Raw genomic sequence first — 144,179 nt, forward strand, 5'->3', positions numbered from 1 at the left:
TGAACTAGTCAAGGAAAAATTCCCATCAAGTCATTTTTTTAAAAATTTTCCAAGAGGTTGTTCTCACTCTTTCTTTTATTGTAAACCTCTAGAAGCAAGGAAAACCAACAAAATATAGTAAACAAAAAATTTGTGATATGCTTGGATCATAGGCCCCCCAAACCTGGCTAGAGGTATTTGTGCCTCTAGCCTACTTTCTTTGATCTTCGACTGACCTTATTCTGATGTGATAAGGCTTTAGACACCATCCATTTGTCCTAGTCTTGTGCACTTTACCATCAATGTCTTGAAGTCTCTAAGAGCCATTTTTGAACTTTTTTTTGACCAAGAACGGGCCTTCCCATCGAAAAAGAAACTTTTCATCCTTACGAGTGTCGAAGCGATTGTCATATCGAAGCACCAGAGATCCCTTTTTGATGTCTTTAGATGGTAGCTTTTTGTTGAACTTTTCTCTATGCTTCTCTACTTCTTGAGAATAGTGGTTGATGGCTTCTTCACGATCCAATTGCAGCCTCTCTAGATCCATGATCCTTTGATGTACTTTCTCCTTTTGAGAGCCTACCTGGCTACCCAATATTCAAAGACTTGTTAACTTCACTTCAATGGGCAAAAGCACCTCCTTTCCATAAACCAAATGAAAGGGTGTGTACCCTAATCCGGTTTTGAAGGAGGTTCTATAGGCCCATAGAGCTCCATTCAGGTGTTTGTCCCAATCTTGGCGCCTGGCATGTACCTGTTTGGTGAGAATTTTGCAAATGATTCCATTTACCTTTTTCACCAAGCCATTGCACTGAGGGTAGTAAGGAGCAGAGTGTTGATGCTGAATATTTAGCTTCTGCATGAGTTCTCCTACCAAGTCTACTCTAAACCGTGGTCCTCTATCAGATAGTATTTCAAGAGGGGTGCCAAACCGGCAACAGATGTGGTCAAAGATGAACTGACTCACATCCTTAGCAGTAATTCTATTGGTTGGCATAGCCTCAGCCCATCTAGTCATGTAGTCTACTCCCATAATGATGTACTCTTTACCTGACTGAGTGCGTGGTAGAGGCCCTATGGCATCAATTCCCCGCTTCTCAAAGGGCCCAAATACCTTTATTGGGTTCTGAGGTTCAGCTATGAGCCGTCGTGGTCCTGCTTTCTGACATTCATCACATGTTTGACACCAGTATTTGACATCACGATGAAGACTTGGCCAAGTAAACCCAGCTTGTAGAACCTTTCTACTAGTGATGTCGTGTGCAAAGTGTCCTCCGCACATATCATCGTGACAAGCTTTTAAAATCTCTTCAATTTCACTCTTCAAAGGCACTCTCCTAAGCACACTATCCTTACCAAGACAATACAAATTATCATTTACTATGCGATACCTGGTAGCCTTCCTAGCTAACCATCGCCTTTCCCCTGCATTCATGTGTTTAGGAGCCTCTCCTTGCTCCAAAATGTGCATAATATCTTCTAAGTCCTCCTTGCCTTGCTGAAGTGGAAGTTTGATGGCCACTTCTCCCACTATTGACTCATTTAACTTCGATGATGCTAGGTGGTCTGCATCCTTGTTCTGGTCTCTTGGCACATGATGTACTTGTGCCTCCCTAAATCTCCTCATAAGAGCTTTGGCTTCTCTCATTTTAGTAGAGAGACTGGCATTTTTGCAAGCCCATGTACCTTGCATTTGCCTTACCAAAAGCATGGAGTCACCAAAAGCATTTAATCTCTCAATTGAATTATCCAGGCACCAACAAAGGCCATGAATTAGAGCTTGATATTCTGCTTCATTGTTGGAGTGGACATCTTCTAGAGTGATCCCTTCACCATGGATCCTCTCTCCCAATGGAGATAAGACCACGATGCCTGCAGCTGCCTTATCCTTGGTTCTCTTGTATGCTCCATGAAAGTAGAGGCTATAAGCATTGACCAGAGCCTCTAGAGCTGGAGGTGGTGGAAGTTCCTTTCTCTTCAAATGGAAAACTTTTTCATAGCACTTGTTTGTTAAAATGTCGGCTAAGCATGCTCGAGTTTTTCTTTCAACCTGTATTGTATAATCAAACTCTTGAAATCGCACCACCCACTTTGCTATTTTGTCAGAGATTTCCATATGTTGTAGTGCATAGGGAAACATATCCTCCACAGTGATAATTACAAACCTCTTTGGCAGCAAGTATGGCCGAAATTTGGTTACCACAAACATGAGGGCTAACACTAGCTGTTCCATCAGGGTGTAGGCCTTCTCTGTGATTTCCATGAGGCGGCTAGCAAAATACACAAGCCTCATAAAGGATGTTTTTGGATCTTTTTGTAGGAGGGCAGCACCAATGGCCTCTTCTCCCACACTAGGGTTTACAAAGAATGTTTCTTCCCAACAAGGTTGGAGGATTACAGGGAGTGACCCTAACATTTTTTTTATCTCTCTAAAATGCCCATCACTTTCTTCACTCCAAACAAGCATCTCTTGACGAGTCAGCTGTTGTAGAGGAAATATCACTTGGGAGAGTAAGTGTATGAATCTACTCAAATATCTTAGCTTTTCCAAGAAAGAGATTAATTGTTTGATGGAAGTTGGGGAAGGTAGATTTAGCAATGTTTCTATCTTTTCAGGATCTACCTCGATTCCATCAATGGACACTACATGACCCAATAGTGTAACCTTGCTTTCCCCAATGTGACATTTGTCCTTATTTAGTTGTCCACCCAGCTTAGCTAAACGAGTAAATCCTTCATCAATCTTGCCAAGATGCATACTTTTGGAGCTGTAAATACAAAATCTATAAAAACCCTTATGGACTTACCAAAGTAAGGTTGGAAGACCATATTCATGAATCGTTGAAAGGTGGCTGGAGCGTTGGTGAGACCAAAAGGCATGACTTGAAATGCAAAACAGCCCCATGGTGTGATGAAAGTAGTCTTTTTATGGTCCTCCTCTGCAATGCGTATTTGAAAGTAGCCGGAGTAGCCATCACACACTGTGTATCTCTCATGGCCTGCTACTTCATTTAGAATCTCATCTTGAAATGGGAGAGGGAAGTGGTCCCTTTTTGTTGCAGCATTTAGTGGCTTGTAATCCACGCACACTCGCCATTTACCATTCTTCTTTGGCCTCACCACTACTGGGGAGACCCATTCTGAATCTTCTACTGGGTATATGAATCCTGCTTCTAAGAGTCTCTTAACCTCAGACAATAGTGCCTTTTGTTGCACAACTCCTAATCTTCTTAGTTTTTGTACTACTGGCTTGCTCCCTTCTTTTAGACTGATATGATGCTTCACTGCAGTGACACCTGTAATGTGAGTGTAATCAGAAATAAACAATGATGCATGCTTCTTGAGAACATTTACATAACCCTCCCTTTCTTCTTCCTTTATATCCTTGGATAACATCTTCTCTAGGCTGGCATCCCACACATTCTCCATTTGGATCCTTGGGTTGTCTTTTGATGAGGTAGTTTCCTTTAGGGTGACGCCCATGACTTCGAGAGTGCTATCACTCTCTTCACTTGAACTCTCTTCCTCATCCATGGATGAGGAGCATCCACTTGAGCTCCACTCATCAGCTGACGTCTCTAGTTCAAGGTTCTCTTGTCGCCCATTCTTCAAGTTATAAACCACCTTCCAACTATGGCCACCCACACGAGGCCTCAACTCCAAGTCTCCTGTTGCCCAATCTTGCCTAGCTCCTATACCCATGAGCCAAGGTCATCGTAAAATAAGGGGGTATCCTTCTCCCTTCACTGGCATCACATAAGCATCAACCTCTGTAGTGATTCCAAAAACAGAAACTCTCAAAGCTTACACTACACCCACACAAGTGACAGAGACATTATTGGCCATTTTTGCCCTAAAGTTTGATGATTCCATTATCTCTAAACCCAATTGATGCATTAGCTTTTCTGTCATGGCACAAACCTCTGCTCCACTGTCAATGTAAGTTTTTGGAATCCATTGTCCCTTGATTTGAGCCTCCACCAAAGGCACTATATCCTTGAGACCATAGGCTTTGATTACACTTACTAGATTACTTCGCTTTGCCCTCGTGCTCACCATTTTTGACCACTGTCCTCGCAGCTTTGGGGAGATATGAAGTAGTTGTGGCCAAGTAATCTTTGGTCCTTGAGAACTCACATCAGCTGTCAGGTCATAAGGTTGTGTCCGAGATCCCATAGGGAAATCAGAGATGTCAATTTGAGACCTAGTACGGGTCTGTCTCTTCTTGGCTTCATCTTTAGTTGCCCGAGATGTACTTGCTTCATTGCTTGCATCTTTGATTGTTTCTTTACTTACTTCATCTTGGACATGCACACACTTGATAGGCATTGTAGCCACTTCATCTATCTTCATCTTCCCTTTACCTATTTCTTCCTGGTTGCTTCTGCCCTTGACGACCTCCTCCATCCTTATGATGCTCACATTTGGTTGAGTAGCAGGGCTTTGAGCTTGAGCACGAGGTGGCTGCAAAATTTGAGGTTGCGGTTGCTCTTGTGCTTGAGCTCTAGCACAGGGAGGACTTACTTGTTGTCGAGGACCTCTGACAGGATAGTCATATCTTCTGGGATGAGGGCAATTATACGTGCCGTGGCCATTTTCTGCACAATTGTAACACAACATTTCCCTTGCTTGACGTCGCATTGGTGGCCGATTCCCACCATTCCCCTCAATAGGCCTTCTTGCACACTGCACAAGATTTACTCTCAAACCCTCTAGCTGGTTTGTGAGATTGTTTATTTGTTGGAGCATATCTTCTTGTTGACCTCTATTGAGGCCTGGTGCATTAGGCACATTTGGAGGTACGTGAGAAGTTTCCATAGTTGTGATATTGCCTCCCAAAGCTAGCTGGCCAGCTTGGGCTTGATAGAGAATCTTTCGATTCTTTTCCCTAGCAATTCTTAAGGCATCTTCAAAAGTATTTGGAAATTTTCTCTTTACCTTCTCCCTTAGCAAGGAGTACAAACCTGAGATAAATCGATCCTATTGGAGGCAATTGGGAGCTCGCTCACCAGGGTTTAGTGAGTCTGACATTGCCCCCAAAGTTTCAGAAAACCTTTCTCATAGATTGCATAGCCATGAGGGTCAACTTGATGAAGGGCCAGAAGACGTTTCCATAGTTCTTCTGCCGAATTGGCTTGTTGAAATCTTCGTAGGAAATCCACCTTCAATCCCTCCCATTCAACTCTTTGGGTTGGATCTAGAGCCTGGAACCATACCCTAGCTTCTTCTTTGAGCACCAAAGGAAAAGCTCTCAATTTCAATGCTTCGTCATCCCTCCCAGAGACAAGAAAAGACATCTCCAAGTTATCCAAAAAATCCCCAGCATTTTCCCCACTACGCCCAAAAAAATTAGGGAAAGCCATGATAGGATGGGTTGCCTTCCTCTCAATACAGCACAAAGATGAAAACTTCTAAGCTAAAATCATATCTTATTAAGGGTAGAATAAATGGATTGATAGATGCATTAATCTCATCTAGACGACGAGGGCCTAGTAAGTTCCCTATGATGTTTTGGAACCTAAGCTTTGTGCTAGCTATTATATGCACCGTTTGTCTAGCAAGAGGTTGGAAAGGTCCATATAAATCCCTATGATTCATGGAGTATGCTTAAAGCAAGATGAAGATGTGAACATCAAAAGATACATTATACTCCAAAATAGGAAATATTATAGGGTCAGGGGACAACAATATCTCTCTCAACCTCTCAGCTCCAAAATAGAAGACCAATCTTTGTTGGAAAAAAATCTTTCTATCAATGCGCACATTCACCCTAATATTCTGAACTGATTGAAAGTTGTAGAAAATGGGATTGTTCATTTGTGCATTAACTACAAACTTCCATGAAGCACTTTATTGAAGTTCAGCTCTCTTGGATCCCACCATTTGAGAGATGCGAAGAATTTGCTCACCAGTGATTAGCCTAGCTTTGGTGTGACCACCATCTTCAGCTTTGTAGAGTTCATAGGGTTCAATGGCTACCTTCTCAACCACCTTGAGCCTTCTTGCTAGTAGTAGTTGGAGTGCATCACCATATGTAGCCTCTTGCCAATACCGCACCCCATTGATGTGTAGGGTGAAAGCATGTTAACGTGTCGTGCTTTTTGTGCTAGTTAGCAGTTTCAAGTTAGCACGTTTTAAAAAAGTTGGGCGTCCGGTAAAATTTTTACAATTCGTATCAAAATTTGTCAGAGGTTGTATATTTGGATTCCTTGTTTCAAGAGATTTCTACTGATATATCATATGTCATAGATCTTGGAGATGTAGCTCATGTTATTGTACTAGTTAGCATATGTCAAAATTGTGCTAGTTAGCATTGTCCGGGACACCAAAAAGCATGACAAGTTAACATGCTTATAGCCTGTAGCTCCCCCTCCAAAAACTTGTTAATACCCGAGTTTGAGAGTGCTTTCACCACCTGAAGTCGAGGCTTCAAAGGGAGTGTCTTCACACTAGCCACGAAGCACTCAACAAAATGCTTTGACCTAGGGACTTGATGACTACAAGATTTTCCTTGAAGCAAAGAAGGGTGTATGTAGTTAACTCTCTTTACCCGCATACGTGCCGTTTGTCGATAAAGATGCTTCTTTTCTCGAGCTTCTTGGGGAGACCATAGTGGAAGTCTCGGAGAATTTGATGGACCTTCCTTCATAGAATTGACAGAGCACTGCTTGAGAACTCCTTCGTGGGGGCACCAATTTATGATGAAGGAAATTTGGAATGACGGCCTCTACACCAAAACAAACTACATTGCGCCACAAGGGAAATGACATGAGGGCACCACCTAGTCTTGGAAGTGTGGACTAGGACCGCTACGCGCACACACACACACACACACACACACACACAGAGAGAGAGAGCCGATAACCCTTAGCATCTATCCCTAAGCAGACTAAATGGCCGAACGATACCCTAATATATTTTAGAGCGCTTTACCTTAGCGGCTTTACATAGTGTGCCCTAACCGTCCAAACACGGTGCGCCATCTATTAGCGGCCAAACTAGTATCCATAGAACCCTAAGCAGCTAACCCTAAGCAGATTGAAATGGAAAAACTCTAGACTAATCCAATTTGGAGCGGTCAAACCTAAACGACTTTACATAGCGCACCCTAACACTCCAAAATACGGCCATCTATTAGCGGCTAAACCAACACTAGTTCTAAGACGCTAACCCTAGGTGGGTAGCTCTAAGCGGATTGAAATGGCTAATTGTTTGCTATCCTAATCCAATTTGGAGCAGTCTAACCTAAGCGGCTTTACACACATACCATAAGTTTTGATTGTCCGAACATATCTATTAGCGGCCAAATGAAGATGACTTGTGTACTTCTAAAAACGAAAACGAACTTCGGTTAGGTTAGGTTATAGATTAGGTTATGTTAGGTTAGGCTATGTTATGTTTAGGTTATAGGTTAAGTTAGATAAGGCTAGGTTAGAGCTAGCGACAAATAGTAGAAAAAATGCAAACGGACTTCAAAGATGACTCTGGTACTTCAAAAAACACAAACGGACTTCCGTTAGGTTAGCTTATAGGTTAGGTTTAGGTTATACGTTAGGTTAGGTTTAGGTTATCGGTGAGGTGAGATTAAAGGTTAGGTTAGAGCTAGCGGCAAATGAATAGTAGAAAAAACACAAACAGACTTGGAAGATGACTCGTGTACTTCTAAAAATGCAAACAAACTTCGGTTAGGTTAGGTTTAGGTTATAGGTTAGGTTAGATTATAGGTTAAGTTAGAGCTAGTGGCAAATAGTAGAAAAAATGCAACCGGACTTCGAAGATGACTTGTGTACTTTAAAAAATGCAAACGGACTTTGGTTAGGTTAGGTTTAGGTTATAGGTTATGTTAGGTTAGGTTAGGTTTAGGTTATAGGTTAGGTGAGATTATAGGTTAGGTTAGAGCTAGCCACAAATGAATAGTAGAAAAAATACAAACGGACTTCGAAGATGACTCATGTACTTCTAAAAATGCAAACGGACTTCAATTAGGTTAGGTTATATGTTAGATTTAGGTTATAGGTTAGGTTACGTTAGGTTAGTTTAGGTTTAGGTTATAAGTCAGGTTAGATTATAAGTTAGGTTAGAGCTAGCGGAAAATTGTAGAAAAAATATAAACGAACTTCAAGAATGACTCATGTACTTCAAAAAACGCAAACGGACTTTGGTTAGGTTTTATTATAGGTGAAGTTATAGGTTAAGTTTAATTTGGTTATAGGTTAGGTTATAGTTTAGGTTATAGGTTAGGTTAGGTAAACACAAACTTCAAAAACACTAATATATAGTCATTGACCCTGTGATCCTAATCTCCGTGCACCTCTAGACCGAGGTGTGCGGGGATCACACATAGCTAGAGAATGTGAGATTGTTAGAGCTCAAGCTAGCAGTAAATAGTTGAAAAAACTCAATCGGACTTCAAAAGTGCACACAGAATTCAATAACCTTAATATATATTCATTGACCAATAAAGACAAGATTATTACTCTGTGGTCCTAATCTCCGTGCACCTGTAGACCGAGGTGTGCGGAGATCAGGCCTGGCTAGAGAATGTGAGGTTATTAGAGCTAGCAGCAAATAGTTGAAAAAACGCAACTGGACTTCCAAAGTGCACACAGACTTCAAGAACCTTAATATATAGTCATTGACCAATAAAGACGAGATTATTACCCTGTGGTCCTAATCTCGGTGCACCTTTAGACCGAGGTGTGCAGGGTTCAAACTTGGATAGAGAATGTGAGGTTGTCATGTATTGTCATGTACTTAGTAGTATGTAGTTACAATAGTTAGACTGTTTTAATTATTTGTTTCATCAGTGGTAGATAAAGTATGGACAATAGGATGGCGTGTCCTTGTGCGCATTGCAAGCATTAGATCTTTTGAAAACGATAAATCTACGACCAACACATACGCAATCACGGTCTCTTTCCGATAGAGCAACTACAAGACCTGCGTTATCGATCTCATGGTCTAGAGACTGAAGGTCAAACTCGCAAGTAGACATTGCTCCAACTTCATCCCAGAGAAGACGATTTTCAAATGAGCAACCATCGACTGAGTCCTCCCAACCAATATCTAATGTGGCATTTCAAGAAGTAGAGATGGAACAGATGTTAGACTCATCCTTTGACATGGATAATGTGATCATAATGTGATTAAGGGGCTGAATTGTTCATGTAATGACAGGTTGCTCAATGAGCAAATCTTTCCAGAAGGGAATCACATGTCCCCTACCTGTCCAACCGCTAAAAAGCTTCTTACTAATTTGGGCTTGCATTATCACAAAATACATGCATGTCCTAATGATTGTATACTTTTTCGCAATGAGTATGAAAATTTGGAACAGTGTCCCAATTATGGATCAAACAGGTACAGGGAGGACACACAAGGAAAACTTATCCCTGCAAAGGTCCTTCGACACTTTCTTATCATTCCAAGAACAAAGAGCATGTTCAGGTGCAAGTCCATAGCCTCTTTGATGACATGGCACTCAAATACTAGATCGACAGATGATGTGATGCGGGTACCTGTTGACTCTCGTGCATGGAAGCACATAGAGAAAAGTTGGCCTACATTTAAGAACGAGCCTTGATGTATCCGCTTTTGTCTGGCAATGGACGGAGTAAACCCATTCGGATTATGGAGTTCGTCATGGAGCACGTGGCCTATTTGTCTGGTTAAGTATAATCTTCCACCATGGCTAGCTATGAAGAAGGACCATGTGTTGTTGTCATTGATCATCCCAGGAAGGTACAAATCAAAGAACATGGACGTTGGTGCAGCCAAAGTTGGTCCGTGCCAGGAAGGGTGACAAGCAGTGCTATGGATGCTAGCAGGTGCATGGCGACGAGCTAAAGCAGATGGAAAAGTCCTCGGCAGACCAACGGCAGCAAAAATGTATATCTAAAGTGGTTTTTTAGGCCAAGGGGCCTTCAAATTGGTATAATCGGGATTGCATACCAAAGTGTCCAAAATGTAGGGAATGTGCATTGGAATGTAGGGTTCAAGATGCTCTTGAGGCCTGTCCAGACGGCTCGTCAAACGGAGCCCTGATGTGAAAGATATCAAAGTTCCAATTTAGAAGTCTTTGTAGATCCCCAATGAGCAAGGCAGATGGGGACAAATGTTCAGAATTGATGTCATCATATAGGCATGTGAAGCTTGAATTGTAGGGCATGCCGGTCTTTTCGGATTGCCCTTTTGGAGCTTAGACAGGCAAGTTATAGCTTGCGAAATATTTACCGAGGGTCGGGTATGTGCTCGTCGTGCCACGTTCGTAGGCATGCTGAAAAGAATATTTTTTAGCTCGCCAAGGTTCTAGAAGGTTTCATGCGACATGGGGAGTCATCCAAAATTTGCGGCTCGCCAATCGGAGCCAGGGGCATTGAGATGCGCCCACTTCAAGTCGACAGACAATCGCGACAGGGGAGCAAACTCGATTTTTTTTCACTTTTGTGATTCGCCGTTAAAGGGTGTGAAGTGGTCGGAATGCGGCAAAGTTCTCTGGGTTTGAAGCTAACAAGGGGTAGGTTGGCCGGAGAGGGGTTCGGGAACTTGGGCACATGGAGCACCGACGGTGTGCGAACCAAGTACTCTTTAAGTCCTCGTGGGGAAAAAGGGTGGTTGGACTAAGAAAACCAATTGTGAACTTAAGGTTTAAGTTTGGGAAAAGAAGAGGTCTAAGTGACACTCAAGGGGAATGGCGCCCGGCCTTGTTGCCAAACAAAAAAAATGATTTTTCCATTTGAAAAAAGAGGAGGTAAAGGAAAGAAAGGACCCAACAACATCTTTGAAAAAAAAGGGAATATTTTTCTCCTTTGACTTGGGTTCAAAAAGGAAGGAGGACAACGACGGCGCCCTCGTTGCCCCCTTGGGGAGAAAAGAAAAGGTTTTTTTGGGGCTTTGGCTGGAGGGAGGAAGGGAGAAAAAGGAAGGGTTTTTTTTCAAAGCAAGGAGGCAAGCTTTGGAAGATGGGCTTCTTCTTCGTAAGCTTGGTCGAGGGTGAGGCAAGGCCAAGGGGCGACTCTTGAAGAAAGGGCTTTCGGGTGATGAGAGCTCGAAAGGAAAGGAGCTCACTTACATGCATGTGTGCCTTGACAATGAAAGAAAGAGGAGGAAAGTCCGATTCTCGACGATTGTACCAATGAGGGTTGCCGTGATCAACTTTTTATGCCCATCGAGGTTGTGCCGATGAGGCCGTTTGTACTAGGTTGTGCTGAGAAAAGGAAAGCAAGGATTGCAAGCATCTTTGGTGTCACTTTCTTTCCCCCCCTCTATTCTGCTGCTCTTGTGCTTGTGTTCGGGGTGTCAGGTGTGTGTGTAGGCAAATGTGCCCCCATCAAATCGGCATGGTCTCGTGGCAAAGAGAGAGAAAGAGGCTCTGGGTGTGCGTGGGAAGCTGCAAAGTGTGTCATGCGGTGTGTATGTGTTCGATTGTGATTTGATATAGTGTGATCGACTCGAGAGGTGTGCAGGCGTTGGCTTGCTAGCACGAAAGAGGATTTTGAAGGTGAATCCCAGTGGATTGGGGTGTTGTGTTTACCCTGAGCTGTAGAGTGGCAGACTACTTGTGTTTCTGGTGTGCTCCCCTTTCCCCCTATCGATCTTCTGGTGCCCCCACGGAGGAGCACGCTAATTGCTCATGCTCGTGAAAAAAAATACAGGTTTCCATATAGGTAAGGATAGCATCCCGAAGCTATGGTCCGATTTTTAAAAGTGAAGAGAATCCAGACGAATGGCTTGCAGATTTTGAATTGTACATGTTGTCTTTGCGAATTCCTAATGAGGACAGCAAGATGCAAACCTTCCCTTTGGTGATGCGCGGAAAGGTCAAACTGTGGTTCGAAGCTTTGGAGATTGGGCCGAGACAGGCATGGCCGGCTCTACGGCCAAGATTTTTGCATGATTTTCATAAATAAGCTTCTCCAATTGAGATGGATGTGAAGCTAAAGTCTCTAAAGCAGGATGTAAGTGAGGAATTCAGCTTGTTTCTGGATCGTTTTGAAGCATGTTGGGCAGAGTTAGCAGCAGCTATGCAGCTAGCCAATGGTGATTACTTCAGATTGGATAAGTTTATGGCATGCTTACATCCGAAGATGAGAGAGAAAGTGGACTTTGAAAGCCCAGAGAACTACAATGGGATAGTGGCGATTGCAAGGTCGAAAAGTAGAAAAATTTAAAAAAAAGATAGAGCAGGGCGTAGCAAGCTATGAAGCAATGGCACCTGTTCAACCACAAAGCCCTCGAGAGTCAACTCAAGAGGAAAATCAAGGGAATAGGGCTACGCTTGCTATTCCGCAGTAGTGAATATGTACGGTTCAGGATATATCAGAGCAGATGCAAGAGCTGCGATTGAGTGTAATGGACAGGGGACAGCCGAGAGGAGCAAGGGGCAGGGCAAGGTCTCTACCTAGAAGGTGCTATAATTGGGGTGAAGAAGGAAATTATGCACCTGACTGTCCCCATCTGTTGAGGGAAAGAGGTGGTATCTACCCATTGTTTGGCAGAGGGAGAGGCCAAGCACAGTTTAATGGCCCAAGGGAGCAGGCAATTGAGAATCCAGTGCAGCAAGCCCAAACGAATGGCGGTGAAGTCCCTAGGGTGAACATCATTGGGGTGGATAAACAGGATGTCAAAGTGTTGGCCAACAAAAGACCTAGAGCTGAAAGGGAGACAGAAACTGAGCGGGAGACTAGAGCTCGTAAAGGTAAACCGAAAGTATACGAGGGGAAACAGAAGCCTGAAACTAGCAAGAAAAGAAGGCGTCGCAGGATTAAACAAACAGATTTCCAGCTTGGGCGTGGCCATCCAGAGTATGATTTGATGAGTGATGTCCAAAGTCAAAGACCTAATATTACTTTTGGACAGCTGTTGGCATTGAACCCAACATTGAGGCGGAAGTGGTCGACATGTGTTAACACTAGGCTACCAAGGGGTAAGGGAAATGTGCAAGCGGTGCAAAATATGGCACTCAGGGTAGGTAGCCCGATAGATGTTCTTCCTTTGGTGGATGATGTCATCGAGAAAAGGATGCAGGTTTAAGCCTATATAGATGGGGGAGCACAGGTTTGCATCATGACGGAAGCTGCGATGAAGGAAAAAGGGGTCAGGGTGGTAGCCAAGTCAAATGTGCGCATGAGGATGGCTAACCATGCTAAAGCTAGGTGTTTGGGCATGGCCCAAGATGTAAGAGTGAAAGTGATGGGCATAGAGTGCCTGATCGACTTCTTTGTGATGAAAGCTGGGGATAACGCATATCCTATCATCTTGGGTAGGCCATGGCTATTGGCAATAGGTGCCAAAGAGGATTGGGAAAGCAAATTGTTTACCTTACCTGATAAAGAGAAAGGAAGACAAGTGGTCCTGGATTTGAAGACCAAGGAAAGCTATTTTCATCCTATGGCGGCGAGAGATGAGACACCACCAGCTATGAGTACGAGACTGAAACAGCCTATGATGAGGGCTATACAGATACAGAGGAAGAAGAAAGCAAGGATGATATGCTCAAGATTGATGCTGACATGTTTGGGGTCACTGTGGAAGAACCTTGTGCGAAAGAGGGGGTGCAAGCATAGGTGCATGCCATAGGTACTGAAGAGGTGGTCAATATGCTAAGTGGAGACTTGACCAAGAAGGAGGAAGAAAGTTATGTCCAGTTGTGTGCATCTTTTCCAAACCTATTTGCAAAGGAGTATAAAGATTTGAGAGGAGCCAAGGGTGTTGAGCACAAAATAGCCCTCAAGGAAGGATACAAACCTAAGGCGCAGAAGCTAAGGAGATTGGGTGAAATTCAAAAGGAAGCCCTTTGGCAGGAGATCAATCATTTACTGGATGCAGGTATTATATACCCCGTAAAGGAATTAGAGTGGGTTTCCCCAGTAGTTATCACTCCTAAAAGGAATGGGAGATGGCGGGTGTGTGTCAACTATAAGCCATTGAATGCTGCGACCAAGAGGAATCACTACCCATTGCCATTTCAGGATGAGATTTTGAATCAGGTGGTTGGCCATGAGAGGTATTCCATTATGGATGGGTTTTCAGGTTACTTTCAAATAGGGATTACTCTTGAAGACCAACTGAAGACGACATTCATATCTCCATGGGGTTGCTTTGCCTATCGCAGGATGCCGTTTGGTTTTGTGAATGCCTATGCCACCTTCCAAGACTAGATGAATAGGGTGTTTGGTCCCTATTTGGGCAGGTTCATTACAGTTTTCATGGATGACATTGGATGTTATAGCTCAAGGGCAGATCATTTGTCAAAGCTACGACTGTGTTTTCAGAGACTGGATGAAGAGGGAGGCCAGTTGAACCCCAAGAAGTGTAAATTAGCACAGCCTTGGGCATCATTGTTGGGCCATGTAGTGTCACAAAATGGGATTGAAGCGGATCCAGAAAAGGTCAAGGCTCTAGTCTTGATGGAGCCTCCTCCCAGTGCACAAGCTTTGGCGTCGTTCGTGCACAGATCGAAGTATCAGTCAAGGTTTTTTTGGATGTTGTCGCAGTATGTATACCCCCTTCAAAAAAGGACGCAGCTGGTGCATGGTTTTAAATAAGATGAAGAGGCTCAAGTAGCTTTTGACAGGGTGAAAGTAATCTTGTGTCAACTGCCTACGGTGTGTCCTCCCAATCATGAAGATGATTTTTATGTTGCCATGACGGTAGGCACTGTAGCCATTGGGGCAGTACTATTGCAAAAGATGGGAAGGAGCTATAAACCTATTTATTTTGAAAGGAGGGTGATAAGTGCTGGGGAGGCAACCTACACTAAAGCCGAACAGTGGGTGATGGCCTTAGTTTTTGCCTGTAGGAAGTTCAAGGTGTATCTCATCATGTGAAATTTTTTTGTGCTAACGGCCAATAATTTATTGCCGGAGGTAGTGTTGCACTTGAAGCCAGGGAAACGGATCATGAAGTGGGTGATAGAGCTACAAGAATTTGAGTTTGAATTCAAAGTTGACCATACAAGTCGATCTCACCTGGCAGATATTCTAGTCAGCAAGGCAGTTGATTTGCCGATCTATCCTAGGGTGGTGCGGGATGAAACCAAGGAGGAGCCTGACTTAGCGGAAGCTTTTACCATGTGGTTTGATGGAGCATATAGGAGGGTAATACAAAAAGCAGGCAGAGGTGTGGTGATACGAATCCACACAACAAGGTGATATTTTCAAAAGCCTATGACTTGGAGGATGTTCATACCAATAATGAGGCGGAGTATCTTACCCTCCATTTAGGTTTCAGTGTGTCGAGTTTGGTATATCGAGGTTGGTGGTGAAAGGTAATGCATTGTTAGTCATCAAGCAATTGTTGGGCCAATGGCAGGTGAAATGAGATTCATTAAAGCATTGGTTCTATGCCATCAAGAAGTTGCTGAAGTTTTTTGAGGAGGTTCAGTTCAAGCATGTTAGAAGAGAGCAGAACCAAGAAGCAGATCAGCTTGCAAGCAGCAAAGTACAAGTGCAAGTTGTAGGTATATATGTGGCCCCAGCCACCTATGCTGGTCGTGAGACCTTAAAAGAGATTGAAGACTTTTTGAATACCGATCAGTGCTCTGAAAGATTGTCAAAGCTACCAAAGCGGAGGATAGTACAGAAATCTCGCAAGTTTACACTGATAGGGGAGGATCTTATGACCTATGGACGGGATGAAGTGCTGCGAAGGGTACTTTATAAGGAAGAAATCGGTATGGTGTTGCAACAATGTCATGAGTAAAGTGGGCATCGAGGTAAAGACCAGGTTTTGTTTCGAATCTTGAGAGCAGGTTTTTGGTGGCCGTCGATAGTACGTGACGTGCACTATTGGTGCAAAACCTTCCATGAATGTCAGACTATGGGTGAGAGGAGGCTGATAGCCGAATCACAAGGAGCTATCATTGCCCAAGATGCTTCTGAGAAGTGGGGCTTGGATGCCATTGGTCCACTCCCGAAGTCAGCAAGTGGTAAAAAATACTTTGTAGTGGCGATTGACTACCTTACCAGGTGGGTCGAGGCCAAAGTTGTGAAGGAGGTCAATGCACAGATTGTAGCCCACTTTGTTTTCGATAACATTTGTTGCCGTTTTGGAGTGTCGTGGGTACTCATTTCTGATAGGGGCCAAGGATTCAAGAGCAAGCTTATACAAGCATTAGCGAAAAAATTAAAGATTCAACATCGATTTTCCTCGCCTTATCATCCCCAATGCAATGGTCTTGTGGAGAGTGCCAATGGACAAATCATCAAGATGCTGACAAAGTATGTGTATAAGCAAGAGACAAAATGGGAGATCAATCTAGAGAAGTGCCTATGGGCCTACAGGACATCCTACAAAGTGGCAACCAACTTTACTCCCTTTGAGTTGGTTTATGGTAAGGAGGCAATACTGCCAATGCATGCACAACTGGGTGCTTTGAAAGGTATGTGGCGCATCAATGCCACTCCACAAGCTGTCTTATAGGATAGGATTGTCAGCCTTGAGGCATTACAGATGAATAGAGAAGCAGTAGCAGACTACTACATGAAGCAGCAGGAAAGACAAGTGACCAAAGTCAATAAGAGTCTGCCAGACAAGAAGATAGAGGAAGGAGACCTGGTTATCCTTCTTGCTTTGCTTCCATTTCCTACAATCCTTCTTCACATGCGCTTTTTTATGGCAGTGATAGCACTCAACATTACGCATAGAACCTTGATACCTACTGTGTGAGCCCCCACGTTCCTTGCTTTGGCACAACTTTGAGTGTGACCCCTCTATCTATCACTAGCAACATATGCATCACCATCCTTCTTGCCTTTCAGATATTTCTTGCGAATCTCCTTCGTAAACAGGCTCCTAAGGACGTCATTGTACACAAGACCAGTACCAGGTGCTGAGCTACTAATCGCGGTATAGAACGTATCCCAAGACGAGGGTAAACTGCATAGCAAGAAGATACATTTGATTTCCTCATCAAAGACCAAACCCTGAGTAGTCAACTCAGTGAAAATGCTATTGAACTCATTAATGTGAGTAGAAATAGTGCCCTCTTCCTTCATACAAAGATTAAACAGCTTTATTCATCAAGAAAACCTTATTAGTAGCACTTTTGTTCTCATAACTGGAACACAATTTATCCCATACATCTCTAGCAGTCCTTTCTCCAACTAAGTAAAGTACACAGATTCGGCCAAATGCAAACGGAGGGTAGATTTAGCCTTAGCATCAAGCCTCTCCCACTCAACATTTGTGTACTCGCCCTCTGGGTGCTCCATGATAGGATCCAGTTGGTCTTTTTGTATGAGAACATCTTGAATCTGCTCTTTCCAGATAGCAAAATTCATCCCATCAAATTTCTGGGTATTGTAAATATCCTTTTCACCGCTAGATGACATGGCTGCAAGCTAAAGATAACATGGCGATAAACACTGGTAATTTTTGGAAAAATTCGGCAGAGTTTTCCCAAAAAAACTGACTGAATCTCAATCCAAAACTATCACAACAGATCGGTAACGCATCAAAAGTAATACTCTCATAGCATAAGACAGGCGCATCACCCACTAACTGTGCATAAAGAGTCAAAAGTTGACCCAAGACTGCCAACACGGCGTCAAATGCAAGGTGCAGTATATACGCGCTCAAACAGTTGTGCCAAACAAAATGTGCAAGCAGTAAACAAATCCCTGTGGGGAGAAAACCCGCTCTCAAAAGAGCTCAAGCACTATCAAAAGTTCCAAAACAATGCATGTGCACATCAAGTACTCCCACTGGAATCTATGCTGATGCAAAACACTGCCACCTTTAAGAAACCTAGATGTCTTGTATGTATGCAAGAACCTGTGATCGAGGAGATGGATGCCTAAAAAACCCGAGACAATGTCGATGCCAGAAAATGCTCCTAATCAGCCCATAAACACCGTCTCAATAACACATAATACAATCCCAAAATAGTCTTTGAACAATCTACACCTGTGTCATGTACCTGTACCTGTACTTGTAGAAAAATTAGAGTTGAAAAATACAACTCCTGAAGCGTAGCTCGGATGAAGCTTTTGACTACACGAACAACTTTGAAAGGGGGGTAGTGCGCGCACGTGGACGCAAACACGGTAAGCACAAACCTTTCTCTGATACCAGTTGAAGGTGCCGCGGGAACCGTGTGCGCGTGCAAGTGCGAGAGCACAGAGAGAGAGAGAGAGAGAGAGAGAGAGAGAGAGAGAGAGAGAGAGAGAGAGAGAGAGAGAGAGAGAGAGAGAGAGAGAGAGGCCTACTGTTGGGTGGAGCGCACAGCAACGTTATCATGTTGTGCAGCTCCTTATTCTCTTTTGTATTAAACAATAAGTGTATATATGGTTAAGTTAGTAGATGGGTTTGTAGTAAGTGGGATGTCCGGCCAGTTGGCCTGAATCCCAACAAAAGCATGTAGCAATATAGGAGCCTTAGATGTTGGAAGATTGTTGAATGACAATATAACTAGAGGTATATTAGAGCTAGATGTGGTTCTTGGAAACACTTTGATTGATATGTATGCAAATTCAGGGAGTCTAATCGATGCCTGCAAGGTTTTTGATGACCTTCTATGTCGTGATATTTTTCCTAGGGTGCTCTTCTTTGGGGTTATGTATACTATGAGGAAGGTGTGCATGTCATTGAACACTTTTTAAAAAATGCTGCTCAAAGGCATGAAGCCTAACAAAGTGATTTTTCTATGTGTGTCAAAAGCATGTGGTGGGTCAAGAGCCCTAAGTCAGGGGAGGCTTTTACATAATGAGGTAATAAAACTTGACCTAGCAATTGATGCATCTATTACTAGTCCACTCATTGGCATGTATGCTAAAGGTGGAAGTCTATACGAAGCATGTCATTAATGTTCTCAAGACTTCTACCTGTAAGTGTGTTCTATCCTGGGGTGCACTCATTGGGGGGTTAACTCAACAAGGGCAGCACATTGCCGCTTGAAACATGTGTGAGAGGATGCAACAAGGTGGCACAAAGAAAAAAATGAATTTATCTTTTCTTGTTTGGCAAGTGCTTGTAGCAAATCAAGAGACCTGGAGCGTGGCAAGTTTTTACATGATCAGATTATCAAAAGTGGTGGAGAAGCAGATACAATACTTGGGAACTCATTGGTTAGCATGTATGTCGAGTGGGAATGTAATCACGAGAGCAGCTACAATCAGGAGGTAGAGCCAGAATGAGAACTTGCAGTAACTGTGCTCGACCATCCCAAGGTGATATCCCAGCTCAGGAGGGGGGATTAGAATGTGTCACGGGCGCATGCAAGGCCATCAATCACTATAAGGCACTTGACCAAGTCACTCGACGTCTTATATGCAAAATATAATCTACGACATTTTCCATACGTGTCAATGGTCGTGTTTCCAGTCACAGTGACCTGACGTTCTAGCTGCTCTCGAATAATCTTATCATGTAAAATATCACCTATCTTTAAAGCTCCTATCCTGCCACACACTTTGATTATGCATGAAAATGGCACTACTCTAGGTTTCACTCCCTCTTTTTGCATCTTTTCAAAAAGATCTAATGTTGAATGAGCAAGGCCCTGATGGCTATAACATAATAGGATTATATTCCAAAATACTACAATCCTATCGGGTAAACCCTCAAGGATTTTTTTAAATTTTTATTTTTTGTGCCGCTTCGAGCCTACCATATTTGGCATGCATATCCATAAAGGGTATTTCCTAACATTCCATCTAATAGAGGTCCTTCTCGAATCAGCTAGTCATGCACAAGTCTGCCATAAATGTACTCCCCTAAAAGGCAATAAGCGCTTAAAACACACAAAAAGGATACCTACTTTGGCGTTATGCCTTCGCCTTGCATTTTATCGAAGGCCTCTAGAGCCGCAAACTATGTCCATGTCGGGCAAAGCTTGCAATAATGGAGCTCCATGAAACCACATCTCTCATTTGCAAGAGTTTCAAAACCTCAATTGCTGGCTGGAGTTCCCCACGCTTGGCAAACATGTCAACCAGGGCATTGCCAATAACAACAACAGAAACAAGATTGCTCTCCTTTATTTGGTTATATAGGAGCTTGCACCCTTTGGTGGAGCCTAAACTACCGTAGCCTCATGATGCACAATAAAGTAACACGGTCTGGCTTCACTCCCTCCTTTCTCAATCGGGAAAAGGACTAAGGGTGGGAAGCCATTGCTGATTTTGTAGTCCCCACAACCTTGTCTTACTCTAGGCTTATGACAGTAGCATTGAAATGTGTAAGGTCACCCTGAAGTAGGTCACCCAAGCCGCTGCAACCTTTCAATTGCTAGTGCACCATAGTGGATGCCCGGGTTGGCCATTGTTGCAGACGAAGACGTGGACGGGCCTGCAAAATATACAAATAATATGCTACATACAACGAAATACATGAATCTGCATACTTGGGAATTGCACATACACTGCATAAGATAGAGAGGGTAAGAGAGAGAGAGAGAGAGAGAGAGAGAGAGAGAGAGAGCCAAAGAGCACGTGCAGGCGCACCTCCTAGAGCAGAGTGCTACATCGGCACAGCGAGAGACAGAAGAGGAGAGTAGAGAAGAGGTACATAGGCATTGGGTGCAATCTCCCCCCGTGCAAGAGTGAGCATTTCCCTCTTGCACATATTTCATTTATAGATTCTTCAATGCTCATAAATGAATACACATTGGTCGGCCGGCATAGAATGACCATAGCTCCTAATGAGCACTTGAATAATGAATGTACATGTCCCATATCCGTAACACAGTGTTCTTTTTGTAACCGAGCTGCTAACCGTTGATTTGTGGCATAGCTGGTTAGGACATATGTCAAAGAAGGGATGGAGACTCTCTCGTTTGGGCTACTTACCGTCTTTGTCATTTTTTAATTTTCCCTTTTGTGAGCACTATCAATATGGAAAGCAAACATGGACACATCGTACACATTCTTTTGACAAAGAAAGAAAACCCTTAGAGCTTGTGCATAGTGATTTATGTGGGCCTATGCCTTCTAAATCACATGGTGGTGCATCCTATTATGTTACTTTTATTGACGATGCAACACGGCATGTTTGGGTCTACGCCATGAAGTCTAAAGATGAGACCTTTTCTTGCTTCAAGAAGTTCTTATCTAGTGTTGAAACTCATTCTGAACATAAGTTGAAAGCTTTGCGCTCCTACAATGGTGGAGAATATGTCTTTAAAGAGTTTACATACTTTTGTTCAAGTTGGAAAATTAAATGTGAGTTTATAGTTTCTTATACCCCTGCACAAAATGGTGTTGCAAAACGAATGAATAGGACCATCCAAGAGAGGATTATGTCTATGCTATCAGAGGCTAATTTACCGTAAGCGTTTTGGGTTGAAGCATTATACACGGCCGTGTACTTGATCAATAGATCACCACATGCTTCATTACAGTTTCGTGTACCTTTGGAGTTATGGTCAGGACATAAATTGTCTATGAAAAACTCCACACATTTGGCTGTGAAGCTTATGCACATGTACCTAAGGAGTTGCGTGCTAAGCTAGATCCTATGTCCAAGAGCTGCATCTTCATTGGCTATGGTGTAGATGGTCAATTTGGCTATCGTTTTATGGGATCTTAAAAGTCGATCAGTGATCCATAGCAATGATGTTGTCATTAATGAGACTAAGATGCATAGACAGCCAGTGAAAGAGATTCAATTTCAAAAAGTGACGTTTTTCGATGTATCACCTCCTATCCAGATAGCTCTCAAGCCACTTACTACACAAGCTAGTACGAGTTCTGATCAGTCACGGAGATCTCAAAGAGTCTCATATCTGCCAGAACGTTTTGTTCCAAGCGTGGATTTTGTTTTGCTGACAGATAGTGGTGAGCCTTCTTGTTACAAAGAGGCTATGCTAGCCAATGATAAGGTTCAGTGGGAACATTCTATGAAGAGGGAGCTATCCAGTATTGCAAATAACAAAACATGGGAACTTGTTTCGTTGCCCGGAAAGGTAGGAAAGCATTGCCTTGTAAATGGGTTTACAAGAAGAAAATTGACAATTACAAAGCTCGTTTAGTGGCCAAAGGTTTCAAGCAAGAATATGATGTCGATTTCCAGGAAATCTTTTCTCCATTGGTCAAGATGACCACACTGAGAATGTTGCTTGCTTTGGTTGCCACTAAAGATATGGAGCTTGATCAAATGGATGTCATTACAGCTTTCTTACATGGTGATCTCAAGGAACAAATTTATATGCAGCAACCTGAAGGGTTTGTGCTAAAGGGCAAGGAACATTTGGTCTGTAAGCTTTTGAAAAGTCTCTATGGCTTGAAGCAATCATCCAGACAATGGTATCAAAAGTTTGATGCATTTATGTGTTCCCTAGGCTATAAGAGCAGTAATGAGGATCCATTCTTTATGTGAAAAGACAACCCAATGGACAGCTTATTATGCTTATCCTTTATGTAGATGACATGCTTATTGTTGGTCATTCCAAGAAGGACATTGCTAACTTAAAAACCAAGCTGAAAAGTCAATTTGGTATGTGCATTACTCGTGATCGTAAGAAAAGGTTGTTGCACGTTTCTCAAAAAGAGTATGTGCACAAGGTTCTTGATCGTTTCAACATGCAGAAGGGGAAGGCTTTGAGTACTCCATTGCCTGCATATTTGAAACTTAGCAAGAACGACTATCCCAAATCTGTTCAAGAAAAAGTTGTGATGGCTAAGGTTTCTCATGCTTCAGCTTGTGGTAGTCTCATGTATGCCATGGTGGCTACAAGACCTCACATTGCACATGCAATGGGAGTTGTCAGCAGATTTATGTCTAACCCTGGTAAAAAGCATCGGGATGCTGTCAAGTCGATTCTCAGATACTTGAGTGGCACTGCAGATAGACAGTTATGCTATGGTCGTGTGAAGAGTCATCCATTCAGGGATTTTTAGACAGTGATTATGTAGGGTGTGTTGACAATCGTAAATCAACAACAAGTTGGATTTACACATTTGCTGGTTCTACTATTTCTTGGAGTTCTATTCTTCAAGATTGTACATCCATTTCTACCCACAGAGGCAGAGTATGTTGCATTGAGTGAGGCATGCAAAGAAGCTATTTGGTTTGCTCGCCTAGTGAAAGATCTTGGATTGAAGCAGTGTACACCAGTTCTTCATTGTGACAGTCATAGTGTTAATTCCTTGGCTAACAATCGAGTGTTTCATTCTAGAAAGAAACACATTGATGTGCGTTATCACTTCAATCGTGAATTTCTGATAAACAAGAACCTTGATTTAGTGAAGATTCCTACGTCAAAGAACATAGCGAATGCACTCATTAGAAGTCTCTCCAGCCATCAATTTCAGGTCGTCAAAATTGATCCTTTGTACTCGAAACATGATATGATTGTGATCGCCTCACGCCAACCACTTTCTCTATTCTGCATTTCATACTTCTTTGCACTCTAATCTTCTTCCTTTCTCTCCCCGCTAAAACTTTGTAGAACCAATTGAGCATTTCATGTAGGGCATTGCTCTTTTTTCTCCCACCTCCATGCCGTGTATTTTTAAAATACATTGCTTTTGTTTGATAGTGTCAGCGCTCCATTCCTTGGCTACTCCAGATATCCAATGAACCGTATGTGTCGAGAAAAAATGAGCTATGAGCAAAAAGAATGTGCTGAAAAAACAATAAAACATTAGTTCAAACACTAATGTTTTTTTACTGCAAAGACAAAACTATTCAACCCACCATGTAATGTGTTATCTGCATCTCCCCCCATGCATCCACCATTTACGCTCTAAAGTTATTGATTACAAACTTTAAGGTGGATATCTCAGCACAGGCTAGCTTTTCCTTTTCAAGCAAACAAAAAATATCATCTACCGATTGCCACACACGAGCACGCTTAATTCCCAGGGCTGCTTCGTTACCTCTGTAGGTGGTAATCTCACACGGGCCTTTTTCCACAATTGAAACTCATTGGGACTTTGGGAATCAGAATAGTTTGAAAGCAAATGCTTATCTTTACTACCACCCATACATATTTTATTAGGACAATCCTATGTACTTGTAGATGCCTTCTTGTCCTTTGATAATTCAGTTGCACCCCCATGTAGACCAACACTTGATAGAATAGATTCAAGTTCTCTTATACACTCTTCTCTTCTTTCACACTAACAGGCTCCATATTCCAAGAATAATTAATATGGAGCATAAGCAACTTATCCAGAATTCATAGATGGTCATGAAGAGTGTACACATGCACATTTATCTAAGGAATCGGTAGAATAGGATCCCAATTTGGATCGTCCATGTCTTGATTAAGGGATACACTTTGGTTACAACTGAGGATACCTTGAAACCGTTGTTGTAGTGCTTTACCCACCATTTGTGTAGTGGGCACACCTTTCGCAAAGTTGACTGCAGCTTTGCCACCCTTACCCTTACCACCCTTTGACTTGCTGGCCTTTGCACCCTTGCCCTCAGTTCCTAATGAGACTTTACTATGGCAGTAATAAATGAATGTAAAGAGGGTCATTGCACCTAGCTTGCACCCTAATATACACTTGAGAGTTTTCAAGTCTCCTGCTTAATGCCACTCCACTTGGAACGCACCCATACCTGAAACCTACAATCGTTTCCCTTCTTGTTGTTGCCAAATGACATCAATGATTGAGATGTGATTAAAATACCATTTCACGGACTCAGGTGTCTTGTGTGGGAGATGAAAAGCTGCCAGCCACCAAATATTCTTCTCTGACTGAACACCTAAACAAGTGTTTCCCTTCTCATTGGCACAGCTCAACATTGACGCCCACCAAGGCTCTATTCATAAGTGCAACGCTTACCCTTTCCAACCATTGACCTTTCACAATCTGGCACTCATCAAGCTTCATCACAAATATAACTTTTCCATCACACTCTTCCTGTGTCAACCCATAACATTTGATCATTGACTCCTGGAGCTTCAACAAGTCAACATAGACATTATTGAACTCGTTTTAATAACGAAAGGATTTGCTCGCTTCTAATGGTAAGGCATCCTCCACATATTGAAATCCACCCAACAAGCTTGCAACATCCTTATTCGCGCACCTTTTTGTAGCCATGACACTGTAAGGTGTTGGCAGCAACCTAAACAAACCTTTTGCTTTGTGACCTAGTGTGACAATTCTATACAAAGCTTCGTAGGCCTTGAAAATTATTATTGCGATGTCACACACCTTCATCATCTCCTGAGGCGACACAATGCTCTTTAGCTCACTGAAATACTTCTAACACAAAACATTAGCAATGATAGTATTGGATGATCATCCAATAGCTCCACAAACTCCTTTGGCTTGATGATATGCTACAATAGAGTATGTCCAGTCGTTTGAGCATTGGAATCGATTCCCATCATTATCCGAGTCAAGTTCCTGCATATTGAAATAATATTACAGCAACCTGCAAAAAATATAAGAAATTAGAAGCTTGCATTAGTATCCCTATCGAGTTTGACGGATACGTTTTTTTCGAGCTCCACCGCTTGAAGATAGCATAGACATCGCATGTCTCTTGCGCTTGCACATGTGGTAGCCCAATGGAATGTGTGTGAGATGATCGACTCGTCGACACATATTACATACAGTGTGTTGTAGCTGAACATAATTGTCTAGACGGCGCTCTTGCTCCATTTTTTGATGCTCTATTTTTTTATTAAGCTTCGACATCTCATTGTTTATCTGCTCCATCTTCTCGTTGGCTTCCTCTCTGACTTGCTGAATGTCTTTCATGTTCACCTCTTGCAATGATGAATAGATAGCACAAAGATGTTTTCTTGCTTGCCTTTCATTGACGAAAGTTGAATACAATCTCCAGCAATAGCCAAACAATCCGTCTCTCCCATCTCCAATAAAACGCAGTAGCTCACTGACATTACGAAAGGGCGGTGATGCATTGGTCATTGGATCGCCAGGGTAAATATGGCCATCAACCCATAAGTCGATTGCCTTGCACCCAAGGTTCCGTAGCTGATCTCCAGCATTGGGATTAGATGTGCCAAGTCGCACAGTAGCGTACTCCTGCTCTAGATCAATGTTTAATCGATATCATTTTGTCTTGTTAGTAATGTCTTGGAGTGGTAGGGGATTGAATGAAATTTGTGTTAGCTAATTAAGCAAATTAGAGAGAGAATGTATAATGGTGACTACTACAAGCAGGTGAAGCTAGCTATGGAGGAAAGAAGTGGAGAGTACTCACAGATAGGAGAAAACGATTATGTTATGGAGGGAAGAAAGAGAGGGAGTGCAGCTCAATCTCCTTTGAATTCAAACTGTGGATCATGAGTGTAGAGAGAGAAATGATGTTGCACACAAAGGTTATGGAGTTTTCCATTGCTTTCAACTGGAGATGGAGTGGGAGAAGCATGAGAGAGAGAGAGTGGGAGATAGAAAGACAATGAAGAAAGAGAGAGTGAGAGAGACAACAGATCTGCAACCTTGGGAGATCTGCACTCTATCAGAAGTAGGCAACAAAAAATGTTCTGTTAATGATTGAGAGGAAAAATTGACAAGAGATAAAAGGGGAGAGAGAGAGAGAGAGAGAGTTGGCTCACGTTTTAGAGAGAGAATGCAATGAGAATGTGAAAATTTTTCTTTTCTAGCAAGGGGGTGAAAAGTGCCTCCTTTAATAAATGAGAGAGAGTGTTTTATATGTTAGACAGAAAAGAGGGGTGATCAAAAGACATTTTAAAATTCATTTACCCACCTCTCTTTTGGGTTACTAAATAAACTACAAAATATGGAAATGGCTTTTTTTTAAATCTCATCACAAACCTTTTTGCCCTCTCGTTTAAGCTTGATCAAACCGGCTTAAGCTTTAAGCATTTCCTTAAAGTGCCAAATAAAAAGACCCTCATACACCCCATTCACTTCCTAATGCATATTGTTGTATGGCACTTTTGCATGATGTGCACTATATACTTTGCACGTTCACATTTCTTTTTTGAAGCTTGACTCAAATATTGGCGTGCAGATTGGATAATTGAAAAGCACGAATACAACACTGCAAGTCAGTAAAGCACTTCATTTCTTGTTGCAATTCATTGATGCTTTAACCATTTTCTTGTTTCTTTCAAGCCACGCTCGTAGTAAAAATAGCGCTTGAGCTAATTTGTCGACAGTTTTAGCCAAATAGACTTGAGGATAAACCAGAGCAAGGACTGCAAGGTATGTTGTTTTACAGCTCTCTCTCTCTCTCTCTCTCTCTCTCTCTCTCTCTCTCTCTCTCTCTCAATTGATTCAACGCAAAAAAAAAGACTCTCTCTCCCTCTCTCTTTCTATGAGCATTGTGTGTCCCCGCCATTGGCAAGTTAGTGACAGTCATGTTTACTTTAGTGCTTAATTTGCGTATGTCGTGTTATGTTCTATAGATGTTGTGTAGCTACGCCCACCAACCAAAACTAGTTATAAGTTGAGCGTAGTTACGATCACATGTCTTTAGAATGAGGCAAAACTATACCGTGTCATGATGCATTTGATCACCTTAATATTAGTGGTTTGAAAGAGATGGAAAAATCTGGGATAATTTCCCCACTCCTACAATCTCATATGTGCATGATGTTTGCACAAGGCTTGCATGGATGTATCATCTCTCAAGCTCCTTGCAAAACACTCCAAGGAGTTACACTACTGACTTTTAATTTATCCCAAAAGTAATCGAGTAGATTCTATGTTGGTGCCAAAAGACAAAGATGCACAAATTTGGTCCCTCCAGATTTGATCTTAAGTGCTATGTAAGCATGTAGACATTGTATTGCTTTTGTATCTATTTTCTTTAGGCCCAACGAGGCCAATGGAACTCAATGATTTTGTAAAAACCTATTTTAGTTTTAATCAAATGTTTGTGAGTTCCTATATTGGTATGAATTGGTATATGCTAGTTTCTTTTGTTTAATTAAGAGTAGTAGTACAGCTTGCAGTCTTCGGCCACCTCTCTCTCTCTCTCTCTCTCTCTCTCTCTCTCTCTCTCTTTGTGTGTGCGTGCGTGCGTGCGTGCGTGCATGCGTGTGCGTGTGCGTGTGCGTGTGCGTGTGCGTGTGCGTGTGTGTGTGTGTGTCGGTCGTTGTGTTGCTGTGTGACTAAGGCTGCAGAGAGCACATGCTGGATGAAGGAGGAGTTGACATGTGGTGGTGGGGGGGGGGGGGGGGATCCCTCCCCCCATTACAAATATTATAGATATAGATTTGTGTTAAATTAAATTGGTTAAACATGTGGTGCTAATTTCTTGCATTTACTTGTAGGTTTCAAAATAAGGATAAATATTCGAATTGTCCACTTGGTGGGCTAACCAAATGGGTATCTTTATTTTAAAACTAACCACACGATAGCACAATATCAGTAGATGCAACTATGGGCACACACATATATATATGGTTATATGTGCATGCATAGGCACCAGTATGTGTACGGGTAGCTCACTGTGCTCATACCCACTTATGTAGTTAAAAGGACAAAGCCGTACTTATACCACCAACCCCTAGTTTTTCTCTTTCTTAAATCATGTTTTCATCATGTGGCTATCTATATTGTTGTAATTTTGTTCTTTGAAGGTATGAGGTTTTATTAGTAAGGCTTGTTCTAGGAAGCCAAAAAGGCACATCGAGTGACAAGAGTAAAGCCTATGCCAAGGACTTTGAACCACCCACCACTCTTCATATCGCCATGGCCAGTTGGGTTTAGAGACCATTGTGCCTATTTTGCATGCTCACCCACTCATCACTCCAACTGATTTACCAATACCGCGGGAGACAATACAATATTCTTTTCGCATGATGACTTAGTTCCATTAAGATTTCCCAACCTTTTTAGCCATTCAATTATGCTTTTTTCATCACTTAAATAAGGGAGTTACGACATACTAGGTTGCTACAGTGATTGCAAGCTAATCTTTTGAAGTGCGCGAGCGAGAGCGTGTGTGTGTGTGTGTGTGCAGCAATGAAGAAGAGAGGAGAAGAGGAGACCTTGTTTTGCAGGGGCTAAAACTCACTCTCTACATGTGAGCCCCCTTATTCTATTATGTACATAATGAATAAGTATAGTGGGCGGGCACCTAGCCTAACCGGCCACATGGGGCTTTACCCCAACAACCTCCCACGTAAAGGCCAATGTGGCCATGAGAGAGAAAAGAAACCGTACAAAACCTGTACAAGGCCATCACAAGTATGACCTCAACCGACGCCCACTGGCTCACTGAATCTGTGTGCATCCAACTCTAATTGTAGACGAAGTATAGAGCGATTGATACCATACTCCTCACCAAAGCCGCACACATCCTGCAAGTATCTCACCATACGCTGCAAAGTACCCCTATGCTCAAGGCCAACGTCAGTCACTACACGACTAACTGCTCCCACTGCAAATGCACCTACTGCAAAGGCAATGTCGGGTCTCGAGATGAGTATCTCGTACATGAGACTCCCGAATGCTGATGCAATCCTAGCAATATCTGCCAATCTGACCATCTCAGTCAAATCTGGCTCAGAACTCCACTCATGGAAATCACCCTGACACCCGAACTCCAATCCCTAGAATCCATCCTCGTGTCCATCGCATGTCACATGCGCACCAAGAGCATCTGTCTATCATGAACCCTATGTGCTAAGAGCAATGCCTAGCTCTAACTGCCTCTGGCCTAAGCATATCCATGAATGACTGAATCACGGTTGAATCCTCAGCACTCAAGTCATCCATATCCGTCATCATATCCACGAATGACATGTCCTGCTGCACAACTATCTGCACAACTGGCTCAACATGCTCACAAACTAGAGCATCATGCAACCTATCCGCAAGGGAGACATGCCTCATCTCTCTGCATGGTTGCGTACTCACGAAAGCTGTGCCGTCTTGCACATGACGTACTCGCATTGCATGAATCGTGCCAACACTAGCACCTCTAGCTATGACTAGCTGTCCACGATGCAATCGGAAACTGTGTTCATCCAGTACTACCTGGCATCCACTGTCTCGTAAGTGACTCACAGAGATCAAGCTATGTGTCAAACCTGCCACATGGCGTACATCTCGCAACACATATGATGCACCACTCGGCAACGATAGTCTGACATCTCCTGCACCAACTATGTCATGCACTGAACCATCAGCTAGACACACACGTCCAAGCATACCACTAGCATATGTGCTAAACCACTCACGACTCGGCGTGACGTGAAACCTAGCACTCACATCTAGTATACAATGTGAAGGTAATGTGTCGTCAAAAACCGACATAAGAAAGTCAAGAGTAAACATGGAAGCAAATGCGACATCTCCATCATGCGTAGCCACATACGCTACATCTACTCCCACATCATCCAGAGTGGTAGCATCCCTCTTCTGATGTCTCCTGTGTTGTCTCATCCGTCGAAAACAATGCCTACGTACATGCCCTATATGACCACAATGCCAACCAACATCTCTATGTTTGCAAGATCGTCCTTTGACTGTAGGCATCTCTCTAGACTCATTTGTGCCAAAAGCATTGCACGATCGTTGCCATAACTCTCTAGTTGTACATGCATCCAACCCAATGCGATAGACTGACTCACCAAGGTGTAACATGATCGTCGAACGTGCAAGCTCATCCAAGTCCTTCCACTCATTGTCAGTCATAGACTCTGGTCTAGCATCCATGCCCTGTAGTGGCAACACTTGGCCCAACTGAGTCAATGCATCATGCATACCTGCTTTCCAATGCTCAAAGTTTGAACCATCAAACTTTGTATGGAAAAGCACAAACCCTGAAAATAATGTACATGCCAAATCCATGGTGATGACATGTGACAAGACCAAGCACAAATCGATCAATTGACAATAGCCAAAGCCTGGCTACCTCATACACCAAGTACTGTCAAAATACAACATAAGCTGGCATAAGCTGTCTAAGAGAAGTATCAGCAAATATGGCGATCAATGTAACAAAACAAGTGAGCAAAACCGTTCAAATGATGCCAAAATACTCGCTCTAATCTAAGAGCACTATGTGGTAATCGATGAAACTATTATCAACAATCTCCCTCCTGAAGAGATTACCACATGTATGTCAAATGACATAATCCGGTGAGCAAACACTCTCACAATGCGATGCCAAAACACTATGGCAAAGCAACCACTGAGTGCCAAATGCAATCAAAACACGATTGCAAACCATGCGCATAAACAAATAAACTCGCAAGAAAAATCCGGCAGAGTTTCGACGGTATTTGGCTATTTAACCATAATAACCATACATGCTAATGAGCAAATCATGCGCAAAATCCGCACTCAAGTATACATGAGTTGCCCCAAAGTCTCAACTCCTCAAACTTGGAAAACAATCCTGCAATCCGAAACACAAAGTGCATCAACCGTACTCTACAAGCGAAGCATATACTAGCATAAACTTGGATGCAAACCAACCAAAATATGACACAAATTGATGTTCAAAATAGCTGAAAATCAGCCCACATATGTCATTGCAAGGCGAAGAATACCACCTGCCGAAAAGCACACATCATGTGCATCCACATGGCAATATAAACGAGCATCAAGCATATAACAAATGTGTATCAAAGAGCATCCAAATTAGCTGAAAATTCAGCTCACAATCATGCTATAAATGCTTGCAAATCTCTCTACAAATCCGTGCACCACACTTTCCGAAATCTGCTCAATCGCATAAATCAATGCACATAACCTGTGATAAAACCACTCTCGAACCTGAGAGTCCACAAGAATGCATACATCCACAAAGTGTTCTCAATGTGTGCGCATAAATGTGTTGAAAATATCAACCCACACTCTCTTCACAGAGAGAAAAACATCAATGCACAAAACAAGAGATTGACAAAAGCTCAATCCGAGCTCGCTGAATGTAGCAAATCACCACAATATGCATACATAATCTTCAACTTTTCGAATACCCTGCAGCCTGTCAGCTCATATCTTCCAAACCACTCAAAATTTGCAAAAACTTCCTTCTGGAAAGTTGTAGACCACGCGAGAACGGTTGGGCCATGAAGGAATGGACCTGAAATATGTTGTTTACATAAGTCAAAACAGATTTGTAAAAATCTGCACCTATGTACCCTAAACGTGCAGGCAGTTTGAGTGACGTATCTCAAAAGTGGTAAAGATTTTGAGAAAATTTTCTTCTGCAAAGTTAAAGAGGACGAAAAACCTATCAAAATTCAAGGGAATCGGCTTGAATAAAGACGTTTTGGTAGGCGAAAACAGATTTGCAAAAACGTGCTGCAGTTTTTGTTGTTTCTCTACCTGCTTCCCCGTTGAGCTCCAATGGTGCTCCCAATCCCTGAGCTCTGATACCAGTTGAAGTGCACGAACGAGAGCGTGTGTGTGTGTGTGTGTGTGTGTGTGTGTGTGTGTGTGTGTGTGTGTGTGCAGCAATGGAAAAGACAGGAGAAAAGGAGACCTTGTGTTTGCAGGGGCTAAAACTCACTCTCTACATGTGAGGCCCCTTATTCTATTATATACATAATGAATAAGTATAGTGGGCGGGCACCTAGCCTAACCGGCCACATGGGGCTTTACCCCAACAGCTTTGCCATCTCTCGGTGTTGATGTTCTCCTTCTCTTTCTAGCTATGTAGAGATTAATGAGCTATGGGAATGAATAGAGTTTGTGACCTCAGTAAAATCTTACTGCATTCCTTATGTGGACACTCTACAGGCCTTAAAAGGCTATCTAAAACAAAACATGAACTTTCTTGCGTTTTAATAACATTGTGTGGGAAAGTCTTGGGCTTGACTCAAAGGACACTTAGGTTGCCTAGGTGCCCTTTTTCCCTTTTGGTTGGTTTTAGCCCGCTTCTTGCATAGGGATTTGTTTTGCACTCGCTTTTGCACCGCCAATTTCTTAACTATGCCCAGTGTTACCTAGTGTCATAGCTCAATACAACTTTATTTGGGCCCTCAAGCATCCTACGTACATGGAAAAGTGAGCCCACTATACAATGCCTAGAAGGTTGAAACAATCCGAGACCAAAAAAAAAAAAAGGGGGGGCAACCAACAAGGGCCATGTGAGAGTGATACTGAGGGGGCCAATGGACAACAGGGTGACAAAGTTGCCTTGACTGGAAATTTGAGTGGTTCAAAGCAAATGCCAAATCTGAGTTGTCTTGATTATGGAAATGTGAGTGGCTCAAAGCAAAGCCTTGATGAAGAGTTGGTATACCCTTTGTGAAGAGCTAGCATTGACCCAAGACCACAGTGGATTTAGTTGTAGAACCCACTTGTTTTGAGGATGCTCTGTGGACATGCAAAGTAGAACAAGTTATGGATGAGGAGTTGGCTCCTCTTTATGCAAACGATGTCGGATCAAGGTGTGCAAGTGTCTCATTCGTGTGGTATGTGTAATATGTGTGCATGTAGAGAGAGAGAGAGAGAGAGAGAGAGAGAGAGAGAGAGAGAGAGAGAGAGAGAGACTATAAGCAAGGTTGCTCGAAAAGGCAATGTAGTGTAGCTAGATTTGAGAGAAATCTCTCATGACTGGTAGAGAGTTTAAGTGGCATTATTGAATGTGGAATAATTCTTTTACCAAAAGCGATCTTTGTATAATAATCCTCTACAAAATTGTAGAATTTTAACCTCACAATGAGACGCCCAATTCCATAAGACCATGAGTGAAGGTTGGATTCATGCCTTTTGCCCCTAGTTCCCATGTGCAGACGCTCAACTTTTGGATTGATCGACGCTCCAAATGCATCTCAATGTTTTGGAGTGAATGGTGGCATCTTTAGGCCACTGATTCTCTTTCTAAAAGATTCTCTTCAAATTCATGTATATCAAGCTGTATCATAAGTTTTCACTCAACCATAGCACTCCAATTCAATGTTTTGCATCCTTCTTTAGAATTCATTTACTTTGAAAGTGGTGCATGACATTTACCACTCTTTAAGACGCAAGAGTTGTCACAAGCCACCAAGCAAAAACCGGTTGAAAGTCACCAAAAAGTTGGTTTCCACAACCTTGACCGACACCTCAACCTTCCACTTACCATGTAAACGTTCAGATCAAAAATATAAAAGACAACTGATATAAAGACTTTTTTGGCATTCTCAGTCAACTTCTTTAAAAAAGTACTCGCAACCATTAAAAGTGTCCGAGACGCGAACGCTTGCGTATTAATAGGTTGATTTTTTGTATTAAATTGCATGCATGCATTATGTTTGTATATGTATTTCAGCATATCAACAGCATACTAACATCTATTCGTCTGACAGGCAAGGCTCTCTCTTTCTCAAGGTCCCTAAAAGCTTCTCTTCGTGACAGCATATAGGCGGTACGCTAGTGCGCTTTATGCTATAGCCGTGTATTTGTAAGCATGGAACACCATCGAGAATATGGGCACTACCAATTACCATCCCTGTACTCTTAAGCATTACATGGTTAAATTCCTATATGGCATATACCCTGTGCGCACAACAAAGAAAGCACAAGAAAAAAACACCCGTTGTCAGGTACCGCTACCCACCGAAAATTGCTTTTCTAGATATTCCAGCTCAGTTTCGAATGTTGGAGCAGACGGCATCCTCTCTTTTCCGGATGAGAAAATCCTAGTACTCGGGCATTGGGGGACCAAAAATTTCAATACAGAATCAGACATCAAGACACATGGCAGCATTCTTTAAGAAAATTTTCTGTCATTCCAAGGCGCTCCAACACCTAGGCACTCTTGGGCCTTCAATCTAGTTAAACTAGTAAAGGGAGGACATAACAAGCACCAGATCCAACAACATTCATGGTTACACCAGAGGCCCTTTGTGACATTAATTTTGACTCCTCATGACAACATGAAAAAAGCAAGGAATATGACCAGTGTATGATGTCAGTGTCTTAATTTGAACTAATCAGACAATCGGCACAATGACTGAAGATAATTTCATGACAAGACCAATGTCAGTCACCTTCAAATTTCATACCATAATAACGGCTTAGCCTGTGAACAACTCTGTCTTTGACGCAAAGGTGTATTTCATCTAGCTTCTTAACATTCTCTCTCACTTTCTCTTCTTGTTCTTGTGCCAGCTTCTCCTCTTCTTTTCTGATTACCTGCAACCGCCACAACGAACTCTGTCATTTAATCAAATTACAAAACTATGTACCACACCCCGATAAATGTCTTGCTGCAGCTTTCACAATAGCATTGTAAAATTAATTTCTAAGTCTCTATGCTTGTCCCTTATGACGGTGGAAAAATTCCTCTTCTTACTGGACAGCACACTCATGCATGCACTGTGTGTGTGTGTGTGTGTGTGCACGCGTGCGCATGTGCATGTGCTTAATTTCAGGAATGTGACGGTCATGATAGAAATACAAGCTAGAGAGAGCTATATCTGCGAGACCCTCACCCAAGCTAGCAAAATCCACCCCGTCCTATCTGTATAAAGAACGTATGCTCTATTAGAGTTCCGGCTACTACTAGCTGCATGAGAAGAAGAGGCAATGTAAGCACAAAAAAATATAGGGCTCCGAGAGAGAGAGAGAGAGAGAGAGAGAGAGAGAGAGAGAGAGAGAGAGAGAGAAAGAGAGAGAGAGAGAGCATAGTAGGAGGGGCAAGTTAAGACATGAGAACTAGAGATAGCAGACTTGAGAGTCTCAGAGGCTACAGGGTAAAGGATTCATGGAGACTTGAGAGTCTCAGAGGTTACAGGGTAAAGGATTCATGGAGAGCTTAAATATGGAGAAATAGAATACAGATGCCAAGTTGCGAGATAGAGAGATGGGAGAGACTCAAGATGCAGACAGGGAGAAAGGGGGGGCGGGGGGATGAAGCTACCAAACAAGCAGCAAAACAATGCACAAGCTTAATAACACACCAAACTGGCAACTTCAAGATAAGACAAGAAATAAACACTAGCGGACAGCCCCTGAAACTGTCACGTGCAATGGAAGTGTTAAGGATTTAGCTCGGATCTAGTACTCCGCACAAACACAAGGGATCTACTTCACTTGAAATGAACTGAATTGAATGAAAAAGAGAGAGAAAAGAGAGACGACACCGAATGTCGGGTCCCAAACACGCAAGGGCCCCCTTGCTTTGTTGCCAAAGCAAGTACTTTCTTTTTTCTTGCGCAAATGCTCATACAATGATGCTGAATGTTGAGATGCTGAGATGCTAATGGGTATTGATGCTACTGATGCTGGGTACTGGTACTCATGCTACTGATGTTGGGTACTAAGGGTACTGCAGGGTGTGATGTAACAGACTTGGACACTCCAAGTCAAGAATCTGCCGCGACAGCACTAAATAACCGCTTCAAAACAGTTCACCGTTCACAATTGATTCACATTGGCCCGGCGGAGTTCCGTGCCTAGAGATATTGGCCCCCAAGACTGGCGCCCCTTTCGGTATTTCTTTTTGTATTAATCTGAGTTCTAAGTACAAGAGTGCGGGCAGGCGCTCACACTCAGACTCTGTGTGCAGATGCTCTGAGTTGTGAGAGGCCTGCTCACAAATTTAAAGGTCCAAGGGATGCCAAAAGCAGAGCCCCAAAATCTGAAAATCAAAAGCTCAAAAGCTTTGCAAAAAAAATAAGCAGTTTCTCTTTCTCTCTCTCTCTTGCTAAAATAAAGCAAAGAGGCTTTTCTTTCTCTCTCTCTCTCTCTTGCTTAGTAAATTAAAGCAAAGAGGTTCTCTCTCCCAATTGCGTAGAAAAAGCATTGCTCAAAAGTTGTCAAAAGTTGCCAGCGCAATTCACGACACAAATCAAAAGATCTGTACGACTGCCACGTCAGCAAAATTAGGATTAGGGTTAGGGTTAGGGTTAGGGCATAATTAGGGTTTTTGATTTTAGGGTTAAGGTTTCAACAGAATTAGGGTTTCAGATTTTTTGGGTTAGGCTTTTAGCAAAGCGGGCAGCCACGTCATCACTTTGTGGCATACCCCCTTCTTGAAAGCATTGTAATCGCCCTCAATTACGCCTGCAAAACAAACAGAGGCCATAAACCGTCTTAGCACACACTGACTATTAGTACCACGTACTAGGAACACACAACTAGCACATGTACCAATCGACAGTCACATCACACGACATCACTCGACATCACAAGACATCACATGACATTCAACATTCATTCGGATCTTAGACCATGATTTATCTGCAATGTAGCTAGCAATCGCATCTAGATCCAGTCGGGACCTCATAGATGACCGATTGTACACGAGTTTAGTAGAGAAAAAAAACCCAGCAAAATTTTGATGAAGAAGTCGTTGATGTAGGTGCATTTGTAAAATTCGAGATCAATTAGACCAAAATGCTGCAGTCATTTCGTCTATCAGTTCCTGCACTTAAAAACAAGTCAAGAACAAATCAATTTCCTATTCCGGAATTCCATTTCATAAAGTCGTACAACAGAATACTGTCAGCGCTCAGTATCCCTGAAGCTCAAAGAGACATCAATGACTCTAGTATAACAAAAGCCACGCATATGTTGACAAAGGAACGGAGTAACTCCCCTCGTGTGCATCCCACTCCACCATATCTCCGACCAAGCTGAATGGTGGGTTCCATTTGGAATAGACTATGCTAAACCAAAAGCTTCGAGCACAAGTCTCACAATCTGAGGAGTATCTACTATGTCCTCCTCCTCCATCCACTTCGCATCCAATGCAGGATAGTTCTTGAATTTAACCAAGAACCGCCTTCGGACTTTACCTTTATTCTTTGTGTCCTTATGTGTCAAATTCTCTTCAGCAACAAGGATCTCCTCGTTTTCCTCCCCTTCCCTTCGGGTTGCTCATCGGGCTCCCCATCTTCAGGCACATCACCTTTAAAAGGTTTCAAGAGACTCACATGAAATGCATTGTGAATCCTCCAAGTGTTAGGCAATTTCAATCGAAAGGAGACATCATTGATCTTTTCAGAGATCTGGAAAGGTCCGTAGTATCTCATACTAAGCTTTGGAAAAAGCCTCTCCTTTCCCTTTTTCTTTCTCAGACGTGCCTTCTCAAAACGTAAGAGCACCCAATCATCCTCCTTCAATTTCAAATCGCGACAATGGCGATCCGCTGCCTTTTTCTGTCGTTCTTGAAATTTTTGTAAAGCCTCGCGAACCTCGAACCTTGGCAAAAACCGTATCTAAGTTGCGCGTGTATTCATCCGCTTCAAAAATCTTATCTTTCGTGCTTAGGAAGGGTGGAACCTTCGCAGCACCTTCAACAATCTCAAATGGCGTCTTCCCCGTCAAAGAGTGTATCGTGTTATGGTAGGCAAATTCCACCAAAGGTAGATACTTTTCCCATCGAGTCTTCTGATTCAAGATATAAGACTTCAATAAATCTAAAACCACTGAATTGGCAATCTCAAATTGCCCGTCAATCTACAGGTGGAACGATGACGAGAACTATAACTGCGTGCCAATGTTCTTCCAAATTGCCTTTCAAAACAAACTCGTAAATCTAGGTTTTCTTCACTTGAATGAAATGAGCTAAATCTGTCAATAACAATCCAGATACCATCGTGACCACTCTGTGTTCTCGGGAGATCAAAAATGAAATCCATTTCAATACTTTCCCAGGGGCAAGTGGGTATGGCCAAAGGCTGTAACAATCCCTGTGCTTTACGCCTGTCAAACTTGACCTTCTGGCATACCAAGCAACTGCGCACAAACTCTTTCACATCCTTCTTGAGTCTCGGCCAAAAAAAGTATCTCTCTACCCATTTCATGGTGGTAGCAATGCCGCGATGACCCGTAAAAGGTGGACAGTGGCATTCGGTCATAACCTTTTCTCTCAACGGCTGTGTAACGCAAAACATGGGTTTTCTCATCAAGTAGCCATCCCGAATGGAATATCCCGCTATCGTCTCCCCATCCGATATCCGTGTGAAAACGTCTGCAAAATTTGTATCCGTGGCATACTGGTCGACCATATCCTCGAAGCTCCTATGATGTATCGCGGAAATAGCCAGAACCAACGGCTTCCGAGACAGAGCATCTGCCACTACATTCTTTTGTCCCTGAACATGGACAATCTGGAAGTGAAACTGTGACAAGATGTTCGCCCACCGCATATGCTTTTCCAATAGCTGCTTCTGTGACAAGAAATAGCGCAAACTCAAATGGTCTGTAAAGACAGTAAAATCCGCTCCGAGTAAGTAATGCCGCCACTGAGTAAGAGCATGATAAATTTGTGATGTCATTTCTGGCCTTGAGAACAATCGGCTCTCGTAAGTAATGACATGGCTTTCTTCCATTAAGACCGCACCCACACTACGACCACAAGCATCACAATATACTTCAAATGACTTCTGCAAGTCCAGCAAAGTCAAAACTGGTCACGTAGTCAATTTCTCTTTCAATGCCTAAAAGGCAGTCACCTCTGTGGGTCCCCATGAGAAAAGGACTCCTTTCTGTGTCAAGATATGCAAAGGGGAAGCAACCTCTGCAAACTTTCGAATGAACCGCCTGTAGTACGAACACAGTCCCAAGAAGCTTCTAACTTCATAGACATTCTTCAAATCGGGCCAATCACGGATAGTCTCTATCTTGGCCCGATCCATTTGCACTCCTGCTGCTGCTGCTGACACAATGTGTCCCAAAAAGTGTATCTCTGGTAGGAAAAATTCACTTTTCTTTGCATTAATCATTAACTTGTGATCTCGTAATGCATGAAAGACCTAAAGCAGGTGATCTCTATGTCCTGCCTCATTCTTGGAGAAAACAATGATATCGTCAAAGAAAGTGTCAACAAATAGCCTGTACTCTCGAAAAATCTTGTCCATCATCCAATTAAATGTCGCAGGAGCATTGGTTAAGCTAAAAGGCATCACCAAAAAATCAAATAACCCAAAAGTCGTCCGAAATGCTGTCTTGTAGACGTCTCCCGGCGCGATTCTGATATGATGATATCCACTCTTCAAATCAATCCTGCTAAAGCACAAGGATCCCTGTAAACTGTCGAGTATATCATCGATCCTAGGAATCGGAAATCTCTTCTTGATGGTGATTTTCTTGAGAGCTCTATAATCGATGCACATTCTCCAAGATCCGTCTTTCTTCAAAACCAACAACACTAGAGAGCAATACGGTGAAGTACTAGGCTGGACAAGACCCTTTTCCAAGAGGTCTTTCACTTGGTTCATAATATCTTCGTTCTGTGCTCGGCTTACACGGTAAGGTGGCCGGTTCCGTGGTGTGCTTCCAGGTATCAGATCAATGGTATGATCTTCAGGACGAGCAGGTGGTAACTCGCCTGGCAGGCTTGAGAAGCAATCGACATGAGAGTTGAGAAAATTTTGGCGTTCTTTATCAAGTTCAGACATATTTGTCCTATCTTCATCACTCAACTATTTCATAAAGATCGAGTAAACAAACAGACTGGATTTCATTAATTTTGAAATGGCCGAAGCCGATACAATAGGGACAGACTCGCCCTTCAGTTTAATGTCAAGTACAATGGTTGTGGCCTTCTCTGTAGTCAATGTCGCTTTCCTCGCCCGATAGTCGACCACGGCGTTGTTCTTGTGGTACCAGGGAATTCCCAAGAGAACATCACAACCTTCCAAAGGCATTATGTCAAAGTCCTCATGCCCCAAATACCCCCGACAATGCAACCGAAGTTTGCCAATGACAGGTGTAATGGCTACGTCCCTGCCGGGTGCCGCTAGAACTACCTCCGCAAGTGGTCCCATCGGATCGGGAGTAATCTTGAGCCGCGCCGCCAATTCCGGTGAAATGAAGTTGACCTTGGCTCCTCCATCACAGAAGATCAGGGCCTCTTGGTCTTTCATTTTGCCTCAAGCTCAGCAAAGTTCTGTACTCTCGTCCATCGTGCTGGGATCGGTACCCACGCACTCCGGAACCAATCCTATTTTCATCTTGCCTTTTCTTCCACGTTTCTCAGCTGCTCTCAACTCTCAGGCCTTTCGTCGTCCTGTTCTTTCTGTTCTTTCAGTGCCTTTTTAAAGCACTTTGCGGAGATATGTACACGTTCCCCGCATCCAAAGCACTTCCCCTCCCTGATGAAGCGAGCTCTCTCCTGAGGAGTAAGCTTGGGTCGTGCATCTTTCTTTTCTGAGTTGCTCTTTCTCTTTCTACTTTCATTTGTAGAAGTCTGTTCAGCTCTGTGTGTCATGATCTCATCGGTAGGGTAAGTCAGACTACCAGAGTGGATGGCAAAACCCCATTTCGCATGAGTCATAAACTCCTGAATAGAAGTTGACTTTTGTTCCAAGCAGTGATCTCGGATCTCTGTAGGTAGACCCAAGGTAAACCGCTCAATCTGTTCTCTGAACGAGATCTTCTTGAGTGAAGAGGCGGGTAGAAAAGAGTTCCAGAATCTCTCGCAATAAGCGTCCACTATATCTTTCTTCGCTCGAGTCAAATGAGCTAGAAGAACTGTCAGAAGAAGAAGAAGAAGAAGGACTGGGTACTTCTTCAAATCGAACACGCTTCTTCTATTTCTTTGCCTTTTCAAATGTCGATTGACGACCCAAACAGCCTGGGAAGTCAGTGCCTTTCTTCTGCTTTCTGCCGTGCTTTTTAGCTTTGTTTTGCGCGTCAAAAAGCTGAGCAATCCGTGCATCAACCACCTCTTCTAATTCCTTCTCTGAATACTTCTTGTGAGCAGAAGATTTCTTGAGAGCGGGTTTTGGGAGGGGTGTTGTGGTTTTCTGCCACTGCTCGTGCACTTCCTCGAAAGAAGTCTCGCTCATATATTTTGCGAATTTTGGGTCCTTCGCAAAATTGAGCATCATCTTCGTTGCATCGCCGATCAATTTACGACGCTCCATCTCTCGACGCTCCACCTGAGTAGGCCGAGGCGGGCCATACTCCTTGCCGGAATCTTCGTTGTGATCCCTTCTCGCATCTCCGGATGCAGAGGGAGTCGATTGATCTTTGCCTGAAGCCATAGGTGCCGTGGAAAAAAATTTGGGATAGGATTTCCCGTAGAAGAGAAATCGGTCGTGCTCTGATACCACTATAACAGACTTGGACACTCCAAGTCAAGAATCTACCGCAACAGCACCCAGGGTAGTTTTCGTACGTCGAACGGAACCTCTCGTTCCGTCCGGCCGGCCCGTCCCGTCCCGTGCGTTCCGTCCGGTGACTTTTTCGGCAGTTTATGACCGTTGGCAGCTTTTTGACCGTTTTGCAATGTCCAGTTTGTAGGCCTTTTGGAGCCATTTGCAGGCAGTTTTGAAGCCAAATGCCATGCTTATTGCCCATGGGCCATTGGCACATTGCCATGCTTATTGCCCAAGGGCCAATGCCCATTGCTCAAATGTCAAGCCTCACATGCTCTTTCTCTCCTATTTAAGCAACCCTTCCCCTTTGTTATCCAACACAACCTACAACTACAAGCTACAAGCTTTAGCCCTAAGCCTCTCAATGCTCTACCCTCTCATCTCCATGTGCTTCCATTGAAGCTTCAAGCTCTCAAGCTCTCGAGTCTCCATTGGGTCTACCATCTCTCTCCTTCAAGCTCCCTTGGGTGACACCGTAACTGGTCTCTCCTTCAAGCTTCCTTGGGTCTCTCTCTCTCTCTCTCTCTCTCTCTCTCTCTCTCTCTCTCTCTCTCTCTCTCTCTCTCTCTCTCTCTCTCTCTCTCTCTCTCTCTCTCTCATCTATTGATACATCATACATCATACTAGTAGCTACTAGCTACATACTACATAATGCCGCCTCCTCTTCATGAAGCCTTTGAGAAGCATTGCCGATATTTTGAGCGGGTGGGGGGCAAGCAAAACTCTTGCAAGTGGTGGTGCAAATATTGCCCAAAAGCTATGACCTCTTCCGTCACCCGTCTCATCATCCACTTGACAAAGATAGGAGGACAAGCGGGGCCATGTCCTAATATCCCCGAAGATATCCTTGCGGAATGCAAGAGAAAGTATCTTCCATTGAAGACACGCAAGGGTAGAGTCACCTCGGATGAGTTCGTGTCGCCGGATGTTGATAGCTCCGATTCGGAGGAAGAGGCCTCTCCAACTATGTCCATGGCTACCGGTGCCACCGCGGCCTCATGTGATGGTAGTGCCTCCTCCAAGAAGTCCAAGAAGTCCAAGGGGTCTTCAAGTGATGGTGGCCGGCCTCCGAAGATGGCAAAGCAAACTTCTCTTGCGAAATCGGTGGGTGGATGCTCCGGCCCCTTGTCTTTCCTCAAGGAGAGACAAAGAATCGCGGAAATAGAGATTGCCCGCACGGTGATTGAATGCAATCTCTCCTTCAACATTCTTCGGTTGGAGCGATGGAAGAGGATGATCATAGCAATTGCGGCGGTTGGTCCATGCGAAGGGTGGACGGGTGTGTCATACCATGACATGAGAACAAAGAAGCTTGATGAAGAGAGGGCAAGGATTGACAAGTCACTTGAGCCCGTACGTGCGGGTTGGGCAAAGTATGGATGCTCTATCCTCTCCGACGGATGGAGCGACCGCAAGAAGAGGGGCATCATCAACATTCTTGTTTCTTGTCCTCTTGGCACGTACTTCTTACGGGCGGTGGATGCGGGTTCGAGAGGGAAGAAAGTGACCGGGGCATTCATTTGGAAGCACATCCGCCAAGCCATTCTTGAGGTAAAACCGTAAATCGAGCCTTTATGTCATGAGCAATTGCCAATGAGTCCTATGTTTTAATTTTTAAGTTTTAACTCTTCTTGTCACAAATGCCTCTTGTGTAGGTTGGTGCGGAGCATGTCGTGCAAGTGATTACCGACAATGCTTCAAATTGCAAGGCAATGAGTAAGAGGCTAGAGAAGGAATTTCCATCCATAGTATGGACTCCATGTGCCTCTCATTGCCTTGACCTTCTCTTTGAAGACATAGGGGAGCTAGGTTGGGTGAAAGATATCCTCAACCAAGCACTCTCCATCATCAATTTCATCAACGGCAAAGTGAGGGTGCTTGCCATTTACCGCACCTACTCCGACCTTGAGTTGAAGAAGCCATCGGCCACTCGCTTTGCCGCCATGTGGCTACTTCTAGAGCGGCTCTATGATGTGCAAAACAAAATACAAAAGACCATGGTCTCCGATGAGTTTAAGGAGTGGATGAATGGAGAGTCCGCCGCTTCCCAACAAGATGCAAAAGCCATCCAACGGCTTTGCTTGCGGGAGGAGTTTTGGCAAGAAATTAAGGGTCTTGTCGTTGCGATCTTGCCCTTGTACAAGGCTCTTCGCATGACCGACATGGAAGGGGCAACTATTGGGCTTCTATGGCACTTCATGGAGGAAGCTTACAAGGAGATTGAGAAGTCTACAATCCTAGATGGGGCTCCCGATGGAACACGGTATAACTACATATTTATTATTACATATGTCATTCTCTATATATTTAAATTCTACATGCTTGTTTCTTTACTTAGTACATTTTCTCTCTCTTCTTGTAGTGATTACCTCGAGGACTCTCCCAAGAGAGACGACATTCTCCTCCTAATCACAAAGCGGTGGGATTGGATGAAGAGACCTATCCATTACTTTGCGGCTCTCTTGCATCCGGCTTACAAGAAGCCCGAACTCTTTGCAAATCAAGAGCTTATTGAGGAGCGCAACAATTACCTCTTTAAGGTGCTAAAAGAAGAGGACATTGGAGCATTTCTCCAAGAGGTAATCAACTATAGCGACCAACGAGGCACCGCATTTACTTCCAACTTGTGTTGGAAGCGGTAATCCTTGGTGAAGCCTTTATTTTGGTGGGAGAGCTTTGGCTATCAATTGCCTACTCTCAAACGACTTGCTTTGAGGGTTCTTGGCCAAGTAAGCGACAAGCCTCAACCTTTTACATTTTATGCTTAATCTCTTCAACTATAGTCTCTTATAGCTTATGCCTCTCTTGATGTGTTTTAGGATTACTCATCGGGAGCATGTGAGCGTAATTGGTCCGCATACTCCCTCATCCACACCAAAATCCGAAACAAGCTCTCAACGAAGCAATTAGAGCGACTTATCTATTGTCGCTCCAATTTACGCATGTTGCGCTCTATGCATGAGATGCCTATGGCTCGACAGGTATAAATTATAAATTATAATCACTACTCACTCCATTTTCTATACTCTAGAGTCTAGTCTTTAATTAGTTTGAATATACTAATTATGTTTTCATTGTCCAATGTTGTAAATGTCAAATAGGTCAACGTGGATGAGCTCACACTTACGATTGACACTCTAAAGAGTGTCAATAAAGAGCAAGACCCTGAGGAGCAAATGATTTTTCGTGAGCTCTACTTGGAGCTTGAGGAGATTGATCGCCGGGTTTCTCGCACACGATCACGCAAGGTCGTCATCCATGGAGTTACATCGGCTACAAGAGGCAGAGGTGCTAGGGCTACAAGAGATAGAGGCAAAGCATCAACAACACCCACGGAGGCTCCTAGGACCTATGTGCGGCGAGGGTCCGGAAGCGGCTCTTGTGCGGCGGCCATCACTTCCGAGGATAGAGAGCCTCGAGAGCCAGAGTATGATGATGAAGGCAACCTCATTAGTGATGGAGATTATGAGCCGTCATCCTTCGACTCTTGTGAGGAAGAGGATGATGTTGATGAGCAAGGCTCAGAAGAGGAAGATGAGGAAGATGATGAGAGCACTAGTGACTAGTGACTTTACTATTTAGTCTCTCTATTATGGTGTGCCACTTTTTGAGTACTTTGTAGCCCTTGCCACTTGGTCCCCCCACTTTTTTGTATCCCTTGCCACTTTTTGAGTACTTTGTAGCCCTTGCCACTTGGTCTCTACTTATCAAATTTCAATGATCATTTTGGTTTATGTAATGCTCATTCTCTTTAGTCTTTGAGTCTTGACTCTTTACATTGTACTATGTACTATGTAGTATTGTAACTACTAACTTGTAATCTATACAAATGTCAAGTTTCTATAAGTAAGTATTAAGGCCTAAGCCTTAGGCCCTTAGACTTGAGAATTATTTGTTTTTTTAAATTTGAACGTACATAACGTCATCGTACATCATAATGTTTTTTAGTTCGTTTAGTACCGCACATCATCGTACGCGTACAAAACGTACGGGACCGTACGAGACTACTATGATAGCACCAAATAACCACTTCAAAACAATTCACAGTTCACAATTGATTCACACTGGCCCGGCAGAGTTCCCGCGACTAGAGATATTGGCCCCAAAGACTGGCGCCCCTTTCGGTATTTCTTTTTGTATTAATCTGAGTTCAAAGTACAAGAGTGAGGGCAGGCGCTCACACTCAGACTCTACGTCCAGATGCTCTGAGTTGTGAGAGGCCTGTTCACAAATTTAAAGGTACAAGGGATGCCAAAAGCAGAGCCCCAGAAGCTGAAAATCAAAAGCTCAAAAGCTTTGCAAAAAAAATAAAGCAGTTTCTCTTTCTCTCTCTCTCTTGCTAAAATAAAGCAAAGAGGCTTTTCTTTCTCTCTCTCTCTCTCTCTCTCTCTCTCTCTCTCTCTCTCTCTCTCTCTCTCTCTTGCTTAGTAAATTAAAGCAAAGAAGTTCTCTCTCTCCCAATTGCGTAGCTGTCAAAAGCTGCCAATGCAATTCATGGCGCTAATCACGGAGATCCGTACAACTGCCTACATGTCAACTGTCACGTCAGCAAAATTCAAGATTAGGATTAGGGTTAGGGTTAGGGCAAAATTAGGGTTTTTGATTTTAGGGTTAGGGTTTCAACAGAATTAGGGTTTCTGATTTTAGGGTTAGGCTTTCAACAGAGCGAGCAACCATGTCATCACTTTGTGACATGTGAAGGTACTGATGGGTATTGTGGTAGTGATGGATTCAATATCGACGACGATGAGAACGACAACAACGAGGTATTGATAGGTTCTATGTCGACGACGAGGTATTGATGGGTTCTATGTCGACGACGAGATACTAATGGATTCTATGTCGACGACAATGATGTAGACGACGAGGTACTGATGGGTTCTATGTCGACAACGATGATGACGACGACGAGGTACTGATGGGTCTATGTCGACGACGACTAGGTTTTGGTGGGTCTGTGTTGACAACGACGAGGTTTTGATGGGTTTTGTGGATCCTTATGTTGAACTAGGCAAGGGCCGAGCCAAGGCACAAGGGGTACTAGGTGCTAGGGTACTATGTCAACGACGATGACAACGACAACGACGACGCTATGGCTGAATTCCGGAATCCGCTAGCGATGCCGATGGCTCAATCTTCATCCATGGCGAGGCTAAGGGCTGAATTCTGATGGCGCTTCAAGCTGAAAACGCTGGCTGTTCTGGCTGAAAAACGCTGATCATGCTAGGCTGAAAACGCTGATGGAGAGGAGGGTGGAAACACTGGCTGATCTGGCCCTGCAAACGCTGATTTGTAGGTCCTTCCTCTGCTGCCTCCTCTACCAAATCCTAGCGCCCGAAGGCTCCTTATTTAGGAGGAAAAGGCTGGGTCGAGCAAGGTCAAAAACAGACCCCACGACCAAGGGCTGAAAATCACTTATTAAAAATACCCTGCTAAGAGGTGGTTCACACGGCAAATTGCCTATGTGCTGAAATGCTGTCATGTGCAAGAGGGTATGCAACTATGACCAGCCCGGGCATGCACGTCTTGCTAGAGGCTCACAAAGGTGCTAGGCTAGGTCCTACGCTAATGACTCATACTAGACTGTAGCAGAAGCATGTCCACGTAGCGCAAGTGAAGTACGCACGTGACATCCCCCCCGGTAAAGGTGAGGCACAAATGTCGAACTTCTATCTTGGATACTTCTTTGTACTTCTAAAGCTGACTGCTTCTGATGCTTGTGGATGCATAACCGATGAAGATTCCTCCAAACGGGTGGATACTATGGATGTAGGTCTGGTGCGATGTAAACACCGACCATACGAGTTGTAGGTAGCCTTACTATTATTGAAGAATAACATCCTGCATGCTGACTCTTCCTTGTGAGCAAGTACTACCACTTGAATAGTCCTGTCATGAAAACATTGCAGGTGAAGCTGAAAGCTAAGGGTACTCGGAGGTATTTCCAAGGGTTTCATGTCAACGGAAGTGGATGCATGCTACATACAAATGCGAATGCAGAAGAGGGTTAGGGATCCCGTCTTCAACTCCTTGCATAAGAGGCAAGTAGATCTTGGTACTCAAGATCTGGATTGTCGTGTATCTGGTGTCGATCTTCCTTCAAAGACATGGCAACGAAGATGGGAGCTAATAAGTCCATGACTGGGACTCGAAGATTCTTTCAGGAAAATAGCCCGGAAGAGGTTCTTTGGGTTCTTGGTGTTTCTTGGGTTCTTTGAGTTCTTGGTGCTTGGGGTGCTTGGTGGTTCTTGGGTTCTTGATTCCTCCCTTGAGTTCGCAAAGCCGAAGCACGTACAGAGCTCTGATACCGATATCAGGTGCAACGGAAGTGTTTAAAGATTTAGCTCGGATCTAGTAGTCCGCACAAACACAAGGTTACTTTACTTCACTTGAAAGAACTGAACTGAATTGAATGAAAAAGAGAGACGCAAAGAGAGAGAAAAGAGATGGCATGGTATGTCGGGTCCCAATGTCACAAAGTGATGACGTGGCTACAGACAGCAGAAACCCTAATTTCTGCCAGAAACCCTAAAAATCCTGCAAAACCTAGTTTTTTCCAAAAACCCTAATTTTGCAAAAACCCTAATTTCTGGAAACCCTAACCCTAACTGCGGGCTGAAACCCTAAAATGGCTGAAAACCCTAAAATCAGGCAGCCGTGCCACGTGGCAACAGGTACGGATTCAAAATATTTGCGGAGGCTGGAAAAAAAAGCAAGCGACGCAATTTGAGCAGCTTTTTGGCTACGCAAGAGAAATTGAGAACAGAAAGAGAGAGAATTTGCTTTATTTTGCTCTCATTGAGAGAGAGAGAGAGAGAGAGAGAGAGAGAGAGAGAGAGAGAGAGAGAGAGAGAGAAACTGCTTTTGAATTGAAAGCTTTTGGGGCTCTACTTTTGGGCATCCCTTGTAATCTTTTTATACGCGGTGAGGGCCTCACTTCTCAGAGCATCTGGACGCAGAGTCTGAGAGTGAAACCCTAACCGCTCTTGTACTTTGACATTGATTTAATACATAAAGAAATACCGAAAGGGGCGCCAGTCTTTGGGGCAAAATATCTCTAGGCACGGAACTTCGCCGGGCCAGTGCAAATCTATTGTGATCTGTGAATTGTTTTGAAGTGCTTATTTGGTGTTGTCGCGATTGATTCTTGACTTGGAGTGTCCAAGTATGTTACACCCAACCACCCTCAAGGGCCCCCTTGCTTTGTTGCCAGAGCAAGTACTTGCTTTATTACTTGCACAAATGCTGATACAATGACTAAATGTTTAGATGTTGAGATGCTAATGGGTACTTGATGTAGATGCTTAATACTGCTAAGATACTGAAGGGTATTGTCACATGCACATCTAACCCTATGTGTACGTGGACAAGCTACTTCATGACATGGGTTCAGTTCAGTTCAGTTAGCCTAGACTAGGAAGTGTTATGGCACTTCTATGAGTCTGTTCGCAGACCGTGCATGCCCAGACATTTAGAGTAGATGCATATCCTCTGGTTACACACAGCATGATCATCAGATTTCCATCAAAACCCATCAGGAGCATTTTTACAGTGCATAGACCTATTTTCCCTACTTCATCCAATTTTCACATATTATTTTTAAGTGACTTTTGTTGGGAACTAGGTAGGGCAAATTTGACAAGCATATATAAAAGAAACCTAGCGCTAGTGGATTCTAGCAGAAGAGGCAGCAAGAACCTTGTGTTCATTAGGCACCTTCTCAACAAGACCCCCTCCCCCCGGGCGGAACTCCTAGCGTTTTCAGCCACAAGAACAACCAGCGTTTTCAGCCTTGCAGAGCCTCCAACATTTTTGCATTGCAAATAGACCTAGCGTTTCCATAGAAGATCACAGATCAGCCCTAGCGTTTTTGCATCAGCAGAGCAACTCAACGTTTTGTAGATTCATCGCGACAGAACCTCAGTTAGCACCAACGTTTTCAGTTTTCAGCATAGACACATCGCAGTAGAACCCCCAAACCTCGCAGATCTCGCCTTCCTGCAGCAAAACCTCACCGCACGGTCAGATCCAGCGTAGTTTGCAGTTTCAGCCCGAAAAACGTGGATTTCAGCATCTGCGTTTTCAGCGCGTCGTCATCGCATCGTTGTCATCGACATCGTCAACGAGTCAGAATTCAGCAGATAAAGATTTGCAGATTTTAGCCCTTAGCGTTTTCAGATTTCAACCCATCTCATCGTCGTCCTCATCGTCGTCGACATCGTCAGCAAGTTCAAAGCATTGTAGAGATTTGTGCAATCAATAGTAGACCGCTCTCGCCATAGAGAGTGGGGCCTTCGGAGGAGGGTTTGACAACTTTCCAGTGTCGTATTCTTCTCTCTTTATCTCTCAGTCTCAGCACCTTCATTCACAGTGTTTGCCACTTTGTTGTGATCATTTGCTCTCTCTCACTAAAGGAACGGAAGGCTCTCCCTTCCGTAAGTAAAAGGAACATTGAGCACAGTTCGGAGCACTCATCTTGAGCAAAGTTCAACATTCACTTCCGTTGCACCTTAGATTGGTATCAGAGCTTTGGCAGTGCTTCGTATCACTCAAGGAAAGAGCCACATAAAATTTTTTTTGCTTGTTGAGGTCGCACGTAGCCCAAGTCCTCTTGGGCGTGTCGATTCCTAATCGTGTTTTTGAAGAGTGACAGGAAACCCAAGAAAGAAGGGCTTGTCCAGCCTCCCCTTGTTTCTCTTTTCACTCATTAAGAGCGGACCGTGCACTTAGCGGCCAGCCAATCGACGTAAGGTGGAAAAAGCAACCTTGGTGTGAGCGCAAGGCCGCCAGCAGGAAAGAAAGGAGCTCGGATAAAGAGAAGATCCTTCGCTAACACAGATTGCAAGCTAAAGAAGAACCTCAAGACACCCAAGAACCAAGACCCACAAGAACTCAAGTTCCTCGTGAACTTAAGAACCCAGGACTTCAATGTATGGTCATCACCCGAAGCAGAATGGATACTTCGCATGGAGGTGATGGGCATGAAAGTAGTGAAGAAGAATTTCCCCACCAAGGAGGTTTTTCTGACCCTCCCCCTTCCCCACGCCAAGGATTGCACCAAATCCTATGGAGGCTTTGGTCAAGTCGATGATGGACAAGAGGATACAACAAGAAGCACCACGCCCCACCTTGGAGCACGAGCGCGAGGAAAGAAAAGCCGAAAGAATGGCAATCATAGAGCGTAAATACGAAGAAAGAATGGCAGTTATAGCACGTGCACACGAAGAAAGACAGTTAGAAAAAGAAGCAAGAAGAGGACCGCGAGCACCAAGAAAGAAAAGCAAAATTGTCTTGCGAGCAGGAAGAAAGCCGGTTAGCCTTTGAGCGTGAGCGTGAGCGTGAGCGTGAGCGTGAGCAAGCGTGCTTGGCGGCCAAACAGAGAGCCCAACACATGCAAGAGTTGTTCCGACTCTTTTCTAATGTGCAGGCACAGATTGCAAAGGATCAGGAAAAGGTGATTACTCACGAGCATGATGATTTGCATGATCAAGATATGATTATTCACGAACATGATGATTTGTAGGATAACGATGTGATTGTTCAAGGATGATGGTTTAGTTGATGCTTTTTCTAGTGAAGCTACCCTCATTGCAGATTCAATCGATCACGAAGAGCCGATCTTGACTCTCGGGTCGCGGTCCAAAGAACCCCCACAAGAAGTATTATGTGTACGGATGATTAGTCAGTACGCATTGTTCGAGTGTTTCATTCGTGATGCTTTCCTGTATTTTAGTCACCACCCTTATGTGATCCCTTTTCATAGGCATGACATATTGTACGCTGAGCAGGATTCACTCATGAATGAGCACGGATGTATGGGGATTACTCATGAAAAGATGAAATGTTTGCACCCAAGGAATTCACATTCCATGTCTCTTCCTTGGCATGACACAGTATCAAAAAGAGCACAAGAAGGATTGAGCATTAAGCATCAGCATTTCCATTGTGATTTGCCACAGATGATTTATTTGGATCAAAAAGACAAGTTTCGAATCCATTGTTTGCGTGTGTTTGATGAACGGTTTGGCACACCGTCTATATGTTCATCTACATTGCATGCACAGTCTTTAAAGAAGACTAGAATTTTTCCAATCACTTTACATAGAATGGGTATGTTCATGTTTTCTTGTTGGAAGTGGTTTCGGGAATTTTCATCCTCGGAGATTCTTGAAGAAAGTAGACGCATGACTCTAGACGGGGTTGAAGCATTGAAGGAGCCACAGCTGACTTTGTGTCGCTTTCGGCGCGGCCCAAAGAAGTTCAAACATCGCATGACCCACCGATCAAAGTGGGCCGGCAAAGAGTCCTTCCCAGGATTCCAGACGCTGTTGGCGATCTCTCTCGACGCCATACAGTTCGGTACCAGTACCTCTCATTGTTTGCATGTGTTTGATGAACGGGTTGTCACTCCGTCTATTTGTTCATCTACATTGCATGCACGGTCTTTAGAGAAGACTAGATTTATTTCCTTCACTTTACATGGAATGGGTATGTTCATGGTCTTGTGTTGGAGATTGTTTCAGGAATTTTCAGCCCTGGAGATTCTTGAAGACGAAAGAAGCAGATCTCTAGACGAAGTTGACGGAAGACAGGAGATTCAGAAGACTTTGAGTCGCTTTCGACGCGGCCCAAAGAAGCAAGCGTTGCAGACCTTTATGAAGTTCAAGTACCGCACGACCCACACAGTAGAGTGGGCCGGTGAAGAGTCCCTTCCAGGATTCCGGATGCTGTTGGCGATCTCCCTCGACGCCATACAATTCGGTACCCGTACCTCACTTTGAAAAGGAGGGGATGTCATGTGACACGTCCCAACCCTATGTGTCCATGGACAAGCTACACCACAGCAGGGTTCAGTCACTTCAATCAAGTCTAGATTAGCAGTGATCTGGCACTTTTGTGAGTCTATTTGTAGACCGTGCATGCCCAGTCACTTAGCATAGATGCATATCCTCCGGTTGCACACAGTATGATCATCACTATTCCCTTCAGAATCCAACAGATTCAGTCAGGGGAATTTTCCAAAGCATTTAGCCTATTTTCCTATTTTTGGTTATTTTCACTTATTATTTTTAAGTGACTTTCCAACAAAAGTAGGTAGGGCAATTTTGCTAAGTTAATATATAAGCAAACCCAAGTTAGCAGTAATTGGCAGAAGAGGCAGCAGGAGCTTCCCGCTCAACAGGCAACTTCTCCGCAGTACCCCCCCTCAGCATCCCTTAGCGTTTTTCCCTTGCATCATCGCCCTCCCACCAGCTTGGAGCGTTTTTGCACTTCCTCTTCATGTACCAGAGTCCATGGCGATTTCATCCTCTGCTTGGTCGTCCTCATCTTCCAAGACAGCTAGCGTTAGCAGATTATCCTCCCATGCATCAGACACTTCAGCGTTTTTGCTTGCAAAACCAGATCAGCAGTAGCGTTTTTGCTAAGCAACAGGCACATCAGCGTTTTTGAGATTCAGCCCTAACCCGCAGCAGATACTAGCAGTTTTCAGCCTATGACACAGTAGCAGATCAGCCCCGAGATGGTTGTAGATGTTCCCCCATTTTCAGCCATAAAAACGCAGCCAAAATAGTCATTTTCAGCCACCAAGACAACCCCGAATTCAGCCATAGAAGATCACAGATTTCAGCCTAAGTCGTCGTCACAACCGTCGTCGTCATCGGCATAGTCCCATTGCATCATTCCATTGCAATCGCATTATACACCTTTGTGCAATCAAAGTAGACCACTCTCGCCGACGAGAGTGGGGCCTTCGGAGGAGGGTTTTACAACCTCTCGGTGTCGTATCTCTTCTCTCTCCTTCTCTCAGTCTCATTCACTTGCAATATCCACTCACTTTGTTCGTGATCATAGCACTCTCCATAAGACGGAAAGCTCTCTCTTTCCCTAAGAACTAAAAGGAACCTTGAGCGATAAAGATCACTAATCTTCGGAAAATACAACATTCATTCCGCTGCACCTAACACGTTTCCACAACAGATCACAGATCAGCCCTACGTTAGCAGATTTGCACAACAAGACAGAAATCAGCCCTAGCCGTTTTTGCATCAGCGGCGCAACTCAGCCTTTTGCAGATTCATCGCGACCGACAGAACCTCAGTTAGCACCAATGTTTTCAGTTTTCAGCATAGACACATTGCAGTAGAACCCCCAAACCTCGCAGATCTCGCCTTCCTATCACAAATTGCTGACGTGTCAAAGCCCTGAAGAAGGAAGCCAACTTGCAAAAGTCGGCCGAGGGGCCTAAACCCTAAGAAGAACAAGTAACAGAAGAAGTCCTACCGCACTTATGGGGACCCCGTCTGATGGGGCCCTAGTGACATAAAGAAGCTAAAATAAAGCAAGATCCACGCGCAAAAACTGATGATGTGGCAGATTTTCAAAAATTGCACTGGCTGATGACGTGGTAGTTGTACGGATTTCCGTAAATTACGCTAGCAGCTTTTTGGCTTTGCTTTTGGACCAGATGCTTTTGAGTTTGAAGGCTTTTTACTGTAAACTGCTTTTGGGACCTAGGGCCTTTAAATATGAGGTTAGGGCTCATTCTCTTGCATGCTTCCTGGAGAAGGTGCAAAGTCTGGAGTACCGGCTTGTACTGTGTTGATGCAATATATAGAAATACTGAAAGGAGAGCTCTGATACCAATGTCAGGTGCAGCAGAAGTGTTTAAGGATTTAGCTCGAATCTAGTACTCCGCACAAACACAAGGGACACTTTACTTCTCTTGAAAGAACTCAATGAAAGAGAGAGAAAAGAGAGACGACACCGCATGTCCGGTCCCAAACCCTCATGAGCCCCCTTGCTATGTTGCCAGAGCAAGTACTTTCTTTATTGTTGCACAAATGCTCATACAATGATGCTGAATGCTGAGATGCTAATGGGTGCCGATGCTACTTATGCTGGGTACTGGTACTCATGCTACTGATGCTAGGTACTACTGGGTATTGATAAGTATTGAGGGGTGCTACGGGGTGCTAAGGTACTGATGGGTATTGAGGGGTACTGCGAAGTATTGAGGTATTGATGGGTTCTATGTCGACGACGATGATGACGATGACGAGGTACTGATGGGTTGTATGTCGACGATGATGATGTCGACGACGAGGTACTGATGGTGTAAGGTGCAGCGGAAGTGAATGTTGACTTTGCTCAAGATGAGTGCTCCGAACTATGCCCAAGGTTCCTTTTACTTACGGAAGGGAGAGCCTTTCGTTCCTTTAGTGAGAGAGTGGAAGTGATTACAAACAAAGTGGATAAACACTGTGGATGAAGATGCATGAGACTGAGAGATAGAGAGAGAAGAAATACGACACCAGACAAGTTGTCAAACCCTCCTCCAAGGGCCCCTCTCTAATATCCTATCTGCACTCACATCAAGCATAGCCTTTTTTGGCATCATTAAGGTATCAATTGGCCCTTTAAAGCCGCATCTGGCATACATTAATCATTAAACTTGGCTTGTTATCAAGCCCTCATCACTGACCATTAATCAAGTAGGCCTTCAATAAGCTTGATCTGCATCTTCTTGGCATATTTCTTAGCATGGGAGCGGAGCTGCACGACAGCGTTTGTGCATGGTGACATTGAAGAGGACATATACATGAAACAACCTGAAGGTTTTGTAGTTCCTACACGTGAGAAACTTGTATGCAAATTGAAAAGGGCTCTGTATGGTTTGAGACAATCATCACGACAGTGGTATAAGAAGTTTGACACTTTTCTGCTTTCTCAAGGCTTTAAACGTAGCCATGGAGATCATTGTTTGATACGAAAAGGGAAAAAGATTGTAGTCCCATCATACTTGTTCTCTATGTTGATGACACGCTGCTTGCCGGGAAACATAAGACTAGTCTTGATGCTCTGAAACGTAAGCTAAATTCAGCATTTGCTATGAAGGATTTGGGTGATGCAGAGCATATTTTTGGCATGCATATTAAAAGAGATAGAAATCTGAAATTGTTGTTTTCATCTCAAGAAAGGTACATTGCAAAAGTACTTGACAGATTTAATATGGCTGATGCTAAGTCTCTTGGGGTACCTTTACCTCCATACACTAAGCTTAGCAAAGCAGATTGCCCAAAGGATGAGGTGGCATTGAAAGCAATGAAGGGAATCCCTTATGCATCAGCTTGTGGTTCTCTTATGTATGCTATGGTTGCCACTCGTCCCGACATTGCTTATGCAGTGGGAGTTGTTAGTCGATACATGTCGAATCCTGGCAAAGCGCATTGGGAAGCTGTCAAATGCATTCTGAGATATTTGAAAGGTACACAATCAAAGTGTATTTGTTAGGGCAAAAGCATTGTGATGCAAACATGGCAGGTGACATGGATACTAGGAAATCTACCAGTGGATAAAAAATTGTGGCATTGAGTACTACTGAGGCTGAATATATTTCAGCCACAGAAGCTTCAAAGGAGGCCATTTGGTTGGGCAGACTTGCAAAAGAATTGGCATACCTACTCAACCCGTGTTGGGTTGTGATAGCCAGAGTTCTGTCTATTTAGCCAAAAATTCCATGTTTCATGCGCGTACCAAGCACATAGATGTGCGATATCACTTCATAGGACAGGTATTGTAGGATGGTCTAGTCACCTTGACTAAGATCCATACACAAGATAACCCTGCAAATGTAATCACCAAGAGTCTTGCTAAGGCTCAACATGAGCATTGCATACAGCTGGTGGGATTTGGTTAACTTAAAGGCGTCATTTATACCTTTAAGTGGAAGGTTGTTGGGTTAAAGGCCTAAATAACCCCTTTTTGTAGTTAAAGGCCTAAATAACCCCTTTTTGTAGTTAAAGGCTTAAATAACCCCCCTTTGTCCATTTTTATACTTTGTATGAACTTGGACACATTTTTTTTAAGTCACTTATAATTAAAGTGGGAAAACCCAAAACTCACTTATTGAGTTTTCCCCAAAAACGAGCGTGCCTTCTCTCTCTCTGTTCCAATCCCTAGCGCTTCCTCTCTGCTACACTGCGTCTCCTGCTTCTTGCCCCAATCCTACACTACATCGCGACGTGCACCTACCGGTACCCTCTGCTTCGCGCTTTCACGCAAGGTCATACCACGTCATCAGTTTGTGACAGCTGATCTGACTCGCAAACGCTGATCTGCACATCCTTCGTCTACTGCTTCCTCTGCCAAATCCTAGCGCCCAAAGGCTCCTTATTTAGGAGGAAAAGTATTTAGGAGGAAAAGGCTGGGTCGAGCAGGGTCAAAAACAGTCCCCCACGACTAAGGGAAAATATGGCTGAAAATCACTTATTAAAACTACCCTACTAAGAGGTGGTTCACGCGGCAAATTACCTATGTGCTGAAATGATGTCATGTGCAAGAGAGGGTATGCAACTATGACCGGTCTGGGCATGCATATCCTGCTAGAGGCTCACAAAGGTGCCAGGCTAGGTCCTAAGCTAATGACTCATGCTAGACTGTAGCAGAAGCATGTCCACGTAGCACAAGTGAAGTGCCCGACTTCAAACACAACTAAATAGTAAAAACTAAGAAAAACTACACCAAAGACCACTTGCAAGATTCACAGTCACTACCTGATGGTGTCGCAGAAACTGGACCGACCATAAACAACACTCACATGAAGCAACTGGTCAAGTTACAGTCGAGCTGTCAATGATTTGCGGTGCAGATCACGGAACTACGAATAGGACTGACGTGGCAGTGCACAGAAGGTGGGGCTGAGTGTACGGAACAACGCTGACATGGCAATTTTTATGCTGAGATACTTTCTGAGTGTTGAGGTTGCTTTTGGAACCAGTTGTAATTTAGCACATGATTTTACGAATGCCTTTCAGCAATATTTAATATTACTTATGATTTTTAAGTTGCTTTTGGCCAAAGTGCCTATAAAGTCATGGGCAAGGTCCGTGAGTGCTCTCACACACAACCCTTAATAAGATAAAGAAATACCGCCAACAACATCTATGTGAGGGCCAGCAATCTACAGAGGGGAGCTACACCTCTTCATTGTTGACTCTAGTTCATAGCTTTTTCCATACGGCAACGCTTGAGATACATCATACCGCCAACAGTGTCTATTTGAGGACCAACGATCTCCAAAGGGGAGCTGCACCTCTTCAATGTTGACTCTAAATCATAGTTTTTTCCATATATTTCCATACGGTGAACGCATACGGGCATAGAAGTATCATTGGAGTATTTGACCCTAAAGCTTGAAACCCCAAGTTTATTTAGAAAAACACGAAGGATTATAAATGGTAAACACTCATGGCACCATACAAATATAGAGCTTGTCATGTGCACACCTGACCTTATGTGCATGTGGACAAGCTAACTCCTCCTTCTAGGGTTTAGGACAACCTAAGAAGTGTTCTTGCACCCTTGTGAACCTGTACACGGGACGTGTATGTCCAAGCACTTAAGAGTAGTTGCATACCCTCCGATTGCACACGAGCCAGCCACATTGGGAAAATGTGTAAATCCAATCTTTACAGCTTCTTTGTATTCGTCCCATAGTTACCCAGAACGGGAACGAGAGGGAGGAGGGGGGCCGGAACGGTAGACCGAAGAAACTATAGTATTATACGCTCATATGTTAGTGAAAAACTATAAGCTAAGCTTTTGAATTCGACCATCCTAATTAGAGCCATATTTAGACATGTTTTACGATGACGGAGCTTGAGACAAGGATGGAGTTTGACGCGCGCACGAGAGAGAGAGAGAGAGAGAGAGAGAGAGAGGTAGAAGCCACATTTGTTCTTTGAGGGTGTTGTGCTTTCCACCAAAAAAGAACAGGTAGAAGCTAGAGCTCCATGTCCAAGCTTAAAGCTTTAGCAAGGAGCATAGCTCAATAGAGATGTTGAGACAAGCCTCCAAACAGCCCCAAATCAGCCCTCCAAATAGCCCCAAACTTGTCCCAAACAGCCGCAAATCTGCTCCCAAACAACCCCAAACATACCCTAGTTTAAAAAACATTGACTTTTTTTAATGACCGTTTCGGATTCCCAATCCGCCGTTCCGCCCCGTTCCCCCCCGTTCCGGAACGACGTTCCATTCCCGACTCCGTTTCGGGAGCCGGACTCCTCCTGAACGCCGTTTCGGAATGTTTAGGGTCCGTTCCGCCCGTTCCCTGTTACTATGATTCGTCCCTAATGTGCAGTCATTAGGCTTGGACCTTTAGTAGATCTTATTAACTGACGTCCGTTTAGTCAGTAATTCTTAACCTTGCCTATTTGGTTTTCTCTATACATTGCTCGCCCGTAAGGGATGCAATTTTGGACAAATTTCTAATTTGATAACAAATAATCTACTACCTTTTTGAAACTGGGACCTAATTCTAAAAACTCATATAGCTTTGGATTTCACGATCATAATTACTAGTGATCTTCTTACATTTTAAGATCTTCTTGCATTACGAGTTTCAAAAGGGTTTTCTAGTTCTAAACGAGAAATGGTCGAGTGGACAAAAGAAACTGAATCCACAAGAACCTTGAAGAAGTTTGGACCGAGGGGCCTAAAAAGGGGGTTAGGATTCTAACCCACCAACTTAAAGAACTGATGGAGCACCAGCTAAAAATCAAAAGCTTGATCTCTGATGAGATTTCCATAAATCGAGTTGACATACTGATGTGGCAAGCTACACGAATTGCATATTTTGCGTTGCAAGCGATGACATGGCAGACTATACGGATTTCCGCAGTTTTTGGGCAGCTTTACCTGAGCTTTCGAAAGCAGTTTCTCTTGGGGCTTGTATTTCTAAAACTGGAGCTTTTTGCGACTCTGCTTTTGGCCATCCCTTGTACTGTTCATAAGTGCCCTTGGGGTCACTCTTTGGGGAGCACCTCGACGCACAACAAAGTCTCCAAGAGAGTTGGACCATCGGGAGTCGTATTTTGCGAGCATAATAATAAAGAAATATTGAAATGAGAGTCAATCTTTGGGGCCAGTGCGTCTTGGCTCGGAACTCCGCCATGCCATGTCAACTCCTCTCTCTCTCTCTCTCTCTCTCTCTCTCTCTCTCTCTCTCTCTCTCTCTCTCTCTCTCTCTCTCTCTCTCTCTCTTCAAGTTCAATGATACTACAGTTTCTGTCACAAAGTGATGATGTGGCATGACCAACTAGAAGAGAAATGGTCGAGTGGATGAGAAACTGAACCAACAAACTTGAAGAACTTACGAGCACTTGCTGTGGGGCTTAAAACCCTAAAGACCAAAAGCTTGAACTCTTGGAGAGACTTTCGTAAATCACGTCGGCATGCTGACGTGGCAAATCGTACGGATGCTAACGTGGCATGCCTGTACGGATTTTTCACGTTTTGTGTTGGCTATGCCGCGTGGCAAGCTATACAAAATTCCACGATTTGTGCTAGCTGTTGAGAGTAGATGCTTTTGGGGTTCAATGCTTTTGAACGTGATGCTTTTGGGGCTCTGCTTTTGGGCATCCCTTGTATTGTTTATTAGAGCCCTTGGGGCCTCACTCTGCAGAGCATCTGGACGAGAGTCTGAGAGCAAAGAATCCTTGGCAGTTGTACTTTACTATGAGCAATAATAAAAAATACCAAAAGGGGTGCCAGTCTTTGTGGCCAGTGCTTCTGTGCGCGGAATTCCGCTGTGCCGTGTCGACTCTCTCCATTAAAATTCAATGATTTTGAAGTTTCTGTTCATGTGTTGCTATTGATTTCTCGCTAGAAGTGTCCAAACCTGTAACAGTAGGATTAAAGCAAAGAAAGATTCTTCTTCTACGGAGAATCCGATCCCTTCTGCAGCACACGTAGGTTCTCGAGGAGAATTTGACAAAGCAGACAAGATTTTTGTTTGTGAAAGAATCTTTGTATCTGAATGTCGGACTTATTAGCCACTCCCACCCTTCGTCCATCGCGCATTGGGCGCGCTTCTGTCTTCATCGCTCTGTTTTACACGGCATAGGCCATAAAGAACCCCAAATTACACATGGGTTCTCACGGAGAATCTGACAAAGATAACACCTCTAAGGGGGAAGAAGGGGGAGGCGGGGGGGGGAAGAAAAGTTAAAATCCGATGCGGGAACTGAAAAAAAGAATGAAGATTTGGGCAAATTTTTCACGGAGAAGTTGGCCAAAGCGGAGTACAAGCGTCAACCGCAGATTGACACGTATGAAAAGACTGATCAAGTACTCAAGAGACCCGAGATTTGCGACACACCTGAAGAATTACCCAATTGATGAGATTCACTCGAGATCGCGTGAGGCCATTAATTCTCCTCTCAGGTCGGGAGGAAAGTTGAAAGGACAAAGGAGTGCAGAAAAGCGGAAGTTGTACTCGCAAGAAGAGCTAGACAGAACTCTTGACCAAAAGATGAACCAGATACCCTCGAGAGAAGAGAAAATCGATGGATTTCCCCGGTTATCTATGTCGGAAGTCCAGTTTCGGGTGGCAAGCAGACCCAAAAAGCATGCTTGTTTCAAGGATGACTCAGATTTTTCTTTGTCTTTAGAGAGTTCCAACAGTTCGTCGTCCTCTAGTTTTAGAGAGGATGAGAATAGGCGGAAGAAGCGTAGAAAAAGCAAGAAAAGCACATTTTTGAAAAAGTCTAGAAGGCATAGAAGGCCATCTAGCAGTTCGGAGGAGGAGAGCTTGTGCTCTTCTGACAGTGAGCAGATGAGCAAGAAGACCAAGGAGTTCAAGGAAGGGGGTCAAGCCGTCACGTTTGAGACGTTTTCAGGCTACCAAGACACCCATCAAGCCCTTGAGTTTGTACAGCAATTTGACGTCGCCTTCTCTCGAGGTTGACTCCAAGGTGCGAAGGGTGGCATCTTACTTAAAAGAAAATACACACACATGGTGGTCTACTCTGTTGTTACGCAGAGAAGCACGTGCGACGTCCTTAAAATTCCAGAAAATTTTCACGTCAACTTGGATATCAAGCGAATGTGAAAGAGATTTCGTCACCGCTTGGCATCACTTGAGAATGACTAAGAAAGATACATTGGATGACTACTGCCAGAGGTTTTGGGATATTTATTTGCCAGTGTCTTCGTTTCGGAAGATTACTTTGAGAGACCAGATTGAGCAGTTTTGCTGTGGTTTGCCAAATGAGATTTGAGAGTATTGTCTAAACCAGAAGTCTGACTCTATTCAAAGACTTATGGGACATGCTAAGCAAGGATTTGAAATGCATGCCGGCTCATTGAATTATCCTACGGACAAGATAGTATCCACAACAACAAGGCAAGAGTCTGCCAGTGAAGAGAAAAAAGGAACCGGATTGCAGCTCTGTTAGACTTACACCACTCTGCTGCTTCACAGGTCTAGGGCATACATGTCTCCTGGCTGGCCACCCATAGTCTAGGTTGCTCCTAGTCTGGCCGCCCGAGTTTGGGGCCAGTCGCCCACCTTTGTCCGAGCGCCCTCATACATTTTCACATATCTCATCTCATAGAGATCACACATCTAATTGTATTGGGTCTTCTGCTCTGGTAGTCATGGGGGGATGATTGCCCCCTCTTTACCATCTCTAGTGTTTGTGTTCTCCCGTCTCTCTCTCTTCTCTCTCACACTTCCGCACACGCGCACTCTCACATGGTATCAGAGCTCAAGCATGACATGGTATCAGTCGCCAGGGCACATGGTATCAGCAGCTTAGGCTTTCCATGGCCCAGGACAGCCCATCTCCGCATCAGGTTCTCCTCCCAAGATCAGCATAACCAACGTTTTCATGAAAAATCCGCCAGTGTTTTGCAAACAACCAGGCGCGCAATGAGATCTGTGTTTTTTGTCGCGGAGGATCCCCCTCCACTTGCGTTTTTGCAAATCAGGTCAGTGTTTTTGCATCAGGCTGCTAGCGCTTCACTTCTGGGATCATTTCATCGCCGGAAACCTCCTCTGCTCCATCTGCGTTTCTCAGCCAGATCTGCGTTTTTGGGTTTTCAGCCCATTTTCGACGGTTTTATTGGTCATTTTGTGTCGTTGACACCTTCCACAAGTTGCTAGGGTACCCATCAAGCCTTTGTTTTTTCAGCAAACATAAGGTTTTTGGTGCCAAAAAGTGTAACAAAAGTGGGCTGCAAATTGACCTGCGTTTTTGCAGCAGGAGGACAATGCTCAGCTTTGGACCCCGGATCTCACCACCACCTACCCGGCTTTGCATCTGGTGCATTGCCGGCGAGTATCCTATCCGTCTTCATCAGATTTCAGACATTATCCCTTGCTGTTTTCTCTGTTTTCAGCCCATCTGGGGCAGTGATATTGATTCACCACCCTTCCCTACACCCTCTACACCGCTCCGGACCATGCCAGGAGCACGCTGAAAATCGCTGGACAGCAGCGTTTTCATCACCTCGCAGTTGTATTTTTGGGTGGACAGCAAACACTTGCTTGTGTTTTTCACAGAGGATGAAGTTACCTCCTGCCAGGACACCATCCGGTGGTGGTTCGTGCGGTCTCTCGGTGACTGCTTAAGTACAAGGTATCTTCGACATCGGCTTGATGATCTACGGGCATACGATCCTTGGAGATCCATTCATTCCGGCCATCATTCAGCAGTTGCACACTCCAAAGGGGGTGGTGACTTGTGGTTTGCTATGGACACACCTATGCACTCATCAGCGGAGTTCACACAAGATATGGCCACGCTCATGGCATATGGGATTCCGACATTCCCAAAGAAGACACCACCATCTTGGGTGACAGACAGTTACCACTTGACCTCGATACGTCAGATCACTTGCTTACACAAGAGCATCTACATGGACTTAGGGAGGATCTTGGATCTCTTCTTGGAGAGGTTCATTGCTTGGATCTACAGACTGGAGTGGGACTTCGATGCTTTGGACTCTCTTGGAGAGTTTACCCGCGAGATACGAGAGATCAAGCATCATCCCACGACTACATCTGGAGTCACCCAGAGCTTGGCTTGGATGGTAGTGTAGTTGCTCTTCTACACTCCTGATCATTTGGATTGCTACCTTCAGAGTTGCTTACACTCACCCTCGGTAACCTTACAGCAGACTTATCCCCCTACCTGGGCAGTAGGCCACTCCCAACTCATTCACATTGAGAGCCACATCAAAATGCGATTTGTTGGCGTTGTTGGCGCGGATTCTGTTTTGGTTGACACCGAAGGATTGGAGGCAGGAGATACAAGCAAGACAGCGCAGACACATTGGTCTGGCCTTTCCTCTTCTCAGAGGCCCTTCACAACGCAGACTGTTGAGTCTCGCTTTCCCCTCATCTTGGATTACCCTAGCTACTGACAGGACACCATCCAATGGTGGGCCGTGCAGTCTCCCGATGACTGCTGCAGCTTACGGTAGCTTCTACAGTGCAGACTGTTTAGTCTGGCTTTCCTTGATTCGGAGGACGTTTACGACGCAGATTGCTACATCTGGCCTTCCTGGAGTTTCTCACAGCTTAGCCACCTAGCCACATTGGGTTAAAGGTTCATGCATTGACAAGCTTCTAGTCATTCTCATGACGGTTCCTGGGCTTCCACATTTTCTCCAGACGGTTTGACTACAGACACCACAGATTGACTACAGACACCACAGATCCTATTGGACAGGACACTTGCAGGTCTATTGGCACTTCTTTTACGACAAGGAGTTGTTTTCACACTCAGTTTGGGACCTTCACGCAGTATCTTCACACTATATCGACGGAGTACAACAGTTTGCCACTGTTCGTGACGGCACTTTACCATGGAGATTTCGTGACACCCCAGACTGCTGCTACACTCGTGGAGTCTTGTCCTTTAGTGGACATGGCAGCAAACATCTTCATCCTTTGCCTCACATCTTCCGCTTCATGCGGTTTGTTCAGCATCCAGTGCTGAGAGGGGGTGTTAGACTTACACCACTCTGCTGCTTCACAGGTCTAGGGCATACATGTACGGCTAGTATGTCTCCGGGCTGGCCACCCATAGTCTAGGCTGTTGCTCTTGGTCCGACCGCCCGAGTTTGGGGTCGATCCCCCACCTTTGTCCGAGCGCCCTCGTATATTTTCACATATCTCATCTCACAGAGATCACACATCTGATTGTATTGGTTCTTCCGCTCTGGTAGCCATGGGGGGCTGATCGCCCCCTCTTCACCATCTCTCCTGTCTCTCTCTTCTCCTCTCACGCTTCCGCACATGCGCACCCTCACAAGCTCATCACAGAAACAAGAGCGGTAGGAGAATGAGATGGTAGCACATCTGCGGGTTCCGACGAACTAAGGGAACCAGATACAAGCTCATCAAAGGATTCCGAAGAAGAAAGGGTATCAGATGATAGTGCGTCGCAGGGTTTCAACTGTTGCTAAATTAGCTTTATCTTACAGAAAAATAATTCAAAATGAATTATTGGATTTATAAGTGAGAGGGTTTTCTCGCTTGGGACCCCAAGGAAAAATAATTCTAAATGAATTATTGGAATTTTAAGTGAGAGGGTTTTTCTCACTGGAGACATCCGAGTACAGAGTATCCCTAGTGCGTCATTCAAAGTAATGACAGGAGCACTGTGAAAGGGAATATCTGTAAGGCTACCCAGGAACGGGTACTTCTGATGCATCACAACGGATGGGTGACAGGGAGCATCAGTAAGAAGTATCCGACCATCTGGGAACGGACATCTCTGATGCGTCATAGGATGGGTGACATAGAGCATCCTGAAGGGGATTGTACCGTAAGTTCGGTAGGAAAGGACTAGGTGATGGGTATTCCTGATGCGTCACAAGGTGGGTAACGGGTGCATCGGAAACGGGATATCCATAGTCGAGAGGAAATCCGAACTGGAAAGAGGAATATGCGTAAAGACGCAAGCACAAGAATAAAGATGGATTCTGAGAAGCTTTTCTTAAAAAGCAGAATATGTTTTCCAGGAAGAGCAGACGCTTTCCCGCAAGTAATCTATGTTTGCATTGCATTCGTGCATGTGGTTGCATCCAAGGACGCCTGGAAAAGTGTTGTGAAAGCCATTGTTTTTAACTTATAAGGTTTTATTGAGTTTTTGGGCAGGTTCAGACCAATTTTAAAATATGCCGGCCGCCCACTTAATAAGTGGACAGCCACTTGGAGAATAAAGCAACAAAACCAGCCAGCGAATTCTCTCTCCAAATTTCGGGTAGAATTTAAAAAAAAAAAAACGGCAACGATCTCTACGCGAGCAGCTATTCGTGCCGTGGTCAAGGAACTATAAAGCACCACAGCCCTCACTGAAAAGGAGTTACCAACGTCAGCAAGAGAAGACTCTGCCGCCAGATAACGCAAGGATCGCGAGACTACGAAGCACAGAAGTCGCTTTTCCCGCGCAAGAGCAACAGGTATCTACTGTGGATTCGCCATACGAATTGTTGTCACGTGTTTGCGTGTGTGTTTGCAGGTATTTCATCGCGAAGGAGAAGCGAGAAGGCTTCGGCCTACGCTTGGGAATTTCGGGAACGGAATTCGGAAATTGTCTGCGGAGTCTCGACTCCGAGTATAGACGAAAAAAGGATTGAGAGCTCGTCTCTCGGATTTCCCTTACGTGAAGTAACGACCATCGAGTCAAAGAATTAGAACGGAGGGGTTTTCTCCGATTCTTGTGCTTGTAAAAAGATTCTCCCTAATAAAGAATTCTCTTTTTGGGGGGGGACCAGCCCATCTTCTGGTCCCCAATACTGTGTCGATCTTCTCACTCTGTATCTCTCTCTATTTATTTCTCTCTATATATCCTTTGCCTTCAGTATTAAGTGATAAATTCTATTTATCCGAATGTATTTTATATTGTTATGCGCTCCCGTTTGTGACAGTGGTATCAGAGCATGGTCTCCTCTCTCTCTCTCTTTGTAAAAGAGGACGACTCTGGGAAGATACGGGAAGAAGCCATGACAAGCCAAGAGAGAAGTAAGCAGGAGGAAACCTAAGTCCTGCAGGAAAAGCTCACAAAGTTGGGGAAAAAAAATTTCTCTCTGCAAGAAGTCGACACAAGACTTGGGATTCTCTGAGAAGGCAACAAGAGCATGATGCTCAAGAACCTAGAGAATCCAAGGAGCGGAATGCTCGAGATCCTTCAGAATCCAAAAAATATCCATGAACATCAATCCATAACCATAGCCAAGAAATCCCGTCATTCCGAAAAGGATATGAAGAAGGTCTTTAGACCTCAGAACACTCCGGTCAAGTTTGATACTTTTGACGGATGGGAAGATGTCCCAAAAGCTAACACTTCCATTCGACAGTATGAAGTTGCCTTTGCAAACGGCAATTTCTGAGAAGCGTCGAAGGTGAGACATGTGACCAAACACCTCAAGGGGATTGCAAGTACTTGGTGGTATACCAAAGCTCTGCAAGGAACTCTTACAACAAGACTTGAATTCAATTCAAGGTTGAATTTTCCGACAAATTTTTTTTCCTCTAGGCTTTGAGGAAGGCATCCAAGAAGATTGGGATCGGTTTGCCCAATAGGAGCACGAGCGAGTCATGGATTATGTGAATGAGTATTTGTTCACTCTTTCCAAGGTAGCTCCATTCTTGAACCTCTTTGAGGAAGAAACGATAAAGAAGTTTAACGAAGGACTTTTGCCCGAATTTTGTAAACCCATCTGCAAGATACTTTGCAGCAGATGGTGGAGTCAGCAATAAAAGCTGAAAGTGTACACCTTAGTGTACATAGAATACAATCCCTGCAGTGAGACGAGAACCATTGAACACAGAAACAACGAATTTTTGTTACCTCTCCTCGAAGGATACATTGCTATCCGGAGAAAATTTGGAGTAAGGGAATTCAATCTAACTCTTGAGTTCTTGAATAGAAGACCCTCAAACTTTAAGTGGGAGGGCGGGTCTTTGATCAAAGTTACATCTTTGAGGAAATCATGAAGTGCATGGTGCTTGTTACTCTTTTGCACGAGGTATGGTTATGTCTGACCAGGACTACTCACTCTCGAGTGTTTATGAGAGTAGGATCAATTTGAAACATTGTTTTCTAAGATGAATTTGTTTGCTCAACTAGCCAGAAGGTCAACTATTGATCTAGTATCCAGTAATTCTCGAATAGATTACCTGCTACTGTGGGTAGGAAAATTATGAAGGAACCATTATGAGCTTTCCAAGCAAAGAAAAGCTTTCATTAAGCTTGAATACTCTTTAAGCCCACACCCCCTACCCAGTCAGGGAAGACATGGTAGTGCTTTTCGCACAAGTGAATGAACTCTTTACGAGGGAAGGAACAAGTGACGACTACGGCCTGTGCTCGAGGAATCCAAGGATTGAAATTCTAGTTTATTTGATGAGCGGGTTTTGCTCTAAGATTGAGCCAAGGGATCGTCAGGTTGAGCGTCTTCGCTCTAAGGATCTTACGAAGGGAAGGTAATTTTCTAGGCTCACTGAAACTTATGTACACCTTTGGGTACATGGATAACACACGAAGATGCAGACCTATGCGAAGGAAATGGATGAGAGTTTGTTCTACTCTCTTGAGAGCCTTTTTGTGCGCAAGGATATTCCGACACGAGAATCTCTATTTGAGATGTGTTCGGTAGAAGGAATTTGAGTTTCTCTACGGATGATCATTGAGTATGCTATCTGCTTTTACCATTACAGTAGCAACTTTTGGTTGCGGTATACGTTTCTCCATGAGCAGGTCAAGTAGAATTTACACGCTGCTGGAATAAATTCGAACTATTATGTTCGTAAGAATATAGTTCGCCAACCGTTTCAAAATGGTAAGAATCGAAGAGGGTTCGCTCTATTGTGAAGCGGGTTTGAACATACGTTCAGAAAATGCTATGGCTAGAATTCTATCTGCCTGAGATTTTGTGAGACGTCATTGATGCTCGCAAGGTGAATCATTTTTTATGATTTTGTAAGTAAGAGACGCTAATGGGCGTTGGGAAAACACTGCTGGTGGTAATAACTCGCAAGAGGAAAAAGATTGGAAGGAAGTGCCGCCGTGCACAAAGAATCTTCGGATTGGAACCGTCCGCCTACGTTGAGCGACGGCCCGGAACACAGAACCTTCTTTAATGTGATCGCAAACTTTGTTTGTGAAAGAAAGACATCGAGCTTAATGTTCTATGATTTGGGCATTCCCTATGTGGGAGGACACAAGAGGTTTAATATCCTCAGGACTAATAGCGCAAGGTTATACGCAAGGACATAGACCTAAATTGATTTTTAGGAGGATTATTCTTCTCGGGATTGAGAAGGTGGAATTGAGTTAACAGATTCTCGGAAATACGCGAATGACGAGTTCTTACATGGCTCGTAAGTTTGATGAATAGTGAAGGATATCCTCGAGGTACTAGAGGAAGGACATGAACCGGTAAGGTAAGTATTGAATTATTAAATTTTTGTTTAATTTATTTTTCTTGTTCTCTTCTTAGAAAAGACCAGCTCAACTCACCATTGAGCAAGATTTGGAATTTTTTCCGGTTTCTCCCCGGCAGTTCAGTTGGACCTCTACAGTTGAGGACAATTGTTTATAAGTGAGAGGGATGTTGCTAAATTAGCTTTATCTTACAAAAAAATAATTCAAAATGAATTATTGGATTTATAAGTGAAAGGGTTTTCTCGCTTGGAACCCCAAGGAAAAATAATTCTAAATGAATTATTGGAATTTTAAAGTGAGAGGGTTTTTCTCACAGGAGACATCCGAGTACAGAGTATCCCTAGTGCATCATTCAAAGTAATGACAGGAGCAATATGAAAGGGAATATTTGTAAGGCCACCAAGAACGGGTACTCTGATGCGTCACAACGGATGGGTGACAGGGAGCATCAGTAAGAAGTATCCGACCATCCGGGAACGGACATCTCTGATGCGTCCGTCATAGAATGGGTGACATAGAGCATCGTGAAGGGGATTGTACCGTAAGTTCGGTAGGAAAGGACTAGGTGATGGGTATTCCTGATGCGTCACAAGGTGGGTGACGGGTGCATCGGAAAGGGGATATCCATAGTCGAGAGGAAATCCGAACTGGAAAGAGGAATACGCGTAAAGACGCAAGCACAAGAATAAAGATGGGTTCTGAGAAGCTTTTCTTAAAAAGCGGAATATGTTAACGAGTTTTCCGGGAAGAGCAGACGCTTTCCCACGAGGAATCTATGTTTGCATTGCATTCGTGCATGTGGTTGCATCCAAGGACTCCTGAAAAGTGTTGTGAAAGCCATTGTTTTTAACTTACAAGGTTTTATTGAGTTTTTGGGCAGGTTCAGACCAATTTTAAAATATGTCGACCGCCCACTTAATAAGTGGACATCCACTTAGAAAATAAAGCAACAAAACCAGCCAGCGAATTCTCTCCCTATTTCGGGTAGAATAGAAAAAAAAAAAAAACGACCGCGATCTCTACGCGAGCAGCTATTCGTGCCGTGGTCAAGGAGCTATAAAAGCACCAGATGCCCTCACTGAAAAGGAGTTACCAACGTCAGCAAGAGAAGACTCTGCCACCAGATAACGCAAGGATCGCGAGACTACGAAGCACGGAAGTCGCTTTTCCCATGCAAGAGCGACAGGTATCTACTATGGATTCGCCATACGAATTGTTGTCACGTGTTTGCGTGTGTGTTTGCAGGTATTTCATCGCGAAGGAGAAGCGAGAAGGCTTCGGCCTACGCTTCGGAATTCTGGAAACGGAATTCGGAAATTGTCTGCCGAGTCTCGACTCCGAGTACAGACGGAAAAAGGATTGAGAGCTCGTCTCTCGGATTTCCCTTACGGGAAGGAACGACCATCGAGTCAGAGAATTAGAACGGAGGGGTTTTCTTCGGTTCTTGTGCTTGTAAAAATATTCTCCCTAATAAAGAATTCTCTTTAAGGGGGGGGGACCAACCCATCTTCTGGTCCCCAGTACTGTGTCGATCTTCTTACTCACTATCTCTCTATTTATTTCTCTCTATATATCCTTTGGCTTCAGTATTAAGTGATAAATTCTATTTATCCGAATGTATTTTATATTATTATGCGCTCCAGTTTGTGACATCAACGATGAGACTGACGTGCCAACGGACAGGGGAGGCTAGTGAGGCTACCCATAGGTCCTAGGGCACAAGGAAAGAAACAAAAGGGAATCAACTCCCAGATCCAGATTGAGGTGCCAAGGACAAGGAGGCCAGAAGGGCTACCAACAGGTCACAGGGTACGAGGAAAGACCAGAAACGTAAAGTGATACGGCGGTTCTTAGTTTAAGAACTGTCCGACATTGGATGCGAAGTGGATCGAGGAGGACCTAGCAGATACTCCTCAGATTTTGGAACTTTTCCTTTAGGCTTAACTCTGGGAGAGACTTTCGTAAATCGCGCTGGCATTCTGACGTGGCAAACCGTACAGATGCTAACGTGGCAGAGCTATATGGATTTTTCGCATTTTGCGATGATTGTGCTACGTGCAGACTGTACGGAATTCCGCAATTTGTGCTAGCTTTTGGGAGCAGATGCTTTTGGGGTTCGGTGCTTTTGAACCTGATTGTCACGTGACACATCCAACCCTATGTGTCCGTGGACAAGCTACAGCACGACAAGGGTTAAGTCAGTCGAGTCAGTTTAGATTAGAGGTGCTCTGGCACTTTTGTGAGTCTATTCGTAGACTGTGCATGCCCAGTCACTTAGTGTAGATGCATAGCCTCTGGTTGCACACAGCATGATCATAAGCATTCCCATCAGAATCCTTCAGGGGAATTTTCCAGTGCATTTAGCCTATCTTACCTATTTTTGACATTTTTCACTTATTATTTTTAAGTGACTTTTGTTAAAAAGTAGGTAGGGCAAATTGAGTGAGTTTGTATATAAGCAAAACTAGACTAGCACTAAATGGCAGAAGAGGCAATAGGAGCCAAGCTCAACAGGTAACTTCTCAAGCAAGACCCTTGGTGGACTTTCCTCCAAGCAAAGACATCATCGCCTAGCTTCCATTCCCTGGCGTTTTGCATCAAGCACTCATCGCCCTCATCAACCTAGCGTTTTCCTTCAAGCAAGAAGTACTCGCCAGCAGACCCCAGCATCTAGCGTTTTCCCAAATCTGCAGCCCTAGCGTTTTTGGAGATTCCTAGCGTTCGCAGATTTTCAGCCTTTACAGATTTCAGCCTTGGTGGTTTTCAGCCCTAAAGAAGTGCAGTTTTCAGCCCTAAGACCTGCAGAATTTCAACAACAAAGATAAGCAGAATCAGCCCCAAAACCAGCATTTTTGGATTTGTAGTAGATTTCAGCCCATAGCATTTTTTGGGACAGCAGATAAAAGATTGCAGATTTCAGCCCTTAGATCGGCTTCGCCATCCCCATCGTCATCGCCGACATAGCCTAGACTTGCATCAGTCCCGTGCATTCAGTTTGTACCAGTTTGTGCAATCATAAGTAGACCACTCTCGCCAACGAGAGTGGGGCCTTCGGAGGAGGGTTTTACGTCTCTGGTGTCGTATCTCTCTTCTCTCTCTATCTCTCAGTCTCATACACTTGCACGCACAATGTCCATTCACTTTGTTTGTGATCATAGCACTCTCTCATTAAGAACGGAAGGCTCTACCTTCCATAAGAACAAAAGGAACCTTGAGCACAGTTCGGAGCACTCGTCTTGAGCAAAGCGCATACATTCATTCCGTTGCACCTAACACTGGTATCAGAGCTTTGGCAATGTTCTGTATCACTCAAGGCAAGAACCACAAAACCACATAATTTTTTTTTGCTTGTTGAGGTCGCACGAACCCAAGTTCACTTGGGCGTGTCGATTCCTAATCGTGTTTTTGAAGAGTGACAAGAAACCCAAAAAGAAGGGCACGACCCACACATCAGAGTGGGCCGGCGAAGAGTCCCTTCCAGGATCTCGGATGCTATTGGCGATCTCCCTCGACGCCATACAGTTCGGTACCAGTACCTCACTGTGAAAAGGAGGGGATGTCACGTGACACATCCAACCCTATGTGTCCGTGGACAAGCTACAGCACGACCCACACATCAGAGTGGGCCTGCGAAGAGTCCCTTCCAGGATCCCAGATGCTATTGGCGATCTCCCTCAACACCATACAGTTCGGTACCACTACCTCACTTTGAAAAGGAGAGGATGTCACGAGACACATCCAACCCTATGTGTCCGTGGACAAGCTACAGCACGACAAGGGTTCAGTCAATCCAGTTAGTCTAGATTAGAAGTGATCCGGCACTTTTGTGAGTCTATTCGTAAACCGTGCATGCCCAGTCACTTAGTGTAGATGCATATTCTCTGGTTGCACACAGCATGATCATAAGCATTCCCATCAGAATCCTTCAGGGGAATTTTCCAGTGCATTTAGCCTATCTTACCTATTTTTGACATTTTTCACTTATTATTTTTAAGTGACTTTTGTTGGAAAGTAGGTAGGGCAAATTGAGTTAGTTTGTATATAAGCAAACCTAGACTAGCACTAAATGGCAGAAGAGGCAACAGGAGCCAAGCTCAACAGGCAACTTCTCAAGCAAGACCCTTGGTGGACTTTCCTCCAAGCAAAGACATCATCGCCTAGCTTCCATTCCCTGGCGTTTTGCATCAAGCACTCATCGCCCTCATCAACCTAGCGTTTTCCTTCAAGCAAGAAGTACTCGCCAGCAGACCCCAGCATCTAGCGTTTTCCCAAATCTGCAACCCTAGCGTTTTTGGAGATTCCTAGCGTTTGCAGATTTTCAGCCTTTACAGATTTCAGCCTTGGTGGTTTTCAGCCCTAAAGAAGTGCAGTTTTCAGCCCTAAGACCTGCAGAATTTCAACAACAAAGATAAGCAGAATCAGCCCCAAAACCAGCATTTTTGGATTTGTAGCAGATTTCAGCCCATAGCGTTTTTGGGACAGCAGATAAAAGATTGCAGATTTCAGCCCTTAGATCGGCTTCGCCATCCCCGTCGTCATCGCCGACATAGCCTAGACTTGCATCAGTCCCATGCATTCAGTTTGTACCAGTTTGTACAATCATAAGTAGACCACTCTCGTCGACGAGAGTGGGGCCTTCGGAGGAGGGTTTTACGTCTCTGGTGTCGTATCTCTCTTCTCTCTCTATCTCTCAGTCTCATACACTTGCACGCACAATGTCCAGAAGGAGAGCACGGCTGAAGACAGAAGGAGAGCACAGGCAATCAGGTGCACACGCCCTCCTGGCGTTTTCTCAAGCAATTCAGCCCAGCATTTTCAGCAAGCCTTAGCGTTTTTGCAGACCAGCAACAGCGTTTTCAGCCTTGGGCAGCAGCGTTTTCAGATCAGCCCTAAACCTCACAATTACCCGCACCTTCCGGTTGCAGATCCTCGCCGGGTTTCCCACCAACACTCAGATCAGCCAGCGTTTTGCAAATTCAGCAGAGATCAGCCAGCATTTTCAAATTTCAGCTTTGACGTCGTCATCGTCAAGTACCACAGCATCTAGACGTATTGTACCAGACTTTGTGCAATCTAAAGCAAATACCTCTCTAGCAATTGGGGGGGGGGGGGGGGCTTGGAGGGTTTGGGACGCCGCCTGGTGCCATCTCTCTCTCTCTCTCTCTCTCTCTCTCTCTCTCTCTCTCTCTCTCTCTCTCTCTCTCTCTCTCTCTCTCTCTCTCTCTCAGTTTGCATTCCACTCTCTTGTTTTGGTCATTGCACGTTCTCTCATTAAGTCAAGGAAGGCCCTCCCTTCCCGTCAATAAAAGGAACCTTGAGCATCCACTGATCACTCATCCTGAGCCAAACACCATCATTCACTTCCATTGCACATTACATGTACATGCCAAAAGTTGTCTATCAACGTGATCAATGGTATTCACGGGCATCCGTACAACCACCACGTCATCAGCCCTCCACGCCACTTTTTACCCTTGTGTCCCTAAGGCCCCATCCGACATGGCCCCATAAGTTGGAACACTTATAAAATTGATGTCCTTTAATTTTAGGCCTCTCGGATAGGTTCTGCAAGTTGGTACAACTTCTTCTGCGTCTTTCAATAGGGTTCTGACACCTCTTTGTCCGGAGTCCGCCCTTTAGTCATGCCACGTCATCACTTTGTGACATACCCCCCTCTTGATAATCGCCCTCAATTACACCTACAAAAACCAACATAAGCCAAAAACCAATTCAGTAGACACTAACTCTAAGTACTGACGCACTAGACAAGACATATCCAGTACTTGCATGAAGACGACAACCACTGACCATTCACATCACTATCCCCGTCGAGATCTTAAATGAGAATCATGATCACCATAACCTATTTAGCAATCACATAGAGGATGTCTTGATTGACTAAATCTTGTTACTATCATATCCACATCACCCCTCACGTGAGCAAGACCAAAATGTTGCAGCCATTTCGTCTTTCAAACATGCACTCGAAGACGACACACATAAGAGAGTGCATATAACAAATTCAATTTAGAAATTCTCATTTCGAAGTACTTCTTTTCATAAAGTCATACAACAGAATACTGTCAGTCCCGTTAGTACCCCTCAAATCTCAAAAGAAATCAGTGACTTTATTCCATCTGGGTAATCTGTGACAAAGGAGCGAAGTAATTCCCCTCTAGTGCAGTCCACACTGCACCAACTTCAACCCGTTGATCATCGGTAACTCTTGAAATGTAAGGTGCAGCAGAAGTGGATGTTGAACTTTGCTCAAGATGAGTGCTCCGACCTGTGCTCAAGGGTTCCTTTTTCTTACGGAAGGGAGAGCCTTCCGTTCCTTTAGTGAGAGTGCAAGTGGTCACAAACAAAGTGGAAAACATTGTGAATGAAGGTGCAGAGACTGAGAGATAGAGAGAAAAGAATACAACACCAGAATGTAGTCAAACCCTCCTCCAAGGGCCCCACTCTCTATCGCGAGAGAGGTCTATGCTATTGATTGCACAAATCTCGTACAATGGTCTAAATGCAATGGTCTTGCCGACGATGTCGACAACGATGAGGACGACGACGAGACGGGCTGAAAACTGAAAACGCTATGGCTTGAAATCTGCAAGTCTTCTATCTGCTGAATTCTGACTCTATGTCGACGATGACAGACAATGCGACGACGACACGTTGAAAACGCAGGTGCTGAAATCTGCCTATAGCGGGCTGAATTTGCAAACGCTGGCGGATCTAACTGTGCAGCGAGGATCGGGTGAGATCTGCGAGGTTCGGGGGCTGCGGTACTGAGTCGTAATGCTGAAAAATGAAAATGTTGATGCTGTGGCTGAACTGTCGTGAAGGAACTGCAAAAGGCTAGATGATTTGCAACTCCAAAAAGGCTAGGGCTGATCTGCTGTCTTGCTGCAAAAACGCTAGGGAATCTGCAAACGCCAGGCTGATCTGCAATGCTGAAAAACGCTGGGGCTGATTTGCATTTGATGAAAACACTGGCTTATTCTGATGGCTGAAAACGCTAGGTTGCCTGCCGGGGGGTCTTGCTGAGAAGGTGCTTTGTTACTTATTAATAATAAGTGAAAAATGGCTAAAATAGGGAAAATAGGTTCTTTGCACTCTAAAATGCTCCTGATGGAATCTGATGGTAATCTGATGATCATGTTGTGTGCAACCAGAGGATATGCATCTACTCTAAGTGTTTGGGCATGCACGGTCTGCGAACAGACTCACAAAAGTGCCAGAACACTTCCTAAGCAATCTGAACTGAACCCTAGTCATGAAGCAGCTTGTCCACGTACACACAGGGTTAGATGTGCACGTGACATCCCCTACTTTTCAAAGTGAGGTACTGGTACCGAACTGTATGGCGTGCGAGGGAGATCGCCAATAGCGTCTGGGAATCCTAAAAAGGACTTTTGCCGGCCCACTCTGATGAGTGGGTCATGCGATACTTGAATTTCATAAAGGTCTACAACGCTTGCTTCTCTGGGCCGCGCCGAAAGCGACACAAAGTCATCTGAGGCTGCTTCAATGGTCCAACTGCGTCTATGTCATGTGACACATCCAACCCTATGTGTCTGTGGACAAGCTACAGCACGACAAGGGTGCCGTCAATCTAGTCAGTCTAGATTAGCAAGTGTTCTGGCACTTTTTGTGAGTCTGTTCGCAGACCGTGCATGCCTAGGCACTTAGTGTATATGCATATTCTCTGGTTGCACACAGCATGATCATAAACATTCCCATCAGAATCCTTCGGGGGAATTTTCCAGTGTATTTGACCTATTTTCCCTATTTTTGACATTTTTCACTTATTATTTTAAGTGACTTTTGTTGGGAACTGGTAGGGCAAATTGGGTAAGATAATATATAAGCAAACGAAGGCTAGCACTAATTGGCAGAAGAGGCAGCAAGAGCGCCTTGCTCAACAGGCAACTTTTTCAGCAAGATCCTCCCCTTGGTGGCGTTTTCCCTCCAAGCAAGACACCCCTTCGCCTAGCGTTTTTCATCAGCAAGTCACCCTCGCCATCAGATTTCAGCACTTGGCGTTTTCAGCCATAGCTTCATCACCGAGACCTCTCAGCCCTAGCATTTTTCATCCAAGCACCCATCGCCACAGATCTCAACCATTGGCGTTTTCAGCAGGCCATTGTCACCCCCCCTTTCCATAGCATTTTCAGCCTCATAACAGCAACAGAATTTCAGCAAATAAAGACCAGCAAACCAGCGTTTTCCCTTGCGTTTTCAGCAGTAGCAGATTTCAGTTTCCCTGGCGTTTTTGGACAGCAGGACAAGAGCACCTATTTTCAGCCCTTAGATCGATCTCATCATCCTCATTTGCATCACTCATATTCACCCACTTCGTACCAGTTTGTGCAATCAATCGTAGACCACTCTTGCCAACGCGAGTGGGGCCTTCGGAAGAGGGTTTTACGTCTCTGGTGTCGTATTCTCTTCTCTCTCTATCTCTCAATCTCGTACACTTTCACGCACAGTGTCCATTCACTTGTTTGTGATCATTGCACTCTCTCATTAAGAACGGAAGGCTCTCCCTTCCATAAGAACAAAAGGAACCTTGAGCACAGTACGGGCACTCATCTTGAGAAAGAACAACATTCATTCCGCTGCACCTTACATTGGTATCAAAGCTTTGGCAGTGTTCTGTATCACTCAAGGAAAGAACCACAAGAATTTTTTTGCTTGTTGCGGTCGCACGAACCCAAGTTCACTTGGGCGTGTTGATTCCTAATCGTGTTTTTGAAGAGTGACAGGAATCCCAGGAAAGAAGGGCTTGTCCAGCCTCCCCTTGTGCTTCTTTTCACTCATTGAGAGCGGACCGTGCACTTAGCGGCTGGCCAATCGACGTGAGGTGGGAAAAAGCAACCTTGGTGTGAGCACAAGGCCGCCAAGGGGTGAACCCGCAGAAAAGAGCAAAACTCGGGTGAAGAGAAAATCCTTCTCAAACACAGATTGCAAGCAAAAGAAGACCCTCAAGAACCTCAAGACCTCAAGACCCTCAAGAACCCAAGAACCCAAGACCCGCAAGAAACCAAGTTCCTCGTGAACTTAAGAACCAAAGATCATAGTGCATGGTCATCACCCGAAGCGGAATGGATACTTCGCATACAGGTGATGAGCATGAGAGAGGCGACGAAGAATTTTTCCCACTAGGAGGTTTTTCCAACCCTCCCCCTTCTCCATCTACGCCACGAATTGTATCAAATCCTATGGAGGCGATGGTCAAGTCGATATTGGAGATGCTGGCACAACAACAAGAAACGAATCGCGTTGCGATGGCACAACTAGAAAGAAAAGCAGAACAACAAGAAGCGACTCGCATTGCCTTGGAACGTGAGCGCGATGAACAAAAAGAAAGAAAAGCAATACAACAAGAAGCGACTCGCATTGCCTTGGAACGCGAGCGCGATGAACGAAAAGACAAAAAAGCACAAAGAAAGGAGGAAGCCGAAGCCAGACGAGCGACCTTGGAGGCCGATCGTGAAGTTCAAAGAGACCTACGCACTCAAGAATTGGTTCGACAAGTTCTTGCCTCGAAGTCTGAACCACCCAAAGATGTTGGTAGTTCCTCAAGTGGCGCAAGCCGGGATGCGGACTCCAACAACCCACTCACAGAGAAGTTGACTTTCAGTAAGTATGATGGTAAGATGGATGCTACGGTTATTCATTCTTGGCTGCATCAATTTAATGCTTATTTTGCAACAACTAAGACGACAAGAAATAGCAAGGTTTTGACGGCAGCTATGTACCTTGCCAATGTCGGAGGATAAGTATGCGAAAGGTGAGCCGAGAAGGCACCGGGCCCCTGGCTGTGAGAGGTGCGGGGAAAAGAGGTGCAGCAGACACAATTAACGAAAACAGAGCTCAAAACAAACAGTTCGCTTAATACCAATTAATCAACAGTATCCATGATTAATCAATCGTTAATGGAGGCTTTCATGATCCTTACAAGGTGGAACCTGTCTTAATCCAGGTGCTAATCGAGACAATCAAATCTGAACTACCTTGAACTGCTTTGTTTCCTTCTGTTTCTTCCCGCTATGGCTTTAGGAGCTTCGACTTCCAATGGCCGTCTGATTTGGCATAAGAGTTATGGCTTAATTCCGGGTTAAGGGGATTAAGGATCTGGTTTAGAGCTTAAGTTGATGGCTAATGAGTTTGAGAAGTTTGGCTTAGAGCTACAATTAGGATTGCTCAATAATATCGGGAGGAAAATTCGCTTGGAGAGCTTATGGTTAACAAGGCTAATAATGGCTTAATGATATCGAGAGCTTTGGCTTAGATTAAGGAGCTTATGAATATGATGGCTTCCGATTACTAGGAAGGCTTGGCTTAAGCGAGGTTAGGGATCAAGCTTGGCTTATGAGAGCTCAGTGAGATCAAGAACTTTTGCTTGGCTTGGCTTAAACGAGATTAGAGATTAAGCTTGGCTTATGAGAGCTTATGTTAATCCGATAAGAGGTTAGGAGATAATCCCGGTTTTTGGCGGCTTCTCTCCGGAGAGAGAGCTCATGAAAGGAGAAGAGGATTTCTAAAAAAAGAACACTAGAGAGTTTTAGAGAGCTTACCCCCTTTTCTTTTATAATAGCCCTTTTGGTTGCATGGGCATCTCTCATACTAAAATAGCCTACCCATTAACGACGTCGCTAATGGGTAGCCACCCTATGACGTGGCAGTGAGATTTTGGACCAGCACGAAAATTCACGTGGGTGGTGCCAAATGGAATCGCCATGGTCTCTTCTTCGTTTTCCTTCTCTACGGCGACCTCAGTCGATGCTCGACCCGGCCACCACGATGAGATTCTTCCCCTGCGCAGCTCGTCCTCGCTGCCTGTCCACGCCTGCTCACGCTTTTCTTTTCTTTTGTTTTTACGCTAAAACCCTTTAGTGGGTGGCCCTTAATCAATTGTATTGGGCGGCCTTTTGGGTTTGAGTGGGCGGCCATGCCCCTTTGGCTTGAACGGGCATTTAACCTTGCGCGCAGCCACACCTTAGGCAACCCTTGGCCCTTGTTGGGCATATCCCGCAGTCAATGCATTCCAAGAGATTCCGTAGTCAATGCATCCCAAGAGACCACATTCCGAACATGAAGCTCTTCAAGCACTTTTTGTACTTTACGAGACGTACACCACATTTGGTGTACATGTATACTATTGTAGTACCGCTGCTGGCAATATACCCTGCTATCAATGCACTGCATGAGATAACATTTCGGACAAATTCTCCTTGAGCACTTACTCTTTTGCATTCCAAAACCCTGGCTGCAACTCATTAACCGAGCGGACCGGAGTGGTACGGAACCAGCCCCCAATGAATCTTTATCAGCCAATATCTTGGTAACTGGAACTCCAATCACTGATCTGAAAAGACCGACGCGCTCCACAAAGTGAGCACTTTAGGCCCGTTCATTCATTTCATTTCTTTCATCTCAGCCGCACTTGCCCAATCCGGTACGGATCTGCAATCAACTTAAACTTCAAACTACCATAACTTCTTCACCGTAGCTCCAATCGATGAGCCGTAAAGACAAGCCGGCAAAGCACTTTAAGCACTTCAACTTGGATTAATAAAATCCCAGCTATGACCACTTCAAGAATACTCACTGTTTAGCATTACCAAGACATCTTTCGGCCCTTAGAGCCCATCTGGCACACTTTTAGCTTATAAATTGGCTTGTTAGCAAGCCCTTATAACTGCTGAATAATCATTCAGGATTCTAATACACCTGATTGGCTTCCCTTTGCTCATTTTCTTTTCATGGGAGCGGAGCGGCACGATACCGGTGATGCCATCAATTGGTACCACGCATGGCAAGAGGCACAGTTAGCCGTGCACCTAGAGGAAGCCGACGAATTCATGCCCCTTTCCTTTAGTTGGGCTGATTTCCAAGACAAGCTCAAGGCACGGTTTATGCCACCTCAGTACCTAGCATGATTGAAGGACGATTGGCGCGCTCTCAAGCAAAATGGTATGCCGGTTATGTCTTTTTCTAATCGTGTTTTGCAGCTCAGCACTCAATTACGCAAGTCGGATGCGGAGCGTAAGGAGGCATTCCTTTATGGATTGGACGAGTATATCAAGTATGATGTGGAGGTGCTCGATCCAATCGATCTCAACAAGGCGGTAGCGATTGCTCTCGCACAGGAGATGAAGCACAACAAGGGAAAGCCTAAGGAGAACAAGATTTCCACAAGTACCTGCCAGACTTCTCAGAACCCTCAGAATGGTAAGAACGGTAACTCTTCTAACCAATCTTCCAATAGTCTCTCAGAAAAGAATTCTTCCAATGACCCTAAGGATAAGGCTAACACAATTGCTAAACCTAAGCTCACTCCAGATGAAAAGATAGCACAAGGAATTTTAGGACGATACATCATGTCGGAAGAGCAAAGCAGTTATTCTAAGGAAGGTCGTTGTTTTCATTGTCACATTAAGGGTCACATAAAAAGAACATGTCCTAAGCTTGACTCTAACGAATCTAAAGAATCCACAGAACCCAGTTTCTCTGTCAATGCAATCAATGACAACACGAGTGTGCCCCAAGTTTCTCCTGACCCTCCCATTGATGAGTCTCTCATTATGGTCATATGACAGGGCAGTGTTTTGTCATATTGTTTGACCCAGGCAGTATGCATGATCAAATCAGTCCCTCTCTTGTTGAGAGAGCCCGCCTAGAGGTTAGTCAGAAATCTCCTCTCGAGGTCTTTGGCTTCGCTCCCAATATGGACTCTCTCATCACGAAAGAGTACCTTGATGTATTGTTTACAGTTCAACAAGCTGCTTTCCATAGTAAATTTTTTGTCTCTCCTCTCTTCGGATGTGATATGATTTTGGGCATTCGATGGTTTCGTGAGCATAACCCTCTCATTGATTGGGCGGAAAATACGTCCACTTTCAATGCCAAAAGTGACTCTCCCATTGTCATTCGTGGAGAGCAAGTTGTTCATTCTCCCTCTCTCATTGCGAATGTGCAGGCAAAGATTGAACGGATTCAGGAAAAGGAGACTCTCTCAGTCTCTTCTTCTCCAAAGTATGACACAGAATTTGCATGATGATTTGAATGATAATGATGAGCATGATGATTTGGATGACACTGACAAGCATGATGATTTGCATGATCAAGATGTGATTTCTCACAAGCATGATGATTTCCATGAAGATGACGTGATTGTTCACAAGGATGATGAGTTAGTTGATGCTTTTTCTAGCGAAGCTAACCTTGTTGTAGATTCAATCAATCACGAAGGATCGATCTTGGCTCTCGAGCCTAGGTTCAAAGCACTCCTTCAAGAAGAACCGATCTTGGCTCTCGAGCCTCGGTCCAAAGAACCCTCACAGGAAGTATTATGTGTTCGCATGATTAGTACGCACGCATTGTACGAGTGTTTTATTTGTGATCGTTTCCTGTATTGTCGTCAGCGTCTTTATGTGTCCCTTTTCCTATGCATGACATATTGTACGTTGAGCACGAATGTCTACGGATTGTTCATGAAAAGCTGAAAAGTATGCATTCAAGGAAGTCACATTCCATGTCCATTAGGGAAAATTTGAACCCACAAAGGGGCCTTATAAGGAGTTTGGCTTCCTCTCTCATGTCCAAAACGGACGTGCGGTAAAATTTTTGCAAATCAACTCTAATCTTGGTGGAGATTTGACAGTTAGAATTTAACAGTTAGAATCTACTCTTCAAGCTCTTTCTATTGATATATAGCACGCCATGAGATTCCTCATATTTTGAAGGATTCGAATTTTGATTCTCTTGTGATGTGACAACTCCGTCTATAACCTAGAGAATAAAAAATAGAATCTTTCAAAATATGAGGAATTGCACAGCGTGTTATATATCAATAGAAAGAGCTTGAAGAGTAGATTCTAACTGCCAAACCGTCGCCAGGTTTAGAGCGGATTTGCAAAAATTTTACCGCACGCCCGTTTTGGACATGAGAGAGGAAGTCGAACTCCTTATAAGGTCCCTTTGTGAGTTCAAATTTTCCCTAATGCTCTTCCTTCGCATGACACATTCGTAAAACAAGCACATGACAGTATGAGCACCAAGCATGGGCATTTCCGTTGTGAATTGCCACAGTTGATTGCTTCAGATCAAAAGAGAAAGATTCGATCTAATTGTTTGCATGTGTGTGAACGGTTTGGCACTCCGTCTCTTTGTTCATCTACATTGCATGCACCGTCTATTAGGACGACAAGATTTTTTCCACTCACTTTACATGGAATAGATATGTTCATGGTTTTGTGTTGGAAATGGTTTCAGGAATTTTCAACCATGGAGATTCTTGAGAAGAAAGAAGCATGACTCTCCACGAAGTTGAAGCATTGAAGGAGTCACAGAAGACTGTCGCTTTCGGCGCGGCCCAAAGAAGCAAGCGTTGCAAACCTTTATGAAGTTAAGTACCGCACGACCCACAGATCCGAGTGGGCCGGCGAAGAGTCCCTTCCCGGATTCCGGATGCTATTGGCGATCTCTCGACGCCATACAATTCGATACCAGTACCTCACTTTGAAAAGGAGGGGATGTCACATGACACATCCAAACCTATGTGTCCGTGGACAAGCTACAGCACGACAAGGGTTCTGTCAGTCCAGTCATACTAGATTAACAAGTGTTCTGGCACTTTTTGTGAGTCTGTTCGCAGACCGTGCATGCCCAGGCACTTAGTGTAGATGCATATCCTCTGGTTTCACACAGCATGATCATAAACATTCCCATCAAAATCCATCAGAACCTTCGGGGGAATTTTCAAGTGTATTTGACCTATTTTTCCTATTTTTGACATTTTTCACTTATTATTTTAAGTGACTTTTGTTGGGAACTGAGTAGGGCAAATTGGGTAAAAAAATATATAAGCAAACCAAGGCTAGCACTAATTGGCAGAAGAGACAGCAGGAGCACCTTGCTCAATAGGCAACTTCTCAGCAAGATCCTCCCCTTGGTGGCGTTTTCCCTCCAAGCAAGACACCCCTTCACCTAGCGTTTTTCATCAGCAAGTCACCCTCGCCATCAGATTCCAGCACTTGGCATTTTCAGCCATAGCTTCATCGCCAAGGCCTCTCAGCCCTAGCGTTTTTCATCCAAGCACCCATCGCCACAGATCTCAGCCATTGGCGTTTTCAACAGGCCATTGTCGCCCCCCCTTTCCATAGCATTTTCAGCCTCATAACAGCAGCAAAAGTTCAGCAAATAAAGATCAGCAAACCAGCATTTTCCCTTGCGTTTTCAGCAGTAGCAGATTTCAGCCCCTGGCGTTTTTGGACGGTAGGACAAGAGAACCTATTTTCAGCCCTTAAATCGGTCTCGTCATCCCCGTCGTCAACATCGATCTAGCCTAGATTTGCATCAGTCACATGCACCCACTTTGTACCAGTTTGTGCAATCAATCGTTGACCACTCTCGCCAACGAGAGAGGGGCCTTCAGAGGAGGGTTTTACGTCGTCTCTGGTGTCGTATTCTCTTCTCTCTCTATCTCTCAGTCTCATACGCTTTCACGCACAGTGTCCATTCACTTGTTTGTGATCATTGCACTCTCTCATTAAGAACGGAAGGCTCTCCCTTCCATAAGAACAAAAGGAACCTTGAGCACAGTACGGGCACTCATCTTGAGAAAGAACAACATTCATTCCGCTGCACCTTACAGTCTATGGACGTAGATCCACCTTCATCGAGAATCTCCTTTAGAGACTGTGCATGCAATGTAGATGAACATATAGACGGAGTGTCAAACCATTCATCAAACACACACAAACAATGGAATCGAAACTTGTCTTTCTGATCTAAATCTATTAACTGTGGCAAATCACAATGGAAATGCCGATGCTTGACGCTCAATCCTTCTTGTGCTCTTTCGGATACTGTGTCATGCCAAGAAAGAGACATGGAATGTGAATTCCTTGGGTGTAAACATTGCATCTTTTCATGAGTAATCCGCATACATCCGTGCTCATTCATGAGTGAATCGTGTTGATCGTACCATATGGCATGCCTATGAAAAGGGATCACATAAGGACGGTGACAAAAATACAGGAAAGCAATGCGCACACATAATACTTCCTGTGGGGATTCTTTGGACCTCGACTCGAGAGCCAAGATTGGTGCTTCGTGATTGACTGAATCTGCAATGAGGTTAGCTTCACTAGACAAAGTATCAACTAAAGCATCATCCTTGTGCACAATCACATCTTTGTCATGCAAATCATCATGCTTGTAAATAATCACATCTTGATCATGCAAATCATCATGCTCGTGAATAATCACATCTCGATCGTGCAAATCATCATGCTTATCATTCTCATGCAAATCATGTGCGTCGTGCTTTGGAGAAGACAAAACTGACAGAGTCTCCTTCTCCCGATTCTTTTCAATCTACACCTGCACATTAGAAAATAGTAGGACCAATTGTTGCATGCTCCGGTCTCTCTGCGCTTCACGATCTTCAGGCTCGCGATCCAATTCGGCTTTTCTTTCTTTGTGCTCGCGATCCATTTCTACTTTTCTTTCGTTGTGCTCACGCTTTATTGCTGCCATTCTCTCGTTGTGTTCACGATCTAATTCTGCTTTTCTTGCTTCTTGTTCACGATCAAATTCTGTCTTTCTTTCTGCTTTTCTTTCTTCGCGCTCGCGCTCCAAGGCAGCTCGTTGCGCTTCGTGTCGTAACTTCATATCCATCATCGTCTTGACTCTGCTTTTCTTTCTTCGCGCTCGCGCTCCAAGGCAGCGCATTGCGCTTCGTGTCGTAACTTCATATCCATCATCATCTTGACCAAAGCCTCCATAGGATTTGGTGCAATCCTTGGCGTAGATGGGGAAGGGGGAGGGTCGGAAAAACCTCCTGGTGGAGAAAATTCTTCTTCTCCACTTCCATGCTCACCACCTCCATGCGAAGTATCCATTCCGCTTCGGGTGATGACCATACACTGAAGTCTTGGGTTCTTAAGTTCACGAGGAACTTGGGTTCTTGTGGTTCTTGGGTTCTTGACGGTCTTGAGTTCTTGAGGTTATTGAGTTCTTGAGGTTCTTGAGGTTCTTCTTTAGCTTGCAATCTGTGTTAGAGAAGAATCTTCTCTTACTCGAGCTCTACTCTTTTCCGCGGGCGCACCCCTTGGCGGCCTTGCGCTCACACCAAGGTTGCTTTTTGCCACCTCACGTCGATTGGCCGGCCGCTAAGTGCACAGTCCGCTCTCAATGAGTGAAAAGAGAAACAAGGGGAGGCTAGACAAGCCCTTCTTTCTTGGGATTCCTATCACTCTTCAAAAACACGAATAGGAATCGACACGACTAAGAGGACTTGGGTTACGTGCGACCACAATAAGCCAAAAAAAAAAACATTCTGTGGTTCTTTCCTTGAGTGATACAGAAACACTGCCATAGCTCTGATAGCAATATAAGGTGCAGCGGAAGTGAATGTTGAGCTTTGCTCAAGATGAGTGCTCCGAACTGTGCTCAAGGGTTCCTTTTTCTTACGGAAGAAAGAGCCTTCCGTTCCTTTAGTGAGAGAGTGCAAGTGGTCACAAACAAAGTGGAAAACACTGTGAATGAAGGTGCGCAGACTAAGAGATAGAGAGAGAAGAATACGAGACCAGAATGTTGTCAAATCCTCCTCCAAGGGCCCCACTCTCTATGGCAAGAGAGGTCTATGCTATTGATTGCACAAATCTCGTACAATGGTCTAAATGCAATGGTCTTGCCCACGATGTCGACGACAATGAGGACGACGGGCTGACATCTGCAAATCTTCTATCTGCTGAATTATGACTCTATGTCGGAGACGAGACAATGCGACGACGACGCGCTGAAAACGTAGATGCTGAAATCTGCGAATAGCGGGCTGAATCTGCAAACGCTGACAGATCTAACCGTGCGGAGAGGATCTGCTGCGGGAAGGTGAGATCTGCGAGGTTCGAGGGCGACGGTACTGAGTCGTAATGCTGAAAACTGAAAATGCTGATGCTGTGGCTGAACTGTCGCAAAGGAACTGCAAAACGCTAGATAATTTGCAGCTCCAAAAATGCTAGGGCTGATCTGTTGTCTTGCTGCAAAAACGCTAGGGAATCTGCAAACGCCAAGCTGATCTGCAATGCTGAAAAACGTTGGGGCTGATCTGCATTTGATGAAAACGCTGGCTGATTCTGATGGCTGAAAACGCTAGGTTGCCTGCCGGGGGGTCTTGCTGAGAAGGTGCTTTGTTGGACACTTGATCCCTGCTGCCTCTTCTGCCAGAAAGTGCTAGCGCTAGGTTTCCTTATATATTGACTTAGCCAAATTGCCCTACCCAGTTTCCCAACAAAGTCACTTATTAGAAATGGCTAAAATAGGGAAAATAGGTTCTGTGCACCGTAAAATGCTCCTGATGGAATATGATGGTAATCTGATAATCATGTTGTGTGCAACCAGAGGACATGCATCTACTCTAAGTGTCTGGGCATACACGGTCTACGAACAGACTCACAAAAGTGCCAGAACACTTCCTAAGCTAACTAAACTGAACCCTAATCATGAAGCAGCTTGTCCACGTACACATAGGGTTAGATGTGCACGTGACATGGAATAGTCGAAGCCAGACCAAAAGCCTCAAGGTAAAGCTCTAAAATCCAAGGAGTATATGATAGGTCCTCCTCCATCCATTTCGCATCCGATGCCGAATAGTTCTTAAACTTGACTAAATACCGGCGTATCAACTTATCTTTCACTTTCCTTTCCTTGTGAGCCAATATATGTTCTGGTATGAGAATCCCCTCTGTCTCTTCCACCTCAGATTGCTCCTCTGGCTCCCTGACCATTGGCACCTCACCTTTGAAAGGTCTCACCAAACTCGCAAGAAATGCATTGTGAATCTTCCAAGTATTTGGTAACTTCGGTCTGCAAGATACATCATTTATCTTGTCATGAATTTGGAAAGGGCCATAGTATTTGTTATGTCCCGCTTACAAGAGAGGGGATCTAGCCTAGACGCCGTCGGGATGGGCGTCCAGTGTCCGAGCGGACGTAGTGTGAACACCGCCAATACGGCCGGTCATTATTATAAAAGGGAGGTCAAGGCCTCATTTGTAGTTATTGGCCCCACTGGCAAAGTGCTAGTGGTTAGCCCGTGAGGCTAGGCGTGCGCGAGGTCACCTCGAGGAGGTGAGGTCGGGTGGTATGGGACGTTCGATCTTACACGTGCACACCTACGTCCTCAGACGCTAGCCCCAGCACGCGGGTGCTACTTGATGGTGGCTATGGTCAAGTGGTTTGGCCGGTGCGTGTCTGTAGGCGGTCCGTGTAGCCGGGAGATCCTCTCCGCGTGTTCGTTCCATGGTATCAGAGCCGACTTGGCTGCAGGAAGGACCACGTGCAGAGAAACCCATTTTTCAACCCCTTGCCTCTCTCCCATCTGCTCGCCTCGGGATGCTCACGCCGACGTGTAGAGTTCCTCAAAGTTGAACTTTTTGCGACCAAAAACTGCAGAAAAGGCCCATTTTCGCGTGAAATTCCCGATTTTTCATCGAATTTCGCCATGGATTCCTCCAGCTCAGATGTGCAACGTGACGACGCACCAAGTAACATTCAAATTCCGTTCTCGCATGCTCTATACACATGGATCACAAGCGCACTTTCCAGAGCCTCGACCAACATATATCTGCTCTGGAAAACGCGAACATTCTATCTTGAAGGGGCCGTGCAAGGGTTTAACGCCCGGCTTACTGCTTTGGAAAAAATGGCTCAATCAATGATTGTGTGTATTTCCGAGAGCGATACCCATCTCCAACAATTGCGGACGCAGATTGTTGCTTTTGGGCGCTCACAGGGTGGTCCTACTGCCACAATTCCGTACAAAACTACCAATTTCTCAAAGGAAGAGGAGTGTACGGAATTGGCCATAAATAGTTAGCTTCACCAATGGACCACATATTTTGATCTCCATGGGGAGCATGATGAACGGAGGATTCAATCGATTCCCGTCACAAAACGGGCACCACGTGCCAATAGAAAAGAACAAACTGAACAGACTTTTAGCACTTCAATAACAATTGAGCTGAGAGAGAGAAAGACGACACGCGACACGGAGTGGCGGAATTCCACCCCAGAGAGTATTGGCCCCAAACCTTGGCGCCCCTTTCGGTATTTCTTTATATTACATCAACACAGAACAAGCCGGTACTCCAGACTCTGCACCTTCTCCAAGAAGCATGCCCGAGAATGAGCCCATGGCCTCACATATTTAAAGGCCCTAGGCCCAAAAGCAGTTTACATGAAAAGCCTTCTAACTCAAAAGCATCTGGTCCAAAAGCAATGCCCAAAAAGCTGCCAGCGTAAATCAAGAAACCCCGTACAACTGCCATGTAAGCACTGTCAGCACAAAACGCGGAAATCCGTACAGTCTGCCACATCATCAGCCAACGAAAAATCACGAGCGTACGTACAGCTGCCATGTCATTAGCCAACAGAAAATCAAGAGCGTTCGTATAGTTGCCACATCATCAGTTTTTTTTGCAAGTCTTGGTGTGTGTGTGCGTCTTGCTTTATTTTAATTCCTTTTATGTCACTTGGGTCCCATCGGACAAAGTTCCCATAAGTTGGTAGGACGTCTTCTTCTGTTACTTGTTCTTCTTAGGGTTTAGGCCCCTCGGCCGGGATCCGGCTTTATGTTTCTATGTCTTGTAACATACATATGTGAGCATTTGTGTTGCATTGTGATGTGCCATCTGCTGAATGTTCCTGATTGGATGAGGTTGCCTGGGTATGTAATTTTAGTGCATCAAAACACCCGTGGAAGATCAGTGCGGTCTGGGTGTGATGGCTAATCTTACTACGCCAGCATATCAAGAGTTTCGAACTAGACGAAAGGAGAAGCCACCTCCTTGATCAAAAGAGCCGAAAGGAGAAGCCAACTCCTTAACCAAAAAAAAAAAGAGCAAATTGATTGTCCCTCGGAATGTCCCTCGGAAATGTTTGAGCTAACTTGAGTTGTTTTGCAGATATGCTGTGATCGCGGACAATTACTTTCTTTCAAGAAGGGGGGATGTCACAAACTACTGACATGTCAAAGCGGGCCATGAGCTGTTCAACGACTCCCTATCACTCCTCCCGCAATAACCTAAAAAGGTATGGGCCATGAGATATAGAGGCCATTTACAACCAGACCGCAGCCTACGTCGTTTGGAGGTGCTGAAGCAACCACTGCTCAAACTTCTTAATACTCCCCTCGCAAATAACCACAAGGGTCCGGGCCATGAGTAACAATAACAATACTCCCCCCGTAAATAACCACAGGGGTCTAGGCCATGAGTAACAACACGATACTCCCCCCGTAAATAACCACAAGGGTCCGGGCCATGAGTAGAAACAACACTTTTGTAACAAACTTGGACACTCCAAGTCGAGATTCTACCGCGACACGACAGGAATTCACTTCAAAACAGTTCACAATTCCCAATTGATTCGACACGGCCCGGCCGGCGGAGTTCCGTGCCTAGAGATATTAGCCCCAAAAACTCGCGCCCCTTTCGGTATTTCTTTTTGTATTAATCTGCAACAAAAGTACAAGGGAGTGGGATGGTCTCACTCTTAGACTCTGCGATTACAATGCTTTCAAGAGGGGGGTATGTCACAAACTGGTGACGTGGCAGCCGGACAAGGTGTTGTGGCTTGGCCCTGAACATGGGGGACTGCCCAGTACACACACTCTCTTGCACGAAAACCCCCTCCCCCCCTCAGCTAAATGATGACATGGATGCACCGTACGGACTGGCCCGCTTTTTGCGGCGCATAACACGGAATTCCGTACAACACGTGGCAGCCTTTTGCGTGGAGAATTTATCAGCCTTAATTGCTTTTTGGCTACACAATTTGAGAGAGAGAGAGAGAGAGAGAGAGAGAGAGAGAGAGAGAGAGAGAGCTCTTTTGCTTTATTTCTCTCAAGAGAGAGCCTGTGAGAGAAAGATAGCTTTTTACCATCTTTTGGGGCTATGCTTTTGGGCATCCCTTGTAAATCTATTTAAAAGTAGCCTGGGCTCTCAATTCTCAGAGCATCTGCACGCAGAGTCTAAAAGTGAGTCCCGACCACTCCTGTGTACTTTGAGTTGCAAATTAATATAAAAAGAAATACCGAAAGGGGCGCTAGTCTTTGGGGCCAACATCTCTAGGCACGGAACTCCACCAGGCCAGTGTCGAATCAATTGTGAACTGTGAACTGTTTTGAAGTGGTTTATTGTGGTGTTGCAGTAGATTCTAAACTTGGATCCAAGTCTGTTACAACTTTTCAATCATTCAATACTCCCCCCGCAAATAACCACAAGGGTCCGAGCCATGAGTATAAACAAGCATTCTCAAACATCATTTCTCACTACTCCACCCAAGAGTAAAATCACCAATCATTGAAACCAATATTAAAACCAGAGTCAGAAAATTCAAATCGGCACCAACACAGGTTCAAAACAGATACCATCCATTTCAAACAAATTTCAAACAAGATCACCAAACAAGTTTAAACAAAACTCAAACTTAAAAAGCAATCTCGACATCAATCGAGCTCAAAAAGTCGATTGTCTTTCCATCCTGAAACCTGCACCAAAAATTAGGGTTAGGTTCTTTCCATAAGGTCGTAGCCGAGCACAACATGGTCCATCAGCTCTTGGACAGACAGTGTTTCTTTGGCGGCGATGGTAATCCCAAGATAGCAATCGCACTGGACCTCAAAGGTCATATGCTCGTGAAGAGACATCTATTGAGAGATAACGAGAAATTTCAAGTTATAATCTGCTAGGGCTTCCATGGCAAGCATTTCAGGATACCCCACTCTGCCAGAAGTTGCACTCCAAAGGAAGATGTCAAAAACCATATAACTTCGAGCAAAATTTTTCTTGAAAGCTTGCCAAGTCCTTGGAGTGTGCGGCTTGGTAGCTATAGAGATCAACATCTGCATGGCACTTCCTCTGAGAAAAACAGCAGCTCGAAACAAGATCCTTCCCTTGCAAGTGATCTTTATGGCTTATGCCCTGAAAGACATGAGCAGTGACGACAGGAGCGCGCCCGATGCGCGATGAAGTAAGGGTGGGAGTAGCTAATAAGTCCAGGGTCGGAGCACCAACATAAAATTTCCAATGAACTTTTGAAAGTGCGATCTTACCGACCTCTTCGCGAAAAGCCTCACTCCTTCAACGACGGGTCACACCCCCTCATGCTACGGTTGCGACTCTTCGTCCAATGGTTGCAGCTCTTCGCCGAAAGGATGTGTCTTTACGTCTAAAGTTGTCTCTTCACCATTAGACATGTCTTTTCATTTGTCTCTCTTCGTCTTTTATATAAGCAGTCTATTGTACTTAGTTTTGAAGCATTCATTCAATCAATCAAACATCAGTGTTCTCGTCTCTTGAGTCTCAGTTTGATCTTAAGTATGAAGTTTTAGTCTTAAACATAGGATTAGCACCACTAATCCTCACACCAAGGATCCCCAGTACCCGAAGTTCTTGACAAAGCATCCACTTGACGAGGTGCACTCTCGATGGCGTGCCGCCATCCGTTTGCCTCTCAAGTTGGCTTTAGAGAAGAAATCTACACCGGCGGTACCAAGAGAAAGGGTGTACTCAAAGGATTAGTTTTAACGAAGCTGTAGAGCGACAAGTCAGTACTGAGTAGACTCATAAAGACCAAGAGGTAGTCATGGAAGAAGAGTCGAGAAGCAGACTATCACGGCTACTCGGGTCACAAATTTACCATTGAGGCCACCAGTAAACCAAAGAAATGTGTTCGATTTGAGGATGATCCCAATTCATCATCGTCCTCTTCTGACAATTCAAAAAGTTGTTCTTTTTCTAACTCGAGTGAGTGATAAGAACACAAAGAACAGGAAGCAGAGGAAGACTCAAAAAAATAACAAAGGCCAGAAGAAGGCAAAGAAGAGAAGATCCCGTAGAAAATCTTAGAAGCACTTTGACAGTTCGGATGAGGATTCCTCGTCCTCTGAGAGTTCGGATTCCGATGAGCCGATGTATGCAACGAAGAGAAAGTAGATATCCAAATCTAGCCCAAACTGGAGAAAAACCAAGAAAAACCAGCAAGCTTCTTCTCTCTCAATCAAGTCTAAAACAGCACCGGATTAGCAAATATTGAGCAACCAACGTGGTTGTAACACCTAGGGCTTTGATACCATGTCAGAATAGACAGTGGAAGATGCAATGAAGAGAAGAACTTGCCTACAATCCGGTGGACACCTCGACTCCAATCTGGCTCGAGTCCAATAAGATCCTCTGACACTAGAGAACACCTTCAATGCCACATGAATGAACAAGGCACCTGTGGTGGAGAAGAGAGATCACTCAGGTAGAAAGAGATAGGACCTATGTGTGAGAGATAGATAGATAGATAGATTGTGTCATCGTCCACAGAGGTCAGATATGACCTATGGGACCAAAGACAAAACATTACAAACGAGGGGGGATTTTGGGATACATCTCAGTTAAGGACTGAGGGTCCAAAAAGAAGGTGAGATAAAATAAGATGAATAAAGTCTATGCAGAAGGGGGTGAGAAGGGATCCGGTTTGGGAGTTCGAAACTCTTGAATAATGGCTTTACCTCCTAGACTGCCCATTTCCCTGTTGTGCGCGCTTCTCGCATCTTTTGTAGTTCTGTCTTCTTTTGCTTGAGTTGAGCGGGTGTAAGATCTTCTGCAAACCATATTTTGGTGTCCTTGAGAAGCCTTGATTGCTCAAGAAATTTGATTCAGTCCACCTTGGTTTTGAAGGTATAGATTGCATGATTGGTGCGAGGTTCGTGTGTAAAAGAAGTGATTGTTGCTGGTCACACTGTACCATGGGGATTGCGGATTGGATGTGGGCAGATGACTCGTGATTGAGGTCTCCCTCCCCTTTCCAATCGCTTGGGAGCCCACCAATGCGAACATCGAGGGCGATATCCTCTTGCCGTTGCCGTTCACGTAACGTGGATGCCACACGGTCTTCGACCCTGCGAGAGATTACCTCTTGTACTTGAGTTTTGACCTCCTTTGTGACGGTAGTCTCTACTTCTTCTTTTGCCTTCGTGAATTTGATTTCTATTTGCTTCAACAGAGAGAGAGAGATCCGGAAAATGCTCTCCATGTTGATAACAAATTACTCATACAATTGACCAAGGGTGGTCCGCTATAGATCTGACATGCCCCAATGGATAAACCCGAGGTACACATAACTACGACTGCTACTACCATCACCTCCTGCACAGAAGACTATTGGCAAGCCATCCACATGGGTACCACCTCTGAGATCTAGTGTATCTCCTCCTGGCTAGATCTAGATCTGGATTTGGGATGAGAAACTCTGCCATTGCATGACCACAAAGCCTGTGTAACGTTGCCCTGAGGAGAGTACTATACCGTAGAGAGGACACCTACCGAGTGGGTAAATACATGGCTCGTACCGCCCGAAAAGGTACGTCTACCTCAAATACGACCAAGCGCAACTACAAAGCAGCCCTCACTCCCTAAACTGCTCTAGAGAGATACTGGAGCCACCACCAAACACAAGATGAAACTCTAACAAGCAAGACATAAATCGTGGCTTATTACTTCCCAATCAAAAGTGCTTGAGCAAAACAAAAAAAGAGATATCAATGAGTTAAAATCCCACACATATAATACATGGGAGCTCACATAAGATGCACACTTTTAACAAAAAACCCCTACAAGTAGACCAAATAATTTTTTAACTCTAAACCAAATCAACTCTTCTCTAGAACCAAAAGTGGTTTAATGCTTAGCAAGTTGCAGCACAGACATAAATTGTGCTTGAGGGCTAAAAGTCGATCTTGCATATTTAGTAAACTGAAAATGTTAAATTCAACTGAACCGCAAAAATATTATGTTATGTTTCTCCGTATAATAAGCTCCAAGGAAAGCAAAAGCTACAAAAACTTTGAAGCTCCTTTAACAGGTGAAAATGCTTGCAAAGCAGCACTTTACATGGAACTTCCTCACTTTCAGAACACATTTGTGAACAGTAAAGAAATCTTAAAAGAGATGTCTACACCTTCTACCAGATCCCTTTTGTTTTGGCAAGAGCCTCAACTGTCCTATTTCAGCTTTAATTGGTAAATGCCGCAACTTTTACAATTTGAATTAGCCTTACTTCAAGAGACAAAGCAAAGAAAACCCAAATAATTAACCAAATAACTTTCACAGCAAACATTACTATAGTGTTAGTTTCAAGATGACAACAATAGAAATCATTAAAATAATGATCGTATGCAAGAAACAATGACAGGTATCCCGCCAATGCTGGTAAAAAGACTTCCACAAAATGAGCTACTGGAAAGAAGACAAACCTCCATAAGATAAGTGAGTTCTTGTGCATGCTTTTTAGCTAGCTGCTTGAATTCGTTGTACTTCTCCCACTCAGGATCACCAGGCTTTACCCATTCACAAGTGCGTTTAGTGCCACTGCTAGGCTTCTGAGGCCTGTCAGGAAACATAGTAGCCACTGCATGTAGGGCTCGTACTGGCCTGGGAACTCCCTTGATCATGAATGGGTGCTCTCGAATCTCTTTCACAGCATGGCTAGCTTCACGGGGGGTCTTCATTTCCACAATAACCCGCTTGGCAGCATGCTTGGGGTCGAGGGGGTCATTGATAATATCTATGGAAACAACAGTACCAAATTGCCCAAGCGCAGTTTGGACCATCGGAATTGTAGCCTGAGGGGTCACATCCTCTAACATCAGGCACCGCTTCACCTTTTCTTCAAACTTCTGATATTCAGATGGTGCGTTTGACGGAGAGGGTTTCTTCTCTGAAGAAGAAGGCTCCGCTGCAGGCCCCATAGGCTCAAAGTAAACCCTCGCCGGCAGATTCTCTGTAAACCTAGTTCCTCCTTGTTCCGTCCCTGCTAGCGTGCACTTTCTTGCCCCTACTTGCCTCCGATTTTAGGAACGGCAATGCCTGTTTCTCTGCTAGCGTTTGTAAGTTGCAGCTTCCAAGCCTTCTTCGCTGCTTCTTTCTTCACGACCATGACGATTCTGTGCTACTCACAATTTGCTCATATTTTAAAAATTTCCCATGTTCAAGATTTTCTATCTTTATTCCTTTTCGACAATTGGGATCCATTTTTGAGTGCTTAGCATGTAATTTGTCACAAATTACCTCATAAAAAATGGCAACAAGGTCTAAAAATAATGAAGCAATTCATCTCCAAAGCGTAATCAACTCAAATTCTCGTTTTAGCGTCTTGTATTGATAGACAATCTGTTTTCTTATGAACAGCTACGATAAACATATCTTTGGAGAAATATAATCTCACAACCAAGGGTCTTTTGGGAATTTTTCAAATATGAGGGGTATTTTTGGGATTTCCACAAATTAGAGGGATATTTTGGTAATTTTAACATTTATTTCTTCAATCTGTGTATAAATAAAGCAATCAACTGCCAAATCGTGAATTAGTTTCTTATGGAGAATTAAAGAGAATGCTCAGTGGAGTGTTTTCTTCCAGTTTGTAAAATTGAAAACTTTCTATTTTTTGAAGCAAACAGTTTTCCCAGAAAATCAACCGACCTCTCTCTCTCTCTCTCTCTCTCTCTCTCTCTCTCTCTCTCTCTCTCTCTATCTATCTATCTATCTATCTATCTATATATATATACATACATACATACATACATACATAGATATATATATATATATATACACACACACACGAAAGTGGAAACCAAAAATCTCTCTAAGCCTCAATAACACACATGTTCCTCTCACTTTTCCCTATCTCTCTCTAAAACACATAAACATTCAAGATTGTGACATCTAATTGCCACACACACACATATGCACAAACAACAACATAGTAATTAACCATTGCAAAGCCCAATTGTCGAGACAATGGTAGTATGCCCTAGGGTGGAACAAGGTCCTAAGATGACTATTATGCTATGTTTAGGGGTCTCCTAAATTTAGGGTTTGAGATCCTATAAGAAGAGGTAGTTGGATGGAGATGAACATGTTAGTAGTTCCCTATATTTCAGTGTTATTAGAGCTTAGTGAAACCTTATTTGGGAAGGGCAGTTGGTGCTAGAGTTAGCACTAATGCCATAGCTTTGGGCAAAACGATGGGGTGTGAATGGCCTTTTGCAGGAAGGAGGAAGCCATGGCAACCTTCACAGTTTGTGATAAGAGTAGTACCAAAGAGAAATGTACTAATAAGGACTTTGAATTTTGCTTTAGCACCTCGGGCCCTCAAGGCTCCTACAGAGTCGCACATCCGCTTCTTCTCCTCGTGTGCTACTCGAAGACCTTCAACACCATAGCCACACTAGCCACAAAGCTTTTTACATTGAGGTCTCCCTAAGCTAGAGCCAAGGGCTTAATCACTAGTATCATGCATCTTGCACATATGCCATAAATTCACAGAGCATTATTCTGCTTGTTGTATAGGAACACAAGTTCAAGAGAGTTTTCTTTTGCTTGCTAAATTCATTATTTAAATAGCCTATTCAAGATCTCCTAGTTGCTTTTACAAGTAAGGACACTACAAATCATTGCACAATAGAATTTTGGGATTTATTTTTATGATATATGTATGACTACAAGTAAGCAAGATGTGTGCTTCTAGTTTTGATTTAATTCTCACCAAAAGTTCAATTACAATTTTCACCCGTATATCTACGAGATGGTATGGTGTATCTTGAGTATAATGCCTTGGACAAATTGCAAACCAAGATCCATTTCACTACAAGGCGCTACAAGTGTCCAGTTTGAGTTAGCCATGATCATATGTAGGATCACTTTGTGGTTACGCACAATGGAATGATAGTGCAACCATATGAGCAAAGATTTTTGAAGTAGGTTCAGATATTGTGCTTGCGCAAGTGCATGCAATGTAACATCCATCAAATTGTGAACTTGAACATTTTGTGTAAGGACACGGGTCCTACGGGCAAGGCTACCGGCACTGCTGGATAGTGTGTATGCTAGGGGGAGGCTATAAGATAGCATGGTTGAGTGGACACTAGCACACTGCATTACTCTCCTCCTTTCATTGGTATCCAAGCTATTTCAAAAAAGCGAGTTGTATGTGCATGTGACACACGTCTCCTCTCCCATGATCCGTAGACAACAAGCGGGAAAGAAGATGGCCCACAACGCAACAAAAGAGAAGACATGCATGTCGTCTTGTGCGTAACACGAGGGAATAGACAGCGAGTAAAAGTAACCACCCATGATCGCCAACCAAGGTTGCCGTCTAATGCGAGCGACCAAGGCAAACTCGATTGGCACCTCTACGGCATCGAGACTTCTTTGGATGTGCGCGTACGAAGGCCCTCTGAACCCTTGCATGAAGGAGGGTTGAACCCACTCCATGAGGGTAAGAGGCCAACACACTACCATCCAACCTATCGAGAGTTGTTATAGATATCAAGGAAAGATGGCATCCTTGAGTTAGGAAAGAAAGATAGAACGAAAGGAAAGCTACAAACTTCAAGGAAGTAGTTTCACTCTTCCTTTTCACTCCTTAGAGAAAGTCAAGCTTTCTTCCAAAATTCCTTTTTCTTCAAGATTTCTTCAAGAAGGAAGCTTCACAAGTAAACAAAAGCCTTCACAAAAACGACAAGTTTTTTGTGAAGAATCAACGAAGGTGTTCTTACAAAAAACAAGACGTGAAGTGCTACAAATTCCACAAGGCGAGGATCGCATGCAACACAAATGTCACCGAGCATAAAAAACACAATGACTTCAAGCTTTACAAGGTACAAGTTGACATTCTCTCTCTCTCTCTCTCTCTCTCTCTCTCTCTCTCTCTCTCTCTCTCTCTCTCTCTCTCTCTCTACATTAGCGTGTGTTTACCATGGCCGATGAGGATATCCCACAAACACACAATTTTGATTTTGAGCACACACATCAAAATCCGGCAACCACAAGCATTGTCGACACTAATATGCATGACGATGATGGTCTAGGAGATCATGGGCTTGTAGATATGACTGCTTTCAAGACTTTAAAAAATCGACAAAGCGTACTTGAACACAACCTCTCTGCATTAAATGCAAATGTTACAAATCTTATTGAGCTACTTATGACATTTATGAATTCACAGACGGATCAAGGAGCCCAAGCTCGCACGGTTCAAGGACCCACGTTCGCACGACTCAAGGAGTCCATGAGGCAAGTACTTTAGAAGATGCAGAAGGTAGCAATGCATTACTTAAAGTTATCACCATTCCTGAGTTTCACGGTGAAGAGCGTGATTGGCAACAAGGATGCGATCAATACGTTCTCAAACAAATGGAGTGATATTCATAGGATGAGATACACCCCAGATATTAAGATAACTGTGGAAACAAGTCTATCTCTTAAAGGCAAGGCCTATAAGTGGTGGATGACATTTCCTATAGATGCTCGTCCTCAGTCTTGGGCTACGTTTCAAGCTTCTTTCTCCAAAGAGTTTTTCAACTCCAATGAAGAAGATAAGAATTGGTTAGCATGAGATGCATGCCACATGTCTGGCCTCTCTCTCACTCAGTATCTTTCTAAGTAACAAAAAATCATATTAAAACTAGAAGGTCTAGATGAAATCCAAAAGATACGGGGTTTCAACAGGGATCTTGACAAAAACTATTGTCTTCATGTCAAGACCCAACATCCAAAAACATTGTAAGAAGCCATCGCGCATGCCCAAAACGTACGATGATGACCAAGAAAGGAGAAGAAATGTTCCCTACTCTAAGAATACTTTTGCTAAGAGAAATTCGGCTAAGAGCCAATGGCGAGGTAGATCTCCCACACGTTCCAAGAGGAATAAGAGACAATCTGCCTCTCCACGCCCTCAAGAGGCTAAGAAGCCTAAGCAATCATGAGATACTCCACGTGGGTCTCTCAGCATTACCGATTTTGAGCGTGCAAAGAAACACAATTTGTGCTTCAGGTGTCTTTCGAACCAACATAACAAGAAGGATTGTCCTCTTTTGCAAGGCAAAGGAAAGGCCATGCACACAACGCCTCACGTTAGATTCATCTCCTAAATATTGTGATGTAGAGGTTCTTCATATGGAAGAAAAGCACAAGCGTTGTGTGCTTGCTTCAATGTGGCAGCCCACCTTTGGCCCCCATGAGTTGATTTGCATGCATGGCACTATTAAGGGACAACATTTTCGCATTTTGGTGGATGATGGTGCAACTTATAACTTCCTAAAGTATAAGCTAGTCAATAAATTGAAGCTTACACAGACTCCATGCTCCCACAAGGATGTGGTAGAATAGATGTCTGGAAATGATAAAGAAGTATGGGACATGGTAGTTCAAGGGGTTGAACTTATTGTTTAAGATCATACGATGACCCCTGACTTTCAAGTTATGAACATGGACCGTGCTGATGTAGTTTTAGGACGGGAGTGGCTGCATGGTTTAGGAAACACATTGCACATTAGTTACGAACACAACTCCTTATCCTTTATGGACAATGGTAAACATGTGCTCTTGCTTGGTGAGAAAAATATACCGTTTGTACCTCTTATATGTACAGCTGAGCTTTCTAATTTATAGAAAGCAAATTTAATAGATGAAGTCTTTTTGTGTTGCAAAGTGCAATGAATTTTCATGAAAAGAAAAGTGCTAACAATTCTAAAGAGCAAAGTGCTCTCAATTCTAATATATTGAGCAATGTGCAACTCCTGTAAAACAAACATTAAAGGAATTATAAGATTCTTCATCCCAATATAATTCTAGTTTACTTTCTCCTTTTGCACGGCAAAAGCTAACTCACTTAGTCACGGAGTATAGTGATATATTCTCAAGTGATTTACCATCGGGTTTACCCCCTACACGTGATATGCATTGATAGTCGTTTTTCGGCTCTTTGTAATTACCACAGTGAGTTACCTCACCCTACCAAAATCACCCAAACACTGTGGCTATCCCTACCATTTCACTGTACATAGGCGTGCGTGAGTCACGGGACTTTTCCCATATCTTCTTAAAAAACCCTCAATTAGCTAGTCATTGGGCTAGTTGAGCGAAAAAAAAAAAAAAAGTATATTATGGCCCATGCGTATGTAAATATTTCTTTGTATATAGGGCCTAAATAAAAGATTTTTTCATAATTATTTAAATATTTCTACTTAGGTGTGTGTTATTTATGCTCTGTACATTGCCTCACCATTACCACAATTTTTCTTACCATTTTTCATACTCTTTATTCCATATAGAAATATTTTCATGTAAGCTTCTCTTATATTTGGTGTAACTCCACCCCAACAAAAATCCAAAAAAACTAGTTTTATTTATGTGTATATTTTTTCACTATTGTGATTTTTCCCTTCCTACATCTATTTTGTTTTTTTTTCTAAAAAATTAGAACACCAAAAATATTTATCTTTTTATGGTAGCCTCATAATGAGAGAGATTTCTTTTGACCCTTTATATTTTTTCCACTTATATTATTTATATTTGACATGTACATATTTTTTAGACCCCTCAATATTTGATTTTCTTAGTTGTACTATTCACTTATATCATAATCTCAACAATCTCTTCAATTATAGACCTACCAAATAAGGTCAAGGGTAGGTGGCATGCATACATGCACTATGGAGGGCTCACTCTTGGAGGTATTCAAAAGAATCATCCAAAGAAGGACCCCACAAGGACCTTTGCAGTGGAAAAAAACGGTTGGTTTTGCTGAATTTTTAAAGTTCACTTGCTCTCCGAATTTGAAAAGGTGATACAAACAAAAGTTGTAGCTCGTGGGCTGAACTTTTGCCTCAAATTTTTTCATATTTTTTTGAGCTACGAGCTGTGAGCTATGATTTTTTTAGTGGACCCCAGTTTTCCCATGCTATGCAGCCACACTCTCTTCCACTTTATCATTTTCCTCTTTCACACACACTTCTCCACTCATCATCCCCATCTCTCTCACCACTCCTCTCTGCACCCTACTCACCTTCTCCTCAACCTTGAAGAATAAGAGAAACCATGGTGAACTCATACCTCCCACACACAATTCCATTCAAAAATTGACCACCTAGTCTCATTTTTCCTCCTCCAATTTACCCATATCTATCAAAAAAACCACAAAATTCAGCCTCTTCTCTTAAAAGACAGCATCATGGTGGTTGATTACTCAGCTTCAATTACCTTGTCTCTCAAGGAAGGTCAAGAGTGGAGAAAAAATGTACCGTCAAAGCTAGTGGACCGTCAACAAGCGTCAAAATCGGCCCTACTCAAGACACTTGGAGCATCAACTTTGTAAGAAAGCCACCTTTTCTTACCTCTTAAGAGTTTTTTTCTTCCTTATCTGTATCCTACATGGATACTCCCATTGTAAATATCCAATTCCATTTGTAAATTAATACTAACTCTACTAACACTAACCCACTATGAAAAGTCCTATCACCTCCATTTCTCTCCTCTCTCTTTCCTCACCAACTTCTTGATAATTCCAAGCAAAAGAAATTAGATAAATTGCTGAAAATCTAACCCAACCATGGTTAGAGGAGTAACCCTAGCCTTCAAAATTGCTATAAAAGGAGGGTGTAGCTAGCACAAAGGGAGAGCCATAAGCAAGAGCACTATGCTATAGCTTGAGAAGCCAAGCTCAACCTCTCTAGAAGGAGCTCTTGAGTGGAAGCTCATTGTCTTATGCATGTGCATGTGTTGTAATAGGAGATTAGCAAGGGAACTCTATGCCATTGTAAGAGAGAGAGTGATCATTCAACTGAGAGTAGGAAATCTATCATTTCTCCTACTAGTGTAAGCCCAACATTTGCTGAATCAAGGAGGGTGGATTTGGACTAAGCTTGGATATTTTGTCTCCCTTCCAACGTGAAGTAATGGACAACAATGATGTGTAAGTGTCTTGGTGTTTTTTGTTAAGTTCTTGATAGCTTGTCTCTGGTGTTGTCATCAATCTAGCCATAAATCCCACATACTATAAGAGGGCGACAGGTGGAGAGGACTCCCCTGGCTTTAAGACAGTGATTGGGGTGGCTTTTCTTGTGATGTGTTGTGGTGAAATTTACGCAAGCTATGTTGAACAAATACTAATTTTGCTTTGATTTGTCATGACAGATTTGTAAGAAGGTATTAATGCAACAAGCACCCCCTCCCCCTTTCTCTCTCTTTCTTAAATATATAGTTGTGTTTGCTTGATCATTGCCGATACGTTTCAAAGCAGCCCGAGCACTCTCTCTCTCTCTCTCTCTCTCTCTCTCTCTCTCTCTCTCTCTCTCGTGTTTTAGTGTGTGAGAGTGTTCCATTGGTGTTAGGGTTAGTGTAAATTCCTTGCTTGTTTGTGGGTTGCTCTAACGATTCTCCTCTTTTGCGTCCTAGTTCGCTCATAAACTAGATGGTGCCCCTTGTGTAGTTGGGATTTGGCTGGGGGTTTGTTATTTTGGTTTATGTTGTGCCCCAGCCCCATTGAGCAGCACGGGAGCCTTGAAGGGTTTCTAGAGGTTGCTCTTCTTGTTGCCCGCCCCGGACCGCCTCAGCATCATGGCATAGATGTCATGCGGGGCACTAAACCGGTGGGTAAACCACCTTATCGTATGAATGCTAGTGAGACCAAGGATGTTGAGCATGAGTTGGCTGACTACCTCGCCCGTGGTTTCATTAGACCTAGCACTTCGCCTTGGGCATCGCCAATTCTATTGGTAAAAAAAAAAAGATGGTACTATGCGCATGTGCGTAGATTATCGTGGATTAAACGCCATAACCCTCAAGAACAAGTATCCTTGCCCTCGAGTGGATGATTTGTTTAATTAACTCCATGGGGCAAGATACTATACAAAGATAGATCTTTGTTCAGGATATCACCAAGTGCATATCCTTTTGAAAGATATCTCTAAGACTCCCTTTAGAACACGGTTCGGACATTATGAGTTTTTGGTTATGCCTTTTGGTTTAACCAATGCTCCAGCTACATTTATGACACTCATGGATAGTGTCTTATGTCCATATCTTGGAAAATTTGATGTGGTTTTCCTTGATGACATTCTCATTTACAATAAGACTGAAGATGAACACATAGAATACTTACAATTAGTGTTCGAACAACTACAAACTCACACCCTGTATGCTAAGCCAAGCAAGTGCAATAACTTTAAAACAGAGATACATTACCTCTGTCATGTGATCTCTTATTCTGGCATCAAGATGGACACTGACAAGGTCGCTGCCATTCTTTGATGGCCAAATCCCAGCACGGTTGAGGAGCTTCAAATCTTCTTAGGCATGGCTACATTTTATCGACAATATATCCGTGATTATGCCAAAATCTATGTTTCTATGACGGCTCAACTTTTAAAAAAAGGTAAGATCTTTTCTTAGAAAGAAGCCCAACAACACAGTTTTGAACAGCTCAAGGTAGTAGATAACCAATGCTCCCATCCTAGCAATCGTTGAGCTGTTTGTGGTAGAGACTGATGCTAGTGATAAAGCAATTGGTGCGGTACTTCTCCAGGAGGGAAGACCTATAGCCTTTAAAAGTAAAAAGCTGGATAGAGCTCAACAAAACTATTCTATCTATGAGAGGGAGCTCTATGCCATAGTTTACGCTTTTTGAAAGTGGCGACACTATTTTTATGGTGTCGAGTTTGAAGTGGTTTTTGACCATGAGAGTATAAAATGCTTTACTACTCAAATGGACTTGAAGGTTCATAAAGCTAGATGGGTGGAGATCCTTCAAGATTATGATTGTAAGCTACGATATCGTAAGGGGCAATATAATGTAGCAGCGGATGCACGAAGACGGATGCATCAGATTAAGTCACTTGCTTTCATGGAAATAAAGAGTGAATTTTTAGTGTCATTACGTGGCAAATGTGCTGAAGATCAATCATATGTTAAAGTGTGGAGTGCAGTTTTAAGAAGGAATCCCTCACACTCACATGTCTTTGCACGGCCATATCAACATGTTTCTACACGCGCAAATAAAAGCTCCAACACACATAGCTCCACCCCTACTCAGGACAATCTTAAGCGATGTAAGAATTTTTCCATTGACGATGGCTACTTACTCCACAAGGGTAGAGTATGTGTGCCAAAGGACTTAGACACTAGGTGCCAAATATTATTTGAGTGTCATGATAGCCCAAGTGCTGGTCATCAAAGTATTCGTAAGACGTATGCCTTAGTTCGACGGTAATTTTATTGGCCCAGCTTACATCATGATGTTCTAGAGTACGTATTAAACTGCCAACAGTGCCAAGTTAATAAGACAAAGCGCCTCAAGGTAGATGGCCCTTTACATCCTTTAGAGATTCCACAAGGTAAGTGGGGGAGTGTCTCTTTTTGAACTTGTAGTAGGACTACCTAATACAAATCATGGCCATGATGCCATATGGGTAATCATAGACTGTCTAACAAAGATGTGTTGACTCATTCCCACTAAGACTATGGTTAAGATACAAAAATTATCACGACTATTTATAGATCATATATATAAACTCTATGGTCTTCCATCTAGTATCATTAGTGACAGAGATCAAAAATTCGATAATCACTTTTGGAGAGCTGTGTTCCAAAAGTTGGAAACTACACTTAATCTTAGTACGACTGATCATTCACAAACCGATGGTCAAACCGAAAGGGTTAATCAAGTGCTAGAGGATATGCTATGAGCGTACATTAGCAAGAAGGAAACATTGGGAAGACTACTTGCCTATATTGAAATTTTCTTATAATAGTTCAAAGCATGTGACTACAGGGTTTAGTCCATTTATGCTTTTATATGGTTTTCAACCTAGATCACCTATTATGGTGGGGTTGGCTACGAAGAAGATACAAAAATTGAAGGATTTTCTCCAAGACCATTTTGAACTTCTTTGAGTTGTTCAACAGAATGTTAAGCAAGCTCAAGATCGATATAAGAAGTACGCAGATGAGCATCATCATCTTGCTACTTTCCAAGAAGGAGACAAGGTTTTCCTCAAGTTTTCGGAGCGTTCAGAAAGTCTTAAGACGGGAAAAGTCGCTAAACTTTCACCACAATATTGTGGATCATTTACCATTCTCAAACGTATAGGGTGAAGTGGCATATAAGTTAGCTCTTCTCGAGCACTCACGAGTTCATCCTGTTTTTCATGTTAGCCATTTACAAAAACAACTAGGATAGGGTGATAATGTCATTGACACAGGTATTAGTTGACATTATAGAACCGCCAATCATTCCTCATGAACCCAAAAAGATTTTGGATTCTCATGAGCTTCGCATTGACATCATGTCAGACGACAGATGTTGGTAAAATGGTTAGATAGACCTGAAGAAGTTTTTACATGGGAGAATGTCTCCGCACTTAAGAAACGTTTGTTTTCGAGAACGAAAATGATTCGCCAAGGGGGGGGAGGAGGTAATGTATGGACACGGGTCCTATGGGCAAGGCTACTGGCACGAATAGTGTGTACGCTGGGGGGAGGCTATCATATATCATGGTTGGGTGGAGACTAGCACACTACATTACTCTCCTCCTTTCACTTTGGAATCCCATTCCATCAATTTGGTAGAGATAGATAATTAAGCTTTGCAAATTTGGGAGTACTGACACAACAAAAGCAAGCATCAATTAATCCATTTTCACCCCATATGACACTCATGAATCTAAATACATGTATCTTTGCATGTATTGATCAAGGCAAAATTGCTTTCCATCTGTTGAGTGTGACAATGAAGTGCATTGAAATCTTGGATGTCACCATGATCATTATTTAGATCAACCACAACATCTGCTTGCACATTTAGTGTAGCGGCATCCAACCTCAAAGGCTTTAGAGGTTGCTCAAAATTGAAGCGATAATTTTTTTGAGAGTTTTTGATCTAAATGCATGCTTGTAAACCACAAGAAGGTGAAAACTTGTGAATAAAATTGGTTATAGTGAACAAACATAGTTGTCACTGTCAAACAACTGGCGCGAAATTGAAGCGATAATTTTTTTGAGAGTTTTTTATCTAAATACATGCTTGTAAAACACAAGAAGGTGAAAACTTGTGAATAAAATTGGTTCTAGTGAAGAAACATAGTTGTCACTGTCAAACAACTAGAGCTATGGATGTGCTCTTCTCCACTCACCCACCTCTTATGGTGCTCCTTGATGATAACTTTAGGAGGCTCCTTTACTAAGCATTATTCTAATCCGACCTTATGCACCTTGGCCTAGGGACCATGCCTCTTAGAACTCTTGTCCTAACATGCACAATCATAATTTCTTGCACATCACCCTTTTGAAACCTTTTCAAGGAGCCCTACCCTCCCATCCAATCTATGAAGATCCATTCACACTTGTAGATTAAGAAGATAGAGTTATACTTGCACGGCTTGTTGGCCATGAGATTATCACTACATGCACTCGCAAGGTCTATCACATATATCTTTTGACATGTAAGATCACCCAAGAGAACATACATGAATAGTTTTTTTCATAACTTTTTGGATCTTTTCTTTGCCTTTCATCACTTGTGGACTAGTTGATGTCTCTATTGAGAAAATAAGGAAAGTTGATATCCCTAGTGGGAGAGATGTTATGATATTTTCCACCCTTGCGATTGTCATGAAAATTATATCTAATCTTTTAAAAGTATTTTGCATCTTAAATTGGCTAGTCAAGCTTAGAAAAATAAAAGAGAACAGGTGAAATTGATTAAAGTACCTATAGACTTAGTATTTTTCATCTTAAATTGGCTAGTCAAGCTTAGAAAAATAAAAGAGAACAAGTGAAATTGATTAAAGTACCTATAGACTTAGTTCAGTCAAAGGCTTGGGACCAAAGGAATGCTAAGGTTTTGCATAGGGAGGTGAAGCTCCAAAGACCAATGGTAAGTTTAATTTTTACCAGAGTTCATCCTAATTTAGCAAGTCCTAAATTAGCAGGTAGACTCTAAGCTGAGTCAGCTTCATAGAGTCTCTAAAGGTTAGTGCAAAGGTCTTGCACAAAGCGCTAGTTAAATTGAAGATAAGCCTATTGTTTTTAGTTAGTGGAAGGGAAAGCAAAAGACTAAGGTGGGATCAACCCTTCCCAATTTAGAAAGTTGACTCTAGTCCTTCTCTTCTAAGTTTGGCTAGGCCACATGTCCAACTCACACTTGCTTTGTGGGAAGTTGGACAAGTGTGTGTGTGTGTGTACACTTGCCAAATACAAGTCAAAGAGCATATGCATCAAGTTGCACTTTGAGTATTCACTTGTGATTGATCCATGTAATAAGCATTCCTTGTGGAGATTTTGGTATTTGGGGGAAAGGAAAAAAGAGGGGCCTCATGGGGATTTTTTCCCTCTCTCACTCATTCTCACATACTCTCTGATGTGCACACACACACACACACACACACACACACACTATGGTATTATTGGTATTCTGGTTATAATCTAATACAAACCATCCCCCCCAAAAAAAACCCCTTCTACCACCTCCCCCCTCCCCCCCCCCCCCCCCCCCCCCCCCCCCCCCCCCTTTTCCTCCCCACTTTGATCTAGCCCGGAAATTGCCGGGACACTTTAGTGATATTGCTCAAAATATCCAATTACCTTATAAAGACCATGGGACACGGCCCTTGAGTAATAAAGCTAAAAATGTTCCCCTGGCATGTCGAGCATGATTAATCTTTGTCCTCATGACGCCGAGAAGGTGGCCTCTTCTCCCTGGCTATGGATCTCCCCTTTCATGGGTATCTACGTGCCATTTGATGCTACCACACACTCACAAAGGAGGGCGGCTCAGCTCACTCATTACTCCCGCTCAGAGGACTGGCAGTCCACCATCTATTTAAACAGGTGAGGGTGCACCTCTGCCCCTCACTTAGCCAGTGATTGTTTTGCTGTGTTTTTTCTGAGAGGATTTACTGCCTGCTTCACAAATAGAGCTATGGAGCTCACCATGCAAGTATCTCAGTTTTTTTTCTACCCTAAAATTGCCGCGCTGCCGGTTATGTTGGAACTCTTTACAATAAACATTATTCTGCTTTTTTGTTAACACAGTAGAAATAATGCTTTTTAATAGCATTGTGGTGGTTTTTTTTCTGCTTGCGGTCATGATTGGTTTTTTCAAACTGTAGATGACTGTGGTTCTTTTACATTGTGCATGTATGTATTACTCATGAACAATAGGTTATTATGGTACTCAACATGGAGTATGTTGCTAAAAATGGTTGGCATCTATTGCTTGATTTCATTCGAGGTATAAAAAGGGTTTTTCCTACTGTTTTTTGGAAAGGAATTGTGCGCATCATGGCTATAAACTGCTATATGATCATGTAGCTTGGGATTTTTCAAAGAGACTGCAGGGTATTACCGTCTGCAGACATTACCTAGTCTCAGCATAACTGGTTTTTTTTAAAAAAATAGGTTTATTCTTGGCCTTTATAGCAACTGAGGCGCTGGGTACTTTGCATTACTGTGCATACTCACATTTCCTAGTCTCGACATAACTGGTTTTTTTTTAATTTTTAATGGGGATATTCTTGGACTTTATAGCAACTGAGGCGTTGGGTACTTTGCATTACTGTGCATACTCACATTCTGAGAAAAGGGTCATCATTTATACTTGACAATAAAGCTGGGTATAATCCACTGATTTGGGTTTGCTTATGGTTTATGAAATGATTCTCGATTCAATTTTTTGGAAGGTAAGTATATGGCAGTTTTGGCTTAAACAAGAGCTCTGAAATGGTTGTACCTTGGATAAGGATGGATTCCTACTACTGATGCAATTGCTGGTATTAATGAATGGCATGTTGTCTACCGCTTTTTGTGACTTGGTAGAACCTTCCGTATGGAGGGAATGTTAAACTGTTGTACCACAGTTTTCGGACCCATGTACTAGTTTATGTTGCTTTTATGGGAAGGAATATGATCCGTTGCATTCTATGAAGGACCTGATCATTATATTTTGGATTGTTTATGACTATGCTTTACATCATTTGCATTCACAGTTTGTCGTTTTTTTTTGGACGAGCTAGGCTTCTACCACTTGGCTAGCTGTAAGGTTGTAACTTGTAAGAATAGATTGCATTGGATTCCATTTGTAAGATAAAAACAACATCAGTTCTATACTTAGAAGAAAATATCTATGCTTGTTTACTGATAGAGCCTCACTAATTGGCAGATAAATAACTCATGAAGTTTATTCTCTTTGGGGAATATACCACTCGGATTAGAAGGAGAAATCTGTCACTTATATTAAAAGTGATAATTAAACTTATAAACAAAAAGGTTTTACTGTGGACCTAGCTTGTTAAAGGTAAAAAAAGTTTTGTAAGATGGACATGGATAACAACTGGTATGGTCCATTGATACCTGTAAAACACATCCAAGGCTAACTGAATTGTTGTCTTGTTTGGATGGATGCAGGTAAGGACTCTATCTTATCTTGGAAGGTTTTTTTTAACTTTGGCAAGCTACCCTAATCTGGATGGAGCACTCACTGATGACTTGGGAAGTTTTGTGTCATAATAATCAATATCAAATTCTCCTAAATGATTTTCTCATGTTAAACTGATCATTTAATATGGGTAAGTGCCAGGGGAGAAAAAGCTAGAATATTGGTTAAGCTAGCAGACTGGCCACAATAGGGATCCAAAGGAGGGAAAATAGGGATCCAAAGGGGGGCCATCTATAAAAGATCCATGTGCAACAATGGGCTTAAAAGACCCTGAGGTTCAGCCCTTTAAGACTTCCAAAATGCTAAGGTTTCAAAATTCAAAGGTTGTGTCCAAAGGCCAAACACTAGGGAAATTGGATGCTTAGTGTGTGTCACAAAAAGTCTTTGTCAATCCCTAAATAGGAGGGGACGAGTCTTGCAAGTAGGGGATGAGAGAGAAACTCACTCACTCACACACACACACACACACACACACACAAGCTCCCTTTACACAAAGGGAATGAGGGACACATGTCAGCTCCCTAGCCCAGATGCCCACAAGGTGTACCCAATTCCTATTGGATGGCCTTGGAGGTGGACCAATGAGAATTAGGCTAGAGTAAATCTAGTTTAACTAATTTAAAAACACTTAATAAAAGAACCAATAAGAATTAAGCTCTCTAGAAGACTATTGGACAGTCTCCCAAGGGGACCAATGAGCATTCAATAGCCCAATGGCTTGCCTTATTCCTATTGGCCAGGAGGCAAAGGGGTCCAATGAGAGTTTAGTTGAATTACATAATTACCTAAAGCTCTCACAAAAGGGGAAAGGGGGACACATGTCAGAAGGCTATCACTTATGCTACTTAATTACCATTGGCTAAGCCTAGGGAGGTCCAATAGGCTGCTAGCAAGAGCAAATAGCAAGAGGGGTTGACCAAGAGAGAGAGGGGGCTGATTTTTGCAAGGCATTATCACACACACACTCGCACAATCTCATGTGTGAAGTAAAGAAGACTCTCTCTCCTTCTCAAGCTTTAACGGAAAGCTTATCACCTACTCCAAGCTTGTGAGAAGGAAGGCCTACACCAACAACTCTTAGCTTTGTGATGCAAATCCAACCAAGAGCCAAGCTTCAATGCATGCTCATCTCCTCTACCATGCTAATTACTAAGCTAAGCTATGCTAATATGAAAGATTATGTGAGGAGATGTACATCTTTCTCGTAAGAATACTCCTTCTTCCTCTCAATCTACTCTCATACCCCGCTAGCTCTCACCATCTTCAAAGGTGTGTGAGGTCTTGGGTCTGAGACCGTGAGGGAATTGATGTTGTGTTTGATAAGTGTTTTGCGTAGTGCATAAAGTTTCCATCTTCATTGCACTAGCTAGTATTAAAGGAACACAAGAAATTGTATTGTAAAATGTCTCTCTTGATGAGAGAAACCATAATACAAAGCCTTTTGGAGGGGGGACTGGCTCCATGCAAATTCGGTCCTCAACTATTGTCAATTGCTTAATTTCTCTCTTTTGAAGTATTGTTCATGCTATCTAACTAGGTGTTATGATTTTTGTTGCTCTCTCCACCCAAGCACTCTTGTTAATCTCATTAGGAATCTATTCTAATGAAATGCTCACTATGTTCATGCTATTTTCCGCTACATACAAGCTACTAGGCCATTAAATGTCACATTCTGCATACTGAAAGGGGATCTCTTTCCTACAAACATTGTACTTAAATGATTCTAATACTGAGTTGTTTTTGTACATATCTATTCCTTGTTCCATTGCTAGTTGTCTTTTGAATGTAAAAATTCAATGATATCTTATTATCTAAGATTTAACAGCTACACACACATCCTATACATAAGGTTTTTCTTTCCAAGAGAAACCGGGATGCTGGCTTTGGAAATTCTCTTCGAAATTGAGTTCTAAGTTAGACCCACAGTCTATAATCCCTTGACCGGGTGACTAGTGTCAGGTGGTCCTTTTTAGACTCTTTTTCTGGTTCCCTGCTTACGGCTACTATAGTCTTTGACTTTGCCTGTTGAAGGTTTGCAGGCCCAAAATTCTTACAATTACTGTTTCTACCTCTATTTATGTTTACAATGTTCCCTTTTTAGGACTGCTTACCCTATAGAAAGACAGCTCGCATGAGCACTAATCACAACCCTGAGAATCATGCAAAGATTCTCGAACAGATTAAGATTTACCTTAAGGATCATAAACCAAAGAATGCCTTGGCAGTTAGAACTAGACCCTTCCTCTCTAGGAAGGCCAAAGATTGTATTACCTACTATGGCGAGTATAAGTGAACCTCACCTCACTGCTTTTGCAGACTCTTGCTCTCTCACAAGGATTGGAACTGACCTCGGAGCCCCTCTCAGTGGCCACTTCTCTTGTTCTCAGATGTATTAACAGCTTGGATGCTTCGCAACTAATTAATGATTCGGCTCTTACCTCTGACAAAAATTATCTGTCTTACATATGCCGTCTTTTAATGATTGGGTCAAGATTTTAGCAACTTTGGATAAAGACTCCATGGACGGAGTAAATTTAATTTCCCGATACATTTCCAAGCTTCCTCTATTATGCTCACAATATCAACAAAAGCTTGCTCTGTTCTCCTCCTATGGTGCGGATCTGTCTAACTTTCTTAGGAAGTTATGTGGGCTTAATCCCTCTTTTGTCCGTGCACTCGCCACTCCTTCTATTTTACAAATTGGTGGAATCTTTTGTCGGGATAGTGCAGCCCTTGAAGCAGCTAAGGAATTCCAGAGTAATCTTTGCTCCCTCAATGACTCAAACCTCCTAGAGATGGTACCTAAAATCTCTGAAGTTTTTCCTGTCTTGCCCATGAGACAAATTGAAATTGAATCCCTCGGGGTTGACCATCAGCTTTGGGTCCTGCCCAACAAAACTTTCTTAGCTCCTATTTTGAGTCAGACCTGGGTTTACCTTGCTAACCTCCCTGCCTCTACTGTGGAAGATTGCAGACTCAAGATTCTTAAAGGAGGGCAATTCTTGGACAAAGGTGAGCACATCAAAGCACCCTTCAATCTCAATCTCATCGACCACTCCAAGTGCTCCTTAAATACAAGCCTATACATCCGTACCAAAGGAAACATGGAATTCACCAAGAGTAACCCTGATTTTACACTGAGTCCATATGGAATGTCTTTCGTCCCTGTGTGAAATGTGCCTACAGATTTCTTGACCCTAAAGCCTCTTGTGAATCCAGCATCATGTGGTTTGATCATACCATCTGGTTTATTCTCAACCATTTGGACTTACTTTTCCCGGAGAAACCTGTGGATTTTCATCTCTCCCTCATTTGCTCTTGGTTAGGTGGCCAAGCTAAATAGATTGTAAGTGCACAGATTGCCATCAACATCTTCCGTGGACTTATGCTTGATATCTTGAAGGAGTTTGAACCTGGCATTTACTTAACTACTTATGCTAACTATAGAGGTGTTAAGCTCATCACTAGTCTTCTTAAACCTTGTATTGATGAGGATGACTCCCCTGCTCTCAAAAGGGCTAACTCTTTGATCACCCCCAACTCCTTCACTTCTTTCCTAACACATAGTTCATCCTCTAACCGAGGGAAGAGTTCGTAGCTTTACAAGAGGTAGAGGCAGATCTCCCCCCATCAGGAACTTCCCTAAATTTTAAACCTTGGTTATATTGCAGGTTGCTACAAACCCTTGCGGAAGAAGAACTCTCAACAAAATGGATGCGGATAATGGTTTCATCTACATACACTATCTCTTTCACAATGTACTCCTCGATTCGATTCAGCGAAAAATCTTTTTTGTGAGTGCTTTGATCTATTTTTTGGTAATCACAAATTGCTCGACAATATACTCATGGGATGGAAATATCATCATCCAGTTAAAAGACTGATCTATAATAATGACTTTCTTTGGCAGGATTTTGTCCCTCATTGTACATGTTTACAGTTTACCACTTTTTACATAAATTTTGAAGCTTTTGGTAACCATGTTTGCACTTGTGATCTTAGCATTATTGAAAATACTAAAATACGTAGAATTTTGGCCAAAGGGCTCAATCATATACTTAACTATCCCAAAAACCCATACCTTGCCTTATCAGCTATGCTAAGCTGTCTCACTGACCTTGTCAGTGCTCTCCGACTGGAGATTACAGTCCTACCGGACTTAACGAAAGTTGTGAAGGAATGCTCCTTCATAAAATTTCACAACTTCCTAGTAATTGGTTATCATCTGATGATTCTTGGCTTACTTCTCAGCTAACTCTTGATTTCCAAACGATCTCTGATAAATGGTTTGTTGTCGGGCTTGACAAAAGCTCTAACTGTCCACTATCGTTTGCAAATACCTAGCTTGGAAGGCCGCTCGTAATCGAGTATCTAGTAAGGAATTCTGTCATATTAATGCTACACCCCAAACTATTTCCAGTAAAATTGCTGAACACTCAGGGCTTCTAGGCTACTCTGTGCTGGACACTAAGCTACCGATACTTTTTCCCACTTATAAAATCCATAAGCATAAGTTCAGGTGGATATCTGATGCCTCCAATTGTATTTTTACTGATATCACCAAGGATATTACTTTTTGACTTGACCTTATTCTATTTGAATTTGAGCTTATTTGTGCCACTAAACAGAAAATCTGCTAGGACTTCTTACATGTTCAATATAATCCCTTCTGGCTCACAAAAAACTCTACAGAGGTCTCGCTTAACCTTCCTCAGCAGATCTTCCACATCTTTACTGCTGCTGACATCACACAATGTTACGAAAATATTCCCCTTGATGGGGATCTTGGCCTTAAGGCTGTTCTTGCGAAGGTGATTAAATTGGCGTTCTCCAATGCTAGAAAGAAGAAGTTTTTCTAAATCTCTCTTTCCAAAAAACCTAGGTGGATTCACTTATCTCACTCCGTACAGTCCTTGCACTTTAATGAAACTAAGGTTTGCTCCTACATCTCCTAGCTGCTGAATAATGCACTATAGTTTCAGGTGGTCTTTGCTTTAACCAATGCCTAGGCATCCCCATGGGATTTTCATGCTCTCCACTTATGTGTAATATTTACCTTGCTTTCTTTGAATACAAGTGTCTCAAGGCCATGGAAACTTACAAGAATAAGATTCCACAGTTCAATCATACTTATAAATACATGGATGACCTACTTAGTGTCAACAATAGAGACTTCCCCAAGGAAATTTGTTTAATTTACCCTCACTGCCTAAAAATTGAACCTACCTCTCTCTGATAAGTTTAATTTTTACCAGAGTTCGTCCTAATTTAGCAAGTCCTAAATTAGCAGGTAGACTCTAAGCTGAGTGAGCTTCATAAAGTCTCTAAAGGTTAGTGCAAAGGTCTTGCACAAAGCGCTACTTAAATTGAAGAGAAGCCTATTGTTTTTAATTAGTGGAAGGGAAAGCAAAAGACTAAGGTGAGATCAACCCTTCCCAATTTAGAAAGTTGACTCTAGTCCTTCTCTTCTAAGTTTGGCTAGGCCACATGTCCAGCTCACACTTGCTTTGTGGGAAGTTGGACAAGTGTGTGTGTGTGTGTGTGTGTGTACACTTGCCAAATACAAGTCAAAGAGCATATGCATCAAGTTGCACTTTGAGTATTCACTTGTGATTGATCCATGTAATAAGCATTCCTTGTGGAGATTTTGATAATTGGGGGAAAGGACAAAAGAGGGGCCTCATGGGGATTTTTGCCCTCTCTCACTCATTCTCACACACTCTCTGATGTGCCTATTGCATGCCTAGCTACTTTGATACCAATGTTGCACACCCAGCTATTGTGGAAGTGTAGCAAAGCAGGGAACACACACACACACACACACACACACACACACACACACACACACACACACACACACACACACACACACACACACACATAGAAAAACCGCCTCACCCCCTTCTTGGCTCGTTGGTTCCCCCACTTGCCACCATTGTGCATGGCCAAATCCACTTACAATAGACACTTGGAAATTCAATGCTTATCTTCTTTGGAGGAGGGTTACACTAGCCACAACCCCTTGCTCCAACGTGTGGCCGTTCGTCCATTTTTTGAATAATTCTTAATCTCTCTTATGTTGAACTCTCTTTGGCACAATCTCTCTAGTTAATTGAACACTCTTTAGAAATTGTATTTCTAGTTCTTTTTTCTCTACTGTCTAGTATTTTCTCTGGTTCATGTGGAAGAGATTTGAGTATCTATGAGTTCCACTATCTAATCATCTTGAACAAGATTATTACATTGACCCAACTTCTTTTTGAGTCTCTTGACATGATATACTTGGTATATGCCACTTGTCTCTGGTAATTGGAGTTTGTAAGTCATATCTTCAACTCTTTGTAGTATTTCCCACAAATTCCAATACCTTGGTGATAATTTTGGACATGGTCCCGTCTTCATGGTTTCAGACTTTTCACTCACTTTCAAAAAGACTTGCTCCCCTTCCTCACAGGTAAGAGGCCTCCTATGAGAATCAATATATGTGTTTGATCTGTCTTGAGACCTTCTAGTGTTTTTTGTGTGGTGTAGCTTACATGCACTTGTCGAGGGAGGCTCGTAGATCATACCTGTCAAATGGTGCTCTAAGTGCATGTAGTAAGCAAAAATGTCTTGTACGCTCTAGATCGCAACAAAAAATCTCTCTCTCTCTCTCTCTCTCTCTCTCTCTCTAGCAATTGCAAATGAGGTCTGATTTGCCCTATTTTGCCTACAAGTGCCCGACTTACTCGGAATCTCAAGTGCACACTTACCTTCCTTGCTTTGGTTGCTCATGATATACCACCTACGGCTCAAATAGCTCGTCATTTGGACATTCAATCACTGATTGTCCTCGATTTTGCTAATTTGACAGTTGGCCACAAATATGACTTGTACCAAATCTTTCCAAACTTGACATGCTTGAAGCTCTTGCTTTGTTGACTTGGTGTTTTCTTTTAAAACTCAATTTTGGCTCTCCTTGTTAATTTCATAAATTTTTAACCCTTATTAGCTAAAAAAATTGAAGAAAATAATTATTATCTAGCTAAAAATTATCCAAAATTATTCCGTACACTCATATATACATACTCTCACTCTAGGCATCATGATTATAAAAAATCTATCAATACGGCTCATTATTATGCCTAATAAAAGATAAAACTAGATAAAAGCAATTAAAAAAGCAAAATTTAAGCGAAAAACACACACTTTATATACTATACACATGAACTCTCATCATCTTGTAGTGCATGATCTTGCATAGGCTGCTACTCCCTCTTCCCATTTGGAGTCATCTCGGACAAAGTTTTATGCAATGTGCATGGGCGAGAACACCGTGTTTATGCAAGGCCGTGTAATGTGGCCTTATACTTCCTATGGAAGATATGCATGGGGTAGAAATATGTTGTGCAAGATTTGGATACTGAATGGATTGTTCAGTGGTTTTTATTGTCAAGGCTCCATCTATACTACGTGGTCCAAACAAAAGGATTTGAAGATGGCGTGCTCTTTCTTTGAGCGTTGGTTTGTAGAGTATCGTTGACTTGATTTCCATGGTTGGTGGCATCTTGAGTACCCATTTGCATTTTGTTTGTGGAGACTATTGAGATTGTAGCCGAGTTGGTGGCTTTGGTCTCCATTGCCAGGTTGTTATGGTTGGACGGGGTTGGTTGTATTGTTTGTGTTTTGGAATCCATTGGGTTGCTTTAGGTGTCGCTATTGTTTGGGTTGCCATTTCTGAGTATCACTGCATCGAGGTTGTCAAGATTTCATTGGTGGATGTTGCTGCTGCTTTGATTTGGTAACAATTTGCACATTGGTTGGTTGTGGTATCCATATTTACTTAGGCTTTTTGGCCATGAGGGATTTCTTCACCCATACCTATTTTGTGATGTGTCCGTTTGAATTGTCGTATAAATTTTGGCATCATCACTGGCTATGATTTTGTATCAATGGATTGTACCTCCCAGATATGATCACTTTGTGCCAATGGAGTGACACAAGAGGTACCATCAAGGTTGAGCTTCTTGCCAATCCAAAACTACTTTGCGTGAGATCAATAATAAGCTTCTCTTGCTGACATGTCTCGCTTACTCGAAAGATTGCCTCCTCTAAAGTTCACTTGGGGATCATTGAACAACTTGGAGCTCTGGTTGATGTAGATACACCATATTGACACTTTCTAAGAGATGTTGTTTGACAAGATTGCAAGGGGTTAAAAGCAGAGATGGGCGTTCACTCTCCACCACAAGATTTGCACACGGGCCTACCATTGCCACCCACTTAGCACCCTTTGCTAGTACACTCATTGACATGCACTCAACTTTAAATATTATTTCAACCTTTAGGAGGTTCCACACTAGTAGTGTGATACTATTGTGTTTATCAAAGAAGTGTCAACATTTTGAATGCTTGATTGAGTTCGCCAAGCAGTTTTCCACTTTCACTATACCACATCTTTGAAGATGTTTCAAGGTCTCTTGAAAGCCTGCATAATTTCTAGGCTAGCTTTGTGTTGTTACATAATTTTTTTAAGGCTATTTGATAGGTTATGTAATTGTTTGGGCTATGCCTATGATATATGTGAAATTGCATTCTTTGCATGGTTGGTAGAACCGTATTCATTGTTCTCAACAACCTCAAAAGTTTATCTCGATCAGGGATTTAATATTTACGTGATCGCGTGAACTTTTTTGTGATCACATTCACATAATCACATTTAACGTGATCACAAAAATTATTAGCACATTCACATAATCACAATTAATGTGATCACAAAAATTTCGATAAGTAGTGATGTGGCAACCCACCAAAACCCCATCGGGATATGTGTTTTTCTCAACGAGACCATCGAGAAACTATAAGAATGATAAACCAAGCCCACCAAGTAATGAAAAAGCCCCAGTGGGCATACTGAATTGCACAATTTCTATAGGTTAAAGGAAAGTCACGTGAATATTTAACGTGATCACATATTTTGAAATGTGATTACTCAAAGTTATTAACGTGATCACGTTAATGAAATCCCTGATCTCGATTACAATGTACCACTTCTTATCATGCTTAAGGGCTTCTTAACTTAACCTCATTTGCTATCGGCATGCTAAACAACTATCCTTACATCACCTTTAATTGGCAGGCCTAGTGAAATTTTCACTTGTTCAAATGGAAAAAACATTTTTTTTGTTTGGCAACAAGGCCGGGCGACATTCCCCTTGAGTCTCACTTAGACCTCTTCTTTTCCCAAACTTAACCCTTAAGTTCACAATTGGTTTTCTTAGTCCAACCACCCTTTTTCCCCAAGAGGACTTAGAGTACTTGGTTCGCACACCGTCGGTGCTCCATATGCCTGAGTTCGCCGAACCCCTCTCTTGCCAAGCTACGCCTTGTCAGCTTCAAACCCGGAGAACTTTGGCGCATTCCGACCACTTCACACCTTTTAACGAAAAATCACAAAAGTGGAAAAAAAATCTAGTTCGCTTCCCTGCCACGATTGTTTGTCGACTTGAAGGGGGTGCATCTCAATGCCCTTGACTCCGATTGGCAAGCCACAAATTTTGGATGAGTCCCCATGTCGCATGAAACCTTCTAGAACCTTGGCGAGCTCAAAAAATCCTTTTCAACATGCCTACCAACACGGCACGACGAGCACATACCGGACCCCTGGTAAATATTTCGCAAGCCATAACTTGCCCGTCTGGGCTCCAAAGGGCAATCCGAAAAGACCGGCATGCCCCACAATTAAAGCTTCACATGCCTATATGCTGACGTCAATTCTGAACATCTGTCCCCATCTGCCCTGCTCGTCGGGGATCTGCAAAGGCTTCTAAATTACAACTTTGATATCTTTCACATCAGGGCTCCGTTTGACGAGTCGTCTGGACAGGCCTCAAGAGCATCTTGAATCCTACATTCCAAGGCACATTCCCTACATTTTGGACACTTTGGTCTACCATCCCGATTATCCCAATTTGAAGGCCCCTTGGCCTAAAAAACCACTTTAGACATACATTGCCGCTGCCACTGGTCTGCCGAGGACTTTTCCACCTGATTTAGCTCGCCGCCATGCACCTGCTAGCATCCATAGCACTGCTTGCCACCCTTCCTGGCATGGAACAACTTTGGCTGCACCATCATTGCCCACCCCCTAGTTGAACATTCATGTTCAACCAAAAGCATATGTACAGAACTTGAAACTTGCAACACTTCACTGGCACTCAAGCATATGGAAAAAGGCACAACCATATGTACAGTATGTGCAACATGTACAACATTGTATATCTTTACTTTCAAATATTCTTAGGTGGGTTGCCCAACCCCGCCGGCTACAATTTGGTTCACATCAGGCACCAGACCTCTGTCAAAGTACAACTTGAGTCGTACACCATTTACCCTGTGCCTGGGAAACTTACCCCATTAACTCTCACCAACTGATAGTCCCATTCGGAAACGCCTTTTGCACTTTGTACAGACCCGTCCATTTCTTTTTGAACTTCTTCTGGAAGATGAAGTCCAAGTAGCTCTCGTATTTCATAAACAATCCAGTGACACTTCTAAGTCTGATGATTCAAACAAGGGCAAAGCAAAGTTAGAGGAGATCAATGTGCTAGAGTCTTCAAATGATCCTATTGTAGAGACTCGTCCAGCGATTGTTATGCCACTTACCTCTGACGTGTTGGTCTTCACAGCAGATCTACCTGTCAAGGCTCTTGTTATAGAAGATGCGCAGTATGCACAGAATTGGATAGTAGATTCTGGTGCAAGCTTCCACGTGACACCACATAGAGAGTGATTTTCTACTTATTCTCACTCTTGTGGCAAAGTGAGACTTGGTGATGCTTATGAACTAGACATTGAGGGTGTCGGAAATGTCAAATTGCATCTAAGGAATGGCACGCACTTTACTTTATGTAATGTCAGACATGCCCATTGACTAAAAGCTTGTTTTCTGCTGGTGAGCTTGATGATTTTGGCTACAACACCACATTTGGCAATGGTTCGTATGCAAAGGTAATCTTGTTGTACTCAAAGGTCAGAAGCATGGTACCTTGTATTCCATGCATGTGTCAAATGTTGGTCATGATTATATATCTATAGCCAAGCTGCTATCTACTGAGTTGTGGCATTGCCGGCTAGGTCATATTAGCCAAAAAGGAATGAGAACTCTGACTCGCTTTGGCTACTTACTTGTCTTGTCTTATGTTGACTTTCTTGTTTGTGAACACTGTATCTATGGCAAACATACTAGGTCCATCCACTTACCATTGGGTCAAAAGAGAGCTGAACCTTTAGATTTAGTACATAGTGATGTTTGTGGTTTTATTTATGTCAACCAAATCTCTAGGGGGGGCCAACTATTTTGTGACATTCATAGATGACTCTACTCAAAAGGTGTGGGCATATCCTTTGAAACATAAGGATCAAGTTCTTTATGTGTTCCATAAATTCTTGGCACTCGTTGAGAATCACTCTGGCAAGAAACTCAAGAGGTTGCGGACTGACAACGGTGGATGGTATGCATCTAAGGAGTTTGACAATTTTTGTTCTAAAAGGGGGATTAAAAGGCACTTTAGTACACCATACACACTAGCTCAGAATAGAGTTGCCAAGCGCATGAATCGTATGATTCAGGAAAGAGTCACAACCATGCTTTCTATGGCAGATCTCACACAAGGCTTTTGGGCAGAATCCATCTTGACAACAGTGTACATCATAAATTGTTTGCCTAGTACGCCATTGAATTATGAGATTCCAAAAGAGTTATGGTCAAACATAAGACCCAATATGACCATCTACGTGTTTTTGGTTGTGAAGTTTATGCTCACGTGCATAGTGACTTTGAAAGAAGTTAGAGCAGTCACTTAAATGCATTTTCATTGGATATAGTGAAAATGGAGAGATGGGATATTGTCTCTGGCACCCAAAATCTTGTCGATTCATCCATAGTTCAGATGCGATCTTCAATGAGTCAAAGATGCATAAACAACCTATCAAGGCAATAAACAACCTATCAACTCACTGCGGTTTACACATTGCAACGAGTTGATGGGTATAGGTTGAAGCCACTAGATTGCTTCACAGTTGTACATACTAGGTCACTTGGGCTGTGCTGGCCTTCAAGTGGGAGTTTGTTTGGATTCAAGCCAACTGGCCAGACATCCCACTTACTACTAACCCATCTACTAACTTAATCATATATACACCTATTCTTTAATACAAAAGAGGATAAGGAGCTGCGATAACGTTGCTGTGCGCTCCACCCAACAGTAGGTCTCTCTCTCTCTCTCTCTCTCTCTCTCTCTCTCTCTCTCTCTCTCTCTCTCTCTCTCTCTCTCTCGCACTTACACTTGCACACACTTCTCGCGGCACCTTCAGCTTTTAGCACACCCATGTACATGAACTTATTTAGTTCACACCGATGTTACTATATCAATTTTGTCCTTCATGGTGTTTCAAATGTTAATGCTTTTGATGTGCACTTATTAACGTCTTCTTTAATTTAACCAGAAATTGTTTTAGTGCTTTGTCTTTGAGGATCTAAGTACAATGCTATCGTATGAGAGAATCTTATGGTATGCAATTTCATCATATATTATGATTATAGCAAAATCATTTCAATTACCCCTGGTTAATACACTCTTTCTCTATAATATTCAATGACTAACTTGTGTGCTGACTACCTTAACAAATTTCATTATCATCTGCACTTTGTATTAACAAACTTCATACATGAGCAATACTATTTTCCTTCTAGTGTTTTGAAATTTCTTCGAGCACATTAGTTGCAACATTGTACATTGTTATGGCAAATATCTTATTGGCTGAACTAAATTGGAATGGCAAAATTTCTACACATGTTAGAGCTCCTTTGCATGAAGGAGGCAGGACTCTCCACTCCACACCTAGTTATGGAAACTTATGGTTATTGACACGTGTACTAGAGTGCTTATGCCTAGTGAGGTGGGACTCTCCGCTTTGCAATACTGTTATGGAAAATTATGGATGTTGATACATGTGTACTAGAGTGGCTATGCCTGGTACGATAGGACTCTCCATGGTCCCATTATATGTGTAACTGGCCCACCGCATTTGGTATGAATTGATATGAAAGGATATGATGAACCGGTATGGAAAGTTGGAAGGGTGACAGATGGTGGTCTATTTGGAACCACATTTTTGACCAAGGTTGCATCTCCCACCTATGCACATTTACTTCATTTTATGAAGTCCCATCACACCCTACACATGTTACACATTTTTTTACTTTTAAATTGCTTCCTACTAATCATTGTTGCTCTTTTGGTTTTTAGTCACTCATTGTGCTTTGCAGGAATGTACCTACTGTCTTGTACCTTGCACTTGACTCCGCCACTTATGTACCTCGCAACTGATGGCAATTGCTTTTTCAACCCTGGAGTATGTTATGGATATGGGATATGTACATTTATTACTCAAGTAGTCATTAGGAGCTATGGTCATTTTATTCCGGTTGGCCAATGTGTATTCATTTTTGAGCATTGAAGAATCTATAAATGAATTACGTGCAAGAGGAAAATGCTCACTCTTGCATGGGGGAGATTGCACCCAGTGCCTGTGTACCTATTCTTTGCTCTCCTCTTCTCTCTCTCTCCTCTCTCTCACTATGCTAGCGTAGCACTCCGCTCTAGGAGGTGCACATGCACATGCTCTTTGGCTCTCTTTCTCTCTCTCTCTCTCTCTCTCTCTCTCTCTATCTTGTGCAGTGTGTGTCGATTGCCAGGTATGCAGATTCATGTATTTTGTTGTTTGTAGCATATTATTTGTATAATTTGCAAGCCTGCCCACATCTTCATTTGCAACACACTATTTTTATCAGATACATAAAGAGGATAAAGTGAACCATGGGCTATAATAAGATGACCCTTCACAACACGCCAAGACTGCTGATGAAAGGTGACTTTGTAACCCAAGTCATCAAGACATCCAACCAAATCAGATTGCATGTCAAGGTTGGAACATGATGCACATTATGGATGATAAACTTCACCCCATTTTCCATAACCATGGCAATATCACCTACGCCAACAATGTCGCAAGAGTAATTGTCACCAAGTATAACAGAGCCAATGGTTTCCTCGTATGTAGTAAACCAATGCCTATGAGGTGTGACATACAATGAAGCACCCGAATCAAGAATCCATGTATAGGATATTTCAACACTAACAAGGAGTTGACATGGCATAGTACTCTACAAAGATAGAGTTTCCTGTGCATCATAAAAGACATGATTATTTTTAGTCAACATATTAATGTCTTGTGCATCAGTGTCATCTTGAACTATGTTCGGTTCTTCAATCTTAACCAAACTCTTTGGTTTCTCCTCTTTATCATCATGATCTTTGCCTTTACCTTTGCCCTTCTCTTTGTCGCGCTTCCAAGCATAACAATCCTTCTTTATGTGACCAAACTTATCACAATAATGGCATTGAACATTGCGGCGACCATGAGACTTTAATCTACCCTTTGATGCATCTCTATTGCCCTCTTTCTTGGACTCACGTTGTGAAGAACGGCCCTTATGTTGCTTATCATCCCTTTGCACATAATAAGCTTTGACATAAGGCGAGGTAGTCATGGTCTTCTGATGCATCTCCTCTGACAAAAGTGCACTAGTAACATCATCGTATTTTAGCGTACCATTATGAGCAGAGTTACTAACAACTATGCAAAAGATATCCCAAGAGGTTGGCAACGAACCAAGAAAAAAGATTGTTTTCATCTCATCAATAATGGTCATGCGTTGTGCAGAAATCTGGGCAAAAAGAGAATCAAAATCATTGATATGGTTGGCAACGCTAGATGACTCCTTCATATGAAGGTTGAAAAGTTTTTGCATCATGAAAACTTTATTGCTATCCGTATCCTTTTTGTAAGTGTCGCATAATTTCTGCCATAAAGCATAAGCAGTCGTCTCGCATTCTAACACTGAAAAGTACACTGACTCACCAAGGTGCAGTCTAATTGTAGGCCTACATAGCTCATCAAGATCCTCCCACTAAAACTGAGTCATGTGCATATCTTCACTTCTAGCCGCATAGGGAATAGGCAACTTTTGCTTCTTTTGGACAACCACATCATGCATTCCAAAGCTGAAAATTAGTACCATCAAACTTCTTTATGTCATAAGTGTCACGGTCTTTGCTAGTAGACATGGTGAAAAAACTACCAAAAGATTCTGGGAAAATTTTGGTAGAGTGTCCTTTGTATTTGGGACTATGTCAACCAAAATACGAGACAAAATGACCGAGTATGTCACTCACAAAGCATAAAAGAGGGCAATGCCTCTCAAAATGACCAAGTATGTCACTCAGAAAGCATAAAAGAGGGCAATGCCTTTCAAAAGCACACTGTATAGAGACCAATTGAGGTGCATAAATTGTCAAACTGACCATAGACTGCCATTTCGGCGTCAAAAGCACCTATACCATGCTATACATGTCCTATGGCGAGGCCTTGTAAGGGATGCTCCAACTATCTATATCACCGAAGGTATCTCCACATTTGAGAATAACCCAGCTCATAAAACCTCATGCTATCGACCCTCAACAACATAGGTTATGCAACAAAACGTATAGCTGAGTCTCAGAAATGAGTATCATCCGGACCAAGTCTCAAAAATGGCTGGGAGTGCCGTACTAGCCAAAAGATGACTCAACAAAAGCGTACAATGGTAGTCTCCACAAAGACATACAAGTCTATCACGACACTCAAACAGGTGCCAAAAGCATGTGCATGGAAAGAAATATCCCTATGGGTAGTCAAACTGCTCTCAAAAGAGCTCAAACACTGTCAAAAGTGCTAACATATGCATGTATGCATAAAAACTGCTCCCACTGGAACCAAAATATTGCAAGCACTGAAACTTGTAGCCTGTGAGTTGATGTCGATGCCGTAGCCAAAGACAAAATCAAGGCCGAGAAGCACAAAGGAAGCTAACCAAGCCGCTCTATGTACCTGTACCTGTAGTCAAAGAAGACAATGCCCTCAAACTCCCACTCTTTGTGTGTGTATGAGACCACTCCAAAAGAGGCTACACACTCTCGAATGAGCCGTGTCTCTCATAAATGGAAGAGATTGCAACAATGGTACCTGTAATGGCTATGGAAGCTCTGCAGCACAAACTACCAAAAGAGAGCTGAAAAATACAGGGTCCTAAATTGTAGCTCAAATGAGTTTTATGATGGCACGAATGGCTCTGAAAGGGGGGTTAAACTCCAGGACACCTATTGAAAATGCTCTCAGAATGCTGAATTTGCCGATGTCGAAGTCGGAACCTTGTTTGCACTCTTAAAAGTGCAAGCGCGCAGAGGCAATTTTGGGAATGAAACAACTCTAATACCAGATGAAGAAGAGGAGTTGGGAGCACAACGAAAGAGGAATATGAATATGCACACACACTCACACACACACACACCACCATAGCCACACACTTGGCCCCATTGAGCCCGTGCTCCTCCCTCCCCCCACCTCGTCGCTCGATTTCCTAAAAAAATCATCGAGATGTGTCCCCTGGCCGATGGGTCACTGTATGTTCGAGGTTATGTGCATGTGTTGCGAAAATGAAATTTATTGGACAATATAAATAAGAAAAAAACAAGTACAAAATGTTGGCAGAGATCATTAACAAAAACAATTATTCTGTATTGATTTGGATATTACATCATGGTCGATTATTTTTACTATGAATTACATCTATGGGTATGGGGCGAATGGCTGACTTGCTGCCAAGGTATTTTACAATTTCCTCTGGGTTTGTCAACCCTTGATGTAGGCTCAAGGCACATTGGGAGAGGACCGAGTCTGGGTGCTTGCCTGTAAAGGCATACAATGCCGCCTCTCAGTCCACGACTATACATTTGTAAGCATTTAGGGTGAGGGAATCTTTAGTGAGTATGGCACTTAATGCTTTGCACTTGAGCAGCTCCGTAGAACCATTCTTGGAGAACTCTGTGTGAGCAACTCGAAGAGTCAATGGCCCCATGTGGCTCAGGTAGTGCCAAAGCGAGCTATCCCTACCCATGGGCTTGTTGCATGAACCTCCAGTACGTATTGCGAACTTATCAACATGGTATGCCGTCTGCAAAGCATTTGAAATGACTTTTAACACTTGTTGTAAGAAACAATAGACAATTAACGAGGTGAAGATATGGTTACCTCAGTTTCTTCATCCTTTTCTTCAAGATTTTTCTTTGTAAGATCGATCATCTCTACCAAATATCCATTGTCGTCTTGTAGCGAACGTATTGCATGCATCCGTGGTGGTTGCTCTTCCTCCATAGTGATCGTATTGGAAATCACTACCCTCATCTTCTACTTGGTGCTACATCCCAAAACGCCCAATTTCTCCATGTCAGACGCCACCATAACCTGCTTCGATCTCTGCTTGTAGCCTCTCTCTGCTTCGAACACCTTGGCCGATGCCACTCCCTACCTCAACGTAGATGTTACCTTTAACATGAGCGTGCAAAACCCCAACACTAGCTTAAACGGCGTTGTGTGCCATGTGAGCAACTAAGTAAAATAAAAGCATGCTCAAGTGAGCAAGTGGTTGTTGGCCGTTCGATTTTGCTTGAGGCCAATGGCTTAGATCATGCCAAGCAGTCACTTCTAAGCTCAAGAATCCAAAAAAGCTCATTAGGCTTACCAAGTAAAGAGGGTTTCTTATCAGCCATCCCAGCCTTTCAAGTTCAACATCTATACCTTGGCCCTTTTCAAACGCTCCTAAATTTCCAGAAGACTTCAAGCTTCAAAAAAAAGTGACAACATTACAAGTGCCCCCTCATGTTGCATTTACTCCAATTGCTCTATTAGTTCCTCGTCATAACATGTTCTGCATACCCCATTAGCAGAGCACTCCACAAGTCACATTCAAGTAGCATTACACACCTTTCAGTCTTGGTATGTAATTCAAGCCCCTTTTCGACCCAACCCAATCTGAGCAAGCTCTTAAGCTTCAAACAGATGCAACAAAATGATACTGCTTTCGAACACATTATCTTGAAATTCTTTAATGCTTAGACATTCTTAGCATAACCTACAATCAATCCAGTCAATGAAACCCAGCTAAGAGGCTACAATCTTTAGTAGCCAGAAACAAGAGGCCCTGCACCCTCAGTGTGGCATCATGCTTGCAGATGTGTGTCACAAGCTCGCAGAGGCCAAAGGACTGACCGAAAGCCAAAGGGACTCCTGAACACTCTGTCTAATTGCACCCAGCTACAAAACTATACAACCACATCACGGGCTTGCACAAGAGTGTGAGGCTACCTCACTTGAGCAAGGTGAGGATGATCGGTGGACGTCAAGTGATTAACACTTTTTCAAAGCAGTTGATGTCGGCTTCTAGCTTGTACTCTAAAGCTATGATGTCTCTTTGCAGGGTGTCAAAAAGCATGCACGAGCTGCTTTTCTTTGATACGTGTAGCATGAGGTTAAGTTGTTTAAAAGCAAGCTCAAGGATGATCTTGGCCGTGCAATTTGGCTCGATAGCAATAGCGTCCATCATGCCAAGTGGTTGCTTCTACAATCTAGAAGTTGCAAAAGCACATTATGCTCACTAAGTAAAAATTCTTGTGCCTTTACAAACCTTAATCACCACAAGAGGCAGTTCTCACCGAAAATAAGCCGTCAAAATTTGATGTTCTTGTCGGTGTTGGATACTTACCATCGAGCCCACAAATGATCGTAAAACATTTGCCAAAGCGTATGTCAAGGCCCGTGAATAATCGCCGGCTTGACTTGTTACCATATTTTAAATTTTTATTTTTTAAATGTTCAAAAATGCAAAAATTGGTTTGAAAATTAGCCAAAAACTCTAAAAATCACTCGAAAGTTCTAAAAAATGCAAAAAATCCAAACAATTTCCAAAAAAACTTCCATAAACCTCAAAAAACCATCGAAAATTGCATTCAAACACTTTTGACACACATAGGCAAGCCAAAAATATTAGTTTTTATTGAAAACATCAATCACGACAAAATCATCATCTCTTACCCCCATGCCTACTATTTTGCCTCCAAGTTTTTTTTTGGGGAGGTGCGGGTGTGTCAAAAAAGAAGTAAGATAGCCTGTGAGTTCAACATAAGGGTTAATTGTTTCTTGTAGATTTTTCCTACTAACCACACATCAAAATTGTGAGAGAATTAGGAGATTCAGAGAGAAAGAAGAGAAAATTATCACCTTAATGAGAGCACACAAAACTATCACCATTTGAATAACTAAAAAAATGATTGTTTTGGAATTTAAGTGCACGGCCAACACATGCAATGCTGTTGGATTTGAGGGATAGACAGGCCATCACGATGACACCAAGAGCATACAAAATTTACATAAAACAAAAATTTATAGTTTTTGGAATCTAAGAGAAAATTGCATGGCCAATAGGTGCTTGAACAAATGTGAATGTTGTTGGACTTAAGGGGCAAGCCAACAAGATGACATTAATAGAGAAGACCTTTGGCTGATTTTGGACAGTCAAGGAGTTTTTACGAGTCAATGTGGGTCTAGTTAGAATCACAATTGTTCTTTTGAGAGAGAGAGAGAGAGAGAGAGAGAGAGAGAGAGAGAGAGAGAGAGGATGATCAAGATTGAAAACTCCAATAATGAAGAGCACAATGACCCTCAAAGCATATGCAAAATACCATATCCAAAAGACAAATAGGAATCCATCATCCCTTGCACATACACGATGACCACATGAATAATGAGAGTGAGAGAGAGGGAGATGAAGAGAGATCACACCATGCGCACCTCTGAGACTTGAGTGCTATGTATGCATGCCAGAGGGGTAGAGAGTAGATAAGAGAGCGACGTGAAAATGGGGTCAAAGACTACTAATCCCCACATGGATCCCTGAGTGAACCCATGCGATCCTATTTATAAGTTTCCAAAACTGTACTTACAACAACAGAGAGAGGGTTTATCCGCAAGCATCTGACATCAAAAGTTGCTTTCCACTGGTTAGCCATACATTATATACATGTCAATGCGCCTTTAAAAAAACCCATTATATAACCTTCCGTTAAGAAAGCAACCATTCTTAGTTGTTGTGTTATTATCTTGCAAGTTTTAACTTGTCCAAGACACTAGTTAAAAGTACGTATTAGAAATGTAATATAGAAAAATGAAACCTTACAAACTTAAAAAATCTAATTTGCTTATGCGTTCAATCATACACATACTACATATTCTAGTGTCCCATTCCATTAAAACAAGTAGTGTGTGTCAAATTTGATGTATCATGGTATTGTTAATCACAATTATCATTTAAGGACCAAAATCCATCAATACCAAGTCCAAATCCAAAAACCGTGTCATCATCATATCCTCATAATTTGCTTATGCCTTCAATCATACACATACTACATATTCTAGTGTCCCATTCCATTAGAACAAGTAGTATGTGTCAAATTTGATGTATCATGATATTGTTGATCACAACTATCATTTAAGGACCAAAATCCATCAATACCAAGTCCAAATCCAAAAACCATGTCATCATCATATCCTCATCATCACATAAACCAAAACCAAATCTATATCAATATAATCTAAATCACTTTCATATATAATCTTGCTAGCAAAATACATTAATAGCAGTGGTGGCTTGCCAATGCTGTATGATTTGTGATTGGTGTTGCTTAGACTAGAGAATAAACACCAATTAAGTGTGCTGCCTAAATTGGTGAATTTGCACTGAGGTCATGCTGTCTAAACCAATGAATCTACACGATAAGATTGATGTTAAGTATCTATTCCATATATAACCATGTCAACAAAATCACACTAATACCAATGGTGGCCTGCCAATGCTATATGATTTTGTAACTGGTGTTGCTTAGACTAGTGAAAAAACACCAATTGACTGTGCCGCCTAAATCGATGAATCTGCACTAAGGTCATGCGGTCTAAACCAATGAATCTACACTATAAGGTTGATGTTTGCATAAAGTGAGGACTAAACACTAAAATTATAAATGAACACCACCTAAACTGGAAAATCTATGTACATGTGACCAATTGATTGGGTATGTCATATGCTATATAGCATTTCTACTACAAGTTGAAGCTAGAAATGCTTGAGTAAAAGAAAACTTACAACCGTAGTATCCATTGTTTTAAAGTCCCTTATGTTTAACTTGAACTTCCGGTAGACCTAAAAGGAATTCTTTTGACAAGCATATCTTGGCTCCAAAAGAGCGCTTCTCTAACAAGCCTACTACAATTTCGATGTCTCCCTTCAAAGTTGGTCACCATGGTGGTGTAGGTTGGTCAGTAGCTCATACTTTCTTTTGAAATCAAACCTCCAAGAAAGGTAGATCAAAGTAGTTTTGAAGACCAAAATTATAGTCACTCCAAGGAAATTAAAAAACCATATCAATTCACAAGTAATCCAAATTTTGACAATTTACAAATTCAATATCTAGTTCAAAGTAGCAAGAAGACTTTCTAAATCAAGAAATTATTGAACAAATTATGAGCCATAATATGGACATACAATAAATAAACAAAATTAGGGCATCGTTGTAATTAGGGCATCGTTATAATTTTATAAGCCTACTTTCTCTATTCATTGGTGAGTCTTGTACTTGTTGAGCTTGGGTTTGGGCTCTCATGACTACCCTTAATATCTTAGAATCGTAGCTCCATGAAGTGGCAGTTGTGTCCCTAAAACTGGGGTTAGTTGTGTTGGACTCCCCCCACTAATTGGTCCCTCACAGTTGGGTGGGTGGAGGGTTAGGTCTTCTCCTGGGATCATTCAATGCACACGCTAAAAAAAACAACTTTTGAGTGTTGTGATTTTCCATATTTCTACATACGTTACACTAGAGCATTCTACTAGAACCTTGAATTATATTTGTACGTAAACCACGGCACGATATCTGTGCCTTTTTTTCGCATAGATCACTTGGAAAAATTGTGCCACATGACCATGAGGATTAGTGGTTCTATTATAACTCTTCCTTAGATTTTGCAAGTTGGGAGGGTTTTACTTCCTTAGAGCTACCTCTACAAACCTGCATTTGAGAAAAAGAAACCTCAAGATAATCCTTGGGAAAATTAGGCTTGTGATTTCTTCCTTGGCTTCCCTCATCGTGGTATGGGGATCCTTAGGATTTGATAGAAGGACATGTGGAATGGGAGCAAAAGAAGTAAGGGTCTGATTTCCGTTCTTGTCTTTTGGATGCTATCCAAGTCCTCCTCTGAGATTCCATGGGCCTAGAGGATATAGAGGGGTCTGGGATCTATATTGAGGATCAAGGGGTTGGGCTATGGGATCTAGCTTGGTAAATGTGTATCCATTGATTCTTTCACTTCTTAGATCCCTAAAAAAAAACCAATATCCCCCTCAAGTATGGTCTCTAAAATTATAAGGATATCTATCTTTTGTATATCTTTCTTGGCATTTTGTATATTCTAAATGGCATACGGATTATCTACACACATCTTTTGCACTGTGACTTCTCCTATCCTGTTGATGTTGATGGAGGTGGCATTGATGTAACCTGTGGCCCTTGCCTTGGCTCTCCATCAGCCAAATTTTTCCCAATAGGGTGTCGAATAAATATGGCACCTATGTAGGGGCCGAAGGTGTTGGTCTAGTTCTATTGTACTCCTCAAGTATGGAAAAAGGGTTGTTGCTTGTAGGTGGTGACTTGCATTGGGACATCCTTATAGGGAAAATTTCTCCAAGGGTCCATGGATTCAAAGAAGCAAGTATTGAGGAAGATGATACCTTTATCATGCTTAATTAGGTGATCTTTTCTGTCTTCTACCACTAGCAAGGGTGGAGGGAATGCATGATCTCCTCGCCCTAGCTTTATCGCCTTTACTTATGATCTATCATATAGACAACCGCTCTAAAATTATTGGTATGAGAATTTGCTTGACTTTCCTTTCCCAATTTCCCACCTCAAAGGGTTGGAAATTAGAACTCTTTTTAGGTTTTAAAAATGGTTTTCTATATATTTTTTGGAGTTTTGGATTTTTTTAAAAATAATGACCACAATGAACAAACACTTATATTTAGTGAGAGTTAGAATTTCCTGAACACATGTTAGATGTGCTTGCTATGGCTCATATTGTTTTGGGCAGTAGACGAAGGCTCAGATTGTTTTAGAGCCCCCTCTAGTGCTCATATTGTTTTCGGCAATCAACAAGGCTCAATGGTCAACACTCCAAAAATTCACCAAAAACCATAAGAGCCCAAAACGATATAAGCCTAGAAACCAAGTTGATAAGGGAGGAGTAACGGAGCCACCCTACCAAAAAGAACTAGCATAACAAGATTGAGATCATACTCTCGCAGTATGGGGGGAGCTTAGGAGCTCCATCACCGAACGAGAGGAACTCCCTCCATATTGTCGCAGTATGGTGGGAGCTTAGGAGCTCCATCACCGAACGAGAGGAACTCCACCAACCACAAACCATTGCCCGCCTAGATAGTGAGTAGTAGCTAGTAGAAAACATGAGCTAGGCTTTTGAGCAGATCCATGCACCTTTGAAAGAGCTACTCGACGATGCCACAATGAAGGATAGCCTGCCATGCTTGCAAAAAATTTTGCCAAACTGATTTCAAGACTGTAGCTCACATTAGTTCCCCCATATATACACAAGAAGTTTTAAATAAATTCTCACAATAATTCCCACGTTGTGCCTTACCTCAACATCATGCGTTTCAATGAGGGAGGCACCGCATATGTAGCTAGGTACGATTGGGGGCAGGGAACCGCCGACCCGATGGGGGGGCCGGTGGTCCCCTGCCCCCAATTGTACCTAGCTAGGTATGGGGTGCCTCTCGAGCAAAGCTCATGATGTTATGCATGGTATGAAAAAGACTCCGTTTTCCTACATGAGAATATTTCTAAATCTTCTTGTGTATATATAGGAGGGACATGAGGGCAAACAACTCCCGAGTGGGTATGTGTGTACGTGGGTGAAGAGCTCTTTGTAATTATGACAATAATGAAGAGTTGCATCAAGATGAGATGGAGACTCCTTGAAGCCCAATCATAGTTTACACAGCTTGATTAATGCAAAAGATTGTATTTTTTTGGCGCCATTGTACGTATCCCATTTATACTATTTTCTTAGAGATCAAAATTTGTTTTAATTTAAAGGAATTCGTAGATCATGCAACTGCTCTTTTATGTTTTGAAATTGTGGTGACCAACTACCTAGGCTACTTTAATTCGTTTTTTCCCCATGTTTTTCCCTTGCTTATACGTTCATAGATTAAAGAATGTCTCACATTGAAATCGTTCCACACCAAGTCTTTCCAAAAATATTAAATTCCTAATAGAAGAAAATAATAGAAGAAAATAAGGGCACACTTCAAACTCTTCTAGTGTATGGGTCTAAATTTGAAGCGTTTGTCATTATTTATACTAAAAATTCTAGTGTATGGGTCTAAATTTGAAGCGTTTGTCAGTATTTATACTAAAACTTGTACTAAAGCTTCTAGCGTATGGGTCTAAATTTGAAGCGTTTGTCGGTATTTATACTAAAACTTGTAAAATTTGTTGGTTTTCTTCAAGGTAAGCTCAAAATCTAGCTAGGATTTTGTAATTTAAGCAGGTTAAAACTACACTAAACTGTAGGAAGATGGTGTATCAAAACAATGATGAGATAGTCACTATATAAGTGCAGAGCGTCACGGCTCCTCGTGATTATTTAACACCCCCTTGTTAGGTGGGATCGATGATCCCTATTAATTAGGGACATAAGGATTGGTTTTCTGCAGTTTGATGGTAGATTAATCCTTAAATGATCACCATGTGATCACAATTAAAGTGATCCCCATGCAAACTCAATGTGAACATCATGTGACTCCAATTGATCCCCGTGTGAATCCTAATCGAGATGTGATCACCTTGTGCACCCACCTATTCCAAAGTGATCACTGTTTGACCCCAACCATCCCAAAGTGATCTCCAAGTGAACACCATGTGATCCCCACCTGTCATTTTTGCTATATTATTTCACGTTCTCACCTCCATTTCACCTCCATTTCAAGTGACACACGATAGCTTAATGAGAGAGTCACTAGCCTCCACTGTGCTAGGTGATGGGTTCAAGTTGCAAGGGAACAAACTATTGTAGGATACTGTAGGCAATGAAAGAAGGGGCCAGCTGTAAAGCTTACTTCTTTATCTCCTCTGTCTCTTGCTCTCATGCATGAGTCACTGTGACACTGTTGCGGGTGGTGATTGCAACTGATTTAGGGCAGGGCAAGAGAACAGGGGTGGGTGCTATAGTGATTGCTAAGAGAGGGGCACTACTTTTGAGGGGGCGGGGGGGGGGGGGGGGGGGGGGGGTATTCAAGGTGTAGCCGAGCAGCTTTGAGACTTGGGGACTTTGACATCCATCTCCCTTTCTTCCTTGTTGCTCTAAAGAGCTTCTTCATTCTCTGACGTCCACATTTGCCTTCCCAAACCACAGAGCTTTTGCAAGTCAAGATTCTAAAAGCATTAAACAAGAAACACTACCATTCCTAATCAAAGTCGTGTATTGCTCGTATTGTCCGCATAAAATCATAGCTACGGAAACCTGCTTGTTCAAGCATTTCATGATCATATCCGCTGATCCAAAACTCAACAAATTCATTCTTGTGAATGAGAAAAAACTTTTCCATACTAGCTCATTAATGGCATCCTTGGGAAGTGTAGCATGCTGGGGCAAGTAGGGGCATGGGGGAAGCTATCCAAACCAAACAATCTACAACAAGGTAAGGCAAGATGTGGTGGAGGTATATAAAATTGAAGCAAAAAGCTTGTTTTTTTTGCATCGATCAACACACCAACGTTTGGCAAGTAAATTGGGATTTGGCACTTAAAGCTAAATCTCAAAGTTGTTGATTACAACAAGTGGCGTCAAACCTCGAGGTCTTAGAAAGTAATGGTGCTTTTGACAAGGTCTCAAGGTTTTCAATATTTTATTATAACAATCTCCTAAGGCACATTCATGGCATAAATGCTCTTCTGGCTTCACCTTTGCCTCTGGCAAGATACTTTCGCATCGGAATGGACCTTGAGAAGGTAGTTCATCATAGGAACTTGATTCAACAAGGCCAATCAAATTCCATATCTTGATTTTCTCGCATTCGTAGACCTTCTCGAAGGACCACACAATTTCACAAGGCATTCTTTTTTGTGAGGTGCTAATTTTTTTTATTAACTGTAACACTGCACCATGGATTCATACATAAACATGCATCATACCTTTGATTTTGAACATCCACCTCTCATTAGGCCTACTATTGCTTTGTGGTAGGATACTCTCATGGAGAATACCAACACAATAAATGGTATGAATGACTAGATTGCGTTTCTTAACCCTCAAGAATTTAGGCCACTACAATCATACATGTCTATGTTAGAAGATAATTTTGCACATGTAAATGATAATGTCACTAAATTATCTAATCTAGTAGTGGAATTCATGAAAAAACACGCCAAGGGCATTGCAAATGAGGCACTTAGGATTTTGGATCAGTGCCTGAGAAGTCTATTCGTGGTGCATTGGATCAAAGCTCCAATCCGGACGCATTGCAAACTCTTACTCAAAAAGAGGTGGATGAGTTGTTGAAAAACATAAAACCACCAGTCTTTTGGGGGGAGAATAAAGAACTCAACAACGATATGGTAAGTATCTCCTTTAGTAAATGGGACAATATTCATCAGCTTTGTTGGACTTTGAATGCAGTCAAGGAATTGCAAACTAGATTGACACTAGAAGGCAAAGCCTATAAATGTTGGATGTCTATCTCCATTAGTTTGAGGATGACAAGAAGAAGAGAAATTGGGGTTAGTGCCAATATTCTAAAAAAGGCCTCTATAAATTAGGATCATCATCTTAGGATCCCTGTCTCCCAGTGTAGACTTTGGGAGTCCATAGTGATTGAATTTGTCAGAGATTAATGGTTGACCTTTTCTGTGGTCGCACTCTCTTCTTCATTGGGATGAAGTGTGTTACCTTATTAAACCTTTTCACAATGGTCCAAATAGCATCATTTTCCATTTGGGTCTTTGGCAATTGCAATGTTCTCCCATGACATGTGTGGAATGGGCAAAAATTGAAACAAGCCTTATGATTTTATTGCATCAAACTTTACCTTCTTACATGTGATGCATTGTTAAATAAATGTGCCAATGTCTCTCCGTAAGGTTGGCCAATATAAATGTCTCTCAACCATTTGTGTGGTTGAAAGAATTTCCCTGTGTCCCGCAATGAAGGTGCATGACATTCCTCCATAACTTGCTTCCATAACTACTTTACAATGAAAAGTCGATCCTTTATTATCAAGAAATCTTCTCATATTTAAGAAGGAATTCTAATGTCTCCTTGCTGCAAACAATACCATTCCTGAGTAAAAGTTTCGTATGTAATATATAGATCACGCTTTGGTGATCGAACAAAGTAATTTCCTAAAAATAGCGCTTCTATATGGTCAATTCATGAATCAAAACAAGAAGTTCCTTTTGAATGGTAGAGTGGTTTTTCTCTCCATCTTGCAACTTCCGAGTCTCATAAACAATCAGTCTTCTATCTTGCATCAAGACAACACCAAGGTCTACATCTAAAGCATCACAATGTACTACTTTTTTTTGTTCAAATTAGGAGGATGAAGAAAAATAATCCTACTTGCCTCTTCTTTCAATCAATGGAAGGCTTGCTCTTCCTTTTGCATCCACATGGATATAGCTCTCTTTTTGCACAACTCCTGCAAAGGTGTTTCAATATGTGCATAAGTAGCAAATGTATTGCCTTCAATATTGTTAAGAGATAGAGAGAAGGAGAGATCTTGAGCTCTTGCAAACACACACACACACACACACACACACACACACACACACACACACACACAAAGATGGAGGCAAAATCATGCTCTTCTTCTTCTTTACTAATTCAAGATAAGAGTTCTACATAAGGAAGAAGAACAACATAAAAGGACATTGATACAATGTCTAGTATGAACTTCTAGTGAGCAAGGTGAATGGATAAGTATGCCATCACTTTGGTATGTAGACCACGATGTAGTATAGCTGTAGTATCATTGGCAAAGATATGCATATCCACCGAGGTGCATCATTGATGATGAGTGTCGGTGATAGTCATCTAGGAGTCGTACATGTTGAGCTTGACATCTCAACACTCCCACTCAAGATCAACACCATCTCTCCTATGCCAAAGATTGCCCAAAATTGTTGTAGCTTTTCCACTCTGAGGGCCTTCATGAAGATATCTGCAACTTTCTTATCCCTCGCCACGTACTCAACGTTGATATCTCTTTTTAAGACCCTCTCTTTGATGAAGTGGTAATGCACCTCAATGTGCTTTTCTCTGGCATGCAACACTGGGTTTCATGTCAATTGTATGCTGCTGAGGGTTACAATAGATGACAACCATACTCTGTACCTACACTCTAAACTCCTAAAGTAGCAACCCCTACCATGCTACGTCACATGCCCCACTGCAACACCCCTATACTTTGTCTTTGTGAGAAATTGTAGGCTTCTTCTTGATAATCCATGTGATAGCAGCACTCTGAAGTGAAAACATAAATCCACTAGTAGAGCTACAATTGTATGTGCTACCAGCCCAATTTGCATCTCTGCAACCATAGAGCTACAACTCCACATCAGCCCTATAATAGAGTGCATACTCCAAGGTAGCACTTGGTGCAATGTGCACCTCATTTTGTCCAAGTGTGGTTTCCTGGGAGACTGCATAAACGGACTCACCAATCCAAGTGTCATAGCTCAAGTAGGGACGTGAGATAGTCAAGTAGATGAAGCTACCCACAATCCTCTTATACATGGTAGCTCTTTGACTAGCCTACTAAAAATATCTAGGTACCACCTGTACCACAATATGCATACATATGCCTATTTCACAATACCAAACATCATCTGTGAGGGCCAAAGCATGCACTGGTGGTCCAAAAGGGTTGTCTTGGACATTCCTTATTCAAGTGATTTTGGGGAAGGGAACTCATTGAGTCAATAATGAAAAGGGAATTAAAAAAATGAGGGTTGTGCAATTTTGAATGCCCACTCCTTCTTGGACGTGGTTTGCAGATAGCTAGGCTCTCCCTCTCTCTTCCTTCTCTGCACGCATGTTTTGCATAGAGCATCCCCTTTTTCTCCTTCCCTACATGTGTTTCTCTAATATGTGTCCATAACTCTTTTCCATAACTCTCTCTCTCGCTCTCTCTCTCTCCCCTATGCACATAGGATGGAGCCTTCTCTCAAGCTAGGTGTGTGTGTGTGTGTGTGTGTGTGCGCGCGATGTTTTGTCACGTTGATGCCTTGAGATCTTCTTTGTGGTCGTTATTGATGTATGTTCATGCCTTGAGATCTTTCTATGTAGGTTTTTCTGACTCGGCTCCATGCCCACCAATGCACACTTGAGCAAAGTTTCCTAAGAAGTTTGTAGGATGCTTATGGGACTACTAGGTTGTTGCAAAAAAAGGGAACAAAGAGAGAGGCAAAGGCACAATCCCATTGTTGGAAAGTGGCAGGATGTTCATCTTGATGAGAAGCAAAAAAACAAGATTATTTATGCTATATTAAAGTGCTGGCAAGAGTAGACAAAAGGATTTACAAAAAACCTATAAGGAGAGATATTTGATAAGCTACTCCAACAACCAGTTTTTTTAACCTACAAAACTCACCACATTGTATAGAGAGAACAATGCTTTCAAACATTCGTAGCACCTTGTCAAAAGTCAAGGTCCCGCAATCAACCACAAAAATACTTTTTAAGAGGGCAATAATGATAGCCTACATTAATTCCAGGGATGAAGAGGATGCAAGGTCCTTTACCAATAGAGTACTTGCAAAGTCAATAGTATACATATTAAAAACATCAATTTTGCAAATGCATGACTACACTTTGACGATGAGAAAATTTGTTTTTTGGTTATAGCATGTCAATGACAAGTTCATCGTTATACATGCATCACAAAGAACATTAAGGATTTGGATTTCATGATTCGTTATTTGACATTCGTTTTATTCGTGAATAATGGTCGATTAATACGTTCTAAAGAGTTATTTGTGCGTATTATTCGCTACCACGTCAGCTTTTTTCAAAAAAATGTTTATTGCTTACATATCTTAGATATCGATCGATAGTTTATCGATTGATTAAGTATCGATCAATAGGCTTTTGATTGATAGGTGAAATCGATCTATATGTTTTCAATCGATATAGTAGTAGTATATAAAGCCCAAATTTGCGTGTTTTAGCTACAATTCCCTTCACCAAAGTGTCATGTTACCTCCGACATAGAAAGGTTGAGTTGTCAACTTAGGAAATCTTCGAGTTTTTTAAAGATTTTTTTAATGTTTATACATTAAAAATAAAATAATTACATAGATATGAATCACCTATAATTCTTAACAATAGAAGTTATTCTTTAACTCTATTGTTAAGTTTAAGTAAATTACTCTAAGCAATAGAGACTATACTTTTAGCTCTACTTGTTTAAGAATAGATAAATAAATAATTGTACGCATTAGATGCTACTTTTCTAGCTATATTGCCAATGTATAATTCTAAACATTAGAAGCTATACTCTTAGCTCTATTTGTTTTAGAATAGATACTAAAAGTGTTAGTTCATACATTTTGGAACGTATACATGTACATGTAGGATCTTTTGGTTGTCATGAAAAAATGTTCTTACCTCCATATAAACATAGAATAGGTCCACTTAGTGCCTCTTGGTTGTTATGAGATGATTCTCTTACTTCCAAGTGAGGTTTAAGGTATGAAGTAGGATTCACTTGGTTGCATAGAATAGGTCCACTTAGTGCCTCTTGGTTGTTATGAGATGATTCTCTTACATCCAAGTGAGGTGTAAGGTATGAAGTAGGATTCACTTGGTTGTTATTGAGCTTATGCTCTTACCTCTAAGTGAATATGGTGGATTACCTATAGAATTCACTAGGTTGTGATCGAGTGAAAGCTCTTACCTCCTAATGAACATTAGTCATGCATAGTACTTGGGAGTCACATGGATGTTATCGAGCTCCTACCTCCAAGAGACATAGATAGTGGAATGTGAGATGACTCCATTGCTCATCTAGGTTGTCTTGAGCAAACGATCTTTACCACCTAGTAGCTAAGAATGATATATCCATTGGTGATCTTCCCTAAAATATTATCTTAACACTATTCATTCATCATTTTAATTTAGCAAATCATATCTATAACCTTTTATCTTTTTCATTGCGCTATTATGGTAAAAAATTATAATCATAGTGTATCTATTGATTTTAGGATATATTTTGTTGAAGTCAGAAAGCATGGTGCGAGAAAAAGAGTGGCCGTATGTGGAGGAAAAAGAGAGAGGCAAGACAATTTCGTTTTTGGAATGCAAACATTGTGGGCATAACGTGCCATGAAATGCAACTCGCATCAAAGAACATTTATTCAGCACTAATCCCAATGTGAAAGAATGTGGAGCACCACCTAATGACATATGGGTCCATTTTGTAGGGTATGTAAAGAAATGCAAACAGATAGGACTTCTTCCTAACAGACAGAAGGGTATGACAGGTGCGTCATCTGTCAACATAGAAGAAGTGAGTGTAGATCAAGAAGACTGTGGACCTTCAATGTGATAGATGACAAAATGTAAACATATTTTCATGATAATGTATCTCACTTTTTCTCACTGTAGCTCCCTATTGAGCTATATATCTCACTTTTTTGATTTAGTAGCAACAAAGTCAAGTATTGAAGAGAATTTGCATAAGCATAAGTATTGAGGACATTGCTTGGCAATCAAATAAAAAGACATTGCTTGACTCTCAAAAAAGTCATCAATTAGCAACTCCAAAACAAATTCATTGCTATAAACATAGAGAGAATACAATGTGTCTCAAAAAAGGACGGGATAAATTGCCATTAAAATTTTCAACTACAGTCTACAATGTCTTTAAGAAATTGTGACATCCACCGCTTCTCCAAGATTTGCGTTCAATGTTGCCTCAAGTATATCCACTGTTTCTTGAATATCTGCCTCGTGACTTGGTCTTGCCTTCTCAGGCAAGGGAGAGAGAGGACCGTACCGCGCTTCATATCTGGCAAGTTTTCTCTTTAAAACAACTACTTCTTCTTTGGCTGCCAGCTTCTCTTGTAGAGAGAAAATGCTCTCTCCTTGGCTGGCTAGTGTAGCCCCTTGAGACACAATATTAACAATTTGTTCATGCTCATCTGGTAGGAGCACAATTGGCCTCTTTCGAAAGGTGGATCTGCCTCCCCACGATGTGCTTGTGTCCTTTATTTAGCTCGTCCAAGTCTGACACCAGCGTTGAAAGGACGGTTTGTCCAAAGGACGCGCTTCTTTATTATATCTTGCACGAGGACTTGCTGGATGAAGTACATGGCAACTTGGTTATTGTTAGGTAGACTGTGCTCCTTTTGAATGAAGCGTAGGAGCAACACACGCGCGAGCCCTTTGTGTTTCAAATCTGAGATTTTCAATGGTGCCGTTGCCTTAGCACGACGTGACCTCCTGAACAGTACATCTTTCACAAAAAAGAGGGAAAACACTTGCGTACATCTTCCAATTTCATTGGTTCGCCCTCCAAACCTTCGGGCTCCATGGCCTCAACAAAGAATGCGGAGAGGCCTCGAGCCCCGTAACGCATGCTCTCCTCTCTGAGGATGCGTTGAGACTCTTCGTGATCAAGCTCACCGTCGACATTGGGAGGAGCATATAAGGCTGCCATTTCCTGTCGAATCACACGACAATAAATAATTAGATAAAAAAAATAGATACACATTGATTAAAAAACTACAATCAATGGTACAATCAATGTTAACATTCACACTTTTAAAATTCACATCTCTCTCGTCAATTTGACAACAACAATATAATAAAATAGCATGAAATTTCAGACCAATGGACATGAGACAAGACAAAACTGTATCATTGCAAAGTATAGACACGTTTTCAAATTACAAGGTATGATTTCAAATTTCAATCATTGGATGGGCTCAAGCCTGCACTATATGGGAGTGTGTGACCAACACGCTTAATGCCTTGTAACATGTTGAGGAGATCATGTGAGGACTTGCGCTGGGTGGGATTGGTAGATACACAAGTGCATAGGAATTCCTGAAAGCGTATGAGGAAAGCGATATAATTAGTGTCATCATCCTTAGGTAAATATTTAAGGAGTTCTTGAATGTATTTACAAAGGGAGTAGATACCTTGGCTACGCGTGATGACTGGAGGATTTGTCGATATACATTTGGGAGCCACCCACCAATAACGCTTGCTCCAGGCTTCCCTTGTCGATGGGAGAAGATTTGGCAACTTTGGAAATGTGTTCTCTGGGTGGGGAACAAGTTGCACTACCCCAATCCAATACGCCTACATATACTCCAGCCCATCCAAAATGCAGCAAGATATTAGTCCCATGAACATCATTGTGAGTGATGTTAATCGCGTGCAAAAAGATGAAGGTTCAGAGAAATCCATTAATGATAGGCCATATATTCTTCTTGACGCCTTCAACGGTCCCCTCGATGTCTCTGAAACCCTTGCTCATGGCCACATTCTTTCCCTCCTTTTGGAGTCTCTCCAGCCAGTGGTCGAGGTTTCCACCATTCCACATCTTGAAGATGAGGGTGGGCGCTCATGTGGTGTGTCTCGCCAATCCCAGAGCAGAAATGATTCCACTATGAGTG

At 42.8% G+C, this 144,179-nt stretch overlaps 2 protein-coding genes across 2 annotated transcripts; one reads left to right on the forward strand and one right to left on the reverse strand.

Moving 5' to 3' along the window:
- Positions 1 to 34,506: 34,506 nt before the first annotated feature.
- Positions 34,507 to 96,141, reverse strand: LOC147459934 (ASI1-immunoprecipitated protein 1-like). Its single transcript, XM_086509924.1, has 2 exons — positions 95,435 to 96,141; positions 34,507 to 34,958 (listed from the first exon to the last, which is right to left on the reverse strand). Exons 1-2 carry the CDS (start codon positions 95,927 to 95,929, stop codon positions 34,806 to 34,808), a joined length of 648 nt encoding a protein of 215 aa, XP_086366050.1. The 5' UTR covers positions 95,930 to 96,141; the 3' UTR covers positions 34,507 to 34,805.
- Positions 42,484 to 45,629, forward strand: LOC147459935 (uncharacterized). Its single transcript, XM_086509923.1, has 4 exons — positions 42,484 to 43,378; positions 43,531 to 44,138; positions 44,238 to 44,856; positions 44,977 to 45,629. The coding sequence occupies exons 1-3, from the start codon at positions 42,527 to 42,529 to the stop codon at positions 44,515 to 44,517; spliced, it is 1,740 nt and encodes a 579-aa protein (XP_086366049.1). The 5' UTR covers positions 42,484 to 42,526; the 3' UTR covers positions 44,518 to 44,856; positions 44,977 to 45,629.
- Positions 96,142 to 144,179: the final 48,038 nt, after the last annotated feature.

Source organism: Adiantum capillus-veneris, chromosome 4 (genome assembly GCF_014529385.1).
Source record: "Adiantum capillus-veneris isolate H3 chromosome 4, ASM1452938v2, whole genome shotgun sequence".
NCBI classification, from domain to species: domain Eukaryota; kingdom Viridiplantae; phylum Streptophyta; class Polypodiopsida; order Polypodiales; family Pteridaceae; genus Adiantum; species Adiantum capillus-veneris.

Bases quoted from the DNA above. Each gene is read 5' to 3' on its own strand.
- LOC147459935 (XM_086509923.1), top strand. From the start codon at position 42,527: ATGCCGCCTCCTCTTCATGAAGCCTTTGAGAAGCATTGCCGATATTTT. The intron at 43,379-43,530 runs GTGACCGGGGCA...CCTCTTGTGTAG, and splicing joins CGGGTTCGAGAGGGAAGAAA to GTTGGTGCGGAGCATGTCGT. The intron at 44,139-44,237 runs GTATAACTACAT...CTCTTCTTGTAG, and splicing joins GGGGCTCCCGATGGAACACG to TGATTACCTCGAGGACTCTC.
- LOC147459934 (XM_086509924.1), bottom strand. From the start codon at position 95,929: ATGGGGCCTGCAGCGGAGCCTTCTTCTTCAGAGAAGAAACCCTCTCCG. The intron at 34,959-95,434 runs GTTTGTCTTCTT...TGGCGGTTGCAG, and splicing joins AACTCACTTATCTTATGGAG to GTAATCAGAAAAGAAGAGGA.